Raw genomic sequence first — 142,989 nt, forward strand, 5'->3', positions numbered from 1 at the left:
AGGGCCCCCAAGCACAGCAGGGCGAAGACCTGGGAACCGCCCCACATGCCAGCCCGGGAAAACAGAAGAACCCAATGAAGGAAACCAGCCGCACAGGTACAGGAGCCTAGGTCCGAAGCAGGGGGCGTTCTCCATAAATTAAAAAGGAAAAACAGCGCGAACATGCCCCCTCCTCCTCACTGGCCTCCCCCACCCCCTACCCCAGGAGCAAATTCCTTGCTTTTGTTTTCTGAAGTCTGGGAGAAAAATCTGAACTTGGAACCAGCCCTTGCCCCCCAAAGTCAGAGACTCCAAGGCCACACACGGGTGGGTACTTGGCGTTTCCAGGCCCTCCCCGGGACGCCTGGCTTCTGAGATGGATGCTGTGGCCGTTTGTTCTCCATCGGGGTCTCTCATGGTAGGCGAGGGGCCTGGACTGTCCGGTCCTGCTATAAGTATTCCAGCTCCAGGGCGTGCCGCAGCGCTTCCAGGTCAGCGTGGCAGGATATCCGCCAGAAGGGCATGTTGTGCTGGAAGGAGACACCACCGCTGGTTATGGCTCTCCCAGTCCTGCCCCTCCCAGATCTGGCCACATCACTGCTCCTGATGGCCAGCTTGTGCATGGCCAGCTGGTCGCCCTGCACTGCCTCGGGAGTGCTGCTGGATGGGCTCCATAGGCAGGAAGCAGCCACCTGACCTGGGACCACCCAGCCTCGAGCTGGCAACTGTAGTCGCCTTTACTCTTTGTCCAAGGCCTGGTGCTGGTACTTGGTATAGCACAAGGCAAGGTAAGACTCTCCCAGTCCTGGGCCCCTCCAGAAGGGCTCAGTCAGGGCCCTGTAGCCTCCTCTGAGGGTGCTGCTCTCTTACGACAGTCAGGTGGCTTGGCTGGAAACCATCTCCCACACGGCCAACGTGGAAGGTGTATGGGACACAGCACTCTCGCCCACAGGCTCTCTCCAGATGCCTGCCACTGTTGGGCTGGACCAGGCAACTCCCCCTCGGTCTCCCAAGTGCATGGCAGGGACCCTGCATGGAGTTCCTGACTCCTGGTTTTGACCCTGCAGCTGTGTGGGTCCTGTGGGGGAGTGTTAGGGGGATAGGAGTTCTCACTCAAATAAGAGAGGATATTCGTAATTGAGAAAAGGGATCAAGAGCAGTGTGGGGGGCGGGGTGGCGCTAGCCTCCGTGACAGAGATGCTTGCTGCTCCCCGCGCCCCACAGGTGCCAGAGCGCCATGGGCTGATGCTGTGGCTCCTGCTGGCCCCCGGGCAGGGGCCGCTTGGGGAGAGAGCCAGGAAGTGGAATAGCAACCTCTCCATGTAACTGCTTTTCAAATAGGTACATAGATCTGACAGCTGGAGCCTGAGGCTGGACATTGCCACAGCCGTCCTGGACCAGTTTAGGTGCGCATCAGGAGAGAGGAAGACATGCCAGCTGCTGGGTGACATCTCCCACAGCGCTGTGCACAGCTCCCCATGAAATGCCTCCCAGCACCTGCTTCTCTGCAGGTGGAGGTAAAGGGCCTGGGGGCTTTGGCAGACTGTATCTCTCCTACGTGAACAGTAAAGTGTTTGCTTCTTTACGCAGCCTTCTCCCCAGCTCTGGGCAGTGCCCACAGGCTGCAGGGAGTGTCTCTCTCAGGGGCCTCCAGGCCCACCTGGTGCTGGGGTGCGGCAAAAGGCCCAGCTGACCCCCTCCTCGGCCTGGCCCTGGAGGAAAGTGACCCCAGAGCACCTGCCCGGGTGGGGGTTGGAGAGTCCGCTTTTAGCACCCAGGGGACAGGCCCTCTCCTGGGTTCCGGCCTGGTTTGGTACGTCTTTGTTGCCAGGCAGTGAAGGGGAAAGCAGGCCCCCAGATTAAGCTCTGGGACACAGGCTTCCCGGCGGAGGCCGGAGGAGGGGGTGGCAGGCTCTTTGGAGGGGGCAGGGTTGAGGGGATCTGGCAGCTGTTTCTTCTCCAGGAACAGAGCTGTACCCCCAGAGCCCTCTGGCCTCTCCCCACAGGCCTGAGACCACAAGCATGGGATTTTCGTTTTCATTAGCTTAATACTGTTCTTATGGCCTGGGAAGGGTTCCTGGAACATGCAATCAGCAGGGACGACATAAAACACATATGTGTGCCCGTGGCCCCGCCCCTCACCCTGACTAGAGGTCTTGGGGCTCCTGGTAGGGTCTCAAGAAATGGTCCAGGGCTACCAGGGGCTGAAGCCCCCAAAGCACGCAGGGGATTTGCAGGAGGAAATTAATCGGGATGCGTCTGTGATTTGCAAAGGGGCCTGGACAGGCTGCAGAGCACCCTGGAGGCAGACGGCCAAGCCAGCTGCTGGGAGGTGGGGGCCACGGGCAGGGATCGGGCTTGGGTCCTCTGGGCTGGGGTGGGGGGGTGGCAGAGAGTGGGAAGGAGAAAAACGGAGACAGGAGAGCAGACGAGACCACAGATGTAAAGATAGAGGCAGGAAGAGAGGATACAGGAAGAGGAGAGAAGACAAGGAGATGGAGAGAGATGGACAGAGGAGACAGGGAGAGACAGAGGACAGAGCCTGACAGGGCAGGTGAGTGAGACAGAGCAAGGAGAGAGAGATGAGCCAGAGGGTGGAGAGGGGAATGAGAGGACAGCAGAGAGCAAGTGAGCCGAAGAGGAGAGAGGGACGGAATCGGCAAGAGGGAGAGAGACACAGGAGAGAGCTGAGAGGCACAGAGAGGCCGAGCACGTGAGAGACCAAGACAGAGGACGACGGCGGAGAAAGGGCGTCAGACTGACAAGATGGCAAGTGAACAAGAGAGATGGGGTGGGGGGGGGAGAGACAGCGAGGGGGGACAGAGAGGCACCTTTTTGGCTCCTTGCTCCTCCTCCACGCCGTCTCCGATGACAATGTAGACTGCTTTTCTCCCAAACCTTTGCATGATTCTCTCGAAGCAGCTCTCCTTCCCTGTACAGGGAGGGCGGGGGTGGAGGGACGGAAGCAGAGAAGGCCTGAGCTTGCTGGGGCCCTGGCCACATGCAGCTGCCCTCCCAGGGGCCAGCCCCGAGTCCTTGCTCCCCCATCATCACCTATGGGAGAGAGAGAGGCTGGGTGGGGTGGCCGAGCTGGGTCTTGTGGCTAGGGCGCCTGTGCGCAGTGACGCCAGGCATAGGCGTGGCATCTGGACTCCTCTTACCATCCCTGAATGGCAAAAACTACCTACAACAACACATTCTAATTAAGCCAACAAAGGCACCAGGTAGGAGGAAGCCCAGGAGAAAATGAATAAACACACGGGGCCTTGTGGAGCATTCCCTAACTGCTGCCCCAATCTATCTCGTTTAAATGCACTTTGTCTTTTATGAAAGATTTATTCAAAAGACTAAGAGCTAGATCTTCCATCCCCTACTGCGTTCCCCACGAGACTGCAACAAGCAGGGCCAAGCTGGTCTAAAGCCAGCAGCAGGAGCGCCATCTGGGTCTCATGCACTAAGGGCCACCCTCTGCTGCTTTCCCAGGCCATTACCATGGACCTGGATGGGAAGTGCAGTGAAGGCTGGTCCAGTGTCGTGGGACCTAGCACCCATGTGGGAAACCCAGGAGACAGACCAGCCCAGCTCCATTGCAGCTATCTGGCAAGTGAACCAGTGAATGGAAGATCTCTGCTCTCTACATCTGCCTTTCAAATAATTTTAAAAGTCCAATGCTTCGGGCCCGGCGCGGTGGCGCAAGTGGTTAAAGGTCCTCGCCTTGCACGCCCGGGATCCCATATGGGCGCCGGTTCTAATCCCGGCAGCCCCGCTTCCCTTCCAGCTCCCTGCCTGTGGCCTGGGAAAGCAGTCAAGGACGACCCAAAGCTTTGGGACCCTGCACCCGCGTGGGAGACCCGGAAGAGGCTCCTGGCTTCGGATCGGCATAGTATCGGCCCGTTGCGCTCACTTGGGGAGTGAATCATCGGATGGAAGATCTTCCTCTCTGTCTCTCCTCTCTGTACATCCGCCTTTCCAATAACAAAATAATAAAAATAAATCTTTAAAAAAAAAAAAAAAAAGTCCAATGCTTCTCGCCAAAGCCAACCAAGACCTCTCACATTAGAAAGCTGTCTTGGGAAAGTGGGCACAGGAGTTAGGATGTGCTTGGGCCACCCAGGACACCCCGTCACAGGGCGGCGGTTTGAGACCTGGTTCCTCTCCCCATCCTGGTATCACCGCTAGTGTGTGTCCTGGGAGGGAGCAGGTGATGGCTCGAGCACATGGCTCCCTGCCACCCATGCGGGAGGCCCAGAAGGAGTGCCTAGCTCCTGGCGTTCACTTGCCACAGCCAGGCTGTTGTGGGTATCTGGGGGGATGAACGTATAGGAACTCTCTTTTTCAAATAAAGAAAATTTGAAAAGAAGGCATCAGATTTAAGCAATGCTGTTCACTTTGAGTTCTTTTCTGTTCCCTGGTGAAAGAGGCCAGGAGAACTGCTTTGGGCTCTGAGGGACACTGGTAGACAGTTCTGGAAACTTCCCTGGTGCCATCTTCCCAGGACAGATTGGTCATCTCCCTCTCGTGTCCCCAGAGGGACAGCCTCCCCCTACCTGTCTTGGTTGCACTGTAGATGTTCTCGATGGGAAAGACAGAACCCAGTCCGTACAGCAGGACTTTGGCCAGCGCAGGGATGAGCTGAGTGGTGGTGACCAGCACGTTGACGCAGTTGGGCCTGAGGACGAAGGAGGCAGTGGTCAGAACCCAGGCTCCTGCATGAGCCTAAGGTCTGGGGGCTCTGCGGATTCATGCTCCCAAGAGGGAGGGCCCGAGGAGTCTGCACTTGTGTTTCTCATCGGGCCTTGGAGCTGCCTGACATTGAAAGGTGACACAGGTATAACACCCCCCTGGTCCACAAAGGCAGTGTCTACAGCAAGGGCCACACGCTCTAACAGGTGCAGCAGCCTCCAGAGGATGAGTGATGCGGGGCTAGGGCAGCAGGGACAGGTGGGGACTGGGGTCCGTTGATGAGCACATGGTAACGCTGATTTTTTTTTTTGGAAGAACTCTGAAGACTGCTGCGCCCTGGGAAGTGCGTCTGGGTGTCTGCCAGCCCCGGAGCCACATCAGGTGTCTGGGGAAGCGATGTCACCCACCGGGACTGGATGAGGGTTAGCGCCTCGAGGGAGTGTGTCAGCCAGAGGTCCGTGAGAGCCTCCAGCTCCGCTCGCAGCCGCAGCCACGTCTCTCTCTTGGGAGCGCCGATCAAACCTGCCAGTGAAGGAAACAAAGTCATCTCCGTGAGCTCTGGGGGCGGGCACGTGGCCTGGGCTGAGGCTGCTGCCTCGGATGGCTGTCTGTCTGACACAACATGTGTCCGTGCCAAGTCCAGGCTCCAGCTTCCTGTAATACAGACCCTGGCAGGTGGCTGTGACGGCTCAAGTGATGGGGTCTGCCACCCATGTGGAGACCTGGACTGAAGCCCTGGCTCAGCCTGGCTCAGCCCTGCCTGTTGCAGACACCTGAGAGATCTGTCTGAGCTTTTCAAATAAATTATAAAAATATATATAATAAAAAAAAATCAGGTGCTGACTGCAGGTGGCATAACAAGGGGAGGTCCTCAAACACCTGTTGGGGCGGGCAGCCTCGCCCTCTCCACACACACTGCAAACTACTGACCTGGACACAGTGGGTTGGGGGCAGGGCTGGCCGTTGGCCCTGGCCCTGGCTGGCTGCTTGTTGAGTGGGGTGCACAAATGCTCCCTGGGACTGAAGCTGTGGATTCGACACTAGAACTCCCCAGGGAGCCTGGGGGCCCAGTGCCCAGGGTGCAGCCAGATGGGGACAGTCAGGAATGGAGATCGCCCTAGGAGCCACAGTGAGGACGAGGGATGCCCAGTGCTGTCTCCACCTGCAGGGTGCCTGGGCATCAGGCCCCCCCCCGGGGGGGGCGGGGACCCAGGTCCCCAGACTGCAACATGTGGTCCTGCCACTGGCCAGCTAGGAGGTGGGGCCTGGGCATCTGCATTTCTCACAAGTCCTCTGCACTAGGTTGCTGTTGCTGGCCTGAGCGACACACGTGGAGGGCCCCTGGTGATGCCAGCTCTCCACCCTGCAACGCCTACCTCTGCCATCTGGGGGGTAGTGAGACGTGGCCTCTGTTCTACACCCCTGCCCCTCAAGGTGAGGGTGGCAGAGTTTGGGGGCCTGTTCCGCAGGGGCCATGGGGCTCACAGGGTGTGGGCTGCTGTTCACGGCACCGTCAGGTCAGCGACCTGCATGCAGCCGCTGCGACATCAGGGGCAGTGGTGTCCACCCTCTGCACGCAGGGTGGCCCGGCGGCCACTCACCGCCCACGTTGTTCTTGTAGGTGTTGTACATTTCCTTTACCCGCCGGTAGCGGAAGGCCAGCTTCCTCATCCAGTCCACGCCGCCATGCACGCCCGAGCCTAGACACAGGTTGGCTCCTGGAGCTGAGCTGTGGAAGCCGTCGGTGGAGAAATTGTAGGTGCTGGGGAGAGGCCGGGAGGGGAGGGCAGCATTAATGTGGGACAGTGGGGTCTCCCAACACGAACTATGGTAGGGCCTTGGGGGCACAGGAGACCCTCAGTGAGCACTGGGGGTTGACCACGTGGCCCCTGGGAGAAGCAACGCGGCCATTATTAGCTCTTTAAAGAAGAGTGGAATCTTCTATTCTTGCCTAGCTCCATTTGTGTCTCTTCAAATCATAGCTGGCTTCAAACATAGAGAATAGAATTAAAAGAAATGTTTAGAGGCTGTTATGGTGGCATGGTAAGCTAAGCCTCCACCTATGCCTCCGGCATCCTCTGTGGGCACCTGTTTCTGTCCCAGCTGCTCCATTTCCCATCTAGCTTCCTGCTTATGGCCTGAGAAAGCAACAGAGGATGGCTCAAGTCCTTGGGCCCCTGTATCCACGTGGGAGACCTGGAAGCAGCTCCTGGTTTCAGATCGGCTCCGCTCAACTCCAGCCATTGTGGCTATTTTGGGCATGAACCAGCAGATGAAAGACCTCTGTCACTCTTGTTTCTATGTACTTTGCCTTTCAAATAATAATAAAAAAATATATTTTTTAAAAGCTTATTTTGGTGCATTTTTACAAATCTGGGGCTGGCATTGTGCTGTGGGTTTAGCTGTTGCCTATGACGTTGGCCCCCTACGTGAACATTGGTTCGCATTCTGGATGCTGCACTTCTGATCCGGTTTCCTGCTAGCAGCCGATGATGGCCCAAGTGTTTGGACCCCTGCACCCACAGGGGAGACCCGGACGGAGTTCCAGGCTCCCAGCTTTGGTCTGGCCCAGCCCTGGCTGTTGCAACCATTTGGGGAGTAAATGAGTAAATACAAAATCTCTTGCTGTGTCTCTGTAGCTTTGCTTTTCAAATAAACAAAGCAATCTTAAAAACTTGGAAACCCATGCATAATTTCTTTTCATAAGTGTATTTTTAATGAGCTTTCTGAAGAGCCTTTGCATGCACAGCACTTTTGCTTCCCATTTTCTGTGAGCTGCTGGAAGTGCCCTGGTGGCCTCTCTGATTGCCTTCAGGGGACTGTCACTGCCCCTGCCCCTGCGTGCAATGGCTGGCGACCGGAAGCCTCCCTCCCCTCTCTCTCTTTCTGAAAGTGACCCTTCAGGCAGGACTCCGGGCTGAGCACTTTGCCAGCACTTCCATGACCTGCTGAGACGGGAGCTGTGACTTCCTCCCCACCACAGCCACACCTGCACCTGCCCCATGAGCTTCTTGCTGTCCAGGCCAGAAGGCCTCATCTTGCTACCCCAATCCATCATTCTTAGTTTTAAGAAATGCTTTTACTTTGATTTCTTAGAAGGGCAGAGAAAGATCTTTCATTCATTGGTTCACTCCCTAAGTGATCAACGACCATCAGCACTGGGTTAAGCCAAAGCCAGGAGCTCCATTTGTCTCCCATGTGGGTGGCAGGTGCCCAAGCCCTTGAGTCATGTACCTGCCAGGATGCAACAACAGGATGCGGGACCAGGAGCAGAGCTGCTGGGACTAGGATCAATGCTCTGACCTGGGATATGTCTGAATTTTTACATTGTGCACACATTCCTTTGTAAGCAGAGAGAGACAGACAGACAGACAGAGGGGTTGTAGATGGGTTACAGGGCACGGGCAGAGTTGTGAGGTTCAAGTACAGAGGCATATCTGGTCCTGAGAGCCAGCCCTCCCAACCCCACTTGTAGGTAAAAGATGAGCTTGATCTGGCACCAAGTAAGAGCCACTTTTGACTCCCCCAAGTCCCACCTTAAATCTTGGCCATTGTCGTCTGAGGAGACATCATCCACGTGGATCTGGTCACAGTCCTAGGGAGAGTGCGGGGTTGGGGTGGAGGAGGGTGTTAGTCGGATGGGACCTTTGATAGCTGGCTTTGTAAGCTGAGGGCTGTGAACGCCGGGCTGTGAAACAGCAGCTGCATCCTCATCTGAATGTCCGCATTGGGAGGGCAAGTTCAGACTCTATCCCCTCCTCTCCCTTCTAAGGAGGGGCCATACAACCCAGCATGCCCATGGAGACAGCTTTGTAGGGTGTAGGCCCAGCCATTCCCCCCAGCGGAGACCCCCTTCCTCTGCAGATGTTGCCAACTGCGCCAAGCCTGTACACCTACACCAAAGCCTCCTTCGAACACCTGGCATAGTCCAAGAGGAACCACAAAGAAACAGCAGTCCTGGCTGTGCAGCCATACAAGCCATGGGAGCAGAGCAGCATCTGCAGACCTGGGGTAGCCCCAGATGGGACTGGAAAGCGGACCCACAGACGGGGGAGTGACATATGAAGGGGATTGGTTACTGTCAAAGTTACATTGGGGACCAGGCCCAGAGGGGAACCCTTGCTTCTTCTGAGGGTGGCTAAAACAACTGGAGCCCTCACCACTGCCTCCTGGGCCCTGTGTTGGCAGGGTGCTAGGGTCAGGAGCTGGAGCTGGGAATCAAACTCGGGGCCTCTGAGGAGGGAGGTAAGTAACTGCTGGCTCCTGGAAACCGTTGGACATAGTGGCCGTACGGAAACCTAGGGTACTTTCCCACCTCCTGCCATCTCTCTCCCTTGGCCTTCGGATTCTCAGCTGCTCTGGGACTTCTCACACCCTGTGGCAGCATGGGGCCCATATTCTCACACCCAGACAGTGCTCGGCTGTGAGCATGGCTGTGGCCTCTGCTCTCGGGCTGCTGGCTTGGCTACTCCTGACTCTGGTACGTTCACGCTGTGGAGCTCTGACCCAGAAGCATCTTCCCTACAGGAAGGAGGCCAGGAGAGCAAGCCAGGTATTAACGGCACCATTTCACACACACCCTTAGCGGGAGAGCTAAGCCGGCAGCGGATCTCCACCCTCAGGCGTTGCTCAGTCCACACCTGGAAAACTAAGGCCTTCCCCTGCCTCGACAGGCTCCCCTGCCCAGGCCGCCCCCCGGGGGGACTCAGGCTCAGGCCCCATAAGCAGGGTTCCCTCGGCTTTCCTTGATGTCAGGGGGAAGGTATTCGGGAGGTTCTGCTTTTCTCATCTAAGAGGGGGCTTGCTGGGGGCGCTAAAGTGTGACAACAGTAGCGATCACATTTCCAACTTCATAAAGGACCGTGACTCCCAGCTAGACGCTACCTCATGCTCCACCAGCTGACCTGGATCGAGTTACCCCCAGAGCTGGCAAGGAGGGGAGCTGGACAATCAGGACAATGCAGAGGACCCCAGCCTGATGTGGCTTTCGGGGAGGACAGTCCTCTGCCTGCTCTGAGAGACCCCACTAGGGATGCCTCAGGGGTGACCATCCTGCGGTGTGTGTGTATGAGGGGTGGGAGGTTTGAGCAGGACCAGCTGTACAGAGCGAAGGGTCCTGGACCGTGACACAAGCAGGGCAGGGCAGGGCGAGGCTGAGCACTGACTTAAGAAACACCTGCAAAGGGGAGGCACATCGACCTGGTAAGCATTCCCTCGAAGGTCAGTGTGGATGGGTTGCACCTCCCCGCCCAGCAGCTCAGGGGTGGGATCACACATCCACCAATCAGAGGTGTCATAGCAGGTCTCATTACAGAAGTCCAGTGAATGGGAGCCATCGCTGGGGATCCTCCCCTGGAACAGGCAGCTGGGGAAGGAAGTGCTGACCACTGGTCCCTTTGTCATCACCATTCCTTGTGGGTTTTTTCTTTTTTTGTGCACTTCCTGGCTGCTTCCTGTCCCCAGCAACATGCTCCTTGGGATTATCCTGTGGATTTGCTGCCCCAGACCCAGAAGCAGCCATCTCTCCCTGGAGCTCCCTGAATTCCCGTCATTGGAGAATGGTGTAAGGCTCCACTACGTGGATACTGGTTGTGCCCAGTGCTGTAGGGGTGCCACCTCCTCTGCATCCTCTTGGGAGACACAGCGATGTTTCAAATTCTGAAACATGACCAATGTACCTGTCCACAGCTGGGTTACCAGGCAAACAGCAGGTGCTCAAAAAATGGTGCCGATGGCCATTTAGACCCCTCTCCCCTGCTCTGTGGGGCGGAACCCAAAGCTCAGACAGGATCTACAGGGAGCTCCAGTGCAGTCTCGGGGCATCTGCTGACCTTGGGGGAGTAGCTCCCTTCATTAGATTTAGCTCCTGGGGTATAAATCATGTTTAGCTATGGGGTCAGCAGCCAGACAAGCAGCCATAGCCTGCCCAGATCTCAGCAACCTCCGAGCCCCCACGAGGTCCTAAGGAATGACCTTAAGGAAAGCCCTGGCTGCGTCCTAAAATTCCTCCCCATACCAGGATGGCTGCCACCAGACTATCACTTGTCACCATCTCAGGAATGATTGTTGACTATATGGCCCTGCTCCCCCAAGGCTACCTTCCATGCAGCTTTGGCAGGCAGCCTGGCCTGGAATTGAGCCTCTGGGTCATTCCTACCAGCTATGTTGCCCTGGGAAGATCACTGTCCTGTGGCCTCAGTTAGTTCATCTGTAAAATGAGATCAAATCACCCAGGCCCCTGAGAGAATGCCCACGTGCAGTCGGGGTGAGGCCAGAGCTCCATGTATGCTGGCTGCCGGGCAGCAGGACACAGCTGTGCCTCTCAGGTTACCCACCTCCACAGGGGGATGTCTGCCCTCTGAGGCTGCCACGAGGGTTCCTGGCTCAGCCCGGGCTGCTGTGGCCACTCACCGGGGAGTGAACTAGCAGGTGGAAGACCCCTCTTCATCAATCTGCTTTTTAAATCAATCAATCAACCAATCGCCAAAAAGTATGGACAGCAAAGGCACCTTCGTTGGGGGCAGGAAGATGCTGGTGGAGGTTGCCACCCAGGCTCCCTCCCTCGGGGGTGATTTAGGGATGGCCCGCCTGTCACCGCCTTTGTGGACCTGGCCACATCTCTGTGCTGCCTGCGTTGCTAAGGGAGTTTTGTAGAACCAGGGACCAGGGAAGTCATGGCGAATGCTGATACTGAAACAGTTTGCCCGAGTACCACATGAACCCATTGCTTGGCCCCAAAGGCACGTGATGGATGTGGTGGGGTGGGGGCTCACTGCTCATACATCTCCCTTCACTGTTACAGCTGGGAAAGATGAAGCTTTCTTTCCACCCATTCAGCAGATGAGCAAATCGAGGCACAAAGAGAAGGCGTGACCTGTCTAGACGCCTGCACAGGAGATGGCTGAGCCAGGATCAAAGGTGGGACTGTACTCCATGGAGCTGAGTAGCAAAGTCTCCAGTGGACCCTGGGACATACAGCCTGGGAAATTCTGAGAAACAGCCCAACTCAGCCCTGCCCAGGCCTCCAGACTCCCTGGGAGGGGGCGGAGGCAGACACCTGCCACTAGCACCTTTGCCCTTGCCTGCCCCGTGGGCTGTTCTCCCCCAGGCAGCCAGGGGGCGCCCCTGGACTGTGAGTTAAGCTATGCGGCTCCGATCCTCCAGCGGCTTCGGGTTGTCCTCAGCTGGGACCCAGACTCTGTGATCGCAGTAGGGGCCCACCGAGAACGCTCACTGTTGTCCCTCCTGCTCCCTGACCTCCTCCTGGTGCTTGGAGCCTGCCAACCTTAGGCATACCCCAGGGCCTTTACACTGCTACCCCCCACCTACCCACACAACCCCAGCCTCCCCTGCTTGACTCTGCTCAAGGGTCAGTTGTTAAGCAAACTGAAGTGACAGCCCATGGAACAGGCCCCCTGCTGGCCCCTCTGGTTCTCTCTCTTTCTCTCTCTCTCTCTCTGTCTGTCTCTCTGCAGAGCACTTTATGGGATGTCTTACTACGAACCAAGCATCTAGGGTTGGCCTCCCTGGCTGGAAGAGCCATGCTGGGTTTGATTTACTGATGCATCCTCAGCAGCTCTGGAAAACGGCATATTCTCTGCCTGAGCCCCTGGGCGTGGGTGTGGACCCTTCATTTGTGGATGGCACAGCTCCCGCTCTGAGAAGACCCGGCCCCAACCTGACTGTCTGACCCTGATGGTAGGTGCAGGGGCCAGCCCTCGGGCACATACAAACTGGTTTCCCCAAGTAGCACCAGCTGGGACTGAAGCCCATGCCTACAAGGTGCGACTCTGAGGCTGGCACAGAGCAGAAGTGGGTACGGGACCCTGAAGCACTTGGCTGGACCCTGCACAGCGCCTGGCTCTCAGCTGCAGGAGCAGCCAACATCCATGTGGAGTTAGAGTGTGGCTGGGATTCTGACGACCTACCGACTTGGGCTCCTCCAGGGTCCTGAGCCATTTCTGCCCCACGCGCTGCAGACCCACGCCGTGGGCCCTGACCCCTCTCCCTCCCATCCAGGGCGTCATCCTCACCCTTATTCCTTCCACAGTATTTTTATCTCTCTGCTTTTGCTCTTTAAATAGCTCTACTTGGAATACACTTTCCATCACAAATCCTTCCCAAATCTTCCCAACACATGTCCAGGATCAACAACTGAATTCCGTTTCCTTCCAGGGTTGCTCTGTGCCCGTCTCCCAGAGCGCCCTTGCCTCTTGTTTGGGAGCAGGCACTTTATGGAAGCCTATTCCCTCGGCTTCTGAACCCTGCTCCTTAAGGATGGAAATCGTTTCGAAAGCTTCCATCCTAGCTGGCTCCTGATTGCTCTAGACCAGAAGCACCTGCACTCAACATATTAAGTAGCAAGTTTCAGGAGGAGGCAAGGGCAGCTTTGTTGGATTAGTACCATTGCCAGTGCACGTCACGGCATGGGGTGGATACAAAAGCCTGACCAGCCTTTTGCTCAAAGACTAGAAGTAGGTGGCTAAACCCAGCACACAGTGAAGCCGGCGAACCTCCAGGTCATTGAAGAACAGGTGCGTGTCTGCCAGGTTGAAGATCATCTCCTCCATCATCAGGCCGATGCGCACGGATGCTGTGGTGTCCTGCGAGACACAAGGGAGGGTCACTCACATGCGGGGCCTTGCAAGCTCAGCCTCCCCCTGCCCCACATGCCCAGCTCTTACAGGGCCCCATGCGGGCCCCGGGCACCAGGAAGCTGATGGCGCTGCACATGATGCCAGCTGTGCGTGCAGCCACAGCCAAGAAACCCCAGGTGAAAAGGATGCAAGGGGGCCCCCAAGAGCCTGTGAATTCTGTTTTTCACAGGTTTGGGGGGGACATAGCTGGGCCAAGGTAGGAGAGTCTGGAAGTACCCTAGAGGAGCATGTCCACCCAGGAGTCAGGTACCACAAAGCGCCTCCCAAGGCTGGGCCACTTTATCCAAGGAGCCCACGCTTTTTCAGGATGGCAGAGAGGAAGAAACAGAGAAGGAAAAACCACGCTGGGTGTGTGTGTGTGGGGGGTTAGTCTCAGGACTGACAGAAACGCACCTGGAAGGAGCCCTGTTTCTGGGGTGATGTTACTTGTTCAAGGGCCCATTGTTTACAAGTGGCAGAGCTGGGATTCAAACCTGGAATCGTCTGATGCAAAAATCCGAAATTCCAACCATGGGATTATGTCTTTGAGGGAACTGATGACATAAAGCCCTTTGTTAAGTAAGGAACAGAAGCTTAAGGCAGAGGACTATGTGACTGTCCTGTAGTGAAAATTGCTGATATCCACATTTCATGGACCGGGCAATTGGTTTAATTGGACAGCACTCCTCAGGTCAGGAGCATGGACAAGCAGGTGCCAGCTGGGTCCAGCCTGTTCTCTCTGTCTCAGACAGCCTTGCCCTTCCAGTGACCACTGGGTTTCCCAGGGATGTGGAGTGGCCCCAGCTTCCCTCTTACTGCCCTGTGCACCTGTGCCTTCCCAAACTAACATGACAGCCACTCCCCCGCCCCACTGTCCCCTAGGGGACCCAGACACCTGGGCCAAGACTGGAGTCAGCTCATCTGAGCCTCTCTCTGCTCCCAGCCAGCCTTTCTGCCCATGCATCTGCTGTGTGTGTCTGTGCATGCTCTCACTTTGCTGGGATCTCTTTAAAGCGCACGAGGGCCATTTCCCCAAGGAAATGCAACAAGCAGAGCTGTCTGCTTGGGAACTCGAGGTTCCCCTCAAGTCTTGATTTCAGTCACTCTTGCTTAGTGGGGAGCTGTTAGTTTTCTAAATGTATTTATGAAAAATTTCCATTCATGCATTCATTGAATCACCCTTCCCCGACCCAAAGATTTGGCCCAGTTTTCTGAGGGCACAGGGGAGCAGGTGTACATTGCTTTTGGTTGGTTATCAATCGCCTACATGATGCTGTGTTTAAATAATCTAAACACCAGAGTATTCCTGGCAATTCTGTCCTGTCCTTGCCAGGGGCTAACAGCAGCTGGACGCTGACAGCATCATCACTACAGGCATGACAGTCAAGCATTGCCCCAAGGTGAGGACCACTCCTCTCAACGATGGTAGCTCACAGAAAACCTTGGTCTCTGAATTTGGTGTTACAGAGCGGACAGCCTTATTAATGAAATGAACTTGCCAGCTAAGTCATGAAAGAAGCAGAAAAACCAAGACACGTTCTGCACAGCTGGGGCAGGGGGGTGGAGGGAGAGGTGCCACGTACTGTGCCTGGGGGAGTGCAGCGTGGCTCACAAGGTGGGAGCCCCACAGGGACGTGAAAGGGTACAGGTGCTCTCCCCTGGCAGTGCCCACTTCCTTGTCAGGCTGATGTGGGCACCTCCAGTACCCACTTCCCAGAAGTGGCATCCTGGATAGATTCTCAGCTGCAGCAGCAGCAGCAGCAGCAGCAGAGGCTGGTGCAGTCTGACCACACCCAGCACTTGACCTTGGCTGCTCCCATCTCCCAAGTGCCCAGAGGGGAAGGTCAGACGGCTGGGCGACCAACTGACAGGCTTTGAGTTTGCTGCTCTCAACACCAGTCTGCCCTGGAGCCAGCCTTGTGTCTTGGCGGGGTAGGGTGGGGGTTGGGGAACGACCCTGCCTGGGCTTGTCTCCACCTCAACAGGCTCCCAGGTAAGGTAGCCGCCTGCCTCAGCCTGGCCCCACCGACGTGGTGTGACAGGAGGAAGCAAGTTAGAGACCTTTTAAAGAATAAAAAATTCACAAACACACAAAGCAAATCAAAGGCATTACACCAAATCACCACTGGCTAGCTGTTTACAAGCTGATCAGAATAATTACTCTGCCACAGGGAAGAAAAGTATTAATTAAAGCTATTCATGATGGTGGCTTCCCTGTTCTGTGGGGTTTATCTCCTGGAAGTGTCAGCCAGAGGTTAGGGATGGATTAACACACAATGGAGGGCTTTGCCAGTTAAAGCGCCTCTTGTGGTTTAGCTTTTAATAATAAAGTTGTCATTGAAAGAAAGAATTTAATGGTTTTAATTGGGTTTAATTGCTTGGAAACTCCTGGAAAACAGATCAGCTTGTTTAAAAAATTTTTTTTTCCATTTTTTACAGGAAGACAAGAAAATGATGGTTGTAAAGGAAAAAAAAAAAAAAACAGGTTGATTCACGTGTTTAAACAGTGAAGCTGTTATAAAAAAAAAAATGCCATTTTGGTTGCTTTGGCAGTTTCACAGGAGAAACACAGAAAATAGAAAAGATCCTCTTAGCTCAGCAAATGGGCCTGTTTGTACCCACATGAAGTGAACCAAAAGGCTATAGGATCAATTCGCCATTGCTGAATCACAGCAGCCACGCTGATGACAAATGATAAAGTCGTGGTCAAATTTCGGACAACAAAGATGTCCAGGCCAGCTCTCTCCGGGGCTTTTATGCAAAGACTCAGCCTCTTATGATGATGATGATTTTTAAAAACCCTTTGGAGAATGCTCTTTCAGCTGGAGATGCCTAGCAGCTCTTAAAGCATTTTACTAGGACATCAATCAAAGGCCAGAAAACGATGAAGGAGCTGCACGGGAGTGGAATGGAGGTCAACAACTATGGGGGGGCTCCTGGGGAAGTTGAACACCCAGAGAAGGAGATCGCCCTGAGTCGCTCCCCAGGACTGAGGGGCATTCCGTGACTTGCGAGACCACCATGTGTTGGTGGGAGTTCTTGCCGAGGGCTTGGGGCAGGGTTTGACTTGGTAGGTGCATGCCCTCGTGAGCTCCTGGGAGCTGTGGCCACACTGCAGCCGGCCCTCCCTGCTCAGCACCTCGGACACAAGCAGCACCGTGAGTGAGTCTCCATTACATCCGTTCCACGGGCTCTGGGGCAGGTTCAGCTCCACGCTCCGGAGGTTGCTAACCCACTCCGTCTGGTCCGTGACCTGAGAGAGCATTATCCACAATGATTATCATCACTATTTTGTCCACGCTGAGGTGGAAACTGAGGCACGATGACCCAACTGAGGTCTCAGGACTGGGGGGTGGCTGCTGGCTTTGGACATGAGCAGTCTGGTTCTAGACCAGAGGTGGGTGAACATTTTTTATAAAAAACTAGAGAGAGCTCTAGGGTCTCCAGGGCCGCCACTCAAGTCTGCGTCAACAGTGAAATCTGCCACAGACAATATGGAAATGAATGGGTGTGGTCATGGACAATAAAGCTTTATTTAAAATATAAACAGGTGGACAACCAGATTTGGCCCATGGATGGATGTACTTCCCCGCTCCAGACCACCATGCTCCCTGCTGCCTCCTTGTCCTTTGTCACATGGTACTTCTGTTTGAATAGAGAAGGAGGAGAACCCTGATAACTAAGGCACACTTCACTTTAGACAGTGACACCTGCTCAGAAGAAACGACACGTGATGCTGCATAGCAGGCACTGGGTGTGTCTGGGCACAGGTTTTAGGTTGGTGGCAGAAAGCCTCTCAGGGGAGCTGGCATCTGAGGACACTGGGTGAGTTCAAGAGGGGAGCAGGAAGGGCTGGCGTTTAGCTGAGTGGGCAAGATGCCCACATACTGCCTTGGAGCGCCCAGGGTCCGATCCCTGGCTCCGGCTCTGGTCCTGATGTGGGATTCCCACTAATGCAGGCCGTCCTGCAAGGTCGGAGACAGGGACTGACAGAGAAGCCCTAGACTGCTGATGACTGCTCCGGTGGGTGAGAGCTCTACTGTCTATTGTGCAAATAAATTAAAAACTAAAACAAACAAACAAACAAACAAAAAAATTCACAAGAGAGGGAGGGAGGGGCTGGCAGGAGAACCAGACAATACAGGGGGAACCACTGGGGTCCCCAGGCCCTGCTGGCTTCCCTGCCCACAACATTTCCAGAAGAATCTGCAATGACTGTCTGCAGCCTCTTTCGGAAAGCATGACAGGCACCACGATCAGACACAAGACGCTGCAGAACAAAGCCCCAAACCCGAGAAGCAACAACAAAACCCATCATTGCCGTCTGAATGAGGCCCCATTGAAGCTGTGCACCTGAGCTTGCCTGCTCCGCTGTTACCAAGGCCCCTGAATTGGCATTCTTATAGCGCATGGATGGGAAGGTGGCCTGCTGACGGTTGGGTGCAGCCTATTTTCCCATCAAAGTCACCCGGGACACAATGGCACCAACTCCTTCCTGCCATTCAGCGGTGACACCTCACCCCCCAGAGGCTCACGGGAACCCTATGGTTGGGTCCTCAGTAGCCGGAAGTGCAGGTGTGGGGGACAAGCGAGACAGCACCTCGACCTGCTGGTTAAGAGAAAAGGGAAACCGCCCCCTCCCCTTTAAGCCCCTGGGAGCCCGAGCCACATTCACGTCCCAGGACTGTCAGCGGCAAGCCCTGTGTTTAGAGACAAAAGAGCTCACACAGCAATTTGCTGTGGTTTGCCAAAGGTGATGAGATTCTGCCCCCCACGCCCCTTCAGATGCGCTCTAGTGTGAAAGTTGGGGCAACAAAGGGCGGGGGCAGAAAGATGAGTTGGCGCACAGGTGAGGGGAGGGTGGGGGAAGTGGCTGGCAGCTGTTAGACCTGTGGGGGGAGAACGGGGCACACCCAGAGGTCCCCAGTGTTTGCTGACTGTGGCTGGAGTTGAGGAGGTCTCTGTGGAAATGGTCTTAGAGCAGCCCACAGCACAGGGTTGCAACAGCAAACATCCCGTATCATCTTCAAAGTCCATTTTACATTGCGGATGATCCCCGAGCACTCTAACCCATGGGCATGGCGGAAGCAAGTGGTTTGGAAGCTGCCAGGCTTGTGGGGAGGACACCTTTGTAAGGGGTTGGGTGGGCACTGGAGCCCAGCCCCCACCCAATACCCCATGCACAGTGCTATCCATCTGCTTGCCACCTTCCCAAGCTTTCCCACAACCTCCCTGCCACCCTCCCCGCCTGCCCAAACACCCAAATGACAACTGCAGGCACTGGCTTTGGCCTGCCCTCCCTCTAGAAGGAAGTAGACCCAAGAAATTACTGTTCTTTCCCTCCCCCCACCCCTAGTCCTGCAAGGAAAATAATCAAAGACTGGGAGGGCCCCCAGCAGCCAGCATGTCTTCATTAGCCTCAGGACAAAACACCTTTGACTTAGCTGAAAAGAGGTGTGTGTTGGGGGGGGGGGCCAAGCACAGACTTCAATACCAAGTTTAACCCCCCCAGTGGGGGGGGCAATCTCAACTTCCTCAGAAAATCCCTTCCAAATTGCCTTCATCTTGACTTAATCCACATCTACCGAGCGAAGCAGGCAGTATTTATTTTGAGAATTGATTTTATAGACTTCCAAGGACTCTGTTTTGCTTGGGCAGAACCCTCTCCCCATTCCAGACCCGGCTGCTGCTGCCGCCCCGCCAGCCGTCAGGGCCACGGCCAGGACTTGAAACGGCCTAGGTGCTGGCCTCACGTGACCACGACAATGTAAATAAACACAGCTGAGCCCGGGAGAAACTGGACGGTTTTCTCATTAAAGAAATAAAATAAACAGATGTCCTTAAGCACTTTGGCTTGTGTTTGTCCAAGGACGGAAGGCTCTGCATGTCAGACCGGCAGGAGCAAACGAAGCTACCCCTGAAGGGAACTGGGCTGGGGGTCGGGGTTGCAGAGAGAAACGCAAAGTGCGTGTTCTGTCCTCGCATCAACTAACGGTCCCTCTAGGGACGGCACTCCTGAACTGAACCTTAGCCACTTCTGCAAATAGTTCCTAACTGCTTGCTCATAAAACTTTTTTTCTTCTTCTTTCCAATTTCTTCTCAGTTTGTAAAGGAGGCATGGGCAGAGCGGGCTGCGCCAGGCCGCCAGGGTCTGATTGAATCCGGATGGTATCGCGCTGGGTATCGGATTCTGGAATCTGAGCCGCAGTCACGGACAGGGCTGGGAAGGGGGAGCTGTGACTGCACGGGGTGGGGGTAGGCAGCACAGGAGCTCCAGGGAGAGAGCCAAGATGAGGCCCAGCTCCCCTCATCCACGTAGCCTCCCTTGGACACACACAGGCTGGCGGCTGGCAGCGCTCACGACAAAGCCAGTCAGGTACATGCTGGGCTGACATCTCGCTGGCAGAGGTGTGAGGTGCATGGGGTGACAACCTGTCTGAATTCAGTGAGTGCATTCTCACAGCTCCCATGGGCCAGGCAGTGGGGTCAGAGTGACAGCAGGGTCATGGCGCCGCAGGGCTTCTGCCCCAGGAGAACCAGAACCACTCGTAGGAAGTACGAACGCTGACACACCTTCATGACCTTGTTTGGGTCTTCCCACTAACCCACCCTGAGCCTAGGGGTCAAGGGCCCACCCTAGACCTGGGAGGGAATCCCAGGAAACATCGATGAGACCATGGGGGAGTGATGGGAAGGGAAGGAAGGATGAGTGCCAATGAGCTGGTCACTGCTGGGGCCACCGGACAGCTGGCAGAACACGCACACAGTGTCACGGGCACCTGCCAAGGGACACCACCTACAGGAATGAGCAGGGCTGTGATGGAATGAGTGGTGCAGTGGCAGTGTCTGCCACATGCAAAACTAAATCCTAGCCATTTAGTAATGATGACAATATTCTAGAATCAGCCACGCTGAGAGACCAGTAATAACAACTGTGCAACTGTGAGCTCCACAGGGCCATGAACCATCAACCATGGGACAACTCTACGAATGTGATCCCAGAGGAGTGGCACAGGCTAGACCAAGAGAGAGTGGGGTGGCCAAGACAGGGTGGGGTGGGTGCTGCAGGCAGAGGGACCGAATATGCCACAGAGACGTGGGTTAGATTTCTCCCCTGTTACAAATTCCTTATTTTGCTGACTCCCAGCTAGGTACCAGGCACTGTTCAAGGCCCTGGCGCTCCAGCTGCGGATCAGACCACCGTGCTGTTTGCCAGGGCTGGACCGAACCACAGAGGCTGAGGCAGAAGCAAAACGGAGCCCCTGTGCACACGTGGCAGAAGACTTATGCATTTTGAAGCAGTTAGAGAAAGGTAATGCAAGATCTACAGCAAAAAGCACAATTATATTCAAAGCCCCTGCTTAACCAGACTCTGTCAAAGCTTGTAAACCTGCCCCCGCAGAGAGGTGATGGTAGTTCCGCTCTCACGGAGGATCTGTGCTCAACCATGTAGGCCGGGATGAAACACATTACAACAGCTTATCTCCAAATGTTGCTCATATTACCAGTTTGGGGAGCATTTAGATTTTTAAGTGCTGCCCTAGTAGATGACTCAGGCTCGAAATAGCCTCATCCGGTCCTGGTGTTCACACTCACTGGATTTACATTCCTATGTGTCTGTGGGTGGGTGAGGGGATGGCACTAACAAACACCATGCCAGCTGGGGCTGGCTTGTCGATGCGTGAATGTTCAGGCAGATTCTCACATCAAGAGACAAGCCATGTAAAGATGTGGGAGGTGAGCTTTCCTGAGATCAAGTGCAAAGGCCAAAGGTGGAACCATGAACATACAACCAGGGCCATGCCAGGTACCAAGGGCAAGACGGTCTGGGACAGCAAAGCTGGGACTCTCACTCTCCAGTTGCCAAGCTTAGTACCGAGGGGCTGTGGTGTTGGGCTGACGTAAGACAGATGGATTGATGGGATAGAATTGACAGTCCAGAAATAACCACCCCAAATTGCAATTAGTTGACTTTTGACAGGGTACTGAGATAATTTTCTGGGGAAATTTTATTGTCTATTGGAAAGTCAGATTTAAAGTGAGAAGCAGAAACAGTGAGAAAGATCTACTGTCTGTAGGTTCATTCTCTAAGGGGCTGCAATGGCTGGTATTGAGCTGATCCAAAGCCAGGAGCCAGGAGCTTTTTCCAGATCTCCCACATGGTGCAGTATCCCAAGGCCTTGGGCTTTCCTTGACTCTTTCCCAGGCCACAAGCAGGGAGCTGGATAGGAAGTGGAGCACCCGGGACACGAACCAGCACACATACGGGATCCCAGTACAGGCAAGGTGAGGATTTCAGCCACTAGGTTACCACACCAGGCTCCTCTGAGGAAATTAAAATCTCTTCAATGAAGGGGACTGGGACAACTGAGAGATCCACGCTCAGAGGTTGGATCCCCTGTCTCATACCCTACACACAAGGCACCCTAAATGCACCACAGATCTCCATGTAAGAGCTAAAGTGACGAAAGTCCTAGAAGAGTTTAGGAACAAATCTTTATAAACTGAGTTAGGCAATGGTTTCTCAGATGTGACACAAAAGGCACAAATGAAGAGAGAAAATATTGTTCAACAAGTCTTGCTCAAAATCAAGAACTTGGTGAGAAGACAGCCCACAGAGTGGGAGAAGATATTAGCAAATCCCAGGTTCAGCATGACGGCTCAGTGGCTAATCCTTGCCTTATAGCTGTGCCAGGATCCCACATGGGCGCATGGCAGGGGGTGGACAGCCACCCCTCTCCCATTCAGTCTGGTTGGGATGGATATGACTGCTCCTCTACTTCCTGCATGCTAGATGGAGGCCAATCCAGCCCTGGCCACTCAGAGTACAGAGGCTGCTGTCCACGTTTGGGTGTGTGACTCCATTTAGGAAAATGAGATTCAAGTCCGAGAGCTGTGCTGAAACTTGGGAAGAAGGATCCTCTATATAGTGGGGGTGCTGAAAGGAGTAAGCTGGCTGAGAGATGCGGAATGATGTGAGAACATTGCCTCAGCTTCTGGATCCAGCCTCGCCTGAAATCCAAGTACCTCTTGGTTGTTCAATGATTGTGATCCAACAGATCCCCTTCACAACATTTCTATTTTTAACATTGTCTTTTTTTTTTTTTTGAAAGGTAGAGACAAAGATCTCCCATCTCTTAGTTTACTCCCCAAGTGCCTAAAATAGTTGGGACTGGGATAAGATGAAGCCAGGAGTTCAGAACCCCATGTGGGTTTCCCTTATGGGTGGAAGGGGCCCAAGTACTCGGGCCATCCCCTGTTGCCTCCTAGGATTCGCAGTATCAGGAAGCCAGACTTGGAAGTGCAGCCAGGATTCAAACCAGGCACTCTGACATGGAATGCTGGCATCTCAACTGGCCCCATCACTGCTGGGACAAGCATCCACCCCAACTGTTTCTGAGCATCCTTGATGCCAGCTGTTAACAATCAGCTTGACACAGCTGCACGTGCTGAAGGGGAGAGGAAGCTGCAAGCCACAAGAGGCTACACCCTGCGATCTGTCATGACGACCCCAACTGCATAGCTTTCCTGGTGTCGGTTACTCCATCTGTAAATACGGTACACACTCTTGCTCCTCCAAACCCTCTCCATGTTGCTGATTCACTCGTTCCAAGCCAGAGCCCAGACCTCTCTGTAGAACTTCAGACTCAAGAATTCAGCCGTTCCCTAGGGCCTTGCAAGTAGAGTAAATCTGCTATTTTTACCCCACCACTTTTCTGTCTCATTGACCTTCCTTTCATTGTATGGTCTCTTAGGCTAAAACGGCCAACTGTCAACAGACTCTCTAGATCTTAACTGGGCACATGACTACCCTAAAGACAGGTACAATTTGACTCCTTTGCAGCTTGATGCAGTCACATGACCAAGTTCCAGCCAATGGGATGTGACTGCAAGTGAGACATGCCGCTTTTGGAATTGGCTCTTTGCACAGAGACCCCTGTATTTGGGCTAATGGGTATACAGAGTGGTGGAAGGCTGGAGAACATGCGGCCTTTAAGAGGGCATCGGCTATTCCACTCCCACTGGCTGCTGCCCCCGGCCACACAGGCTGCCAGAGTTTTAAAATTTTTCAAGAAGAGTTGGAAACCTGGATGGCTTTTGGTCTATGTCCTCTCCTGATTTTTAAATGCTGGCGACAACTTCACATTTTTCCCTAACACCCCAGAGGCCAAACAAAAATATCGGCAGGCTGAATCTGGCCGGTGGCCACCTGTTAGGAATTTCTGTTTTGATATTATTTCTCCCTTCCTTCCTTCACTTGACAAATATTTGCTCGGGCTTGCTAAGGGGGAGGTGCTGCTTTGTGGATTAAGCAGCAGACGCACCAGGAAAGAGTTCCCGTTCCTGTGCGGCTTCCCCGGCCTGACTGCTCTCACCTGTTTCTTCAAGGAGTATTTATTGGGCAATCCTGTCCATGCTTGACCAAGGAGAGTGTCGCCTTCAGGGAGACAAATGGCCAAAGAATAACCGTGATACAGAAAAAAAGCTACAGTTACAGGTGGTGGAGGGGAGCGATGATCCGAGCTCTCTTGAAGACTACATCAGAGCCAGAACAGGCACCTGACGCCGTGGTTGACACATCCTTTGCGATCCCTGCATCTCATTCCAGGGTGCTGGGGTTTCATCCCAGCTTGGCCTCTGATCCCAGCTTCCTGATAGCGTGCATGCTGGGACCATGGGTCAAGGAAACGGATTCCCTGTCACCTGCATGGAAGATGCAGGGTTAGAGTTGCTGGATCCTTGGTCTGACCGGGCCAGCTCAGATGCTCTGTGCACTCGGGGCATGAACCAGCGCATGGAAGCTCTGTCTGCCTCTCTGTCTTTGAAATGACTAACTATTAATGAAAACCTGAATGATAAGTAGGATTGAATCCAGTAAAATGACATTCTAGAATATTCTAGATGTTAGGAAGTGCTTCTGAGTGTGCACTTTCCCAGATAACTTAGCTGTTGCCGCTCCTGGTCATGCAGAGGCCCTCAATGGTGCACACCCACGGTTCCCTAACCTGAGGCTTTCTTGGGGCCTGAGGTCTAGGGGGTCACAGCCCTGGAGAAGCACTCTTCCCACGGTGCAAGGGAATTCAAGGGTAAATTCCTGCTCCCTCCCACGGGCTCCCTACCGGCTGAAAGGTCCCTCTGAGCTTGTGCCCCAGCAGTAACGGTCCCTGCAGCCCACCTGGCTTCCTTCAGTCCTTGTCTCACCTTCACCCTCGGCACCGATGTGCCCCAGGATCGCCTTCCCAGTGAATTCTCATTCCTAGCACATGTCCCTGGTCCTGCTTCAGGGATAACCCAGCAGAATCAGAGAGAACACAGCGGATGCATGTGAGGTCAGAGAACCACGCGGGGAGGGGAGTCCGAGGGGATAGGAGGGCAGTGGTGGGACCCACCCAGGAAGGGCCTCGGAGGAGGAACAGGAGCTCCCCTGGCGACTTGCTGACTTCCCCGCATGGGGGTACAGGCTCGCCTATACATCAGGGCATTCCTGCTGTTTGGGGACCCTGAAAGGAGAACTGAATGGGATCATCAGACAGGGGCCCAGGCCAGATGCGCAGGTGGAAGAAGCAGCAGGCTGGCTAGATGCGGCTGCAACGCAGGATGACACGGGCCAGGGCATATGGGACAAGGGGTCATGGGGCCTGGCAAGCAGCTCTGAGCCTTGTCCGTTTCTCATTTGTTTTCAGGAGTGTTGGTGAGACACCGATGCAAATACCATGTCCCCAAGTCCCCAGACCCCACACAACTTTACAAGGGGCCATCCCTGGCGTCTCCAGGGATAGGTAGGTGGGGTGACTTGGTGGGGAACACACTCTGTGATCCCTCTGAGATTTCCCAGCTTCTCCAAGTGGCAGCTGAATGCACCCCCATGTTCCCAGCAGCTCCCGACTCCACCACCCTTTTACCTAAACCAGCAGCCCCAAACCCCACATGGGCAACTCTCCTCCTGGCGCCCCCCACCCCACCGGGTACTGCTGGACGTGCTGACACATTCCAATGCCACAAGACGCTTCTGCACCCCCGACACCATTTTCATAATCTTTACAGCAGAGCGGCAGCCGATAAATCCATCTTGTTAATTACACACCCAGCTTGTTATAACCCCTTGAAAAAACCGCGCGCAGCTGGGAAAGCCATGAGGTGACGTCAAGCCATATTCCAGGTCTCTAAACAGAAATACTTTCCAGGCGCTGATGAGTCTCAAGGTTCCTGCCCATGTGTGGAAGCAGCTGCCCCACAGGTCAGGCATCTTCCAGGAGAGGACAAGTGGCAGTCCTCCTAAGTGCTGCCCACCTGTGCCCACGCGTCCTTGAGAGCTATCGGGGGGCACCTGCTGCGGTCTGCAGAGAAGCCTGCGCGAATCATGCAAAGAACCGGCCAAGACTGGGTTTTGCCAGTTGTTTTGCCACTGCAGGAGTGAGTCAGTGGGTTTCAACGTTCTCTTCCGTTTGCTGATCCGCTGAAAGCATTGGCACAGAATTCTAACTGGATGTTTCCCTGATATAATTTGTCCAGGGTACATTTACAAGCTATTGCTAAAGGGACATGCTGGAGTGGACAATACTGCCACCTTGTCTCAAAAAAAAAAAAAAAAAGGAACATTGAGTTTATCTGTCAGAGGTGCTAATACAACCGAGAGGAAGCAAAGTGCTTTTCCCAGGTATCTCGCCGCGATTGCTGATGCTGGCTACTGGCTTTCCCAGCTAGAGCTTCAGGCTGAAGTCTGTGCACAAGGAATGCTGAGCACTTCAAGTGTAGGAATAAAAGGCGTGGGAGATGAACGGAGGGAAAGCTAATTAAATTTTCACATGTCAAAGCATTCCTGAGTTTTTCAAATCCCAGGCTGACCCAAAGGGGCAGCTTTTGTCAAAGAAGCTGCCTCGCAAAGCAGCCCCCACAATTCCCAGGATTAACCAGCTGGTCAGCTAGATTTGAAAAAAAAAAAAAAAAGACATGACGAAGTGGATTCTTACCTTCCCGTATCTGGACGCAAAAGTCCCAGTGAGTAGGGAATGAAAAATAATTATCGTCTCATCCAAGTCCCACACGAACACACGCTGTGAGGGAAGAGAGGGAAAGAACAGAAACAAATGGGCTTGTGCACTTCTGGCTTCGTGTCTGCAGAGGTTAACACCCCAGGAGTAAGAGGAGTCTCCAGGACCACGCGATGCAGTGATGTGCTGTGACCCGCCCCCTCGGCCGCAACGGTGCAAAGCGCGTTCTGCCCAAGAGGTTCTGGGCTCCCATCAACCCCGCCGATGCCAGCACCAAGAAGCCCGTTCTTGCCTTTCACATAAAAGCTCAAAAAATGAAGCTCCATCCAAAAACAACAATAAAAAATCAAATAACTCCTCCGACATGAAACGCCACCATCTTAATTCGCCAGTTGCTCTTAACCAGGCCTGCTTTAACAAGTCTGGGATGGTCTGCTTAACTCTGAATAACGGACAGTCCTTTTATGGTTCGATACTGTCTCTTTAGCTGAGCCGTCTACAGACGGGGATCTGACCCATGGTAATCGCTTCCACCCAGAACCAAGAGAGAAGAACTCCATTGGGATTTGCCGTATGGCACGGCAGCCCACGCTTTCCCAGGTGTCTTAGCAGGAGCTGGATTACAAATGTAGCAGCTGGGACTCGAACTGGTGCCCACATGGGATGCTGGCTACACAGGTGGCAACTTAAGCCACTATACCACAACACTGGCCCCTATCCTTCCATTTAATAAGGCCATAGGGAGGTGTAGCCTTCTTTTTTCAATTCATACTGTTTAGCATTTGAAGATATTTTTTAATCCACTGACTTGCATCTTTTTATAGCTTTGGAAATTTTAATTTTCTTATATTTTCCACAGATTCCTCCCATATTTTCTACGGTTCTCTTTCCAAAGTTCCCAATGAAACCTTCTGGATTGCTGCTGAGTCTTTTGCACAGCATTTCCTGTGAGTCTGATGATCTATGCCCTAGAAAACACCTTACTCTTTCTCGCCCATTCCTTCATGTGAACTTGATTCTTGTGGTCATTTAAACATTTCCAACAATTCCATGTTTTCCCTCTTTCTTCCCCCATAACTCCCACCTCCTACTATAAGGATACAAAAATGTTTGATATTTCTGAAAAAAACAAACAAAACAAAAAAGCAAAGCAAAACCTGAATTTCTCTAAGTTCTTTCTCAAATCCTATTGCCTCTCATTTATTTATTTGGCTTGACCTTTAATTTTCACACTCCTGGTGACTGTTCTTTCAAAGAACAGAAGATCTGATTATTCCCGTAACTGGTGTTAAGGAAGGGAGTGGCTACTACTCCACTCACCCGGGCCTCATGGAAGGGCCACCTTCCAATGCTCTCTGGACACAGAACTCCTCCTGACACAGGGCAACCACCTCTACAGAGAGTGAGAAGGGAAGGCCCCAGCCAGCCAGCACAGTAGTACTTCGGGGGGAGGAGCTTCTGAAGCAATCAGCAAGGCTGAGTACTGACCGTCTTGACTCCTGGGCCCGGCTATATTTTTGCATATTGGTGCTCTAGATATACAAAGGGACTTCAAGGAGTCTGTGGAAAATGAATTAAAAGATAGGCTTATTTGGGTGTGAAAATAGGTGTGTTTCTTTGTCTTATTACAGGTGTTGACAACAATGTCTAGAAAGCAGCACTGGAAGAGGCCTTCTGAAGTCCAAACATCCCGAGTCCTAACTTACTGGGACCAAGTCTGAGCTAATTGGATTGGATCAACACATGTTTGAGTAATAGAATTAAAAATTCATCAACAAACTTTTTCCAAACTTGGCACAGGCTTCATGAAAGCATCCATTCCATGCCCTCGGAGGAAGAGGACTGCTCCTCTCCCTGTTTCTCATAGCCCTGCCCCAGCCCCAGGTTCCTAGCTAGCATTTCCTGGGCTACCACGGTTTGGGCCAGAATGGCCTCTGAACCACAGGTGGGGTCAGGGATCTTTCCATGAGCTAAAATTCAGGGCCAACAAAGACAGTCATTGTCTTGAGGTTTGTTGGCGGCCCATTGGTCACGAGATCTGGAGGCAAGAGCCAGGCCTTGGGTGCAGGTGGAAGCAAAGAGGCTGGGGTAGTGGGGGAGATGCAGAGGAGAGCTGTATCCACTCGCCAGTGCACGGGGACCTGGCAGGGGCACTGCTGCTTTAGGGGGCTCCAGCACCCTCACTGTTGTGACTCCCTTGCTGATCCCAGGGTCCTGAGATGCACCAATGTGCCCCTGCTCTTACAGCAAATTCTGCTTTTCCACTTAAGCTAGCTCATGTTGGTTTCTGGCACCTGCGGCTGCAGGATTTCAACTAAAATGTACACAGAGTTCCCTGCTACCCCACTTCTATGTAACTCCTCCCTCTTGGGATTCTGTCATCAGCAAGATGGCTGGAGAGTGAAGAGGTGGGACCCAGGCAGGGCCTGCATGCTGACATTACGCACGGGAGTGAAACACGACTCGCACCTTTCCGACTGTTCTTGCCCAGTGGTCCTTACTCTGCCATGGAGCAGATGTTTCCAGAACAGTCTCACCTAGAAGCCCTTACTTCCATGCCACAACTCTCCATCTCCTCAGCTGAATGGGAAAATGTCTCTTTATGTTCACCGTTCCCTACCAAAAGCAGAAGTCACACTGGGTGGCTGAATAGCATCCCGGCGAGTGGGAATATATATATTTTTAATTACCTATTTATTTGAATGAGTTATAGAGAGTGGGGGAGGAGGGAGACACAGAAATAGATATTCCTTCTGCTGGTTTACCACCTAGATGGACGCAATGGCCAGTGCTGAGCACCATCTGGGTCTCCCATGTGGGTGGCAGGGTCCCCAATGGTTGAGCCATCTTCTGTGGTGTTTCCCAGGCTGTAAGCAGGGAGATGGATAGGAAGTGGAGCAACCAGGACACTAACTGGCACCCATATGGGATGCCTGCCTTGCAGCTGGCCACTTTATCCACTGAACCACAACACCAGCTCCGAATGGGGGATAGTAACATCCCTAAACACGAATGAAATATTACTACTACTTTCTGTGTTTTCCATAGTTTTGCAACTCTAGGCTGGTAAGAAATCTATAGGAATTTGGGAGGACAGTCAGCAAGCACAACCCGAAGCCAGTTAGTTCTCTCCTAGCCTTCCAAGCCACAGCCTGAATCCACTGAAGGGACTGTATAGCACCTGCTCCATGAGGGAAGTAAGTGGCTTTAAGAGTGAGGGGTGATGCAAGAGCAGACTCTCAAAAAGAGAGAACAGTCCCGGGGCAGTGGGAACACCTGCTCTGCAGCAGGTGCCTGGGGTAAGGAACAGTCCCGGGGCAGTGGGAACACCTGCTCTGCAGCAGGTGCCTGGGGTAAGGAACGGTCCCGGGGCAGTGGGAACACCTGCTCTGCAGCAGGTGCCTGGGGTAAGGAACGGTCCCGGGGCAGTGGGAACACCTGCTCTGCAGCAGGTACCTGCAGGTGCCTGGGGTAAGGAGCGGCTGTTGATGTCCCTCGGGAGAATGAGCAAATGTAGAGGACAGAGTGACGCTCATCCTGACTGAGACTCTGGCCAAAAGCAGCTGCTGCAGCCGCACTGCCGGATCCAGGCTAGACAGCAGGTGCCTGGACATTCATCGTCTGGGCATCCTGGCATCCGTCCTCAGGTCTCTTGATAAGAGCATCCTGACTTGCCTTCCTCTCTGTGTGCAGTCTTAGTGGAAATGTCCAGCAAGAGGTAAGCAGGATACTCAAGCCACGCCCATGGGATGCCATCTCCCTAGAGTCTGACAGTGAGTGAGGCAGTTCTGGAATCACATATGATTCTTTCTGTGGCCAGGGCTGGCACTTGAAGGTCAAGTCACTTGAAGGTCACTGTCCCATCTCCCAGTCCTGTCTTTTTGTCTCTCTAAACTGGGTTTTATCATGTCTGGTCCATGCTCTTCTCTCCCAGTAGGTTCCTTTTTGCTTAAGTAACTAGTGCTGAATTCTGTTGTTTTCAACAAAGGATTGTAGCTAAGCCTCGAAGGTTCTTAGGCTCAGCAAGGATCCCTATGCCCAGCGTTTGCCAAGGAAACTCCCAAGAGTGGCTAGACTTTGATGAGCCATTGAAGGAACAGCAGCCAAGCCTCACCAGACACGACAGCTCTTTTTTCTGAGACCACTTGAATCCCTGGATTCTCACACAACTCCAGAAGAGCCCCAACGATGAGACAGAGGCTGCAGAGATAAAATCCCATTGGTTTTTAAGGGAATGACGAGGGTGATATTTCTTAGTGTATCTGGGTTTGTGGCCGTGCTTTTGGTTACTATGTGGGACACAACATTGCATGGGACTGTCGGTTTCTGCCCCCCGGCAGGTCACTTCCAGCTATTCATTGTTCTGGCATCCATGCTGCCCAGGGTACCGTTATACCCTCCCCCACAATGCTGTTTTGTTTTGCAGAGAGGAGGATGAATTACAATCCTGACCAATCATCCTATACTTGCTTTAGTTATAATAAAGATGGGCGCATCCCCCAAAGCGGGGGTTCTTAGCCTGGGCTGCGGATTTGGAATGGTCTGGGGACTTTTACAAATGCTCATGCTGGAGCCCTGCACATGGGGAATCTGATGGAATCAGCCTAGGGTGTGGTTTGAGAACATCATCATCGCCAGGCTCTGCATGTGGCTACCATGCGCAGCCCAGGCTGGCAAGCACCACCCGAGTCATCTGGAATCACAGCACACACACCTGAGCCAGCTGACAGATGGGTCACCTGTCACACGACAGTGACCTGGGGAACCTAGCAAATTATCCCCATCCCACAGAACCCCAAATACATCAAATGAGGGGCCAGCGCTGTGGCACAGTAGGTTACGTTGCTGTTTGATGCTAGCATCCCATATCCGAGTGCGGGGTTGAGTCCTGGCTGCAGATCAGCTTCCTGTTAATGCATAGCAGGGGTCCCTGCCACCCAGAGGGGAGACCTGGATGATGGAGTTCCTGGCTGCTAGCTGGAGCTTGGTTCAGATCGTGGCATTGCAGCCATTCGGGTAGCGTGCCACTGGGTGGAAGATTGATCTCTGTTTCTTCCTCTCGAGTAATTGATTAATCTTAACAAAATCCAAAACGATCCCTACCTCTCCCCAGAGTTTCTCCGGGTGGTCTGGCTGGGACCTGCATGTCACAAAACCACCTCACTCTGATGCTGCCAGTAGGAATGCCCAGGCCCTGCTGAAGCCACTGCCCTCCCATGTGCTCATTACCAGGGTTCTCAGAGTGTGCTCCTCCGCCCGGAGCCTCTGCAGCACACGGAAAATTTAGAAACGCACATGCCCTGCCCTGTCTACTTCACGGGGAGTGCTGGGGGCAGCAGTCCATGTGGGCACCTGCTCTCCACCCAAGTGCCTCCAACTCCACCCCAGACCTCTGCTCGGTACAGCTCCGGGGGCTTCCTCCCCCACCTGCTCAGGTAGCAGTGCCTCTCCCCACTCCCTCCCTTTATTGGTCACTGTGACCGGGCAGCCCAAAGGTCCACTTCCCCGCATGCCTGGAGGGAGCTCTGTACCCTACCAGGCATGACACTGGCTGACGTACCTCGATCTCACTGTCCCCTGTTGGGGAGGGGTCACTGCCCCTCTTAGACCGGCCCCGGAGCTTCCCGTCGGAGGCCCGGTTCGGCTTGTCTGTGTCTCCATCTTTGGCTGCTGGGGAAGGTCCGTTGTGTGTGTTGTATTCACCTGGGGGTAGGAGAAGCAAGGAGGGGACAGATGAGCAGCTTTGCTGGGCGTCTCCCCCTGGGTGGCATCATCACGCCAGTGTGTCACTTGGAAGTAGCACCCAAGGTGATTCGTCACACAGAATAACCACTCCCCACTCCCAAAAGTCGCTTAACAGGCCCACTCATGTTAGCCAGTGTCTTTCATCTACCAAACAAGTATTTGCTAAGCAGGTGCTGCTCCAGGCACGGGGAGGTGCGTTCTCATTCTCCCAGAGTTTAAATTCTGGTGAGGGGAGAGACATCAGATAAGCGAACAAGCAGACACGTGGGGTATCTGGCAGGGAGCCGTTACCCACAATTGATAAGTTGGGGTGAGGAGCTGGGAACGTGCTGTTTTATGTGGCACTGACCAGGGACAGCTTTAACGGGAGGGGACACGGAGCAGGCAGCCTTGACATGAGGGGCAACAGGGATAGCAAGTGTGGCTTTGCATTTACAACTCCCTATACCCACAGGTCCGAGGACCTCTGGACTAACCAAAGGAAGACAATATTGACCAGGGGCCTCCAAAGAGTTCATGGAAAACACACATTAGGAAAAACTATGCACAGGTTTCCAACTTTTTTTTTGCACTAAAATAAACTCATCTTTCATTTCATTTTTGCCTAGTATTCTTTCATTCACTGATTTATTTATTTCAAAATGTTTTACAGAAACAGAAAGTGAACGTACGGACAGATCTCCCACCCACCCACTGGTCCATTCCTCAAACGGCTACAATGGCTGGAGCTGGGCTGGCCTAAAGCCAGGAACTTCTTCTGGGTTTCCCGCATGAATAGGGGCCCAAGGATTTGAGCCACTCTTTGCTGCTTTCCTAGGCACATTAGCAGGAAGCTGGATTGGAAGTAGAGCAGCTAGGACTTGAACCGGCTCTCATACAGGACATTAGCGCCTCACATGGCGGGTTGATCCACAGCATCAGCCCTGCTATTGGGATTTATGTGCAACTGGGCATTAATTCTTGGACCTTGAAGAGACTCCCTGATCTCCAGAAGTAAATGAGGTGTGTGTGGTGGGTGTGTGTGGTGGAAGGCTCCTCAGGTTCTCGTCCCTGTATGGCTTGTACCACTATCTATGAGAAAAGAGTTCTAGAAGCTTCACCAGTTGGATGGTTTGCCAATTTGAGAATTAAGTGAGATTGTCTGACAGGAACCAAACAGCAGGGGCCTCGGCAGTGAGTCGCGTCCTGGCTTGACTGGACCCGCAGTCCTGTGTGGCTGAGTGGGAGGGGAAAGTGCAGGAGGGGACACATTTGCTGTTCCGCAGGTAGGGTTCCTGGGTGTGGCCCCACCAAGAGCTGCCAAGCTCACACCCTTGGCAATCGTGCAACAGCCACAACCCAGCAGAGTAGCCGCCCCCGGACTCGGACCACAAGCAGCGCTAAAGCCAGGCTATGATGGAGGCCAGAAGTTTATCCACACGGCTTCTGCTTCTTGGTCTTCATCACTGCTGGGCTTCTGGGGGACTCAGCAAGCCGACGGAGTCAGGCTTAGCAAGTTGACTTCATTTGCTCACGTGCCTGTAGGTACGGCACACAATCTGCGCCTGTACATCAGTGTGGAACCTTGGCGGATGCTCACCGCACTTCCCTACCTCTCAGCTGCTTGCTTCCGCTCCACATGCATCCCACAGACTGTGCACAAATCGCCAGCTCTTGGATCATCCAGGGGAAATGGCCTTGGGTAAAAATACTTGGCAATGGTTTCAGTTTTGTCTGTTCTGGAAGGGCCATTTCCCGCCAAATCTCAGGAGACCCCAATCTTGTTTAATATTTCTAAAACTCCTTAGCAGACTGAAGATGGAAACAGAAGAGACAGGACCCGGAGTTGCCAGGCTGGCGGGGTGCTTCCCAGCCCCCCAGCATTTGCAGAAGGTGCACTGAGGTTTTTCCAGACACTGGGCCAGCGAAGACCGTCTTGTGGAGGAAGAACTTCTCCATCCTCTGGTGTGGACGGGTAATGCCAAGATGGCTTCTCTTGATTCGCTTGCTGACTCCAGGCAACTGAGGCTTAGCTTGTTGTGATGGCAAACACGATCCGAAACTCAGCCAAATGGCAGCTACCTAACAGAGGGCCTAAAATAAGGCCGAGAGGAGCTGACAAAGCAGGGATGCCAAAACAGCATCACAAACGCAAAAAGACAGCCCCTTATCCAACTTGATATTTCAACAATGGACAGCTGGAGTCCAAGGTCGCACATGGAGGGGCAGAGGATAGAGCGATTTCTGAAAACCTTTCTTGGGGTTACATGGCTCTTTTTCTTCCTCCCTTTAATTTTTAAAAACATTTTATTTTGTTTTTATTGCAAAGCCAGATATACAGAGAGGAGGAGAGGCATAGAGAAAGATTTTCCATCTAATGATTCATTTCCCAAGTGACTTCAACCGCCGGTGCTGCGCCGGTCAGAAGCTAGAATCCAGGAATCTCTTCCAGGTCTCCCACACAGGTGCAAGGTCCCAGTGGTTTGGACCGTCTTTTCCTGCTTTACTAGGTCACAAGCAGAGAGTTGGATGGGAAGTGGAGCAGCCAGGATTAGAACCAACACCCATAAGGGATCCCAGTGTGAAAGGACTTTAACCACTACGCTATCGCACCAGGCCCTATTTTGGGTTTCATTTGCCGCCTTTTTTTCTAGTTTGTTAAGGTGGAAGGTCTTTGGTTTGCAACCTTTTTTCTTTCCTCATATAGGCATTTAGTGCCATAAATTTCCCCATAAGTACTGTTTAATGACATTCCATAAATTTTGATATGTTGTGTTTTACTTTCACTCAGTTCAAAGTACTTTTTAAATTTTCCTTTGATTGTGTCTTTGACCCATGGGTTATTTAGAAGTCTGCTTTTTAGTTCCCTAATAGTTGAGAAATTTCCAGAAGTCTTCCTTTTATACTAAACTAGTTCTACTGTTGTCAGAGAGCATACGCTGTATGCCTTGGCTCCCTTCAAATGTATGAAGCCCATTTTACGGCCCTGAACTTGAGTGTCTCCTGGCGAATGTTCTGTCTGCACTTGGAAAGCAAGCGCATTTGCTGCCGCTGGAGGAGTCTGCTGTGGACTGGTAGTCTTTCCCTTCGGAACCCCAGTTTTCCTTAGAGAACAGGACTAGAGAGTAACAGTTTCTGCATCCTTCCAGAAAACTCCAGCGCAAGGTTAGGTATTATCCATACTTAAGACTTTGAAGAACTCCAGCTCACTTCGTGTGCATGGCTTTATGTCATGCTCCTTACTCGCCTACTGCAACAGCACAGAGATCCATGTTAGATCAGATATATCAATCTTTTTCTTTTTTTTTTTAAGTTAGTTTCTTAAGAGAGAGAAAAAGAGCAAGAGCACTCCCCCATCCACTGGTTCACCCCCCACATGTCCTGAGCGGCCAGTAGAGACAGGACTTAACCTAGGCCTCCCACGTGCCTGGCAGAAACACATCTACTTGACTAATCAGCATTGCCTCCCAGGGGCCGCATTAGCAGGAAGCTGGAGACAGGAGCCAGAGCCGGAAGCCCAATGCAGAGACTCTGTCCTGGGATGTGACCCACACTTGCAACACCTGTTTCCCATCTTTCTCTCTAACAGCTGTATGGTATGTGCCAGGGGTGGGTGAATCATCAATTATTTAACCCTGTTGATATTAACATTTTTCCATGTTACTTCCAGTCTTCTGCTCTGTGGATACCACACTATCTTTCTTTTTTAAAGTTTTTATTTATTTATTTATTTATAATTGGAAAGTCAGATTTACAGAGAGAAGGAGACAGGCTGGTTTGCTACTCAAGTGGCTGTAATGGCTCGAGTTGAGCAGACCTGAAGCCAGGAACCAGGAGCTTCTGCTGGCTCTTTCAAATGGATACAGGGTCCCAAGGGTTTGGGCCATCCTCTACTGCTTTCCCAGGCCACAAGCAGGGAGCTGGGAGGGAAGTGGAGCAGCCGGGATACGAACTGGAGCTCATATGTGATTCTGGCACATGCATGGCAAGGACTCTAACCATTAGGCTATCATACTGGGCCCACCACAATATTCTTTTAACTATTCTTTTAAGTCCTTATACTTGTTTTTAGAGGTAGGAGATTTGGATTAAAGGGTACACATACTTTCAACTGTGCTAGACTTTGCTACATCACATGGGAGAGAGAAGTCTTTTCTTGAAAGAGATTAAAAAATTCTCCTGTATTCCCTGGCTTTTCATTACTTTGTAGCATCCTTAAACACTTAAAGAGAAAACATCCTTCAGGATCACTGCGATGCGCTTTTCCTCTTGAGTCAAGTCAAATGTCCACATTTTGCCCCGGACATCAAGGAACTATCCTGTTGTCCTGTGTGACTATTGGCATACCCTGACGTCCAGGGAGCACGTCCTCGGGGGAGGGCAGTTTGGGGGTGGTGGTGAGGGAGGAGGAACATCAAGGTGCTGCCTCGGGCGGAGCAGATGAGCAGCGCTGGGCGAGGAGCACATGAACCATGAGCCTCTAACTTTAGAACAGCCACTCAAGGACAGCCCAGGGAATTCCTGACGTGGAGGGAGCTTTTACAGGAAACGTCACAAGAGCGTGTGTGTGTGTGTGTGTGTGTGTGTGTGTGTGTGTGTACATGCACACATATACACGTGTGTGCACACACACACACACTCATGTGCCTTTTATCACGGACACCAGGCGGAAGAGTCCTTGGCCATAGCTGACAATTCTTTATGTCATTAGTTTTTATGTGAGCTTGTTAGACACACAGTAAAAACCATCTCAGTCACTTACTGCTGAACCTGAGAGGCAGGGATGAATGAAGGACAGCGGGAAACAATAAAGCAAAATTCCAGAGAGACTCGGGAGTTCTTCCGGCTTGCTCCCGACGGGCAGTGAGGGTGACCTTCCCGCATGCCCCAAATTCCTGAGAAGTTCACCTGGAGCTCCAGTGACATGGAGCCACCTGCTTGTCTGAATTTCCCATCAGTTTTCGTTTTACTCTTTTGCTGGAGCTAGTTGGGGGAGGCCACATTCTGAATAGCAAGATAGGTCAAGACAAGTTTGTTCAACTCCTTTTGCTTTCAAAGGGAGCCATTTGGAAGTCGTTAAATAGGCACTGCACATTCACTTCACGGTCTGTGGAAGATCACATGACCCAACTCAAGGCTTAATCCTCCACTTCTTTAACAGTTAACTTCACTCGTCCTCAGACCAAGAGTCATCAACTCAGCTCTACTGATGGGAGTGCATAAGAGCTCAAATCAAGAGCTACACCAAGGGCCTGGCATGGTGGCCCAGTGGCTGAATCTTGGCCTTGCGATTGCCAGGATCCCATATGAGTGCTGGTTTATGTGCCAGCTGCTCCTCTTCCCATCCAGCTCCTTGCTTGTGGCCTGGGAAGGCAATGCATGATGGCCCAAAGCCTTGGGACCCTGCATCCACATGGCAGGCTTAGAGGAGGTTCCCGGCTTTAGATCTGCTTGGCTCTGGCCATTACAGCCAGTTGGGGAGTGAATCAGCAGATGGAAGACCTTCCTTTCTGTCTCTCCTTCTCTCTGTAAATTTGACTTTCCAACGAAAAATAAATAAAGTATTTTTTTAAGCACTACACTGAGAACCAAAGGGGCTCTCTTCCCCATTGGTCCTGTTCTAACCATCAGCCAGCTAATATTTATTACCAAATGTCCACATACTATCATGCCAGCTTAGCTTCCACAGTTCAGCAGGTGTCAGGAACGAAGACAAATGAGGACATTTTGTTGCTGTGTTACTCAATGGAGTAAGTCCGCACTGCTGCCTCTGAGGCAGGCTGTGTGCGTGGCAGACTTGGGGATGAACATGTGCACCTGTAGGTTGCTGAGTGGGATGAACAGGGAGGTAGTAATTGATTCCTGTGATCGCAAAGGGTCTAGAACATGCAGTCTGTCACTGGCTGCCCATGACTTCGGTGGGATTCACACTGGATTGTGCATGTCGGTTGTTCTTGCTCATCCAGCGTTTCTTGTATCTCCTGGTCATAGCACTGTGGGTTTCACTGTGGAATCACTTCTCCCTCACTGTTGGGTCATGTGGTTTGGGTGAGGTTGACTCCAATTGCAGCTCTAGCCATGGGCATGAGCCCCAGCTCGACTGGCCCATCTGGACACAGAGATTGGTTCAGGGATTAAACGTGTGATCCAAGCCAGCTCAATGGGAGTTTGGACTGGGGCTTTTGCAGAAATTGACAGAAAACAGAACTCTATCTACTGCAGGGTTAAATTCTGGGCAGCTGGTAAACCCAGGAAGAAGCAGAGCCAGAGAGAAGGGAGACAGAGTCCAAACATCACCATCCCAGCCCCTTGGAACACCTGTTACCCCAGCCTGGAACCCCTGTACATCTTGGGTACACGTGTCTAAAATCTCCTGTCCTCCATCCTGTTTTTGCTTAGTTTGTATACATTTCTTAGCAGTTGAAGCAGAAGCCAGAATTTCAACTAGTATAAGGGTTTTCTAAAAGTGCTAAGGATTCTAGACCCCTGAGTCACTCTACCTAAATCCCCTCTTAGAGAGACTCAACTTGGACAGCCTCTGCCCTGCTGTATTCTAGTGGGCTTCAGATAGCATATTCTCAGCTGTGTAAGGTCAGGCAGGAGAAGGCCCCTGTTGATGGATTTCAGCTCTACCAGTCATTAGCAACTTACTTACTCTGGCTGTCCATGACAGTCGGTTGTTGTAAGAATTATAGTTCTCCTTATTACAGTTAGCAAATACGCATTTATGTGATGATGATTCTCTGCAAAGATCAAGTTTATGCTGCATTTCAATTTTCCAAACTAAGGAGACTCTGAGAAGCAGCAGGTGCCTGATAGTCACTGGTTGCTTAAGGACACAGATAAGCAGCTAGTGAAGACCCTGTGTACATGCTTGGTGTATCACGGATGGGTAGCAAACACCAGTTTCCTTTTTTTGGCGTGGGGGGCAAGGTTCCTAAATCCAAGGTCATGGCAGGGCAGCTAATGAACTGGGGCTGGCTGGCTGTGGAATCAAGAGTGTCCTTTCTATGTGGGTCAGACACACTTGGCTTCCACCAAGTGTTGTCCATTGGGAATACGGCTATAGAGGCCAAATCTTTCAGGAGAAGAGAGAAATAAGAACTTTTAGGTAAAATTGCTCATACTTATCTTAGCCAAAAGGCTGAGAAGTGACAGGTAAAGCTGTCTGACTTTCAAACACATACGCAATCACACTTACACACACACACACCAAAACATGTCTGAGGGATGCGTTCAGCCCATGGGTAGCCAGTTAATTACAATGGCATCCCACATTCCAGCCCAACCTTCCCATCCAAGTTGTGCCCGTGGCTGTGAACAACCACATGACAGTGACTGTACTTACCCGCGAGTGACTCAGAGCTCTGGCTGGGGACACTGTGCGATGCCTCCTGGAGGACGTAGGTGGACGTGGAGAGGGGCGAAGGACAGATGCCACTGGCTGGGACATAGGGAGGGTTGTAGGACGAGCTATAATACTGGGAGTACTGGCTCTGAGGGAAGCCGGGGTAGGCAGGGTAGTCCTGGGAAGGGAGAACACATCCAGGTGGTGAGCAGGGGTGGGGACGTCTGGCCGGGCTGTACCCCAGCATGCCCCTTCACTCTCTCCCCTCCACTAGAACGCATCCCCTACTCCCAGGGCCGGCACTGTCTCCACTGCAGCTTTCCAGAAGCAGATTCTGAGATAAGGATTCAAGGGTAGGTACCAGGTGTGGGTCAGGAGGGGAGTGGGAAGAGTGAAGGGATGAAGAGAAGAGACAACCCAGGGACTTCCGTACATCAAGGTGGGAGACTGGGCCTGAATGACTGCAGGGAACAGCCAGGATGGTGGAAAACCACATCTCAGGGCTACCACCCTCAAGGCACAAGGGAGCTCGGGCATCTACAACCTCACTGCAGGCTTTGAGAACTGCTCCCAGTGGATTGTGATTCCTTGGTACTGTCTGTTTTCGGTTCCAAGGAAAACCCAGGCCCAGGCATGTAGATCCTGGCAGATGAGTGCCAGCAGATAACCCCGAGGGACATGGATGTGACAGCATTTGTCCTGGTTACTGTCATAGTCCTAGCCCTAGAACAATGTCTGGCATACACAGTAACTCCACAAGTATTGGACGAGTGAATGAACCAAGGAATGAATAAAGACCACACCCACAAAATCCCATGAGATGACATGATAGTCTATGTTTATGGCACAGGTTGGTGCAAAGACAGCCCCACTGGCACTGCATTAGAGGTCTAGAATGTTCTATGAAGGAGTCATGGGGATCAAATCAATAGATGCCAACTGCCTTTGATCAAGCTAGCTCCCACAGGGGATACTGATTCACACACCCCAGTGCTTCTCATCCCCCAGAGAGCTCAGGGGAAGTGTAGCTTCCAAAGCCCAACCTCAATCACTGAATCCATTTCTAGGGAGTCTGTGTTTTTAATATGTTCTAAGGGTGAAACAGGGGCAGAGTCTCAGAGTTAAGTACTGGACATTACAAAGTACTATTGGATTTACAAATAGTATGTGTACATAGTACACTGGAAGTGAACAGGTAAAAATACTTTCTGTATTTTCCAAGTTTAAATTATATTTATATTCTTGGGTGCATTGAAGAAAAAATTATATGCTCCTAATATTTAAATATGATAAACATCCCTAAAGCCCACCTGGCTAGTTTTTTTTTGAAAAAAAAAAAAAACAGGGCCCGGCGTGGTGGTGCAAGTGGTTAAGGTCCTCGCCTTGCACGCCTGGGATCCCATATGGGCGCCGGTTCTATCCCAGCAGCCCCGCTTCCCTTCCAGCTCCCCGCCTGTGGCCTGGGAAAGCAGTCGAGGATGGCCCAAAGCTTTGGGACCCTGCATCCGCGTGGGAGACCAGGAAGAGGCTCCTGGCTTCGGATCGGCATAGCATCGGTTGTTGAGCTCATTTGGGGAGTGAATCATCGGACGGAAGATCTTCCTCTCTGTCTCTCCTCTCTGTATATCCGCCTTTCCAATAAACAAAATAATAAAAAATAAATCTTTTAAAAAAAAACAATTTATCATTTGAGAGGCAGAGTTAACACAGGAGAGGAAGAGACAGATCTTTCATCCAGTAATTCATTCCCCAAATGGTCACAATGATTAGAGCTGGACCAGGTCAAGGTCAACGTCAAGGAGCCAGGAACTCCGTCGGGGTCTCCCATGTGGGTGACAAGAAGCCAAGCAGCCATCTTTCACTGCTTTCCCAGATGCTTCAGCAGGAATCTGGGTGGGAAGTGGAGGAGCCAGGACTTGAACTGGTGCCCATATGAAATGCCAACACTGCAGGAGGCAACCTAATGTGTTACACCACAATGCTGATCCTGGGTCATCACTAGCTTGAAAGCATGTTCCCTTTTTGTTTCAGAAAAGCAGCTTAGGTTTGCAGCAAAGATATGGAGTTCCCACACAGCTGGAGGAGGTTGATTCTGAATTCAATCTCCAGGCGAAGCCAAGAGAACCCAAACCATCACCAGCACTCATCTTTACAGCATCTAATGAGCACTTATACTGTGTATCAGGCAGTAGAGATGAGCAAGCTGTCCTCCTTGGCCCTCCTTGGCCCTCGATTTGGTAAAGGAATGCATTTATTGGCCTTTCTATGGTGCAGATTCAACAGTCAATGGGTTGGGACCGGCACCATGGTATAAGTGGGCGTGGCCTTCACCTGTAGCGCTGGCATCCCATATGGATGGTAGTTCAAGAGCCGGCTGCTCCATTTCCAACCCAGTTCCCTGCTAATGTGCTTGGGAAATCAGCAGACAAGCCTGTGTCCTTGGGCCTCCTGCGCCCAGAGATGGGAGACTACAGGGAGGCTCCAGGCTGCTGATTGGCTTAACTCCAGCCCTGCAGCAGTTTGGGGAGTGAACCAGTGCATGCCAGACTGCACTCTTTGTACACTGGGTCTTTCAAAAACAAAAAAAAGCCAATGGCTGTCTGGATGTTATGGGCTCCGGTCAGGGTCCAACACTGATTCCCTGACATCTTGGACACTGCATCATGCCAGTGTCTTTGCCTGCAGGCTCCCACCTCCAGGCATCAAAGGGCTGAGCTTCTGGGTGAAGGTGGGGGATCATGCATGCCTGGGTGCTCTTGGGGTGCTCTTCTCCAGGGGAACCTCTAAGGACAGAGGTGAGAAAGCGACAGCAGGGACTCCGTCTACCTGGTGCACGCTCCCGAATCCGGCCGCATTGGTCAGTCCATTGGCTCCCTGGTAGATGCCTGCTGTGCCTGTGGAAAGGGAACAGGGTGCAGGTGAGGTTATGACTAGAGTGCGTCCTGGCAGACAAGGATGCGGTGACAAGGTGGGGGCTCTTGGAGGTCTAACAGGCTTCGACTGAACCTGCGCCTGAATCATTCTCATCTCGATTTCCTCTGTAAAGGAGGCAAATGAACAACATCTTTTTGGAAGGAGTGACATCAAATAACCTAGAGAGGGCACACAGTACAGAGTCTGGTCCCTGATGACCAGGTTGTAAAAAAACACTTTTTGAAAAAATGTTGGTAAAATACACTTGATATTTACCATCTTTACTATCTAAAGTGTGTAGTTCTGAGGCATCAAGCAGATTCACACTGAGGTACAACCACTGCCACCATCTGTCTCCAGAGCGATCTTCACCTCCCCAAACCCAAACTCTGCATCCACTAAACATCCACAGCTCCTCCCTGTGTCCCGTCCCAGACTCTGCACATCTGACTTCTCTGGTCACCTCATGGAGTGACACACACTAGGTCCTCCACGGCCAATTGTCTCCCCAAGTGTTTTCCATTTCCAATTTCTACAAGCATAGGTTAAGAGGCCCAGGGTGCCCAGCACTTGGCACCTTGAACTTTCTGGAAGGCAGCTGTCCTTATTGCTATCAGAGGAACCTCACTGTGGTTGTAAGTAGAATTTCTCTCATGACTAAGGATGCTGGGTATTTTTCATGGGTGCTTTTTTTTTTTTTTAAAGATGTATTCATTTTTATTGGAAAGGCAGATTTATAAAGAGAAGGAGAGACAGGAAGATCTTCTATCTGCTGCTTCACTGCTCAAATGGCCTCAATGGCTGTGGTGCAGCTGACCCGAAGCCAGGAGCCAGGAGTTTCTTCTGGGTCTCCCATGCAGGTGCAGGGTCCTAAAGCTTTGGGCTGTCTTTGAGTGCTTTTCCAGGGAGCTGGATGGGAAATGGAGCATTGAGGATGCGAACCAGTGCCCATATGGGATGCTGGCACTTGCAAGATGAGGATTTAGCTACTGAGCTAGAGTGCTACAAGGCCCTTTTATAGGCCTTTTACATTGGCTATTCATGCATCTTGTTTGATTCAAATCTTGTATCAATTTAAATCTTTTATCTTCTTTAAAAGTTACATTTTTTCTTATTCTTGAATCACAAGTATCATTTTTATATTCTCAGTAAACATTCTTTATATATAATTTGTGAAGACTCCCTCTCCCCCCAGCTCGTCCTTGCATTTACTTAATGGTGCCTTTGGAAAGAGGCACCGATTCTTCCTTTTATGTACCCTGTTGCTGTCCAACCTAAATATTCTTTCCCATATTTTCATCTGGAAAATTTACAGTATCAGTGCTGCTATTCAGTCCTCTGGTCCAATGTCAGTTCATCTTTGCGTACAGTGAAGATAAGGGGTTAACTAAATATTCGGCATATACAGTCGTTTCAGCTTCCCTATAAAACCTTGACTTTCTCCTGCTGAATCGCCTGTCATCCCTGCCAAAAACCTATTTGCCGTAATGTGGGGGCTCGTTTCTGGGCTCTCTCTCCTTCACTCATCTGCTCCATACAATGCTACCCTGCCTTAATGAGTGAAGTTTGCAAATCAGGTAATGTCCGCGCTCCAACTTTTGAGTTACTCTTGGCTTCCAGTCGCTTTGCATTTCCATACCAATTGTAGCACCGGCTTGCCAATTTCTGTGAAAAGCCAGCCGGGATTCTGATGGAGATTTGACTAAATCAATAGAGCTCTTCTTTCCTAAAATGAGAGCAGATAGGAAACTTGGGGCTCCAGTCTGCAAGACCAGGGACCTGGAAAGGCCTCTGTATTCGAGGCAGGGGTGTGGACAGCTGCCAGGCTTCTGGAGCAGGCTCTGATGTAACTAGATACCGCTGGGCAGAAAGGAGCTGCAGGCTCAACTGAACTGACATGACAAGCAATATGCCTCCAGAAACCCCAGGGGTCTCAAGCACTGAGGACACCCTAGGGACTCGCCTCCTGGGGCTGGGGCGGGAGGAGGTCAGAGAGCACAGAGTCCTTCAGGAACAGCCAAGGTCATGTGGGTGTTGCTGCAGCACAGGAGCTCCTATCCCAAGGAACTGCCAAGTCAGAGGGTGGCGACACCGCCATCTGGAGTGGGGCCCAGGAGTCAGCATCAACACACAACACAACACACACGACACAACCCTGGGAGTAGCCAGTGCACCGAGAAGTGAGAACACGCACCTGGGGAGACCCGGGCCCAAAGGGGAAGAGCTACGAGACTCGGCAGCAAACAGGCACCTCCCGCTACCTGCTTCGTTCCCCTCCTACAGGACGTGGCACTTGTACCCCAAAGCACGGGGTCATCCATCAGTTCAGCTGACTGAGGTGACACTGCATCAGGCAATCCTTCCTCGCACCAGGCTCGAAAGGAAGGTATAGTCACCCTTCCCACTTCCTCCATAGAGAACCCGGGACTCAGAAGGAAATGGGGCCATGGGTAAGGAGTTGGCGGGTTGGGTAATGATCTAAAAAAGAATCTTCAAGCATCAAGAAGAAAGAAAGAAAAATATGGGTAAAGCCATTTGAGATAGTGCCTCTCTGGGCGTGACACTGGCAACTCAATACATAGTTAGATTCCAATTGGTTCTGCTTGCTATCAAGTTTGGGCAGTTACTTTTTCAATTACATAAAATATTTGCATGGTTTCAAAGTCAGGTCTATCTGATAAACTATACCTATATCCAGGATGGGAACTAGGGGGCACGTGGCTTCAGAAGCCTCAGGCCCCAGTTGGAATTGTTTTGCAAACAGATCCAAGTTGGTGCTGCCAAGTTGAACACTGCCCTCTTGCATCCCTTGTTAGTGGGGTGGTTGGAGAGAGTCAAAAGTTGATGAGGAAAGTATCCGCTAAGCTGGGCACTCAGTTCGCAAGGATAAACACCACTGTCCCCAGCCCGCCCTGGGATTGGCAGGGACTGGAGTCTTGTAAATGGATGGGTGCTGTGCCCAGAGGCTTGGGGGAGGGCTCCCTCTTTCCCCAGGATCAGGGCCATCTTGGATCAGTACGGCTCATCAAGAGATACCAGGAGCCAGGACTTCAGTCTCGTTGGCAGACTCAGTCACAGTGGTTTGCAATTTTAGGTGAGAAAGAAAGCTGCTTCTTTCCTGCTGAGGAGGACATTGCATTTTGAGTCTCTGGGGAGACTCAAGAGAACTGCAGTCTTTTCTGGGTCAGCTGGTTTTCTTGGGTTTTAAGCAAAAGTAGACGCAGCATGCCTAATGTACCATCCATCATCTACCATTTATCCATCCAACATACACCCATCTGCTATCCACCCATCCACCACCTATCCCTCCATCCCTCCTATCCTCCATCCATCCATTCATCTGACAATTCACTCCCTAATGATACAGCAAGTATTATCACGTGACAGAAATTGTTCCAGACATAGGAAAGCAAGGGCTTGAGGCTGGCATTCAGGGAGGAGGGACCACAATCAAGTGAACAGCTACATAAGTAATAAGGGTGGCTGTAGACCGCCTAACAGACAGCCATGGCTGGCACAGTGCTGCTGAAGTGTGGACTGCAGATGGTCCTGCCACACTCTGTCTCTTGCCAGCCTGTGATGAGACAAACACAGAAACAAGAACCAGTGTGTGGCGAAGGGCCTTCGCTGCAGTGAACATGGGAAGTCCTGGTGACAAAGGCTTAGAGATGGCCTTGATGCCGAGGGAGGAAGAGTGTCCCCTTGCACCAGACTCCAAGCTTAGGTGTCGTGGATAGCAGTGAGCTGGCTGTGGCTATACTTCTAATATACAGTTGGTTTGCAGGAACCTGGAGCAGTTCTGAGGCCTGCTACACCTTTACACCCACCAGGTTGGCCATAAAAAAAAAAAAAGAAAAGGAAACCAAGAAGTGTTGGTGTGTGGTGAGGACGTGGAAGAACCGAAACTCCCACCCAATGATGTGGAAGGCAGCATGTTGGTTCCTCCCACTAACCCCAAGAATAACCATAAGAATAACCTGGCAGCTGTATTTCTGTGTGTGTCCCCAGCACTGACAGCTGGCCTTCAGCCAGGACTTGAATGCAGATGTTCACGGCAGTACAAATCCCAACAGCCAAAAAGTGGGCTTGGCCTGAGCGGCCAGCAAAGGATGAATGGATGACTAGAACGGGCTCTGTGCATGCAGGGCAACACCACTGAGCTGCAGAAAGGAAAAAACAGTGCCATCTGCCACAGCGTGGACCAGTATTGGGAGCACTGAGCTACACAAAATACAGCAGACATATTTCTAGAAAAGTCCCAGAACAGGCAGATCCACAGTGACAAAGCAGACTGGGGGTAGAGAGCGGAGGATGGGGGAGTAGGTGGAAGATTTCCTGCAGGAGGTGACAACATCTCTTAGAACTGTAAGTGCTGGCCTGGCGTGGTAGCCTAGTGGCTAAAGTCCTTGCCTTGCACGTGCTGGGATCGCATATGAGTGCCAGTTCTAATCCTGGCAGCCCTAATTCCCATCTGGCTCCTTGCTGTGGCCTGGGAAAGCTGTCAAGGACAGCCCAAAGCCTCGGGACCCTGCACCTGTGTGGGAGACCTGGAAGAAACTCCTCGCTTCAGTTTAGTTCAGCTCCAGCCGTTGCAGCCACTTGGGGAGTGAATCAGCAAAGGGAAGATCTTCCCCTCTGTATATCTGACTTTCCAATAAAAATAAATAAATCTTAAAAAAATGTTTTAGAAAAAGAACCGTCAGTAGTGATGGCATATCGTGGTGACTGTCCCAAGCTGTATCCTCTGACAGCTCTGGCCCACATGGGAGTATCCCCTCCATTACAGAGGCTTCTCCTGAGAATCCGAGGGTCCCCGCAGTCCCAGTCTGAGCCTGGAGGGTCGGTGTGGCCTCCACTTCCTTGGCACTGCATTGTATCTTCCCTTCCCTCTTTGTTGGAAATCTCTCTGCATTTCGGTACTTTCTCCATTTTTCTGTTGAGGAAGGCTCCCTTGGTGGCCTAATGGGACCAGTTTTCTGTCACCCAGCTCCAGCAGCTTTTCCCACATGTGACAGGTGGTTAGGACTGGGGACTTCTCAGGCAGGTGTCTCAGGCAGGCAGCATTCCAAACCTCACGGGCCCGGCAGACAGTGTGACTGAGCAAATAGCTGATGCAGGCACGGTGACAAATGACTAGTGTTGGGGACACTGTGAGGAATGGCCATGGCAAGGTGGAAGGTGGAATCCACAGGCTCTGTCTAGCGAGGTGGCAGCTTGAGGCAGACACCACGTGTCTTCCCCACAGGCATCCCCAAGACTCCCTCGCTAGTCTCCACGCACACTGGCAAAGACAGCATCCCACCTTCCTAATACAAACTCATACACACTCCCTCACACCTTCAGGAAGGCCAGACTTCCTTACTTCAGGCCGAAGGACATTAGATCAAGTATCCTGAGACTTGAGTCCAGAACATCAAAGCCAAATTCTTCCTGCTGAGCCTGAAGTGCAGAATCTTATCTTTGAAGCCCAAATTGAGCCACCAGACCAATCTTGGGGTCATGACTTTTGTTGAGGCCACAATCGGTGTGATGACGATTGAAGATCAGGCTTGCTGAGCTTTTTATAATCTGCTGCCCAGGGCAATCCTGACTGACACAACGCTACACGGCTACAGCCAACTCAGCCATGTACGAACATGAGCCCAATGGAGTCAGAACATCTGCTTTTGCAAGAGAAGCCAGAGCCCTGGATTTGTACATGAAAACTCTTCGCTTTTGAATGTGGGCAACAAAACACAAACATGTATGCAGGGCGGGTGTGTGGGGTCTCTGGCTTGTGACTCCCTTGTAGGGAGACAGATGGTGAGAGCAGCTGGTGCCTCCATCACCCCCACCAACACGGTAAAGACACGGTGGCAAGGAGCCCAAAGGGGCCCAATGGAACAGATGTTGGATGTCCCAGTTACAGCCCAGGACCCAGTGACAGAAGGCAGAAGGACTCCCAACATCACCAACACCAGTATGGGAGGAAGATTCCAGAACCATGGCCAACATGCTGGAGGGTTTGGGGACAGCACCCTAGCCCAGGGGATGCTGGCATGCACGAGAGATTACAGGAAACAAAAGGAATAAAGCCTGTTGCATTCTTTAACCCCTCGAGCTCCCAGGCTGCAAGGTGTATAACTCCATACGAGGGACAGAGGTGTTCCTTGTGTTCCTGGGCCTGTGCCTCTGCCAGGATCAGGGCACCTGCATGTGAGGCTGGCAAAGCCAGCCCAGGCCCTGTCCCCACCCCCCCTGTGCTCTGGACGCCACCCTGGAGGTCACAGAGGTCATGACATGGTTCCTTTACTGTGCCTTCATTCCAACACTTCCTCTCATTGTAGCCCTTGCAACGGTTCTGGGGTGTCAGGTGTATGCATTCTTCCTCTTCTGTTTTTAGAAAAGTTTGGTGTGAAAGGCAGAGTGTCAGAGACATGGAGAATCTTTCATTCTCAAGTTCGCTCACCAAATGGTTGCGAAGGGCAGGGCTGGGAGCCAGGAACTCCATCTGTGGGTGCAGGGGCCCAGGCACTTGGGCCATCTTTTGCTGCTTTCTCAGGCATGTTAGCAGGCAGCTGGAGTGGAGCAGAGGAGCCTGGACTTGAACTTGGGCTCTGATATGGGACACAGCTGGCACCGCAAGCTGTGACTTCACTAGCTGCACTACAACGCTGGGCCCTGTCCGCTGCGTTCTTGTAGAAATCGAGTGCTCGTGTTTTGGGGGCAGCAGTCAGTTTCTGTCATTCTCTGGGTCACGCATCCTAGGGCTTCTCATCTTCCACCCACCATGGAGTCCTTAGGCTCCCTCCATGTGGCTGTGGGGACATCTACTCTGCTGCCCCAGCAGGTGCCTGTTCTACCACTGTGGCCATTCTTCCCAGGAGGGTGGCAGAGAGGTCACCACCTCTGCCCAACACGAGGCTGCCGTGAGCACCTTGGTGCCTGGTCCAGATCAGTACTCATCCCCTTGGACCTGAGATCATCCAGACCTGATGTCCTTGAGACCTGGGCCACGGACGGGGTCCTTGTCCCCCAATCCTGCCCCTCCCAGCATGCGAAACAACCCCACCTGTCAATTCCCCCGGCTATATGGGACTAACATGACATCCCATGATCGTGGTGATGCTGAACATCCCGTCTTGGCCCTGCTGGCCTGCGTGTGCTCTCTTTATAAGGTGTCCATCAGTTCCCACAAGGTCCCCTCCTCCCTGTTTTAACTCAAATACATGCGAGCGTTCTGTTCTCTTTCCTGCCTTTGCAGTTGGACACACAATAGTGACCATTCAATAACAGCCCCCAGGCACTGAGTACTCGACATCTTCCCTGGAGTTAACCACGCTCCGCTCTCCTAGGAAGAGGGGCCCTACTGCAAAGTGCAGAACTGGGATCAAGGCCAGCCTGGCTTGGGTCTGAGGCTCTGAGTGCTCAGCCAACATGGGACAGCTGCCTTTCAAGCACCTGTGGGACACAGCAGGGCTGCTGCCCGCGTGGCCTTGGAGCTGACCCGGGGACCTCATTGTCACCCTTAGCCTCCAGTGCCGTCCCTGGCACCTTAGGGGTGACCTCAGTGATCCCGTGCACAGGACTTTCCCTGGACCCCATCTCACTGTGGCTTTCCCCGCAGCAGAGGGCCTGGCTGCACCGACCTATGGTGACCTCCCAAGCACGTGTCCACTACCCTGGTCAATCTCCCCGAGGTTAATTCTACAGATGGACCGGGATTGTGAGGGACAAAGGTTTTGGGGGTGCGGGAGGCCGCAGCATGAAATGGGCTGATCTGGCAGTCAGACAGCAGATCATGTCTGCATGGGGCAGGTGGGAACAGGTGAGCCTTCCACAAAGCCACTCACTCATTGCGAGCTCCAGCAGAGGACTCCGCTTCTCTCTCTCACTAGAACACAAAGAGCTGGCTGCTCCTGGCAAGCCTGGGCCGCCCCTGCCTGGCTCTGCATGCCACCCGTTCACTCCATCACCCACTCAGCGCCCCTTGAATGAGAGGCCTCTCAGTGCCTGGGAGGGGATGCAAGACAAAGGGAAACCCAACCTTCCTGATGACTGGGAAGAGGCGAATATTTGTTCATTCAATTTGAGAGCGATAAGACAGAGAAAAGGAGGATGAGCAAGAGGAGGAAGGAGGATGAAGAGGAGACAGAGGAAAAACAGCTGAATATGGAGTTGGGTGGGGAGGAAATAGAGAGCAAAACAGCCACTCCCTCCATCCCCCGGCCCTTTATTGGTCACTTCAAATGCCTGCGGTGGATGTGGGAGCTGGGCTAGACACCTATCCTTGGCTGAGCTTCCTGAACCTCAGTCTATGTATCTGTAAAATGGAGCCAAGCACAGCTTCTCCACTTGGTTTCTGAGGAGGCATCCGTGGAGCTGGGAGCACCCGAAAGACAGGCTCCAGCCTGTTGCAGGTGCTCTGGGCCTCAGGATTGCTCCTCCTCCTCCTGTGTGCATTGTCACCATCACAGGTGGTACAAAGGCCAAGGACAGCATTGCATTCATTGCACTGTTTAAACCAAGGTTCTGGGATTTTAAGTCTAATCCGGTGAGGATTAAAAACAACAACAACAACAAAAACACCTCAACAGTGAAAATTGGATGAAAACCAAGGCATATGGGGCAGCCAGCTGGAGCTGCCAGCCCTGAGACTGGGAGGCACACACTGTCCCGGGGAGGAAAGGGAGAACCCATGCATGCCCAGCTGCTGCTGAGACGTGGGGGCTGTTCTGAGGTCTTCAGGCAACCTCACGCGTGGCCCAGCCCACACCTGCATCTCATCAGACCTGTCACTGACTGTCACTGTTGCTGACTGCTAACATAGTCACATACAGGGAGCCTAAGAACATGCTGGGCCGGTCATAAAATGGTCGCATTCCTGAAAAAGCCATTTCACATCGGCTTGCTGCTCTGTTGCTGGGTCCCAGCTGCATGAGTCAGCTCGGTGCCAGGGCAGGAGGGGAGGAGGGCCCAGAGAGGGGGCACCGCTGCCAAGCAGAAAGCAAGATGCTATACTGTGGGCTGGCAGGCTCCGCTGGGCCCACGCTAGCCTGGATACTGGCATCTTGCTGACCTCGCTGACCTACGTTTGGGCAAGAGCTAAGATGATGGGAAGGAGCTAGCGGCAAGAAGGTGGCAGGTAGCAGGCAGGAACCTGATCCCAAGACCAAATGGTCTGTTTCTCCTCTGGAGGGATTCCCATGAGCAGCAGAGGCTCTGGGAGACATTGCGATATGGGAGGGGAGGTGTACTCCATGCAGTGCCTCGCGCACACAGCCACGGACAGCCACGAGGCACGCAACGGGTTCAGAGGAGGAAAGGACTTCCAGATGGGTCACCAGGCTTCACGTGTCAGCACTCACAGGAGGAGAGATAATGAAAGCAGTTTGTAACTCACACACAGGTTCCAAGAGGCAGAGCTGGGATTTGAACCTGGGACGGTCTGCCTCTTCGCTCTCTCTCACTTTGTATCTGCAGCCTGCTACTGCTGCCCTGCCCCTAGAAGCTCACTTAATGCCCAGTGGGCATTTGACTTAACCCACCAGGAAGCCCTGTCCTCCTGCTGTGCCCGGTGTACCCTGGGTGCTGGACACACTGCCCACCTGTTCTGATCCCTCCACAACATGTGGTGGCCTGCCTCGTGATGTCAGCCACGTGTGCCTCGGCCACAGAATGAAAGAGAAGTGTGGCCACGGCTGGGACCTGCTCTGGAACGTGCAAAGGCCAACGGCAGCCACAGGGTGTTTGGCCCAAAACCAATCAACCAGCCAGCCAGCCAACCCCGTGATGGTCTGTTCGCCAGCTTTCAGGCAGTAGGTGCCCCTCTCCTAATGGACACTTTTTCAAACAGAGCAATCAGGGGCTCACCACAATGGCCTCCCCTGGCATTCCCCAGACAGTCCAGGATCTGTCCCCTACCCAAGAGGGTAGGGAGCCTTGGCACGTGTGTGTGGATGTGACATAGCCCCAGGAGCACCACACAGGCTTCCAGGGAGCCTGACTGCCACGCAAGGGGTTGTTCTGAATGCCAACCCTTTGCTCTCTCAGCTCCCTACCTGCTGCTCACTTCCTGTTAGGAGTGAGGTACCTTCTGCAGATCTGTGAATTGCAGTGAGCTCAGCTAATGCTAGACAGGAACCTCCCTTACAGCGGCTCCCCTTGGAGATCAAAGACTTGTCCTTGGACCTGACGGCCATAATTCACTCCTTGCTTCGAAGTCTCACACTGCTTTTGCTTTTGCAGGCCTGATGGTCTGAGCAGCTGCCAGCAAGGCTTTCATCTCAGCGGGATCCATTTCCCCTTCTCTGGTCATTTCTGCCTTTATCCATAGCTGACGTGATTTCCCAAGTTCCAGAATCTGGGTGGCATCTTTCCCACCCTCCCATCTTCTTAAAATCCTGAGGTTACATTCACATTTCATACACACTGGGTCAGCCTGAGAGAGTGAGGTGGTTGGTGATGTGGCAGGCTGAATATTTTGTGCTTGTTTTAAATTACGAGGTTCGGCCCTGCACTGCTGGCCAGGGGTGGCCTCAGCCAGAATAGGATGCTACCACACCGCATGGCCCTGTGCACATCTTGCGTTCCTGGGGAGACACGTGACCCACCAAGCTGATGGACAGTCACCCAAACGTCTGCTCAGTGTTCACTAAAAGTGCAGTGTTCACGTCGGCAGCACATATGCTAAACCCGGAACAAGAGTGTCACAGTGCAGAGAGAGGCACGGGCCATCCTTGATCAGCTCCTGGGACAGAGGACACCTGTGGGAGAACCATCGAGACCCGCACTGAGCCTGTCCTTCAAAGCCCTGTGCTGGCCACATCTAACTGACCACTGCCCTATGGCTAGGAGACAGGGTCACAGCAGGGGGAGGGTGTAAGGAGACTTGCTTTTGTCTGCCGCTTTTCTGTAAGTCTAAACTCATTTTAGAATACAAAGTTTGAACCTGCTACTGGCTGGCACATGACCCTGGGCCAGTTCCTTAGCTCCCTCTGTGCCCTAATTGTTCTAGCTGCAAAATGGGGATCTAGGAGGGCACTTCGTTCCAGGCAAGAGGCCCAGAGGAGTGAGGCAGCAGCTGTGTGGGGGGCTTGGAAACACGGGAAGAGATGTGCACCCCACCTCTTCTGGGGAGGCCCCCACCAGACACCATTAGTGGAGCCTTGATCAAGGACATGAGCCCCTCTTTCCTGTTCAAGTTGCCTACTCCAATGCTGTCACATCCAGGCCTGGAGTGACAGGGGTCGCTGCCAGAGCAGTGCTGCCCAGCCTTTTGAAGCTGGCAAAATCTAATCATTTCACAAGGCATGCCAGCATTGGGGCTTCTCGTGGGACACCAAGTGGGAGGAGGCCTGGCCCTCCACGTGCATGTGCCAGCAGCAGCCACTTCCTGGTGAGGTGCATGCCCACTATGTGATCACACTCCCTGCCAGGATCACCCCAAAGCTCTCCTCTAGCAAGTGCTTATCGATGGCGACAGGATTGGCCCGGAGCTGGCCCGGGGCAGGGCTGCCGGGGGCTGCAGGCACCTGACGACAGGTTTAGAGCTGGACAGAAGAGTGCCCAGCCGGGCCCAGCACCAGGCTGCTCTTCAAGCTCACAGCCTAGGCACCCTACTTGGATGGGGTTTGGCTTCAGCTGGGCTCAGCTGTGGGTTTTGCAGGAATTGGGTGGCAGCAGGCAGTGGAAAAAGTTTCTATCTTGCTGCCTTTTGAGTAGATGGAACTAACCAGTTTTAAAGCTTTGGGAGAGGAAGGGAAGGTGTTCTTTGGGCAACTGTAGTCCTGGGAAGGGATGAGCCAGCAGGATGCAGCGAGTACTGCATGAGGAGTGAGAGGGCCCTGAGTTCCTTAGGCCTCCTTGGTGCCCTGGCTCAAGCTGCTCCAGGTGCTAAGTTCACGGAGTTGTTGAGCACATGGTGCTCCTGGGGCTGTCACATCCACACAGGGTCCCAGCAAATGGGACCTCCACCTGGCTCTGTACCAGCCAGCGCCTTGGGCCCCTTCCCTGGGCCCACCCCGTCTGTGGGTCAAGGTGGTCTTTTGCCACTGGCCAACTTCATGAGGATCCCAAACCTTGCCTCACTGAATTAGACCTGCTGGTTGCTGCAGCAGCAACAGGTAATTGTTCATAAACTGCCTGGGGTTGCTTGGGAAGGAGAGTTCACGCATGTGATTCGCCATGCTGGGCAGCAGTGATGCCCACAGTCACAATGGCAAGGTTCACCCCAAATACCACCGCACATCAGGCGGTCGTATGCAGTGAACCCACTGAGTTCTTGAAACAATTCCAGGCAGCGGGTCTCACCTGCCACCCATTTTACAGACAAGAATATCAAGGAACAGAGAGGTGAGGAAATCTGTCCAAGGCTGCCCAGCTAGAAAGTTGCAGGGGGAAAATGCTGAGTCAGGCCAGGTCTGGAAGGAAGGGAGACTGACTAGGCTCTGAGTTCCCAGAGTTGTTGATCACAGGGACAGGTGGGCCCTGTGCCTGCTTGGAGACACCTGCTGCCCAGCTGTAGCTGGAAGGTATCTGAGCCCATCCTCAGAGGGCTCCTGGCCCTCCCGCCCGGACTGCCCAATTCTCTCCTTCGGTGGTCCCTGACTAGGAGCCCCGTGCCTGGCCCCATTCTCCCATGAGCACGGAGACGTACGTCTGCCTTGTCTCCGTGCTTGTAAGGAGAATCTACTCAGAGTGACAAGGCACCCAAGTGAAAACAACCACTCTATTCTCCCTTGAGGCCGTATGATGCCAATCCAGCCACCTTTCCTCGTTATGGTGCCCTTTTTTTGTCTGTCTGGAATATGGCAGTGAAGGCTGGGGGCAAAGCAGCTGTCTTGCAATTCCAAAGTGACAAGAACCCTAGGCTGAAAGCAGGGGCCATGGGGCTCTAGGACAGGAGGGACACAGGGTTTCCTGTGACTCATGCCTGAATCCTGATCCTGTGGACGGCCCCCGCCCTTTGTGAGCCCAACACCCGCACTTTGTGGATGGGGAAATTGAGCACACAGCCTGTGGAGTCACCCGGGGATTGGTACCAGAGATAGCATCAGAACCCAGATCCAAGTCCTATGGCGGGTTTTGTGAATTGTACTGCTCCAGAGATGCCGAAGTGCTGCAGAACCTTTGGGGTGACACACACACACACACACACACCCCTTTCAACAACGTCCTTTTTTGTTTTCTGTCTTTCTCCTGGGTGGCCCGGCTCTGAGGGGGCCACCCTGAACTGTGGAATCGCACTGTGTGGGTCCAGGACCTGGCTTTTCCAGGCAGTAGCTCTGTAGTGTTGCAGGTGTTACGGCCTCGCCCTGTGCCTCAGTGTCTCTTTGCTAAATAGAAATAAGAATCATTTCTGCCTATTCAGCAGTTGTGGGCGTTTCTCCAGGAAGTCTGGAGAACACGGTGAGTGTATGGGTATTCAACTCGTGCCAGGGTAAGGAGGCTGCCTTCAGCACTCACTCACTCATTCTGCATCGAAGATGGAGCCGGCTTCAAGTCTGGAGCCTTGGCTGCAGTTTAATAACATGCATTTTATTTTTAGTGCCTTTAAAAATACCTGATTTTCCATTTAAGGTAGTGCTACAAACCTTCCTTTTTAAAATGAACTTACTTTCAAGTCTGTATGTTTTTTTAAAAAGCCAAGAAATAGTACAATTGCGCTAAGATCTGACAACATCGTGAAAACATAACTCCATCTGCAATTCCCCTCTCTAGGTGAGGGCAGACATCACTAATGGATCCCCGCATGCTTCCTCATCGAGTCCAACAACGTCCCCTGCTGTTCACCGAATGAAATTCACCAGCGGCTTCCAGGATTGGCCAGGTTCCTCCCAGTACAATCTAGACCCTGATGCTATAACTTGCTGATGGGAAGCACGGTTCATCTCACACGTGTCGGAAGTACACACGTGTTTAGCTGTGCCTGGAAGGACTTCAGGACAACACCCAGGACACTGGTGATGGGTGGCTTGTGTGGGAGGCTCCAGGAACAAGAGCAAGACTGCACAGGTGTCACACGGGGATAGGTGAGGCAGAGCTGCCCTAGTTTGTTGGATCACAGGGTCCTCGGAACATGGCAGAGACCACCTCGAGCAGGTGGCTAGTGCCCCAGCTCCCAGGCTGGGGTTGGGGCTGGGCTGAGCCAGCTGCGCTGTCCTCTGACCTCCCTGTGGTACCCACGAGTAGATACTTGGGGGTCTCACATAGCGGGGGCACACAGGGCTGACCAAGCATCTGAGCCACCAGCCCACGTGCCTAACCTTTGCCCTGGTCCTCCTCCTCATCATGCTGCCTCTCAGCTTTACGTCTCAGTATTCCCATCTATCAAATGGCAACAAACGCAGGTCCCCCACTCAGTCAGATCCCAGCATCCGGAAGCTCCTGGTCAGCGTCCGCCATTGTTACGATCACCCTGCACCTGTTACTGAGTTGGCCATCAGCTCACGGCAGCTACCGATCAGGCTGTGGGTCACTAAGCACTGGCGAGACAACTGCTCAGCAGCCTCAGGGTTTCGAGCTGTCATCAGAAGACAGAGGTCACCACTGCCAGGATGTCTACCACCTACCCCCCCAGCCCTCAATGCCGGGGGGAGGGGCAGCAGGCAAAAGGGGCTGGCTTTGCAACAATAAAGCCAATTTGGTACGGTCAGCTGCGACCGGCGTTCAGAGATATTTGAAAGGGACATTGTGTGTTTGTGGGAGGGTGGCCGGGAAGGGGCTCCATTTACCCTGCGGAGCGGGAGCCTGACCTCTGCCGCCTGCAGTCCCTGCCTGCCCAACTTGCTGGGGTTTGGCCCTGCTGGCGCCACCGGCGTCTTAGACTGAGACTAATGCGAGCCAGCTGGATGGCAGGGGCCTTGACCCAGCTCTTTCACGTGGGTGGTTTCAATTTTGGCTCAGATCAGCCTCTTAGGGGCAGGACACAGCTCTTGGCTCCAGCCTTGCACTGTCTGGCCAAGGACCCCGGAGGGGTGCTGGTGTGACTGGAAGTGTGTTCTCTCAGAAGACCTGCTCAACTTCTGACCCCTCAGGACCTGAGATGTGGCCTTTCCTTGGCATCTGGGTCTCTGAGGCCATAGACCAGGTGGCCCGTGCAACAAGAGCCAAGCATGGACGCAGTCACCCAGGGCCAAGGCTGAGGGATGACAGAGCCAGAGTTGGGAGAGAGGCTTTGACAGGCAAGGAGTGCCCAGTACAGCTAGCCACTGCTGGAAGCTAGGAGAATACTTGGAAGACATTCTTCCCCAGAGATTCCAGAAGGTTCCAGCCTGGCTGATACTGGGATTTCAGATTCCGAGCCTCAAGCTCCATGAGATAGAAACTCATTTTCTTCTAGGAAATGAATATGGGTGATGCTTCCGTGTTCCTGTTGGCTCTCATTGATTTTCTTCCATTTTGGGTGGGGACGGGATGATGGGGAGGAACCAGGGCAGCTTTGCCACCAGGGACACCAGGGCCCCTGCAGCTGGGTGTGACTCCTGAACCTTCCCTTCCAGGTCCACAGAAGGAAGTCACTAAACTTCAGTGACTCGTCTTCCTGCTCTGTCACACTGTGCACCTCCCCTCCTCCCAGCTGCAGACCACTTTGGCTTTCGTGAACATTTCCCTAAAATCTACTTCAAATGGACTCAGAGTTCCATAAGGCTACTCTTTGTCCTAAAGCCATAAAAATTGCAAAATCTCTCATGGTTTTTACCTGAATATCTTGGAAAAGAATGCTCCATATTGGTGTTGTGAATAGAAAATCAGTCCCACTTGCCATTGATCAGAAAAATCAGTTGCATAAAAATCAGCTGCGAACGAGAGTTTTTAGTTACTTGACTAGGTATTGCCTTCCGAGACCCTAAACTTGGGGCTTGTTCTCATTTTGTTAAAAACGCATGTGCGTGGGGATGAGGGAGGCATTGAAGACACACCAGTGTGGGACCTGCTTCTTCCCACACTCAGACTGACAGGGAACAGGGAGGGGCGTGGCGTCCTCTGGGCTCGGCCAATGAGTCTCGGTGTCATTTTCGCTCATCTCTTGCCACCAAGTCACACAGGCAGGTCATAGTGTGCTGTGGTGGCAAACTATTTCAGTAACTTAGTGGCTTAATACCAAAGCAGGCTGTTGCCTCCTGGTGATGCCCTTTGGGGGAGGGGCACCCCCCGTGTGAACATGACCGGGAGAAAGGCAAGCTCTGTTGGCTCTTGGGGTGTTCCGACTTGAAGCAGTATGGACATCGCCACTCTGAACTCCAGCCATTGCTGACTGTGTGCCCATGAGAAGGGGCAGAATTCCAAGCTGGGCACTAGGGCATCTGCACGGCTCAGTGCTGGCAGCAGTACCAATGGCAGCTACGATCCATTCACCTGACCCGGGTGTGGGATTAGCTAGATCCACCAGGAGCAGGAGCTGCCAAGTGTGGCTGGGGGGTTGGCCATTTGTTCTGTGAATGAAGCTTTACTGGAACATAGCCACTGCACTTGTTTTTGTGTGTACCATCCACGATCCACAGCAATGCTCATGGCACACTGGCAGAGACTGGATGTTCTGAAAAGCCTAAACCAGTTCATGTTTGCATCTTTACAGAAAATAATGCCTGGTCTAGATGACCCTTTCTAGAACAGTCTTGGGAGTCCAGGTTACCTTGGGGAGGTGGTAGTACCTGCTGCTTCAAGGTCACCTACTTTTGGCCTCCAGCAACCAAAAATACATTGAGCCCTCAGCTATCCTCACAGCTAACTCTTCCCCGAAACAGTCACAGAATTTCTCAAAGCCAAGAACTTGCAGTCAGTATAGACGTGCCCAGCAGTGTCCTAGGTGATTCACAAACCCTCATTCTCTTGCAAACAATCGCGGGAGGTTCCATCGTCCTAGCTGAAGAAGCAGAGCTGCCAAAGGTGGAGTAACTTGGATAAAGTCCCAGAGGTTTCCAAGAGTTCATGGAAAACGAGATTAGAATACATACTTATATATACACACATAGAGAAGAGGCAGAAATGCATGTCCTAAGTTTCATCTAGCTCCCCCACAGCTCCTGCTGTGATCTCCATTTCTCAGAGGAGGCAATCAGCCCCCCAGGTGTGCTATCTGCCAGTGAACGGCAGGGATGGGGATCAAAGGCAGGGTCTAGGATGCCCTGTGCAGTAAGTACCAGGCAGCCAGGTAACAGACAAAGCTGAGTGTTTTACCCTGACTTTGAAAGAATGCCAAGATGTGTTAGTGAAAAACACTAAAGGCAACTTAGGATGCCTAGCAAGAGCTTGTTTATAAGAACCCAGAAATTTCCTTAGGTGAGAGGAAACACACACACACACACACCACGTACATGCATAGAGGAAGCGCTAGGAAAACATGGTTGCAACTAGGGCAGGCATTTGGCACAGCATTAAGATGCCGCTGGGTGCCCCATGTCAAGCCATTTGGCTCTGTTTCTGATCTTAGCTTCCTGCTGATGAAGATCCTGGAAGCAGCGGCGAGGGTTCCAGCACGTCCCTGCCACCCATGGGGGAGACCTGGTTAGAGTGCCTGGCTCCTGACTTCACCCCCCCATCTTGATGCTGTTGGGGGAGGCTGGGGTAATCCAGCCAATGGGAGCACTCTGCCTCTCTCAACACATACACGTACACATCAACACATACAACAGCACTTGAGAAACAGAATGTACATACCAACAGGCAGGTGCTAGGTGTGGAGGACAAGGCTGTCCTGCACAGGCAGAATCTTGGGAGCATGCTCCAACACTGGGGACAGGAGTTCTCTGCAGGTCCCCACGGTGTGGGCCTAAAAGGCAGACAGGCTGGCATACCCCCGGACCACCTGATCTTTGAAGTTCCGATCTGCTGATCGCCTCTGGGTGGATATGTGGAGGCAGTAATCAGGGCTGGAGAAGATCATCCCTTGCTTTTGCACGCGCATGCACACACACACACACACACACACAGAACAGAGAACAGCCCTAGAAGCACACAGTGAGGAGATGGCCAGCTGTAAGCCAGCGAGACGATACAGGACATTCCACCACCAGCAGTACCAGCTCCAGGAACTGCCAGGAGCTAAACTCTCTCCTGTCCCCAACTGTCCTCTGGGCTCTCGGCTCTCATCACCTCCCTCCTCCAGATGCTTCTGGAGGTGAGTGGCAGCACAGCTGATGTGCCATGGATGCGGCTGCTGCACCTCTGTCAGCCTTGGGTTTCCGAGACTGCAGCTCTGGGACAGCATGGTCAGCCCACCACCCCACCTGGACAAGGTGATGGTGCAAGCTGACGCCCGCGTGCACCAGGGAAGCTTGCCCATGTTCCTGTGGGCAGAGCATTTGCTGACTCACACCAGACCCCAATCAGGGCGGGCACCACCCAGCTCCTGCCTTGACCGACATGGTGAAACTAGGCAGAGGCAGCTAGCTCAGAACTGGCTATGCTGTGACAGCCTGCAAGGACAAACAGGGACATGACCTCCCCAGGAGGCGGCCACCAAACTGCATCTGGGCAGAAACCTCAGGCCGCCACTCAGATCCCTGTTACACAGCTCCCTGGCAAAACAGTCACCACTGGCCTGGAACTTGTTCCCTTAGTCGCCCATAAATATCTGATCTCCTTTCCAATAAAAATAAATAGATCTTTTTTTAAAGGATGCCTTTTTTAAAAAAGGTTTATTCATTTTTACTGGAAAGTCAGATTTACAGAGAGAAAGAGAGAGAGAAAGACCTGCCATTTGCTGATTCACTGCCAAGTGGCTTCAATGGCTCGAGTTGAGCCAATCTGAAGCCAGGAGCTAGAAGGTTCTCCCGGATCTCACACAGGTGCAAGGTCCCAAGGCTTTGGGCCATCTTCTACTGCTTTCCCAGGTCACAAGCAGGGAGCTGGAAGGGAAATGGAACAGCTGGAATATGAATAGGTGCCCACATGGGATGCTGGCACATGCAAGGTGAGGACTTTAGCCATTAGGCTACCACACCATGCCCAAAAATAAATCTTAAAAAGAGACATAAAATACATCCCAGGACAAGACTAAAGCATGTTTGCAGGAATATGCAATAGGCAGTACTTAACAAGGTGCCATCCGTGACTGGCATCCAATCACCAGCTACCAGTCATGCAGAAAAGCTGGTCAACAGTGTCCAGACACGAGGAAGGGACTTTAAGGGTAGGTCACACAGAGATGACCAACAGCGCCTGCGACAAGGCTGTTACCGCAGGTGCATCCTGGCTGTTCCAGAATCCAGAGAAAGCACTGGACGTGTTGGGTAAAAACACAGAAAATACTAAAACACAACCCAGACCAGCCTTCTGGAAATGAACACCATGGAGAAGACAGAAATTCCCTGGGTGTAATGAACAGATTAACTCAGCTATTGGTCAAGTAAGATCCCTGCTGATGACAGGGTTGGGGTGAGGCAGGCCAAAAGTACGCGAAGAAATATTCACCGAGAAGTTTGTAAATGTGGTGAAAACAACCCAGCCAGAGATCTAAGAACCCAGAGCTGTGCTGTCGTGGAGAGCCTGAACAGGGAGTCACATCACCAAAGTGGAAATCAGCGACAAAGGAGCAGCTTGGGAGCGGACCAGCCATCACTGAGGGTGGGAGGCAGGCTTCGAAGGATGTCTGGACCAGATTCACCTGCTCGACACTGCCAAAGAGGAGTCCCTTTAAACGCTATCTTCTCATTGCAAAAGCCACGTATTGGACGGAGTGGGGGAAGGCGGTGAGGCACTGATAATTGGCACAAGGTTTTCTTTGGGGGTGATGGAAACTTGAGACAAGACAGGGGTGAGATTACACAACTGTGTGACAATAATGAGAACCACTGAATCAGACCTTGGATATGGGTAAAGTTTTCGGCACTACAGTAAAGAATGCATTAACGAACATGTTCAGAGTAAAAACAGGGAGAAATTGAAAGAATTTTAACGCAGGAAGGGACCATCACATCACTGTATCTGGAAGCCCCAGGAAGCTAGGGCATGGGGCGAGGGCTCCTGAGCAAAGCCACCTGGCAAAGCACTCTACCACTATTCACTCTGGGGAGCCACAATCATGGTTAGCTACCATGTTATCGGCAGAATAATAAAAAAGGAATTCCAGCCCCCCTGGGCCTTGTGATGTGACCCCATAACCCTATCACTTAGGCCCTGGGAACCACAGTGGGGCGTCCCTCTTCCTGGGATGCGAATGTGACAGGCGAGACAACCAAGGCACAGGGACATCCTAGCACTTCCCCTGGTGGTGCGGCAGGGAGGGACTGCGAGCCTGCCCCAGAGCCGGGAACCCCTCCACGGCACTAGCAGATTCTTACAATGCATCCCCAAGACGATTTTGTCTTCTCTTCCATCTTTGGGGTTATTCCTCATGAATAGAAGTGTTCTGGGAGAGCCCAAGGAGAAATAAAGCAGAGTACAAGATATTTGTATATATTCCAGCTATTAAAATCCTGGAATGAGGGCCTGGCGCGATAGCCCAGTGGATAAAGTCCTCGCCTGGCATGTGCCAGGATCCCATATGGGCGCCGGTTCTAGTCCTGGTGTCTCTGCTTCCCATCCAACTTCCTGCTTGAGGCCTGGGAAAGCAGTCAAGGACAGCCCAAAGCCTTGAGACCCTGTACCCACATGGGAGACCTGGGGGAAGCTCCAGGCTCCTGATCAGCTAAGCTCCACCTGTTGGGACTGCTTGGGGAGTGAGTCAACAGATGGAAGATCTTCCTCTCTGTCTCTCCTCCTATCTGTATATCTGACTTTACAATAAAGATAAATAAATCTGTTTTACAAACCCTGGAATGAACTTAAACAACTATACCAAGGATGAATGAGTGTTACAAACTTGTCTCTTTTATGTTTATTGTACATTCTGAGGAAGGGCTCTGTTATCCAAACACCAGACTCCCCAGCCGGGGGGCGTTGAGTGGTTTGCAAGCAATTGCAAATGTGCAGAAGTTTCTGGAATTAGCTAGGTCACACCAGCTGCTCTGTGGCTGTGCCTCAGTTTATCCATCTGTAAAATGATAATGTCTGCCCTACGTAAGTCCCTTTTTTAAAAAAAATATTTATTCATTTCCACTGGAAAGTCAGACACAAAGAGAGAAGAGACAGAGAAGATCCTCTATCTGCTGATTCACTCCCCAAGTAGTCACAATGGCTGGAGCTGAGCTGATCTGAAGCCAGGTGCTTCTTCCAGGTCTCCCACATGGGGGAAGGGTTCCAAGGTTCCAATTGAGCGGTCCTCAACTGCTTTTCCAGGCCACAGGCAGGGAGCTGCAGGGACACCAACCAGGATCCCAGCACATGCAAGGCAAGGATTTTAGCCACTAGGCTACCAGGCCAGGCCCATATAGGTCCTTTTGGTGTCTACAGAATCCTGTCCTAAGAGAGGAAAAGAACTTAGGTTCTGACCACAATGTTCTGTGTTTGTGCTTGAGAAAAAAAGTTGAGGCGTGCAGGATGCCTGGGCTGTCTCAAGAGCAGCTCACGGGCATCGGCATCAGTACAGGCCATTCCCCAGGACGCAGGCCGGCTGCTGCCACTGGCGTCTGGACCATGAGGATGCTAACGAAAGGACCTGGTCGAGTGTGAGCAGAACAAGAGATGTGTGGTAGTAATGGTGCGGTGGGTGTGGGCCAGGCCAAGGCTCACCCCGGAGAAACCCCTCCTGCTAGGGGGAGTTCTGATGATCTGTAAAACAGGGCAGACAGTGTCTGCCTCAAGTAGCTTGGAAAAAATAAAATCACTCTTTGCTCAGGGGTGTAGGGAGGGCCCAGACTCCCCTCCAGCTGCTCCTTCTGCCTGAGTGGCTGGGCATCTGCTAGCCCTGGGGCTCTCCTGCCTGAGGCCCTCTGGTCCCGGGGGTCCCTGCTGCTGGTGGTCTGTCTCCAGCTCAGCAGGTGGCTGCATCCGTTTTCTCACTCAGGTCTGTAACCCATGGGGTTAATGATCTCCACTCTTCCCTGCTCACAGTCCTGCTTGCTTGCCTTCAGCCTTATTAAAACACATCAGCATCTCTTTCTTAATTGATTACTAAGAACTTATTATCTTAATTGATTATCTTTTTTCACTGGTAGTGGGTTGAAAAGTGCCAGGTGAGGGCCAGTTCTGTGGCTAAACAGGCTAATCCTCCACTTTCAAGTGTGGCATCCCACACGGGCACTGGTTCATATCATGGCAACTTCATTTCCCATCTAGCTCCATGTTTGTGGCTTGGAAAAGCAGTGGAGGATGGTTCACGTCCTTGTGAACCTGCACCCACATGGAAGATCCAGCAGAAGCTCCTGGCTCCTGGTTTCAGATTAGCTCAACTCTGGCTGCTGTGGCCATTGGGGGAGTGATCCAGTGGATGGAAGATCTCTTTCTCTCTTCCTCTCCTTCTCTCTGTAAGTCTGCCTTTCCAATAAAAATAAATAAATCTGAAAAAACTAAGTGTCACGTGTTGGGGCCGGCACTATGGCACAGTGAGTTAAACTGCTGCTTGTTCAATAGTATCCTATACAGGTGCCAGTGAGAGTCCTGGCTGCTCCACTTCTGATCCCGCTTCCTGCTGATGGAGCACTTGGAACCCAGCACCATGTGGGAGATGAGGAAGCGCCTGGTTTTGGCCTGGTCCAGCCCTGACCTCTGCAGTCACTTGGGGAAACAACCAGTGGACAATCTCCCTGTCTCTCCTTCTAACTTTGCCTTCCAAAACCAAAAGGTGTCAGGTGTAAAACTCATGCCTAATCATATGGAATGAAGCAATGAAGGGGAGCCACTGCTCCTGAAGTCACTTTTTATGCGACTGGGGCATGGGTGGGTCTGCTGCTTGACCCCTCTGGCCTTAGAAACCCAGAAGCAGCTTGTCCAGGTTCTTTGAAAATCCAGAAAGAAACTGACTTGCAAGGAATCCAAATGCAAATTCAAGTTCATTGTCCTCACCAGTCTTTATTGTTGGGACTGGTACCAGTGGGAACCTGTATACTCAGAGAGGTGCTGTCAGGGAGATGGAGGCAATGGTAGGAGCAGAGGCGGTGGGAGACGGCGCGTCCTAGGGCATTGACTGTGGGGAGCTGGAAGGTTCGGTTCCCCTAGGCCTTCCTGAAACAGCACAGCCCATGTGCAAGTGTACCCATGGTACCATCCGAACTCCTTATCTTGACCCTGGGCGCCCATCCATCCTTGCTTCCACACCTGTGTTTTCCTCTCTTTAATAGGGGAATCCGGCCAGTAATGGTACTTCATCACAGGGATGGTATGAGACGGTCCGTGTGACATCACCTGGCCCCCATGCTTGGTCATGATTAGCTGGTTGCTCCCCAACCAGCTCTGACCTCTGAAGGCACTCTCAGGCCGGACATGATTGCCCATCACTCTTTCCCCTACATAAACTCCGGAGATTCTCTGCTGTCCTTAAGTAAGAAGATAAAATAAAAATGCTCCCAAGTAGTTGCTTTTACAAGGAAACGTGCGATCACTCCTCAGCCCACTCCTTGTCAACATCTTTCCACCTTTGCATTTGACTTTGCAAGACTCTCGGTGACCTTCTGATGTCAGATGGCATACCTAACATGGGGACGGGGCTCGCCACAGGTTCCCCAGCAGCCCTCTGCATCCCGCACCCCCATCAACATGCCATGTAGGGGGCACCAGAATGCAGCAAAAGGGTGGAGGCAGACTTAGAGGAACCCAGCAAGCCAGCTCCTTGTCGTAAGGGACTTAGGGAGGCACTGAAGTCTGTCCTTCCCCTGCCAAGCTCTGTGCGAGGCCTGGGACAATAAGCAGCAACTCCCCCTACCTGTGCACCATCCCTTCCATGCTGCCTTCCTCCAGTTCTTTTCACTGGACTTGCCATGCCTTCGCATGTGAGCACCAGTCACCTTCTCGTGTCCCTCAGGACCCTGTGCAGCTCAGCTCTGCCCTCTCCAACAGTCCTCCTGCCACAAGCACTTTCTGCTCCAGACTCCCTGGCCACCACTCTGTGCCTCACACGCATCCAGACGCTTCCCTCCATCTGGCTTTTGCACTGGCTGTTTCTGTGCTCTCCTTTGGGGGTAGAGGGCACATGGCTGGCACCACCTCACCCATAGGCCTGTACCAGGTCTTTTGGTACAACCCTCCCTGGTGACTTAAAGTTACACACTTGGGCCTGGCATGGTAGCCTAGCAGCTAAAGTCCTCATATTGCCAGGATCCCATGTGGGCACTGGTTCGTGTCCTGGCAGCCCCACTTCCCATTCAGCTCCCTGCTTGTGGCCCAGGAAAGTAGTCGAGGACGGCCCAAAGCCTTGGGGCTCTGCTTCCAAATGGGAGATTGGATAAAGCTCTTACATCTGTTTTCTCCACCACCACCACTTCATTACTTGAGATGAACCCTGGCACACAGTCGGAGCTCAGTCAATCTGCTAAACAGACCAGGGGATGGAGGGACACCTGACTCAGACCTTGGGCGCAGAGAGGGGCTGCCACACCACTGACCGTGCATCTGGTAGGTGTACGGGCTCTGTCCAGTGGGCGCGGTGCTGAAGCTGGAGCCATAGCTGAGAAATCCACTCTGGCTGGGGGAATGGTTCAGACTGTCTTCTGTCTTGATGCCTTGGATGGAGAAGAAAGCACCAAGGATGCATGATTAGGAGGCTGGCTTGTCACTTACAGAAGAGTTACTGAATCAAAGACAGGTCACACTTTCCTCAGCTTCCAAATTAGGAATTGTCCACAACCTGAAGTTAACCTATGGACATATTCTGCTTGGTTTGCATATTTTTAAAGAAATGGAAATTTGGGGCCCAGCATGATGGTGTAGTGGCTAAATCCTTGCCTTGCAAGTGCCAGAATCCTATACGGGCACTGCTTCGTGTCCTGGCAGCCCCACCTCCCATCTAGCTCCCTGCTTGTGGCCTAGGAAAGCAGAGAGGACAGCCCAAAGCCTTGGGACCCTGCACCCACGTGGGAGGATCCAGAAGAAACTCCTGGCTTCAGATTAGTTCAGATCTGGCTCCATTCACCCTTCTGAGTGAATGGGAGCCCTTCCTCTGCTCAAGCTGTGTACTCAGCCACTCACATCTAATTCAGTGGCTGACAGAAATCCAAAATCTGGAATATTCAGTTGGTACCCTGATGATGGATGGAGGTTGATTGCTTTTCAGTATCGTAACCCAAGAGGGAATGTCCCCTCTTCTCCCCAGCACTGTCCCAGTTGGACAGAGAAACAGAATGGCTGCATCAAAGGTATCTGTATTGTTTGCCTTAAAATAGACACAATCTATAAGTACATTGGCCCCAGGCCCTTTGCACATGCTACTCTCTGCCTGGAGCATACCCTCTCCCTTCCTTACTAGACTGAGGTCTTCAATTTCTCAGCATAAATCCTCTTCCCAAGATCTTACCCTTCCTTGTGTTATTCACAGCTTACTTGCTGCTTTAGTTTTAAAATTTTTTATTTTTGATGATGTTTACAGAGTTGAAAAGGATGTATGCCCATGAGTCCCACTGATGAGGGTGGGGAGGGTCGAGGCATGGGGGAAAGTGGGTGAAACAAATGCTTCCAATTTCTTCCAGCTAATACATTACAGGGAGGCTTGTTACACAGTCACAGATGGCAGAAACGTTAGCCATTGCTCCAGGAAGGACACATTTGCTCTGCCACCAAGAAATCCTACTCTGGGGCTTCTGTCCCTGAGAAATGCACCAAGATGTGGATGGCAGCATCCTGTGTAACTGGAAATCATCAAAAACTTCAGATCTAAACTGACCGTCCGAAGGACAATGGATCGGTGAGTCGTGGTACAAATAACGGAATGCTACACAGTAGTGGCAATGAATGAGTCTGAGCTATGTGCACAGGTAGGGACGAATGCTAATGGCCTAATGTCGAGAAGGGTGCAAAAACAGGCTGCCAAAGAATGCACAGTGTATGTGCCTCCTGCTGTAAAACTGGTGCTGCGGCAGGTGGGCTGAACTGCCACTCGCATCACCCACGTCCTATATGGGTACAGATTTGAATCCTGGCTGCTCCACTTCTGATCCAATGCCTTGCTCATGAGTCTGGGAGAACAGCTATAGGTGGTTTCAAGTGCGGAGCCAATGGATGGAAGACCTCTGTCTCCTCTCTATAATTTTACCATTCATATAAATGCCAGTGTGAGGGAGCTGAAGACAAATTCCAACCTCCTGGGTTCTTTCTCAGGGTTGAGGGGACAGGTATGACAGGGGCTGTATGGCCTGCTGAGACAACAGTGCTTGCTGTCTGGCTCTGCTGGCTCAGTTAAAAAAAAAAAACCACCTGGGCTTGGTGTGATGGCTCAGCACTAAATCCGAGCCTTGCACGCTCCGAGAGCCCACATGGGTGCTGGTTTGTGTCCTGGCTGCTCTACTTCTCTTCCAGCTCCCTGCTTGTGACCGGGGAAAGCAATAGAGTATGGCTCAAAGCCTTGGGACCCTGCACTCATGTGGGAGACCTAGAGAATGCTCCCGGCTCCTGGATTCTGTTCGGCTCAGCTCCAGCCATTGTGGCCACTTGAGGAGTGGATCAATGGAAGGAAGATCTTTCTGTAGATTTGCATTTTTAATAAAAATAAATAAATCTTAAAAAACATCCTGCCGACCTTGTCTCTCACCTGCTGACCCCTACGGAAAGAAGGGCAGGGCTGTAACAAACATGGAGTTGGGAAGAAAGGCAAGCTGCCTCGCGCAAGGTTGGAGCGCAGCTGCTGTAGCGCTCCTCCTGAACCAGAGCAGATACAAGAAGTATATGGTGCTCTGGACGCCCTTGTCCCAGGCTTGCTCCTTGTGGTATTTCTGCCCCCTACATCAAACAGCAATGATAGAAGAGTCCCGACAAGACTCGGCAAGATTTGGCCAGACGATGAGCAAACACTGCTTGTTTGGGCACAGCCTAGCGTGCCAGGAGATGGCTTTTCATCTCCCTGTCGTTACCTGGTGACACAGGCAGGGTGACACAGCGCCACTCCTTGGGCATGTCTCGGGGCTAAGAACCCCGTGAGCTGGGCCCTGCACGGTGTCTGGTCCACTGCCTGCATGTACAGATTAAGCTTTCCTGGAATACAGACACACCTGTCTGTGGACTTACTGTTTTCACACTTCAGCGGTAAAACTGGGTCCCTGTGCCAGGGACTGGATGGCCCAGCAAGTAGAAAACATCAACCTTTGCAGGAAAGTGAATCAGTTCTTGGCACCGATGATGCTGTCCAGTCTTCCCATGAACCCCCTGGGAGGGTTGGGTCTTACTATCCGCCCCACTGTGTCCTTGGGAGCTGAGGCTCAGAAAGGGGCGGGCATTGTCTTTAGTGTTTGGAATCACACATGGGCTTGCCAACATTTGTCTATTTCTTTCTCCTCGGAGGCCAGGGTTTGCAGGGAGTGAAACAGGGAGATAATTCAGGGTGGTGATTCAGGTGGGGCGGGTGGTATCCGCTGGCTCCTGGTAGTCCTCAGCGCTCAGCAGGAGGGCCCACAGTCAAGGCTGGGAGGTCTGTTGTGGTCTCCCCAGCAGCCATTCTTCTACCACCACTCTGTCCCTTTTTGGGGAATGCCCTCCCCACAGGTATAATCTGGGCACATCAGCCACCTATCTGCCATGCTCTAATTCATGGGCAGATGTGCAGGTTCTGTTGGACGGACTGGGGAGGAAGGGTTCACACATTCAAGGTGCCAAGCTGCCAGGTGCAAATGCAGAGCTGGTGAGCACTGTCCTTGTCGCCTACAGAAGCAGTGCCAGCTAAGCAGAAAGCTCTCGAGGAGGGAATGAACCAGATCCCTTCCCATGTCATTTGATCCCCTCGATTTAGCCGCACCTCATGTCCCAGCTTTCCATTTTACCTCAGCCAGTGTGGGCTACATTTCTCATTCTGACAACCATCACAGACCTTGATGCCACCTGTAGAGTAGAAGCCGCATCGAAAGTGCACTAATTCAGTGACTGTGTCTGTCGCTCTGCGGTCTTGGGGCACTAGGGCAGGAGAAGGAGCAGGGCAGATGGTACTCACTGTAAGGGGGGATCCCGTAGGCTTGTGTGGGAGGCGGGTAAGCTGCATAGGGGGCAGCCTGCTGGATGCCCGCACTGTACTGCGTCTGGCCGTAGGCTGCCATGGCTGAGGATGCTGGGCTGGACAGGACACGTGGGCCAGGCCTGTGTGGAAGGAGAGAGGATTTAAGTTTCTGAGCTTAGCCCAGCATCTCCTCCCCCTTACAGTGCCATCAGCACTGCCGTCTTTCTTTGCACAGTTACTCTCCCAGGACACAGACTGACTACCCTTGGGGTCCTCGAATCCTGTGTCATTTTCCTCTGCTTGGTTATGTGGTTCTGTTTCCTGTGCAACTTGACCACATGCCTGAGTGCCGACCAACAGCCTGTGGGCAGTTGGGCCTTATGCCACACCCAGGCTGAGCTGATGCAAACATCTGGCCTCCTGCCTTTCCTTTGGGCAGCAAGTGCGGGAAGCAGGGACTGAGGCAGCAGTCAAGCGGGAGCACCCTGGACCGGAGTCGGCTCACGGAGCAGGGCTGTCCGAGGGGTCTGCCCACCCACGTGAACTTTATGCAAATAAGGAACCAAGTCTGTGGTCTGTTGATTACCACTGCCTAGCCTAGCTCACCCTGGATGTCTGTCCTAACTTAGACACTGCCTTTATTATTAGACCCCCAGCTTTGTAATTTTTAAAATATTTTATTTATCTGAAAGAGTTACAGATAAAGAGAGATTGATTCTGTCCACTGGTTTACTCCCTAAATGACCACAACACCCAGGGCTGGGTCAAGCTGAAGCCAGCAGTTCCATGAAGCACTTGGGCCATCCTCCACTGTTCTCCCAGACACAATCAGCAAAGGGCTGCATTGCAAGTTGGAGCATCCGGGACTCAAAGTGGTGCCCATGTGGGGTTGCATGTAAAGCAGTGGCACCAGGCCCTCTATTTCAGCTTTCAGAGGACTGTTCAGGATACCTTGGTCCCATGAAGGGGTGGGCACAGGATGCTGTTATTTTAGTTCTTTGAACAGTGGGGTGGGGGGAGAAAGGGAGGGCTCATTCCTAACACTGGTTTTGCCTCTTCAGAGCAGCCCCCCTGACGCGCCTGTGAGCCCTGCCTGCAGCTCAGCTCCATGGTCCCAGTTGTGCTGTGGTCACGGCAGGGACAGAAAATGAGAGGCCCTGGAGGTAGAGTCCTGGGCTCCCTGTGGTGCCAGGGGTGAAATGTGTGAATTGCAGAGTGGAGAAGAAAGGTGAGAGGAGGAACAGAATGAGGGGAGGCGGGGCAGGGAGGAAGGGAAGGAGGAACTGAGGTGTAGAAACCAGATCAGCAAGGATGAAGAAGGGCACTGGAAACAGCACCCACAAGCTGTCGTCTGTGACGCTGTCATCTGTGACGCGGGCATCCCACAGGTGCCAGCTCCTGTCCTGGCTGTTCTGCTTCTGGTCCAGCTCTATTAGTGGCCTGGGAAGCAGCGGAGGTTGGCCCACGTGCATGGGCCCCTGCACCCATATGGGCGACTCGGATGAAGTTCAAGGCTTCTTGCTGCAGCCTGGCCCAGCCCTGGCTATTATGGGCATTTGGGGGAAACTGGCAAACGGAAGATCTGTCTCTCTCCTTTTCTGTCTCTCTGCCTCTTGAGCCCATAAAATAAATCTCAATAAAGAGCAGGCTCAAAAGGAGATGGAAGCCAACCACAGCAAGCATGCTCAGAACATGGCTCCAGGCCGAGTCCCAAGGTGTTTTGCCCTGGGTTGTTGCTCCGTTCATGAGCTGGGCAGCAACACACCACCCTCTTCTTCACTTGGGGAAACTGAGTCCCAGGGAGGCAGAGTCACTTGCTCAAGGCTGCTCCCCCAGTAAGTGCATGCACCTGTGAGCCCTTGTTCCACCCTCCCCGGAGTGCAGCAAGGGAGCGTGCTGTAGACCCACCTTGCCAAGAACTGGGACACGCTGGGAGGAGTCAATCTGGGGAGGCCTGGTGGGAGAGAAAAATGTGCGGTTTGTAGCTGTCAGGGTGCCCTGCACACGCTGGAATGTTCTTTGCCACAGCTTACCCAAGGAGCAACATTTTAGCCCTCTCCTCCCAGAGGGGGCCAGAGCCCTGCCTGGGCGAACTGTTTTCAGATACTCTGTGCCAGACAACACACACAGCATCTCGATACATCAGCATGGCACCCATTCCTGCACTGTACAGATTGGGAAACTGGGGCCAAACAAAGAATGTGCATGAGCTGGGCCACATGACCAAGAAGCAACACCATGGGGGTCCGAGCCAGGCTGTGCCACCTCCACTCCTGGAAGGGGAACCCTGGCATTCCCTGGCTGCCAAGCTTCTATCGGCTTTGACAGTTCAAAATCTATGTCGTTTCTTCCCATGAGGTCATCTGACATCCAGTGCAGGAGGTTTGGGTGGGGCTGGCCCCAGGACTTCAAGGGAGAATGCTCTTGGTCTGAGCTTCTGAGGCAGGTGCCTCTCGTGGGACACATGGTATCCAGCCAGTGGCAGGAGACAAGTGACAGGAGAGCCAGGAGAGGCGCGGAGAGGCGCTGGCCAGGACAGAGCTTCACAAGCAGGCTGTCTCGGGGGTAGGGGCACTGGTGGGGTGTCATCCTTCAGAATGTGGCTTCCCTGCAGGATCCCAGACAGATGCTGGAAGATGCATTTATGGATGAATATGCTGTGATGCACCTGCCAGTCCCTTCTCCCCTCTCCCCTAATGTAGGGAACCTGTCAGCCCAATTTGCATTTCAGCTAGTTCCTCCCCTGCCTGGCTCAGAGACCAGCAGGCTACCCAGACTTTGGGTCTCAGTCTCCTTGCCCCAGCCACCTGGGCAACAGGCATAAAACATCACCACACAGCTCCACTTCACAAGTTGCTCAAATGCAGAGTGAGTACCCATTCTCGGAAATGCCTGTCACTAGAGGTGTTGCTGGTTTTTCAATAGTTTCAGATTTGGAGTACTTAGCTATGTGTGATGAGACAGCTCGGGGATAGTTCTAAGTCTGAACACCAGATTAATCTATGCTGACGACTTTTTTTAAAAAAAAGACTTATTTATATATTTAAAGGCAGAATGAGAGAGCGAGCGAGAGAGAGAGAGAGAGAAACACACCTGTTTCACCCCCCAAAATGGTTCAGCAGCTAAAGCTGGGCCAAAGCCAGGAACTTGAACTCTATCGAGGTCTCCCATGTGGGTGGAAGGTGTCCACACACTTGGGCCATCCTCTTGCTCTCCCAGGCACGTTAGTAGGAAGCTGAATCAGAAGCAGAAAAGCTAAACTTGAACTTGTTCTGATACAGGGTGTCATTAGGCAAGGGGAAGTGTAATGTGCTCACTGCAACATCAGTCCCATTTATGTTTCTTACACACATAGTCTGCAGGTAATCTTACACAGTATTTTTAAACAATTGTGCACACAAAGCAAAAGTCTCCCCTGTGTGGAATGTTCCACTTGCGGCATCGCATTAACACTCAAGCATTCAGGTTCTGCAGCATTTCAGACTCGGAGAGTAGGATGGTCAACTGTGCCAACGGGCACAGCCGAGACCCAGGTTAGCAAAGCTGGAAGGAGTGTGTGCACACACCTCTGAGTGAGAGGGTGCTGTGAAGGCCTTCACACAGCGACACACATACGGCTGGTTCCCTCATACCTGCACGCCAACACGGGTCTGCCACGCACCTCCTGGGGGGTCACATCCACACCCAAGTCTTATCACTTGTTAACCTGAACGTTCTCTCCAAAGCAAGCAGGTAGGCTGCAGGGGTCACAGCCAACTTCTAATCCCAGCTGGAATGCCATACAGCCAGGTGGCCTGTGCCTGTCTCCTCGGTGAACCTCAGCGTCCCTCATCTGAGAGAGTGGGGCAGTTGCCACCTGCAGATGAGGCAGGCACAGCCAAGCAGGAACCTCTCCCCCAACAGGAGCCAGCAAACTTCCCTTTTCCTGGGAGCCTAGGCTTAAGCTACTTAACGCCATGAGCCCCGTCTGAACTTTCATCCTCTTTTCCCCTTCTGCCCAGGAGGATTAAGAAGCTAATGAGTCTGGCAGCAGCTTCTGCTATGTGGCCTAATTGGACCCTAGGGGCGGCTTCTAACTGATCCCTGGTGAAATGACGCGATTTCTAGAGCCAGCAAGAGGGCGCATGCAGTCTTTGCTGGGAAAGGTGTGTGTCTACAAGTGGGGTCAGTCCCGTGCCCGCCTGCATGCCTGCAATTTCCACTTCGCCCTAGTAGGAGCCCAGCAGGATGTGCCCCTTTTTTGACCCCCTACTCAGCAGCCATGGTGCTGAGGACAGAAAGGAACAGGAAGGCACATCCAAAGGTGTACCGACCCGACGACCCATAAACTTAGGCTCTTCTGTGGAGATCATCACAATGCAGTAGAACTTGTACTTGATTCATGAGACAACAACTGAAGTCACTTTTCATTTTTGGATGTGGATGTCATTTTAAAATGAATGGGTTCAGGTGTCATGGTGCAGTGGGTTAAGTCACTGCTCAAGATGCCCACACTGCATGTTGGAGTGCTGGATTGAATCCCGGCCTCTCTGCTTCCGATCCAGCTTTCAGCTACTGTGCCTGGGAGGCAGCAGTGATAACCCAAGCACTTGGGTTTGTGCCACCCATGTGGGACACCAGAATGGAGTTCCTGGCTCTTAGATTTGGCCTGTTCTGGTCCTGGCTATTGCAGCCATTTGGGCAGTAAATCAGCATTTGGAAGAGCTCTTTCTGAATGTCTATCACTATGTCTTTCAAATACATAAGCTCTTTTTAAAAAATGAATTTAAGGGGTGGATGTTTGGAACAATAGCTAGGATGCTGTTCGGGACCTCTGCATCCACACCCAAGTACCTGGTTCGAGTCCCAGCTAGTCCAGTTTCTTTAAGGCGTTCCTTGGGAGGCAACAAGTGATGGCCTCCAGTATGTGGGTCCCAGGACACCCACGTGGGAGACCTGGATGGAGCTCTGGGCTCCTGGCTTCCATTTAGCCCAGTCTGGCTGTTGTAGAGAGTTGAGGAATGACACATGCTATTTGTTTCAAGGGAGCTGTGTTATACACCAAGGAGTAAGCAGGTAGTTCAGATATATGAGAATAGGGTTGGAGGTGAGCTTGTGGCTCAAACATACTTAGCTCACAGAGTGTGTGAGCCGAGGAGTAGCAATTTCCTTAACACTGCAGCACTGCACGCAGAGGTGTGCTCCACGGTAGGAGCTGAGCAGGGGGTGGAGCCAGGCTTGGGCAGGGAAGGGGGCACCGAGGCATGGCTCAGAACCAGCTCTGGGCAACTCAACCTGGCCAGGATGAACTGAACCAAAATCCACCAGCTTCCACCTGCAGCTCAGGCCACGTTCAGGGCAGAGGGAGGCGCCGGGATGGGGGCTGCGGGAAGCTGCCAAGCAGCCTGTTCACAGGCCAGATCAAGGTGGTTTCATCTCTCCTGAAAACACTTAACGAGATTTCAGCTTTGCATCTGCAAAGAAAACTCTTCCTCCGTTCAGTGTGTGACCCCTCCTTCCAGAAGGCAGGTCAGAATTCAAATCTGATTTTTCCCTTGAAAGGGAAGGAACCATGGGTGACATTCTCCACCTGGTTTCTCTCAGCCAGGGACTGCACACAATTATCCTGAACAATCACTCTCAAGTCATAATGTATCACTTGTCCTTTACAGATGTAGAAAATGTGGTGGAGGGATGCCTGTGAAACTTCCTCCAGGATTCAGAGCCAAGAAGCCACAGCTACCCGGAATTGCTCAGGATTATGCTCACCTACCCACCCATCAATAATCTCAAATCAGCTGTGACTCAGCCAGTGGGTTGTAGGCTAAACAGGAACAAGGGTTTAAACATCTACATGACGGGGGCTTCAGAAATATTTGCGGGAAGTATAGAATTGAAAGATAATGGCCATTTCCCATGAACTTCCAGGAGCCCCTGTATAAAGCCAGGAATAAACACCCACCTTTGTCCTGGAGGCACTGAGCATCGAGAATGGTGGTTCTGCTCACTGGGTGTATAATGAACTTGGCTGCCTGCCTGGGCTATACCCCAAAATCAACACAAAACCAACTACCACAACACCTTCCAGGTGATTCCAATAGATAGCCAAGGGCTGGAGCCTGGCTTTCACATGTGGTCCCTGGGCCAGACCAGGTAGAAATGTACATTGCCAGGTCCTAGCCCCATAGTAAGGTCCAAGATTGCCTGAGGTGCGGTCAGCAGAGAGGTTGGCTTAATTGCAGCCTGGGCATCAGCTGGGAGCTCGTGAAAAATGCAGGGTCTCAGGCCAGATGAGAAACTGCCCCCTCACAGATACCTGGTGGAGGGCAGGGGAAGATATGGTTGACATCAGTGTCACTCAACGTCTGCCACATTCCTGCTTTGTGTGTTCAGTGGAATCACCTTGCTCTGAGAGTCCTCATTGGACGGCCTCCAGTACCCGCCACCTGCACTAAACAGAAGCTCTGGGAGGAGCCTCGAGGGTTCCCAGCACCTCCACCGGGGCCTGACCTACAGCAGGTGTTTGAGAGCATCATGTCTGCTGCACAGACAAGGCAACAAGCCCAGCCATCACTTCCCAGAAGACAAGGCCAAGGTTCAGAGAGGGCCAGGGTGAGGCAGCAACGGCTACAACATCCACGTGGGCTGTGGGGTGAGAGCTGAGTAGGGAGAAGCACAGGAGGCTCCTGGGAGCAGAGCAAGGCCCTCCCCACCCTGAGTGGGCTTCGCTCTCCACCAGGGCCCCAACAGCCTACAGCAGGCCCAGCCAGCAGCTTGCTGAGCTAAGTGAGGGATGGGGAAGAAGCTACGGGATCATTCTGTGCAGGGGGCTCAGGCAGCCTCACCAGGAGACAGAGGTGAAGCAGAAGGAGTGGAAGAGGAAGGGGACCAAGGACACAGCCTGGTGAGTTCTTGGCACCTGCCCAGGAGACACTGCGCATGTTCAGATGGTAGCATGTCACAGGGTACTCTCACAGCGTTGCCTGTGAGAGCAGAAACAATCCAAGTGACAGAATCACTTACATGCTCACCTGCAGGGGAATGGTTTAATGAAGGAGGAATGGTCAGGCTTAGGGGAAGTGTGCACTTCAAAGGCAAAAGTGGATCCTTTCTGCGTAACGTGACCATACAAAGCAAGGTAGAGAAAATGTAGGATGACAGCTTTTGTGTTTCAAATCGTTTCCCAGCAAGACTGTAATGTACACCTATTTAGTTTGAAAGTCAAAGCTACAGAGTGAGACACACAGAAACACAGATTCCCCATCTGCTGATTTACTTCCCAAATGGCCCATTCGGCCAGGGTTGGGCCAGGCCAAAGCCAGTAGCTCAGAGTCTTCCGCATGGATAGAAGAGGCCCAAGCACTCAGGCCCTAACTCTGCTGCTCTCCCAGGTTCACTAAGAGGGTAGTGGACTGGAAGTGAAGCAGCCAGGACTGGAACAGGTGTTCATATAGGATGCCAGCATCACTGCTTAACCCACTATACCACAACACTGGCCCCAAGTATACTGTAATTTCTATAGTAAATGTACTCACACACACATATACTCATAACATTGCATAGACTATATAAATCTATATGCATACACTGGTAGCTGCATGGAAAAGGGTCTTCAACGGCACACACACAAAACATCCAACAGTTGCTACCTGTAGGTTAGGAAGTGACACGGTCAAGGACACTTGGGTATGTATGCATTACCTCAGGCCTGGACACTGATTTGTCTTAAAAACAGACAGGAGGCAGTCATCCGACCCAGGGGCTAACACGCCATGTGTGATGTGCACAGTCTTCACCAGATGCCCGAGTTCAAGTCCAACAAGCTCCACTTCTGATTCAAGACTCCTGCTAACGCACACCAGGAAAGGTGACAGCTCAACTAGCAGGGTGCATGCCGGCATGGAGTGATCTGGACAGGGCTCCCAGCTCCTAGTCTCAATCCTTATTACGCCCCATTTGACAGATGGCAAAACCGACGCTCATTGCCTAAGCTCGTTTGGCTGGGTACAGAGGGGCTGGGGCTCAGACCTGGATCTCCCACAGACCTTTCCCATCATTCCTGTTTCTGAAATACAGACAGCCTTGAGTCGACTTGGGCTCAACCTCAGACAGAAGATGATGACTTTTCAAACAGGGCACAGGTGGCTGGCACAGGTGCGCCAGCATGCTAAGAGAATAGGGGACATTCTGCACCAAGTGTTGGCATGGGCACCGGGACCTTAAATGGGTTACTCCAGCCTCCTGGCCTGCACGTGGGTGAAAAGTCATTGTGGCGATGCTGAGTGACTCACGGAAAGGTGGCTGTTCCTAAAAGCATTCTGGGATCTCAGTCCCAAAGCTGGCTGAATCAAGGGTTAAAGTTGTTGCTTGGGCATTGCAGCACAGCGCTCCAAACAATAGCTGCAATTGTCCCAGCCAGAACTAGTCAGGCTGCCTCCACCTGCCAGCAACATCTCAAACAACTTTCACTCTCACTTCCTGGATGCTTGCTTCAACCCAGTCAAGTTCCTGCCCTGGCACTGACAGCCTGCCCTGCCCCCACGAGGTGAAGACTACATGACTCTGGCCTATGGTGGGGTTAGCACCCTTTGAACCTGGAGCCTGGGTGGGAGAGCAGAGCCCACCAGCCCCTTGGATGGAGAGAGAGGGGTGGTGCCATGTGCCCACGTCTTGGTCCAGAGGCCACCACGGCCATGGCAAGGAAGCATTCTGGGAAATGCTGTGCACCTGGCCCTCCCGACACCTGCAGCAGTGCAGGGACTGCCCATCCCAATGCCCTCCAGGGCCTACCTTTGTGGTCCCCTGGCGTTTGCCCGGCGGCAGCAGCAGCTCCGTTCCCCGTGGGTTTATCCAGGCAGTGGCTGTTTGCAGCGAGGCTGGGTGAGATCACTAGTTCTAGCATTTCCTTGTACCTGGATGAAAACAAAGGGCAACATAATTTATTCTTTAATTACGCAGGCTTCCTCACAATTCCGAGTTCTTTCCCCCTGAGGGCTAAGTAGTGAAGCTGACCGCTGCAACCCAGCCTTCTTGCATGTTCCGTGGCGGCATGAAAATGTGCTCAACTTCGCATCCCAGGGAAATGAAGAATGGGAATCAAGCCTTCACTCCCCACCTGCTTGGGGTGTTTGCCTCTTGTCCACCCTGTTCTGGACTCTGCGTCATTCTAAAGGTCACTTGAACAAGCTGGAGTGGCTGAGGGAGGAGGGCGATGTCCCAGTGAGGAAGGGACAAACAGATGAAGAGGAAGTGAAGATTCTAAAAGACCAGAGACTGGGAGGGGGCATGGTGGTGGGGAGGAGCAGAGAGAACTTGACATTGGAGAGAGGAAGACACGTGGTATTATCTGTACTGGTGGCTCAAAAGGAACCTGTGATCTGTGATCTTTAACGAGTCCCTGGGGAAGCACAGCCCCTGTGCCCACCCCCGTGGCCCCTGCCAACAAGGACACCACCAGCTCCTGGCTCACTCCCGATTTGTCTAAAAACGCTGCCAACTCCCATACCATGTGTTTCTCTTGCCCGTGGCAGGTGGAAAGTGAGGTTTCCCATCAAGGCACACGATGATGTGGACACCTCCAGAGGGCGACACCACAGCAGCAACGGTTAGCAGGGACCCTCCCCATCCACAGAAGAGCTGCTTCTATTAGGAGCTTCAAGACCACAAGAGGTGGTTGGCTCCGTCAGCTGTTGTTGCACAGATAAAACACGGGCTGCCAACCGGGACTCTGGGTTCAGACCCCGGCTCCAGTTGTCACCTGTTAAGATCTCTAGTTTGATTCTTAATACCATTACCAACCTGCTGCAGGAAAGAGCTTTCTCGCCTGGAAGGTGGGGGGTGTTGAAGTGCCTGCCTGTCAAGGTCATGGTGACAGTGAGGAGACACTGGGAGATGGCAACCTCATCACCTGCTTGCTGCGATAGGAATGACGAACCACAGACCACTCAGTCACACGGTGAGCTACCATACAGCAGTGAAAAAGGCAAAACTGTTCTCCACACAGCCCAGGGCCGCATTCCCGGAGCTGAGCAAAGGGGCAGGAGGGGGCTCACAATGTAATGTTCTTCCTATGAAACCCCAAAGTCCACATATCGCCATCACCAACCCACACCCACAAAACACGCAGCTGAGATGCAGCTTCACGCAGTAAGATATGATGGATGGATGGATGGATGGATGGATACAGGAAAGATAAATATGTTTCAGGAGGATGATTAGCTTGGTGGGAGGAGAGGATGGGATCTGGAGGAAGTGGTACACTGGGGTCTCCTTTGTGCCTACAGTACATTCGTCTGGCCAGGTGCAGCTAGCTGCCTGGTTTGCACGACCCATGAGCCAAGGATGGTTTTGCATGTCTCAGTGGTTAAAGAAAAATCATAAAGAGGGAATGATTTCAAGACATGTGAAAGTGATGGGAAATTCACGTTTCTATCTGGAAGGAAGTTGTATCAGAACACAGCTCTCCTTGCTGTCTGTCCATGGCTACTTTCTTTTCTGTTTTTAAAGATTTGAAAGTGAGAATTATAAGGGGAGAGTGGGAAGGGAGAGCACGAGGGAGAGGAGGGAGGGAGATGTTGGCCTTCCATCCACTGGTTCACTCCCCAGATGGCCACAATGGCCAGTTCAGTGCTGGGCCGAAGGCAGAAGCTTCTTGCAGTTCTCCCACATTGAGGACAGAGACTCTGAATTCCACACAAACTACCTTCTAGAGTTTGTGTCTTCACATGCTGGGTTCAACTATGCCCATGTCCACGGGCCCGTTTTCTTGTTCCCCAAGTGCAGGGAGGCAGGCCCATGTCCTTTTCCTTTAGAGCACCCCGACATGCTGCCTGGGGCGTGGCCAAGAGCAGAAAGCCTGCAACTGCTGTCCAGTGGTGCACAGGATCCCGCCTCGCTCCTGTCCCCCTCGGGAGTGTGCGGGCAATCCAAGACTAAAACAGACAGCGAGGCGCACCACAGCAACGGCCTCCACACCAGCCCAGGCAGCATGTTGTCCGCTCAGCAGCCACACCCATGCACACACACACAAGGAACTGCGTTCTCCCTTCCCTTCAAAACAAGCAGCTCTTGTCAACAATGGAAAACTAGACAATTTCTCACAGAAATGAAGATTTGTCAACTTCTCTGAGAAATGAGAGAACATAGCCATGCGTGTCCACAGTGGCCACTGTGGTGAGAGGGGAATGGAGGAGGGTATGGTGAATAGCAGCTGCTCAAAGCGATCATGTTTGTGGTTCTCTGGTTAGCCACAGTCTCCACCACTCCTGACTGTCTTATATCCCCCCTCGACCTGGACCCATGGCCTTTGTGATTAACCCAAGTGCCTGCTGAGAAGGAGCCAGAGGTGGGACAAGACAGCCTCCACCGGTCACACGCACACTGATTTTATCAAGTGTTGATATCACTGTTAAGAACCCATCCAAACAGCGCATGTTGAATTCACAGGAGAGCAGGATGGCGCTTGTGGGTTTTAACTCCGGGACAGAGGATTGCTGGGAAAGCCTTTGGTGTGTTCTCCTTCAAACCTTGCCAAAGATCCCAAAAGCCAAGCCTGATGACGACCGGTCATTTTCTCCTTTCTGTCACCCAGTGAACGTCTACCGGAAGTGAGAAGAGGAGAGAGGGACGGGAGGGAAGGGTTACGAGCTGGAATGATTTCCTTCCTCCATTGATCTTTTTCCACCTTACCCCAGGCAGCACCTCCAATGTACCAAGGACACAGATCTGTCTCTTGGAAACTGATGCTACGTTGCTTAATACATAGCTCTGATGGACAGGAACAGTGCTGTGTGTAACACCTCCTTCTGGCAGTTTGGCTTTATGTTTTCAGTTGCACTATGATTTCAAAACGCATGCACATGCATATTTCAAGAGGTAGATGGAGTACAGAATTTTATAAAATCCATAGACAGAGGCTGGTATAGTGGTTCAACAGGCTAATCCTCTGCCTGTAGTGCTGGCATCCCATACGGGCACCGGTGCTAGTTCTGGCTGCTCCACCTGTGATCCAGCTGGCTGTGAAAGCAACGGAGCACGGCCCAAATGCTTGGGCCCCTGTACCCATGTGGGATATGCAGACGAAGCTCCTGGCTCCTGGCTTTGGACCAGCTCCAGTCACTGTGGCCATTCAGGGAATGAACTAGTGGATGAAAGACCTCTCTGTCTTGTTTTTCCTGTAACCCTGCCTTTCAAATATAAACAAATAAATCCTTTTAGAAAATCATACATGGTTTTATCATACTATATGTTTTTCATGAACTCTTTGAATGAACAGATTTCAAAAATTTTCAGCACTAAAATCAACTTATCTTTCATCTTTCCATAAACCTCTTGAAGTCGTTTTGTAGGACACTGAGTGGATGTCTAGCTTCTGGAATTGCGTCCTCTGTACCCACTCCATGGCATCTGCTCATTGCTTTAGCAGTGGGTATCTGGGGGTCCTTTACCTCTCAGCTTTGTAAACAAAACTGCACTGAACAGCCTCATGAATCTTCACTTAGATACATGTATGTCTATCTAGCCACATTTATATTTAAGACACGTCATGATTTGAAATCTTTATATAAGAAAGAGGAGTTCTGTGTCGTGACATGTGACCTGAACTTGACCAAGTCCCAGCTGACTGTTCTTCCTAATTCCTGTGCCATTCCAGATCCCGCTCCCTCCCCCGCCCTGACACGCACAGGGCTCCAGTTTCCTAGTTTCCTGGTAACACTTGGCACTGCCTCTCTCTAACGGATGGAAAACAGGAGCCGTAATGTTTGGTTGTGTTTGTTGTGAGTACTAGTATAAGTGAGCACATATTGACATGGGACTTCATGAGTTTTGGGGAACTATCAATATCCTTTGTCCTCATCCGTTTCCCTTCTGTTTTCTCCTGCTCCCTTCTTGGCCCCTCTCCCATCCTGCCGTTTCTTCTTGATTTGTGGAATGCCTTGTAGAGTCTAGACATCTCACCCATTGCTGATTTTGAGATGTCAAAGTTCTTCTCTTAATCCTATATTCTATCATGCTCAAAAACACAAACTAGCAAAATTGCTCTCGATGAATGACTTGTGCATTTGCAAGTCAGAGTAATACAGAGAAAGGAGATGGGTAGAGCTCTCTCTCTGACCTGCTTGTCTACTCCCAAATACCCACCACGGCCAGGGTTGGGCCAAGCTGAAACCAAAAGCCAGGAACCCTATCCTGGTTTCTCACAGGGGCTGCAGACATCCAAGTTCTTGGGTCAAATTCCAGCACTTCCCCAGGGACACTAGCAGGAGGCTGGATTGGAAGCAGAACCACCAGGATTCGACTGTCACTCTGAGATGGGATCCTGGCATCGCCAACAGCAGCCCTACCCACGATGCCACAATCCTGGCATCGCCAACAGCAGTCCTACCCTACAGTGCCACAGTCCCAGATTAAGGCCTCCCAGGAAAGTGGATTAAGTCTGACTCTGCCACTTTTCCCCTCAAGACATTTCCTAATTTATTAAAAAAAAAAAAAAAAAAAAAGGAGAGCAAAGGTGATGGCTTAGTTTTCCAGCCTCTTTGGGTTCTGGAGGTGAGAACTGGAGTCCAGGGCTGCAACAATGGGCGAGAAACATGCTTGTGACAGGAATGCAAGGATGTCACAGCAGGCGCCGACATCTAGGCTGGCAGGGGTGAGAGAGCATGAAGGTTAGGTGAATGCAAGCTGAGAAGGCAAGAACCTAGGAGGGCTTTGGGCAACTCAGGAATCAAAAGCAAAAACTGGAGTTCCTGACCCTCTAAAGTCGGGCCGTGGGAGACACCCCACACTTCTAATAGAGATGCATTTATGTACAGGCAAGACAGAGGCCGTGAGACAGAAAGTTCACATCAGCTGGTTCACTCCCACATGCCTAGACTGGTTGGGGTTGGTCCCAGCCAATGCTGAGAGCCAGAACTTTCACTCAAAAGGGGGAGGTTTAACTACCTGAGCCATCATCTCCCACTTTCCAGGGTGGGCATGGGAGGGCAGCAGGGACTTGAACACAGGTGCTGCGGGTGAAGCACCTGCTGTTCTAACTGCTGGCTACAAGCTTGCCCCTTCCCTAGGCTTTGAATGGAAACTGCCAAAGGGTTACACCATGGGATACAGGGTTACTAAGTAGATCCTGCCTGAAGACATTTTAATCCTGTGTTGACCTAAGTGATTTACCTCAACCATTAGCACTTGTAAGAAAAAGTAACCTTCCTGTCTTTAAGGGAAGGCCTAACCTCTCCACAACTCAAAACTACTGGGTGCACAAGAAGGCAAGACCAAATGATCAAAAACCAATGATAAAACGACAACAAAACTCCAAATAAACCCATAGGAGAATCAAATATGGGAGCAGTCCTACACATACTTTCAAACAACTGCAAGAATATGATCAAGAAAACATACTTAAGACGGAGATTCAGAATCTTGAAACAAAATCTAATGGAACTTACAGAAAACTAAATCAGTGACCTTCAGAACTCAACAGGTTGGGCATGGCAGAAGAAAGGAAGCTGGGGCTGATGCAGTGCTGTAGTAGGTTAAGCCTCCTCATATGGACACCTGTTCGAGTCCCAGCTGCTCTGCTACTGAACTAGTGCCCTGCTAAGGAACCTGGGAAATCAATAGAGGATAGTCCAAGTCCTATGTCTCCACAAGGGAGACATAAAAGAAGCTCCTGGCTCCTGGCTTCAAATCAGTTCAGCTCTGGCCATCCAGGCCATTAGGGGAGTGAACCAAAAGATGGAAGATTCCTTTCTCTCCTTCTCTTTTAGAGAGAGGAAAAAAAAAAAAGGAAATCTGGAGTAAGTCTAAATAAACTGCAAACAGCAGACATTATTAGACAGTGAGAAATTTAGAGGAATACAGAATAACGTTAAAGGAACCAAGCTACCAGGATACATTAATCAAAATTGGCCCTTGCCAATCATAAGGCAGCAAGGTCAAGTTAGCAAGCTATTGTCACGCGGCATGCGGGGCCCTGCCTCAACTGTCCTTTGCACCGTGGGCCAAGGCCACACCTACAGGGGCTGCTGACTTGCAGAAGTGCATGGTGACCCACAGAGCAGCTGGGGCTCCGGAGTTGCCAACACCCTCCCACAGATTCTAGTCATGGCTCTTGTTCCCGAAGCATCTGCCTATCACATGCCAGGTGATAGCCCCGATTCCCAATTCCCTTCTGTGATCTCCTTCAATTCTCTCATGCCCCCTGGGAGATCCCATGATCTGCCCCGCATTTCCTATGAGATGCAGTTCTGGGTACTGAGCAAAGCAAGGACCGCCCTCCCTCCCCCATCCCCAGAATGAGGACCCGTTCTGGGGGTGGGTTGCCGGGGGCGATGCTGAGTTCCAGGTGCGCAGGTGCAGTGAGCGCAGATGCGAAGTTCGTCTCTCTGGAGTGCTGAGGGCTCACTCACACAGGCTGTAGAGAACCAAATGGCTCACACTCACAGAACATCAACTCTGGGACCTAGAACTTTCCACAAGGATTGGCGTATTTCCCCCTAAGAAGCAGGGAGCCATGCAGAGAACAGGGTTTAGAGTGACCTGCTGGGCTGGGACTGTGACACAGCCGGCTCTAGGATCTGTGCTCTTAACCAGGGTCAACAAACAGTGCGCCCGGTCCCATGGAGTTCTAGAAGCCACCAAACCATACACTCATCTGCTCTGAGGCTTCAAATCCCACCGTGGCTGCAGAACCGCGGGGCAAGTCTGTGTAGTTTTCTGCAGACTCAGCCCTGAGGAAAGGGAGGCTGATGGTTACTCTTCCTGCCAGGGTGGCTGGGAAAGGAAGGGAGGAGGCACAAGCCGGTGGCATTCAGCGAGGGGCAGCTCCTGGCACACAGACAGAAGCTGGCGACGCACAGTGAGTTCACGGCGGGGAGACACCGGGGGCTGCCACAGGATCACCTGGAAACCACGGCTCCTCCTATGGTGTGTGGGGTGGAAGCAGTTCCCGCCCCCCAGCTTTGCCCGGGGCAGGAGGGATGACAGGCCTCGCTGAGCGGGTGGGTGGGGGTGGGGGGAGCAGGGGAGGGCTTTACTCACATTCCAGCCTCTTCCCTCCCTTCTTCACAATGACCTGAAATAGGAGCCCAGCTTATTCTCCTGGCAGCTGGGAGGGAAGAGAGAAATCTGGGCCTGGGGGGAGAAGTACAGAGCTTCCACTGCACAGAGGCAGAGCAAGGGAGCAAAGCCACGGCATCAACTTACAAGATAAAGAAATAAACAGATTTCTTGCCCACCTTGTGCTGTCGCGCAACCCCACCACAGCTGCCTTGGCACAGCCCCGGGCAGGGCAGGAAGAAAGAGGTCCTCGCTGGCGAGGGAGGAGGAGTGCCTTCCCCCAGCCCCCACCTCTTTGCCTCCTTCTGGGCCCACTGCTGCTGGCAGTTCACACCATTTGTCACCCTTGTCACCACCCCTGTCCCCAGGGGCCGGGAGCCTTGGGGAAGCCTGAGAGATGACAGCTGGAGGGTGGGGGCAGGGCGACCTCAAAGGCCGGGCAGGATCTACAGCAGATGGAGGGGTTCTAGGCAGCAGCCACTCACCACTTCACACTGCTTGCCACCCTGGTCCAGGCAGCGCCTGCCTGCCAGGTGGGCAAGGACAGACAGCTTCGGCCTCCGGTGGGGACTGTGGACAGCCTTTGAGGGCTCACGTGACATGGACAGCAGCTGTGGCCCGAGCCACTTCAGCCACCCCCAAGTGACTCTGACATGGCCTCAATCTCTCCCAGGTCCGTGGGGGCAGGTGCTTGTACCCAAAGCCTAGGATCAGGCCCAGTCCTCCTCTTCCTTGGCCTCTCATGTCTCATGCATCATCAGATCCCACCAAGTTCACTTCCATGGTAGATGTTTGGGTTGGCCAGCACACTCTTCCCCGGAGGACTCCTCAGCCTGGCATCCACCTCCGTAGCAGCAGCTGACAGCAGGAACTAGAGCCCCCACCACACACACACATGCACACACACACCCCCCCTTGCTTGTGACCTGCACCACTCTGCCTCACCCTTAGGATACAGGGGAGGTTTCGGAACACAGCCTCTGTCCGCCTTCTTTCCTCGGGTCAGCGGTCAGCACTTTGGCTTCCCCTCACTCTGTGCACCTACGAGACACTAGGCCTTTGCATGTTCTTCCCTCAGCCCTCAGAGGTCTGTGCTCTGGCCTGATGGACCCAGCCCCTCTCACAGGCGCCCATGTCCACCTGCCTTCCCCACGGGACCCTGAGCTTCTCAGTGGTGGGAGCTTCATCTGTCTTGTCCGCCATTATTATTGTATTCCCAGACTCTCCTCTGAGGCCCGGCCCTGGGAAGGTGTTTGATAATTCTATGTGGTGTGACACACAAAAGTGGTGGCTGAATGAACACACTCACTCATCTGACATCTGCCTGCTGGCCACAGCCACCACCTGAGACATGGCACCTATTCTTGTAACCTGCCTAGCTTCCCCAGACATCAAGTAAGAGACCCCACGTTTTCCCACTCTCTTTAGCTTTAATACTGCATATAGGACGCACGGACACATTCAAGGTGTGTGGGAGTGGATGTTTCCCAGGCCATCCCTGAGGGAACAGTGGTCTGACCACACAGGTGAGCCCTTATTGATGGTCACTAGGCTGTTAGGTCCAGCCTGTCTGTTCTGCCTGTGCTGGGCCTGCCAGAGCTAAGAAAGCAGGTGTCGAGGGTAGACTTGTCCAGAGAGAAAGTCACAGTGTAAGAAGGCAAGGGATGTGAATAGCAGTTCTGTCCAGGCAGCCCCCTATGGCTCCTGTGGCCCTGGGCAGGGCTGACCCTATTACCAGGCTCCCTCCCTGCCCCTGCAATCAGCATCTCTCATCCCTCTGACTCCAGGGATTGGTTCAGGGGTTAGGATCACCTGAGTCAGCAGGGACCAATGAGATGCCCTCTTTCCCATTGGGCATGTGCATTGAAGTTGTCCACCAGGAGGAGCTGTTGGTGGCCATCTGGTTGCAGGTCTGCAGGTTGCACACTGAAGCCTGGAGCCTGGCACTCCATGTGGGTCTGCCATGCAACTATTGGGGCTTTCATGTGCTGCCTCTCAAGGTGGAAAGGTAAATTGGGGGCCAGTGCTGGGGACGCAAACCCAGCCACTCTGATATGGGATGCAGACCTCAGAAGGGGCATCTTACCACTGCATTAAATGCCCACCCCTGGTTCCCTTGCCCCCGGAAGCCTCCTGAACAAGGGTCTGCTATTTAGACCTTTGCTGCCTGTGGGACTTACTTCCAACTCTCAATTTGGATACAGTTGCACATTCTACAAGCGAGTGCCACAAAACAGCCCAGCGGGGTCCTAAGCACCCTTCACCCTGCACTCCCGGGGGATTACTTCTCGGGTAACCACTGTTGAGCATCAAAACCAGGAAGGTAACCTTGGAGCTGCAGGTGCACAGCTCTGTGTGTCATGGTCCCATGTGTGAATCTGTGCAGCAATGCTGTCATCACAACAGCGAGCGAGTCTCTTACCACAAGGGCGTCCTCATGCAACCCGACCCAGGCACTCTCTCCCCTCCAGCTCTTCCCCCAACCACTGACCTGCTCCCATATCTAAGTTGTCACCGTAAGAATGGAATCTAGATGGAATCGCACAGGATGTGACTTCTGGAGAGTGGGTTTTTAAAATTTTAAACCTAAGAGGCAAGTTCAGATGCCTGCCTTGTGTGCCACGTATTGCAATATCCCCTAGTTTCCCAAGAGACAACCTTCCAAGAAGCACCCAGTGTGTGGTGACATCTGGGACAGGACCACACACGTTCTGCTGGATTTCTGCTCCAGTGCAGCTGGGCCCTGGAGCAAAACACAGAGTTTTATAGAATATTTCTCATGCAGAGCCATTAAAAAAAGAAAAAGAAAAAAGCCAAACCCTAAACCAAATAAGGCACCAAATGAAACACCAACGACGCTTGCTGCAGGAGAAGCCTGCCTTTGCCAGGGGCAGGTGGCGAGTGCCAAAGGTGTGGCAGTGGCTGCTGGGAGGGGGTGGGAGTGGCAGGCAGAGCCGGCTCGAGAATCTGGCTTTGGCATCAGTCCCCACTTGCCAATGTCATTGCCCTTTGCTGCTCTGCTTCCCCTGGTTCGCCATGGCCATAGCCATGACCTAGCCTCCCCCTTGGACTGCGGCTACGCTTGTTCTGCAGTGCAAGAGCCATTGTAACTGGGGGAAAGGGCACAAGTGGGAGACGGTGCAGAAAGGCGAAGAATCAGTGAACATCAGGAGTAAAACACTGGAATAACTGAGTTTTGTCTAAACTTTCATTTGTGCTGCCAGCAGGCATGGACAGCCGCGAGAAGCACAAGAACGAAAGGACTGCGGGCTGCCTCGGAGGCAAGCCCGTGCCGGCCACGCCTCAGCCTTTTCGTCATCCCAGGAGTCTCTTTGACATTCCCCCAGAGAGATTCATGAGGCTGACAATACTTGCACACTTGCTTAGCACTCACTCCCAGCCAGCTTGTGAGATGGGCGGGGCCAGCAGGAACCTGTGGCAACATGGGGGCCAAGTAGGGTCCCAGGCTCCAGCCCTCCGATGCTGACTGCTCGTGGGGCCATGTGTGACGTCTCTGCCTCAGTTTTCTCATCTGTCAAATGGGACTGAAGACAGCGGCCGACTCTTTAGGCTGCTGGGAAGATGAAGTGATTTATTGCTTGGAAAGCACCCGGAGTGGAGCAGGATGCAGAACCAACTCCGTCTTCCACCCCAGAAAGGAAGCGCGTTTTCTGCAGGGAACAACGACAGACAGGGAGCAGGGCACAGCTCCCACTGCTATGAGACACCACATGCTTTGAGCACAACTGACCCAGGCCAGGAAGACTCGTGCAGTCGTAGGCTCTGTGGCAACTGCAAGATCTCCTGTCCCCTCCGATGCCAGCAGCTGCTCTCGTCCCATGTCGCAATGATTAATAACCCTTTGCAGATACAGCCAGATGGCCCCAGGACCAAACTAATCAATGCTGATTGACAGCTGATTGACAGCTCACTGACAGCTGCAGACTCCAGCTCCCTCCGCAGAGGCCGGGAGAGGGAGGAAAACTGGGCATTTCTGAAATAGCAGCTACTGCAGAAAAAAGCCACTTGGTCACGTAGCCACGAGGGACCCTGCGGGGGCTACGCCAAGTACCCAGAGCAGTGACAGGGCTGGAACAGAGGAAGAGAACTCACCAGAAAGGATTTGATATACTTGGCAATGTTGGTCTACCTAATCCTCAAAATAACCCAGGAGGTAAATAACCGGGTTCCCCCATTCTACAGATGAGCAAACTGAGGACCAGAAAGGCTTCACAACCCTAAGGACACACAGCTCCATCACAGGCTGCTGCAGGCCATCATTTAGAGCCTGGGTCCTCAGGAGGAGAGGAGTCTGTCTTCCAGTGACCTCTGCAGTATCTGGAGATGTTTCTGACGGTACCACTGGGGCCATGGCACACGGCGGGCATTCTTTTACCACCCTGGTGGCCAGAAGTGCCACTCAGCTCCCTGTCAGGCATGGCACAGCCCCACAACAAAGGATCATCTGCCCCTTCCCCCCACCCCATCGCTGTCCCACAGTGATGGACTTGGTGCACAGAGCCTATAATACCATGCGTGGACTACTGACTGATGGTCAGTAGCCAAAGTTGATTAACAGCACCAGACTTTTGAAGGAAGGTTGTCAGGTACACATCCAGGGAGGAGAGGCTTAAGCCATTTACATCTCAGCAGCAAGGTAAAGTTCCCCAAAACACAGCTAGTGCCCGGGCACCGTGAGCTGAGACAGGCACCCACCTCACAAGGGACAAAGAAGGGCAAAGGGCTTGGCAGAACTTCTGCATGTGGCAAGTGCTGGGTCTGTGTTCCCTCTTCCTGACCTCATGCCACACAAGATGCGTCACGGCACAAGGCGTAGACACAAACTGTCCCAGCCCACAACACACCTGCTGCTGCTGGTCTAGATGGCTCATCAACGTCATCACCCCAGTCCGCGCTTTGCACCCGTGCACCTGCCACAGCTCCAAGAGACATGACCTAACACAGTCCTGCCCACGCGGGAAGGAAGGAGGTGTCACCTCCATTGGGCAGATCCCACCAGGTGGCACAGGCAGGACCACTCCCTGACCAAGGGGCTTCCTCTATCCCTTTGGGTTCTAGTGGCCCAGAAGGGAGCAAGGGCTGCTGGGCTGTCCCAGAGGCAGCTACCAGATGTGTGTGCAACAGCGGCAGATGGACGGATGCTGTGTGCCAGCTGTCCTTATTCTAGAAGGCCACACTGCAGGAGTACTGCTTCATGGCGCCTGGCTCCTCCTGACCACTCCCCTCCCGAGCCTGCTCTGCCATCCTCCTGCGATGCCCATGTTCTTCCTGGGGTCCCTGGGAACCAGCAAGCTCCTCGCTGCCTTGAGGCCTCGGCACACCAGCTCCCTCTGCTTGGCATGCATTCCTCTCCACCCTCTTAGGCACTTGTATAAACGTACAACATCACTGCCTCCAGGAAGTCCTTCTGGCCATCACACTGGCAGCATCTCCCTCCTCGACCCGACTAGTTCTCACTGCATCCTGACCTTGGCCTTTCTTGCCATTGTGGTTAGCAGCTGTTATTTCTCTGTAAGACATTCATCTCTCCCTTTAGACTCTATTACAGCAACCAGGAGCAAGATGGGGGTCCCAAGTACCTCCTTGCAAACTGACCCATATCCTAACAAACATCAGAGTTTAGGCACTTAGTTAAAAAAAAAAAAAGGTAAAAGAAGGCATTATTAATTTTAAGGGACTGGTGTGGTGGCAGCTCAACAGGCTAATCCTCTACCTGAAGCCGCCAGCATTCCATATGAGCATCGGTTTGTGTCCTGCCTGCCACACTTCCCACCCAACTCCCTGCCTGTGGCCTGGGAAAGTAGTTAAGGATGGCCCAAAGCCTTGGGACCCTGGGCCCATGTGGGAGACCCAGAAGAAGCTCCTGGCTCCTGGCTTCAGATCAGCTCAGCTTTGGCCATTGTGGCCATTTTGGGAATGAAACAGTACGTGGAAGATTTTTCTCTTTCTCCTTCCTTTTCTCTTTTCTCCTTATCTGATTTTCCAGTAAAAAATAATTAAACATTTTTTTAAAAAATAACAATTATATCTTGAGGTAGGAAAAAAACCCCCGATGATTAAATAAAACTTATTTTTCAAGATTTATTAATTTCCACTGGAAAGCCAGACACACATACAGAAGATCTCCTGGTCCACTGACTCACTCCCCAAGTGGCTACAACAGCCAGAGCTGAGCCGATCCAAAGCCAGGAGCCTCTTCTGGGTCTCCCACATGGGTACAGGGTCCCAAGGCTTTGGGCCATCCTTGGCTGCTTTCCCAGGCCACAAGCAGGGAGCTGGATGGGAAGTGGAGCAGCCAGGACATGAACTAGCACTCATATGGGCATGTGAAGCAAGGACTTTAACTGCTAGGCTACCGGGCCCATAAAGCAAATCTGGCTAGTAGAACATTTTAAATCACATATGTCACTAACACTTGTAGTGTGCTAATTTATTATTTTTATTTTATCTGAAAGACAAAGAGCGCTCTCCCATCTGCTGACTCTTCCCCCCACATGCCTGTAACAGCCGGGGCTGGGCCAGGCTGAGGAGCCAAGGAACTCCAGGGGGGCCTCTCCTGTGGGCAGCAGGGACTCAAGTGCTTGAGGCATCATTGGCTGCCTCCCAGGTCCCCGGGAGTTCATGAGCAGGCAGCTGGATCAGAAGCGGAGCTGCAGCTTGACTCTGGCGCTCTGGCATGGGACGTGGGTGTCCCAAGCACTACGCAAACACCCAACCCACCTGCATTTCATTGCCTGAGCCCTCCCTGTGCCCCGTGGCACAGAAAGTGATCCCAGACTGTTCCCGCTCCATCCTTCGTGCTTAGAACAGCGCTTGGCATGAACAGGTGCAGATGGACCGTTGCTGAACAAACATGAACAAATAAAGGAATGAATGAAGTTTGAAAGACTTGAAGATGGGCTAGCCCTGCTCCTGTGCCTATTGTTGGAACAGTTCATTCATTCACTCTTCATTCATTCATTCCAACATGGCATTTTCTGGTGGCCTGGGGTTCATCAGGAGCCACGACCACAGAATGACCACTCTGCCTCTGGCCTTGTCCCAGCCCACACCGGCTGGATCCTGCAGGAGCCGTCTGCTTCTCTGCCCTCTCCGCCAACTCCACTCGGCCAGGGAGAGACCAAGCCCCATGAGAAGCACCCACAGCAGTGCTAGGTGCCAGGACTTCCCGCAAAAGTCAACAGATGGTGGCTGAGGAAGTTTGTCAACCTTGACTGGACAAACATAGCCTGGCAAGGGCTTGTAGGGCCAGGCCTGGTGGGTGGCAGCCAAGGTGGAGCGAGGCTGTGCCAACCTCAGGAGAGTTAAACAAGTCTGGGCCTGAACTGACTGGGTGGGGTCACCTAGCTCCACTGTGTGCCAATACAAACAGCTCTGCCCGAGCAGCAAGGTCCATGAGGTCAGACTCGGGAGCTATGGAGCCCTGGGGCCATGACCTTCCCCCACTCGAGGTTGTGGGTGGCCCTATGTCCTGGAGTGCCAAGCAACACTGATACAGCCCCTCCCTCCCCTGGGCCTCAAAGTCTCAATCAGAACCGGGGTGAAGTGACTAAGGATTTGAGGGGCCACAGAAAAACCCAATTTGAAAGCTCTTCTAAATGGGGCTATCGCTGCACAGGAGCGAGCTGGCCTTGGCCATGAACCTAGTTTGGAGTACGCATTCCTGTCTGACCTTCAACAGTAGTGTCCACGGCCTGCCTGTGGGAAGAGGTGACTTCTGCAGCCAGGTTTGGGTCTGAGCACTTGACCCTGAGCACTCACACGCAGGCACCCCAGGGAGAGTCAAACCCTGAGGTCGTTCACAGGTGTTGACACCCGTGGCGTTCACAGGTTATGTGGTTTTAGATCCAGCTCAGCTGCTGGCCAAGCACGTTGCGGACTGCAGCCACGCACAGGTCTCTGTCCTTTTGCTAAGTCCCCATCCCTCATGGCTCCCAGAGTGTCCTGCACTGAATGCATTACAGCCACTCCCACCAGGATCACCCCTGAGCCTGCACTGGGGCCGCCCAGCTGCCACCCACCCGCTGCAGAGGCTGCAGCTGCATGGCCTGACTCAAGGGCTGGCCATGCAGCTTGAAGATGGCTGTGACCTTGGGCGAGGCAGTTTCCTTCTTATGGTACCAACCAAGGGGACTGGTGCAAAGCCATAGAACCATGACTGTGCCATGGAAAACAGGACAGCCCGGGGTCAGGGCTCCCCAAAGAGGGTGGAAACTGCCTCCTTCAGCCTGGCAGCCGTGCCCTCCAGTGGGGGACTGGGACTCCAACAAATCCTACCCAGCCCTGTGCTATCTGCCTCCCCTCCAGCTGTTCCCTCCCTGCCATCCCTGGAGTGAGCATTTCAGCCATAAGCCTGACCCTGTCATGCCCCCACTAAAACCCCTTTAAAGGCTGCTCGTGCCCTCGGGTGAAATTCCAGCCTTACACCAGGACGGAAAACAGGGTCTTTCTGTCACTCAGAGCCTCCCAGTCAGAAACCCCAATTACAGCATCGTGCAGTGCACACCTCCATAAAACGGCAAGCAGAAGTTGCAGCACATCCTACGGCCCACCTGTTCGATGCACACTGCTGGCTTTTTTCTCCCCAGATTGATTTTGGGGTCCCCTAGTACACTGATATACTAGTACACTAGCACCTATGTCCTGAGTGGTTTGGTTCCCATGGAAGAAAATTCTGCAGTGCCCTCCATGCTGCCCCGGCACTACCCTGCTGAAGCCCCTGCATCCTAGTCCCTCTGGCCACAGGGCCTTGGCATGTGCAGCTCCTTCAATGTACTCCTGCTTTGCCAAAATGAGACTTGATCCACCTGGCTTGGCCTCCCAGGGCCCACTTGCTCACCTGTGCAATCCTCACCATCACCCCTCTGCAGCGAGAGGCACCACGGAGTTTTTGTTTTTGTACTGCTGCTTGGGCCCCACTTCAGGCCACTGAGCCAGATCCTGGCGGGCACAAGGCCTGAGAAGGCAAGTCCCCTGGGGGGACAGGGAACCCTGGGGTCTGGCATGTCATTCTTCACCCTTTGCTTCTAGAGAAGGCCAGTCTCAAGTTAGCTTGTGAAGCTGTTTCTCTGTTGGCGTCTCCTTCTCCCAGCTTGGGAGTTCAGGGACCTGGTGGTTTTTGTCTCATATGACATCTCCAGGCTTGGCACAGTGCAGGCCAATCTATCTACACATCCTTTCCAACAACTGACAATGGGCACACCTGCTACACACCAGCCTATGGTGGGTGATACAGAAAGAGACAGACAGACGTAGCCCTTGTCCTTGGGAAGGATGACAGAAGATGCCAACTTGGAATGGCCTTGGAATGCCAGGGCCAGATGCTGAGACAGGATGTGGGACGAGGAGCTTAACCTGGGAGCTGATCTAGGGAAATGCTGGTAAGAGCCTAGGGACATAAGGAATGGAAGGAAATGAGCAGTGTCAGCAAACAAGTGACCACCATGGGCAACTGGAGCTTGGCCCTGCTGGGCACTCTGGGAGCTGTGGGGGCAACGTCCAGCCATGGGGCACGTCACCTGCGGACACCCATCTACCACGGCAAAAGGGAAATCAGTTGTGACTGTGTTAAGGCCCGCGAGCACGGGCCTTGTTTATTGCAGCAGCTGGTACTGCTGCAGGGACACAGTCTCCCCACTGAATGGAATTCCATGCAGCTGTTGAAAACAAAATCAGAGTTCAACCAATGGTCTTGCAGGAGCTTTTGCAAATTTCAATGAGGGGGAAAGATGCTAAACACATCTTAAAAAAAAAAAAAATAACCAAGGGATCCCTTCTGCCTCCCACCTCTCCTCCAAACACCACTCACCACCTCGAACCCAACCCAAACCAAGGAGCACACCGCAAAACCACCACTTAGACACACATGAGTACAGGACACAGGAGGACAAAAAGGGCAAAGGCTGCCCAGCCATGGCCCCAAGACCGTTTGGCTCACGGCCTGCTCCTGTGAAGAAACATTTTTTTTTAGAACACAGTGCATGACTTTGTGTCTGTATCATCCATGGCTGCTTTCACGCGAGGACAGAGCCTCTCTGCTCTAGTGTGGCCAATACAGGAAAAATAGAAACGACGCAACGCTTGACCCTGCAACATGAACTGCTACCGATAATGGGACCAGTTAGGTCTAGACATACGAAGAGGGAACACCTGGAAGGCAGTGAGATGCAATATATAGTCTGATTCCATTTTGGCAACAAGAAAACTGCGTACACTTGTAGGATGCTTTGTGAATTAAAACACACCCCCAAGCGTAGACACACAGTGTTAACAGTCAGAAGGGGTCTGTTTTTTCATACTTCAAGGTCATCTTCATGTTTTATGATAAGCATTTTAATTACTTGTGTAGTTAATAAAGCAAGCAAAGGGAAAAGTCACAACCACCCCAGATGCAGAAGAGGGCAAAACTCACGCCGAGAGGATCTCACACCTTCTCAGAACCCTCGGCTGCCTGGTACGAGGCCTGGTGGGCACACGGCAGGTGCTTAGCAGGTGAGCGACAAGGGGCAGGCATTTGGTGTGGTGATGAAGGCAGCACTTGGGATTCCTTTGTCCCCTCTCAGAGCCTTGGTGTAGAGCCCACTCCTTTACCTCCCATCGAGTTTCCTGCTAAGGCACACCCTCAGAAGCAGCTGGCAACAGCTCAAAGACTTGAGTTCCACCCATATAGTAAGCTAGGATTGAGTCCCAACCTTCTGGGTTTGACCTGGCCCAGTCCTGGTTATTGGGGGGCATTTGGGGAGCAAATCAGTGGCCAGAGGGTCTCTGTTTCAAATAAAGAATGAAAAAGATTAAAGTCTGCAGGGACAAGCGTTGAAGACAAGGAATGTATAGGCAGAACAAGGAAGAGAAAGGGGACAGCCCACCTCCCTGTGGGAGAGCACCAGCCCCCAGGCCGGGCCTGCAGGATGCAGCAACCTCGACTCTGACCTTCCCAGTGACCAGAGGCAACCAGGGCTAGTGCTGCTGCCCCGCCCTCCAGCCTCCCAAGCCCAGGTGGACCAACAAGAAGCCTCTTGTCAGTCCTCCAGGAGAGCCTGACTCTCCCACTTCAGGGTGGACATGAACTCCAGGGCAAAGCTGAGGAGGCCTTGCCAGGGAGGGGTTCTGGGCGCTTCCTGGTGCTGGAGGAGGAATGGGAGGAATTTCTCTGCCACTCTGCCACGCGGAGGAAGCAGCCCTGTCTGCACATAGTGGGTTTCACATGTGTCAGAAGCAGCCTGATAATCCCCTGGGCGTGCCCCCAGAGGGTGCTGGCTGCGGGTGCCCGCTGGCCACTGAACCTTCTACCTGTCCGAGAGCCACAGGTCCAGAGGAGTCGGGCTTCAGAGCAAGGCTCAGCATGCAGAGTGAAGGCCTGCTATGGACTATGAGCTGCTTTATTTTTCTAGATGGCTTTTCTTTCTCCCTCCCACAAGCACTTACTGAATGTCTACTATGTACGCAAACAGTGTCCTGGGCTTGAGGATGGGGCAGAAAACGGAGTCTTAGCCCCACCCGAGGACATGAACAATGAACAGGAAAGGCAGGCCCTTAAAGTCTGCAATGTTCGCGCTTGCTTCAGCAGCACATATACTTAAAAGACTGGGTAAGCAGGGCAGGCTCCCAGGAGGTGGTGATACTGCAGATGAGCAGAGCACACAGAGCTGGGAGAGTGCGAACAAGCAGCAGGTGCCTGGCCTGGCCTGGCCTGGCCTGGCCGTGAGAACAATGTACTTGAAGAACAGAGGGGGGCACAACGTCCGGGTGAAGGCCAGGGAGCCAGGGGAACACTTCTAGGCAGCAGCCAGAGGCCAACTTGCCCAGACCCGGTAGGCCCCAGGAAGGAATTATCCAGAAGGGAGCAGCACGATCATTTCCCAACAAAGGCTGCTTTGTTCTGCTACCATCCTAGAACCCGTGGCTTCTGAAGGAAATTTGGAAACCACAGCAAAGAACAAGGTGGGTGAGGACACCACCCAGGAGCTCGGCAGCGCAGTGGGGGTCACCCGCCGGGGGCATTCTGTCCTCCAGGGCCCACCTGGGGGTGCCACACCTGGTGTCTAACGGCTGTGCCCAGGGGTGTTATTAAATATCCTGCAGCCCAGCCCCCATATCAGGGAGTCTCCAGGCCCCACCCTCGCCCCTTGGCCCTGCCATAACAAGGCATCAGAGATGGGCATTTTCCGGCTCTTTCTGGAGTCAGAAGAGCATGGGCTGACACCTGGCAAGGGGCCTTCTTCCTGCACGATCCCAAGATGGTAGGAGGGCAGGAGAGGATGCAAGCAAAAGGGGATGGGATACACCACAGCCACAAACCTGTTCTGGTGGTAATGCACTCTTATCACACGGACCTAAGGTGTGCCAAGCTGGCACAGAGTGAAACACAGATTAAAAAAAAAACATTTACAATTTTATTTGAAAGGCAGACATGAGGCTTGCACCTTGGTGTAGCATGCTAATCCTCCATGTGTGGAACTGGCTCCTTAAGCCACAGGTGTTAAGACTCAGAACCTTACAATGCCGGGCTGGGAGAGTCCTCAGAGACTCTCCCGTCTTCGTGAGGGCTGTGCAAGCCGTCTCTCAGAGGGGACTCGCTGCTAGATGATCAGGGGCAGATTACAGTAGATTGGGAGCGGACGGGAAATGAGACGTGAGCCTTCCCGGATTCCGGCAACGTGATTGCTTTTTGGATCATCCAACTGCATTCTCCAGAAGGCCTGGAGAGTTCTGGGGAAATCCTCGGCCACGTCACTACCACTCTGCCACAAGCCTGCACGGCAGCTCTGTCGGTCACCGAATGCTTATCCCCTGCCAGGCCCTTGCACATCACTTTGTCCGCACAGTAGAGGGAAGACCCAGGCTCCAGAACCAGACTGTCTGTGCCTCGTGCCCACCCTGGCTGCCCCACGCACCTCACACGAATCACTCAGCCTCTGGGTCATATTTTTCTCATGCCACGTGTGTCTCAGGACAGTATCCACTCCACAGGGCAGCTGCAGACCCCTGCCCAACGTCGCTAGCAGGGAGGTAGAACAACCTGGGGATGTACCCAAAGCAACCCGCTTCCACTATGTGTGTGGAACGCACAGTGGTCTTAACACAGGGGTCAATTTCACACCTAAGCAAAGCTGTCCGGTGCTTCAGCCCTCATGGGCCGTTCATTTCGTTCAGAAGCATTTTATGGAACACCTGCCGTGTGCCTGAGAGGCTGCAGGGTGGGACCAGCCCCACCCTCTTGCTCCCTGCCCAGACTGAGGATAAAGCCAGACAAAAGAACAGGATTCAGCTGAGTGTGAGAAACCAGCAGAATCCTCAGTGCACCATTCCTGACCTCTGCCCATCCCCTTCCTCTGAGTCCCCTTGGCTTGCCAACCCAGTTTGAATCGGGTTTGCTATTACTTGTAACAAACATCTGGGCTGCTTTAAAAAATGTTGATTCAGCACCAGCCCACGCAAGTCACTGAGGATGGAGCCGAGAACAAGCACTGGGCCCTCACCCCGTGCAGCTGGAGTCACACCGGGGCGGTCACACTCCTGAGTGGGATGATGAAATCGGCTTTAGCAGTTCTGACAAGTATTTTAGCAATGAACTAGAGAAGCAGACATGTGTCTTGCCAGCTAAGACGCTGCTTACACGCCTGTGTCACATAGCAGAGGGCCTGGGTTTGAGTCCTGCTAATGGGTTCTCTGGGAGGCAACAGGTGATAAGCCAACCTGGGAGACCAACCTTGGAGACCCAGGGTAGGTTCTAGTCTCCTAGTTTTGACCCAGCCTACCCCTCGCTGGTTTGGGCATTTGGAGAGCGAGCCAGCAAAAGCAGGATCTATCTATTGTTTTTTTAATAAAATAGGGGGAGAAAGTTTTTTTTTTTTAATATATTGAAAAGGTAAGCTTAGGGCCTGGTGCAATGGCTCAGTGGTTAAGTCCTCATCTTGCATGCACCAGGATCCCATATGGGTGCTGGTTCATGTCCCAGGTGCTCTACTTCCCATCCAGCTCCCTGCTTGTGGCCTGGGAAAGCAGTCAAGGATGGCCCAGAGCCTTGGGACCCTGCACCCAGCTTCCGGATCGGCGCAGCTCCGGCCATTGCGACCACTTGGGGAGTGAACCAGCAGACAGAAGATCTTTTTCTCTGTCTCTCCTCTATAAATTTACCTTTCCAATAAAAATAAAGTAAATCTTTTTAAGATAAGCTTAAAAAATGAACTAGGTGAGGGTTGGCAATTCACAGCCCAGGGAGTAAACCTGGTCTGCTCTCCATCTTATAAGTGAAGTTTTGTTGGAATGCAGAAACGTCCACGTGTTTACATGCTGTCCATGTCTATTTTTGTGCTGCAGCAGCAGAGTGGAGTAAGCCTCAGAGCCCGTGTGGCCGGCAAAACCAAAGCTATGAGCCATTCAGCCCTCCACAGAAAGTCTGCCAACTCCTGCAGTAGACAAACACAGTCATTCCTGACACGGTCCCTTGAATATTTGAGATTCACTTTTGGGGTCTACAGTAGGACTGTCCTTCACTCTGCTTAAAGTCATGGTCACGGGTATGTTGTGTTGCCCAAAGAGACCAAAGAAAGGAAGCTGGGACTTGGTCCCACAAGGATGGCAGGGGTCTAACTATACGGGCCCTTAGCTGGGTCAGAAGTAGAACAGCTAGGACTCGAAATGCCACCACTTCCATACAGAGCATGGGCGCCCCATGGGGTGGCTTAACATGCAACACCATACCATGCCTCCTTGCTGTTCTGATACACAAAGCTTCAGTCACTTCCATATCAGTCACTTCCATATCATTCGTGGCTGTTCTTGCCCAGCGACAGCACAGTTGGCCAGCCTGGCCCACAACGCCCCAAACTGTCATTCTCTGGCCCTTCATACAAGATGCCGACCTCTGCCTGGCTTGGCGTGACTCACGTCCAGGCCCACGCTCGAGTCTTGACGTTCAGGGTTGGACCAGTGCTGTGTCCCGAAGTATCCTGGAAACAAAGGGAGCTCCCCAAGGGATGATACTTGCAATAAAGTCAGCAGGGCCGAAGCCAAAGAAAGAATCAGGGTAACTGCCTTCACCCCCCCACCCGTTACCCTGGGCAGACTTTGACCACAGTGCCACTCAGAAGATGAATTCCCAGCTAAGACGTGCTCTGTGAATGTTAACCAGAGTGATAGTCACCCCAGCACCACAGGCCAGACCGCCCAGGGTTCGGGGCTTATAAGCAGCCCCTCTTCTGCGGCCAGCCTTGGCAGCTGCTACAAGGCTCCCGCGGGGACTGAATGGACAATGCTCAATGGAGAAAGCAGCCCGAGAAGGCCCTGGAGGACAGCCTTGACCACCGAGAGTGAACCCCTCCAGGAAAGGAGACCAGATCCTGAGACCCCTGAGGATGCCCCTGACCCAGGAGCCTGGGATCTCCAATGCCAAACCGCAGGCAGGCGGTGCCCGGTTGAACATCTTCAGTACCAGGACATACCTTGTCAGGCCCACTATGAACAGCTGATGCTGGGGTCGCCTGTCTCTAAACCACTCTGCCCCATGTGGAGTCCTGCGGGGGGCCAACCCAAGCACAGGGCCGTTCTGGCCAGGGTTTGCGGGAACGATGACATATCCCCTTCCTGCAGCACGCCCAGAGGGGCCCAGCAGGCCGCACACGTAAAGCCAGAGTCTGTTCAAAATCATCAGCTGCCTTGAAGGAGGCCCGGAGTCCAGTCGTGAGAAGGACACACACACTGGGGCTGGGAGCTTTGGGACTGCAGTGGGACTCTGTGTTAGCAAGCACTGTGCAGCACAGCCGTGGGAACCTGGTGAGACACAGGCCAGGGAATTCCCTTTCCTGGGGGCAGACACTGCAGGGTGGAGGGGAGGGGAGGGGAGGCTGCCCAGCCACCCCCTTCCTCTGAGATGTCCTGGAGTTGCTGAAAAGCAACCAAGCCTGAACTTCCTAAAAACCCAAGATGCTGCACAAGTGCCCAGGTGCCAGGATGAAAGGTCTTGTGACATTCACAGCATGCCAGGCACTGCTCATTCAATCCACAATACTCAGGGGCTGCAGCAGCTGTAAGGGCCCCTGCTTTATAGACGGGGATTCTGAGCCCTGTAGGAGCTGAAGGGGTGGTGACCGAGATGCCAGGAGCCGGTAAGCACAGTATCTATACCTTCTCTGTGTTTCTTCTCCATCCAGAACCTCTACCCAGCATGCAGGTGGCGTGGGGAACAGGAGGGGGTTGAGATACAAACATCACAAACTCTCCAACACTACCCAAGGGCCAGTGCGGACACACCGGGCACTGAGCTGAGAGCTTGCTGGGGCTAGGGTGCATGGCTGGTCTCCCCATGAGGCTCACAACACGCCCAGAAGCTAGTGCACCTGGACAAATCAGCCCCGGAGTCAGGAATGCACACACCTATAAGGAACTTTCGGATACCTTGTCCCCAACCTTTGTCCTCAAGCTCAGGGTACAGATGCATAGGAAGGCACCCTCCTTGCCTGGCCCAGGACACCCTTTTCCCCATCCCAGAACGGACCAGACACACACTTGCTGCCCCTGTCTCGGCCTGGGGCTCTCCAGCATCTGAACCGAGATCCTACTCCAGAGTCAGCCCCAGGAGCTTTCCCCACCCACCTTCTTCTTCTTGACCCAAGGCCACTTCCTACACTTGAGGGAAGAGCCATGTTCCTGATGAGAAAGAAAGAGGGGTGTCAGGGAGGAAGGGAGAAAAAAGGTAGCATCGGAAAGGACAAGTGCCCAGAGGCTTCCAGCCACGGGGAGGTGCCACACGAAAATGTCACTAGATGCCAAGAGCCCCCGTTCAACCTCAGGGAGAGAATGCTTGCCAGTGAGAAGCTGCCCTGCTATTGGCAATCCTGTCTGAGATGTTAAGAACCAAAGGCCCTGACAATGCCACATTGCACCCCTAGGACAGGACTTGGGCTGCATCTCCATGATACCAAAGAGAGAACTGGGGTACAGGGGTGAGGCGCGGTGCCCAGGTTATGCAGCTGAGCCACAAGACTTAATACACACTTCTCCTAATGGGGTCCCCCCAGATCTGCGGATAGACATGGGTATCTTTCTTCACTTAGAAATGGAGCCCCCCAAAATTAAGGATACCACCCAGGCCTTAGTGCAAGGATGAGCAGAGCCAGGGCCTGACACACACACATGGCTGCCCCCCGAGTGGACTGTACTCATTGTAAGACCTTGTGAATAACTGAAGTCACCACGTTAGCTCCTGCTGGCTACTCCTGCTACATGTATAGAAGCAGCACACAACAGCCAGGGAGGGAGTTGACTTGAACATTGAACTTGGGTCTGTGGGATCCCAAGGAACAGCTCACCCTACCTCACGACCCAGCCTGAGGTCTCCAGGGTGGGGCCCCAAGCAGCCTTCCCGATATACCAGGAAGCTCCGGAAGATGTCACCCTCCTTGTGGCTCACTGCTGAGCTCATGGTTGTTTCCCCGTTGACACCAGCAGGGAGACTTGGACCTAGCCAGACAGATGGCGAGGCAGGAGGCCAAGGGGCCGCAGGCAAACTTCTCACCCCAGGGTCACTGGTTGCACTCTGCAGGTCGCCCGCAGCCAGCAGGCACCCTTTCTCTACAACAGCTGTTGGAGTCCTGCCTGTAAGAGGCCAGTGGGAGCTCACACGTGGTCACTGGGACACAGCTGGCCATGGTCCCTAGGGTACCAGCTGCCTGGCACATTCCCCAGTCCCCCCACCCCCAGTGGACTTGGCTGGTCCTGGCCACCCTCATAAAGCCAGGCATTTACCTGCTCTGTGCTCTGCCCTGGCCAGATGCATGATCTTTTGGTTCACATCCTCATCACCCTTCTGGATGCGTGTTTGTGCCCACACTATGGGGTCCCCATGACTGCTCTTAACTGCTGTTATTACTTGTTTCTTAAGAGCAGCAGAGGTCTTAGCAGTGTGGCTAAGAAGGTGGGCTGTGGACCCAGACATCTGAGACCCAGACATCCTGGCTCCCTGCTGGGGCACAAAATGCTTCCGGGAAAATGACTGAATCTCTCTGGACCTTGGTTTCTTTATCTGTAAAATGGTTCATGGTGGGGAGCACAGCGCTGTAGTACAGCATCTTAAGCCGTCACTTGCAACTCCAACATCCCTGTCTCAAAGTGCTTGTTCAAGTTCCTGATGCTTCCAATGCTTATGGGAAAGCAGTGCATGATAGCCCAAGTGTTCAGGCCCTTGTACCCATGTGGGAGACCAGGATGGAGTTCCAGGCAACTGACCTTGACCTGGCTCAACCCTGGCTGTTGTAGGAATTTGAGGAATGAACCAGCAGGTGGAAAAATCTCATTCCCTCTGTATCTTCCTCTTAGGATCACACCAGGCACACAATGAGAGCTCAGGAAATGCTGCTAGTACTGGGGACCGGTGTTCCTGCATACTCCATGGAAGAAGTTCTCCTCCAGATATTTACTTAGGATTTCCAATTTGTGCAGCTTCTTGAAAGACCAAGTCAAGCCTTTCCATGTCCGTGCAGGTCTTTGAGCTATCCAGGCGGCGTATCACCCCTCTGCATCACATGGCCCACGGCTGGCCCTTCCTCTAACAATAATTATAAATGGCTAAATTTTCATGAGTATCCAGACTGCTCCCCTCAACTTTCTGCTTTAATAATGCACCACTTTACATACATGGAGACTGGGGCTGAGGAAGATGAAGTCAATGCCCCAAATCACAGCAGTAATAGGAACAACAGGAAGTGATGTGCCAGGGGGTGGGCGGGCCCATGACAGAAGGAAGAGGGCTACAGCCCAGGCTGCATGGGGTCTCAAATGGAGGCAAGAAAACCAAGAACTCCAATTTCCAAGAACCACCATCGTGCCTGATCCTAGCAAGCTCATGCCACACACAAGTTCATCTCTGGGGGAAGGGTTTGCCATAAATCGTTCCCTTGCCCTGAAAGATGTGTGTGTCAGGACCTTCTCCGGTATAGCAGGAAATGTAGTTGAAGTTGGTTGAAACACAAAGCGAAACTCACTGACTTACAGGACTAGAAACCTCTGGAGTTAGCCACACAGAGCTTCACTAACAGATGGAGAACCCTTCTGGCCCTTCCTCCCTCTGTCTCTGCTTCCTCCTAGGTGGACTTCATCCTGTAGCAGCTCCCCTAAGAGAACTCCATGAGGACCAGGCATGGTTCTGATTGGCCCAGCTTAGACCACCTGCTCATCCCCAAGCCAATCACCATCAGCAGGGATTGCTGTTCAGTCCTCATTGGCCGGGTCCAAGCCACAGGCTCTGGCATGGCTGAGAGGAAGGTCAGTCCCTCCTGAGCAGGCAGACTGGGAGTGGGGCAGGGAGGTGTCCTAGAGGACAGTCCAAGGGTTTCTTTGGCCAGTTGGTGGGGTGACTCCAAACTGGGAGCACACAGTGAGACTTGGAGGGACGACACTGAATAACTGGGCCAACGACAAAGCCAGTAGCCTGCAGGTGGCCAGCGGCCGGTCAATGGCCCCGCACCCAGAGCTCTGTCTGGGCCTGAGGAGTGCCTGAGACAAATTCCAAGATGCGCTGCCTTCTTTCTCTTCAGATGGGCAAGGGCCACCTGAACAATTTGCCTAGGCTTCTGACCCCAGAATCATATATGGGCACTGGTTCCTGTCCCAGTTGCTCCACTTCTACTCAAGCTCCCTACCAACAACCTGGGAAAGGCAGTGAGAGATGGCCCAACTGCCTGGGCCCCTGCCACCCATGTGGGAGACCTGGAAGAACCTCCTGGCTTTGCCCATCAGAGGAGTGAACCAACAGATGGAAGATCTCTCTCTCTCTTCTTACTCTTTCAAATAAATAAACCAATCTTGTTTAGAAAGATGTTTGTAGCTGAGTTTTATTTGTCAGCTGTGTGCCCTTGGAGTTTACTGTATCTGAGTTTACCCATCTATAGCATGCCATCCATGTCACAGGACTGGGCTTACGAAGAAATAGGTTGACACAGCACAGCTCACAATGTGGGCCAGCTCCCAGCACTATGTCATGCTCACTGCATGCCCCCCTGAGCCAGGCCCAGGGGACCCAGCCAACACGAAGCCCAGGAGGCATATTTGTAGAATGAATCAATGAATGAGTTGACTTTCTAGCCAGGGGCTTGCTGACTTCTCTTGATTTTGAAGAATTCCTCTGCTAGCTAAAGCAGCCAGAAGAACTCTCTCTGGGATTCAAGCATTCCAAATTGCATTGTTGGAACCACATCCCGAAAGGAAAAGAACGGAGGCATGATGAAATGAGTGCACGGGGCTCCCAAGCCAGGATGCTGAGGCCAAACAGACAGCGACAGGTTTGGTTTGCAAACAACAAGGCCAACTCAGACAAAACGTGTTACCTGTCTCCAAATGAGCATCTGTGAAGGGGGTGACACCCGAGCCTCCCCAGGCACCATACTACCTTCATTACAGCCAGTAATTCATACACGCCTTGCAACAACCCCAGAAACCAGCACCACTTTGCTGCCCACTGCACAGATCAGGCATTGAGAAGTGAAGCGACTGGCTCGTGGCCACACAGTTCAGGGGGATCTCCAGTGGGTGATGGTGTCCAAAGCCCAGAGGGTTCCTCCCCCCCTCCCAGGCACCTCGAGTTACTGCAGACTCTGCCCTGGGCTGACCTTTCTCAGCACCGGTGCCTCCAGGACTGAGCTGGGCTGATCACGGCAGCTCTGCTCTGGGAAGTGGAGCCACAGATTATCCCAGGCATGGAATTTGGGGAGAGAGTTCACAAAAACTCAAAGTCTGCTGGAGCTGCGTCCTGGGAGAGGGATGGGGCACTCTTGGAAGGGGCTGGGGACAGGCGCTCACCTCCTGCTCCGGCCTTGCTCAGCAAGGGGTCTGGGCAGCTTCCCCTGGTTCATGGGTTATTTCACTCCACCGAAGGTTTAAAAGCCTTGTGTTCTGGGAGAAAAGCACCTGCCTCCACAGCAGGATAACGTGGTCCCCAAGCCAAATGCCAGCATTTTCCTTTAAAGTATCTGATGGGATAATGGCGACATTGTTGATAGTAACCAACATATAATAAGCCCTTTGTTATATTATAATCTCAGGGATGGATAACTATCACCTCTTCTTGTGAATAGGTTATAAATACTGATATAACCCATAGCATATTAATATAAATTATTACAATACAGCACAGTGGTATTAGAGACATTGAACATTTACTGAGAACTTGCTACGTGCCATGAATTCTAAGTATCTGATGGGATATCCTTACTTCACATAACTGCCTTGCAAGTAGGTGCTACTATGAGACAGACCCATTTTATAGATGAGAAATACAGAGCACAGTGTCATTTACCCAAGATCACATGCCATAAGGGGTCTGCCAGTCCAATAATGTTAGGCCCTGGCAGGGTCCCCATCTCCTGAGAGAGAAAGAGAGAAAGAGAGGTGTTGGGAGGTGGCATCCTTGGAGCTTTGACAGTGATTAGTGACAGTGCCATCTACCTCGTGTCTCTGGGATGCCAGGTGCAGGGCCAAGCGTTTCGTAAGCACAGTCCCATTTAACCTCCATGACAGCCCCAGGAGGCCACAACTGTCACAAAGCCAGGAGAGGAGAGGCTGGCCTCATAGCCGGCACGTGGGGTGGCAAGGATTGCAATCTAGTAATGGGGGTGGCAGCAGGTGCACCAGCTCTGTCCCTGATGGGGCATCAAACAGGAGCCCAGGAAAGGGAATGGACACAGATGGGAAATGGGCTCTGCACCTCAGTGGTCTGCTCCTCTGAGGCCAGGCCCCCGCCTCCTGTGTGGCAGCCCTCCTCCAGGCTCCCATCTCTAGTCTGGCCTTGTCACTGCTATAGGGTACTATCCGACCATAACCTGGGACCTCTTCATTCACAGGGTGGGTGCTCAGTGAATATAAACAATTCAATGAAAAAAAAAAACAGGAAAAAAGATACATTTATTCTGGTGCAAAGAGACATTGCAATTCAGTTTTTTTTCCATCCTACATATTTCTGTGCATTTTTCCTGACCCTTCATACGTGTGGATTTCAACAATGTTCTGTGCCAAAATAAATGTGTTTCCCAAGAACTTTTCTCATCCCCCTTGCACGTGCTTCTCTCTCGGTCAAGCGTGTTGGCTGGCCTCTGCTCCCTTCTGCCCACCCAAGCCTGCTTTCTGCTCATGTGAGCTCCTTTGCGCTTGCTTTGTCATCTTATGCCTCGGGGCCCTCGTCCACACCATCCCTCCTCCGATAACCCTTTTTTTCCCCTTCAACAGCCCCTTGTCCACCTACAGACTCTCACACAGCTGTGCAAGCAGGCTCCAACAAGACCACTTCCTTGGGACTCCAGTGAACACCTGCTGTCTGCTTCTCCCCAGCACCCATCTCCTCTCCTCTGAGAGGGTGTCCTGATAGTCCCTTGGAGAAACACCCCTGCTGCATACCCCACTCCCACCCTTTGAGTAGAAGAGTGCTATTTCTGAAGGAATGGGTGCATGTCCACAGCCTGGCCTATCATAGCCAAGATGGGCACGGATCCCCAGGCCCTGGCCCATCAGAGCCCTGCGCCATCCTGAGCTAACATGACTGGCTTAGGGATGGGTACAAGACCCAACTGGATCAACCAGAATCAATCGACGACTTTGGGGTAGCTACTGAGAAAGAGGAAGTCTCTGGTTGTTGCCATACTTAGGGATGAAGGGTGGCTGGGGAAGTTGGGATCATCCTGCAGAGAAAACCTGCCCAAGAGAGAAGCAACGTAGGGGAAAACACAGACAAGAGACAAGGTGGGATGGAGGACAAGGTGACAGAGACAGAACTGCTGATGCTGAATACAACCATGCCCGAGGTGGCCTTTTCAAGTGTCACTGCCAATACTCTAGGCCTTTCTCTGGTTTGCTCTGTTTTGGTGAGAGATGTCGGTCAGGTGCACGGAAAAGCTCTCAGGAACAGATGCTGCTGACGCCCTTGCCACCTCCCCTGGGCTTGCTTCGCTTTGCTGATTTACCAACAGCCTTGGCTAACACCCCTCTGCATGCCACAGGAGGCTTTCAAGAGCTTACCTCCACCTTCCCAGGAACTGGCACCTGCCCCAAGACCGTGGCTCACTGCTTATGGTCGGGGGTAAATCCTATCAACCAGTCAACACATCAAGTGGCCACTCTGAGCTAGCGCTGGTCCATGTCTTCTTGCCTCCCCATCCAATGCCTGTGCCCTGGAGACCTCACTGGCCTCCACAAGGGTCACTAGGGGACCAGATCAATCACAGGCCAACCCATCTCCACAGCATAGCTGGGGTCCTCCAGGGACACGTGAGGTGGCAGTCCCATGTGCACCTCCAATGGGGCTGGGACGTTCCATCTGGTGCTGCAGCCCCCAGGTAGTCCCTCAATAACAAGATGACTTCACCCACACGACTACTCACTCACCTGACCCCTCCAGCCTGTTATTCCATAGGAAGCTGATCTTACCTCTGTTGCTGTAAAACAGCACACTGGCTCCTTCCAGACCACCCCTGTGAGAAGGTGACCAGCTGACCCAGCAGCTAGCTAAAGGTCCATTGTCTGTCCCACCTGCCCTGATTGAACACTGATCAAGGCCTTCCAACATGGCTGCCCTAGCCAGAGTGTCAAAGATTTCCAGGAACGAAGTGCAGAAGAAGGGGGCAGGTGGAGAGGAGCCCAGGGGTGGGGAACCAGTGGACCAAGCACTCATTCTGTTTGGCTGATGTGTGGGAGGCCGTGGAGAAGGTGTTAAAGTGGTGAGAGAATGAAGAGAGAGGCAAGCAGACACTTTGCAACCCCACATCCCAAGGCTTCTGAGGGGTCCCCTGGACGAGGTGCGCGAGGCAGCTCAGCTCAGCCCTGTGGCTTTCTAGCTGCCGAGCTGGCAATAGGAGGGAGTTGCAGGGGAGAGCAGATCACAGCGCCGAGGACACAGTGTTCGAGCTATTTGTGGCCATGTGAATTAATCTCTTCCATGTGCACAGGCATTTCCAGGATTCTCCCGAGATGCCTGTTGGTGGGGAGGCAAATGCCTGATCGGCTTGCATGGTTTCGCCGCGGGACGCCCAAGCCAAAGCTGGCTACTCCCGAGGCCCAGAGGCGATCGCTCAGCGGTCAGCAAAAAAATCGGCCCAAATTGTAGCCGTAGCTGAGCCAGACGCCCAGAGCCAGTGCCCTGACGCACGTCCCTGAGGTCCATGTGCCAGGCCCGAGCCTGTGGGATGGATTTTAAAACTGGCAAGGACGAAAAAGAGCTTGTGTTTGTAGATGCTACAGATCTGGCCTCCCATCACAACAGTGCTAGGAGGAGATACCATCAACAACTTCATTGCCCAGAGAAGACATCGGGGCACCCCTGTGGAGCTCCAGAGATGGGGTGCATGGGAGAAAGGCATCTGGCTCAGTGGGCCTGCTCTTAAATGCTACGCCACCAGCTGGTGATTACAATCTTTAGGAAATGCTAGTCTCTCCTTGAAGAGGCCCACTGTGCTTAGGAGAGAAAAGATGCACATGGGGTTTGTGTGGCTGTGTGAAGTTAAAACCACAAGTCTGGCTTCCTTAGCTGATCTCCAAGTTCTGAGTTGAAAAGTTGGAGTTTGGTGCTCACAACCACAAGACCCCATCTCTCAGCCTCAGTTTCTTCATCTATAAATTGGGCATCACAGCAGCTAGTCAGTAGGATGATTCAAGGTAATATGGGGTGAGTGCTTGGTGCAGCAGCTAGAAACTGCATCCCACTCAAAGTGCCTGAGTGTGAGTCCCGCCTACACCTGCTAACGGGTACCCTGGGAGGGAGCACGGACGACCCGAGACCTTGGGTCACTGCCATTCTACTCAGATGGAGCTCTGGACTCTGGCTTCAGCCTGGTCCTGTCCTGGCTACCGCAGTCATTTGGGGAGTGAACCAGTGGGTGGAAACCCTCTGCCTCTCTGCCTCTCTCTCTTTGCCTATCAAATAAGTAATGTAAAATAATAATGCAGAGACCATGCCTCCTCACATAGGGGCAGTGGTTCTCAGCTAAGCGGCCATGCCCTCTGGACACGTGCAGCAATGTTGGACACCGGTGGGGTGGGACATGCCACGGGCATCTGATGGGGAGAGGTCAGTGTGCACTGCCCAGGATCACCCGCCCCCACTGTCAGCAGTGCTGATCTGGGGGTCCGGAGCGACCAAGTGGTTTCATCTTCCCAGAAGGCTCTAGCCTGCTGCTGCCTTCCCTCCGCCAAGCTCAAAACGAGGCGAGAGAGAACAGAGCGTTCTGTGCAAAGAGGGCTTTGCCTCCCTTCGAACGTGTGGCACCATCTTCACTTGTGCTAAGCTGCACAATTCCTCAAAATGTACAGCCCAGAGATAAGACCACTCCTCTTTGGTCACTGTCTCTGTTATCTTCTGGGTCTTTCTCGGCACCACTGCCCTCCCATCCCGGCTTCTCCTCAGTCCTCACAGAGGTCTCATCTTGTCCAGCGGATGGCCCAGACTGACTCAGACACTGATCTGAAGGACTCTGGCTCTCCCCAGAGCCCAGCAAGTGGCTTCCCCCATCTCTAAGACGGGATTCACAAAACCATACTCCAAGCTCCACGCACGGAACCCACAGAAGGGAAGTCCTTATTATCTGCCTTCTTCCTATTTAAAATATCTTTTTTCAATTTTATTTGAAAGGGAGAGGGAGAGCATCCATCTGTCAGTGCACTCCCCAAATGTCTACAACAGCCAAGGCTGGGTCAGGTTGAAGCCAGGAGCCTGGAACTCCATCTGGGTCTCTCATTGGGTGACAGGGAACAAAGTATTTAGGTCATCACTTGCTGCCTCTAAGGGTACTCATTAGCAGGAAGGAATAGGCCTGGCAGTGGCATCACTTCCACTGTTTGTTCTCACGTCCCCATGCCAGGGTGTGAGAGCAGGCCCATCATGTAGGTTAGCTTCTGCCAACCATCTGCTCAAGGCCTGGGCACCGCTCACAGCGGGGACCCCTGATGAACACCCATGCACTGCTCAAATGCCACTGAGCCAAACATTTCTTTTTCTGCTAGGTCCCCCCATGGTGGTCTGTGCCATTTTCCTAACTTGGGGAAAGGTTTTCTGTGGACTCCAGCCCAACTACATGAGGTCTGTTCTGTTCCTAAACTTTTTAAAACAAATATACCTAAAGAGGAAGTCTATAAAAAAAAATCACAAACAGAAAGTACCGTTGCCAAACTAGAAAGCCACTAAAATAATAAATATGATGTGGGGGCCATCACAATGGGTCAGCTGGCTAGTCTCCCCCCTTTAAGTGCCGAGATCCTGTATGCTCCACTTCCCATCCAGCTCCCTGCTAGGACAGCCCAAAGCCTTGGGACCCTGCACCCACGTGGAGCACCTGGAGGAGGCTCCTGACTCCTGGCTTCAGACTGGCTCAGCTCCAGCCGTTGCAGCCATCTGGAGAGTGAAGCAGTGGATGGGAGATCTTTCTCTGCCTTTGCTTTTCTCTGTAAATTTGTCTTTCCAATCAAAATAAATGAATCTTTAACATAAGGAAATAATATGACGACCTATAGGCTAGTTCATCCCTCCAGGGGTGAGATGGGTGGCTTCATTATACGGAGAGAATTCATGAGTGTCTGGGGTTAAAAACTACCTGGCAACAGTTGCTCCAGAGTACTGGCCCCCCAAGCTCAAGATATGATGTCATGTTCTCCACCGCTCTGCTTGCATCCCACCTGAAGTCCCACACTTTGGGAAGCACTCTGTAGCTAAGACTGTCACCACGAATCCCTCATCAACAGCATAGTCAGTGCCGTGCAGAGAGGAGACCTGTCCCTGGGACACACTTACAAGATGGTTCATAAACAAAAAGGAGTTTTACTGTGATCAGAGCAAGCAGGCAGCTCCTGCCACGGACAAGCAAGGGCTCCACTCTGGGCCAAATGGAAGGCGATTCCATTCACACTTGTTGAAGGAGATACAAAATAACGTATCACCTAATCCAGCTTAGTAACCTGTGGAGGCTGGCTTCAAGACTGGCTGGATCCAGGTGTCCAAGCAAGGTCATCAGGAATGCTCACCCTCCACAGCCTGTGTCTGGCTCCCTCCCAGTCACCTCTGTTTCCAGGTTGGCCTGGCCTCAGGCAGGTGACAGCATTTTGCAGGTGCAGCAAGCCAGGGAACCTTTCCCCAACAACTCGAGGCTCGCTAACAAGGACAGATCCAGTTCCTCCTGAGACCCTGCACCTGAGCCCCTCCCGAGGGCAGGGAAAGGAATCATGGAGAAGATCCACAAAAGCAGGGCTGGCATTTGACTTATTGAGTAAAAGATGTGAAGATGAGACACAAGAAATGTCACTGGAACAAGCACACACTCACTGGAAACACACCCAGAAGGTCATTCTTTTAGCAGAGCCACCGTGGCCTGGTGCAGTTCTGTGGCTGCTCGACATCCTCCCTGTCCAATGGGCTGGCTCGATGGCCAGCCCCTAAGCCCCATTCAGCCACATCTGGCAAACAGCTAGCTGGAAAGCCCTGAGTTCAAGTCTCGGCTCTGTCACATCCTAGTGGCCCAGCCTCAGGAGGATCCCTTTGTTCCCCAAGCCTCACCGGTGTCCTCATCTACAGAAGCGGAAGCAGCCCCTGCCTCCGATGGGTCAATGCCTGCACCTGCTGCTGCTGCGCGTCAAGCTCCTACTGCATGCTTGGCATCCGGCCAGATGCTGGGAAGACAACTGTGGAATGACAGGTAAGCCCTGGCTGAAGAGAGACAGGACTTTGCACAAGATTACACAGCTTAGTAGTGAGTGACAAGTTTAAGTGTTTTGCACAAGTTCAAGGTGTTACAAACCTAAGGGCAGACCCAATGCCTGCCCATCCTGATGACTAAATCAAACGACTGCCACAACTTGATCACACCAGTCACCCGTACTATGCACATGCTTTCCTCAAAGTGGATCCTTAGTCTTAAATAAGTTGAACCTCTTTGAAGAAATATTACTTAGGCCCAGCACAATGGCTCAATGGCTAAATCCTCACTTTGTAAGCACTGGGATCCCCTGTGGGTATTGGTTCATGTCCTGGCTGCTCCACTTCCCATCCAGCTCCCTGCTTATGGCCGGTGAAAGCAGGAGAGGACGGCCCAAAGCCTTGGGACCCTACACCCACCTGGGAGACCCGGAAAAACTCCTAACTCCTGGCTTCAGATCAGATCAACTCAGTTCTAGCTGTTGCAGCCATTTGGGCAGATGGAAGATCTTTTTCTCTGCCTCTCCTCCTCTGCATAAATCTAATCTGCTTTTCCAATGAAAATAAATCTCCCCCCAAAAAATATTCCTCATTCACGTATTCATGAGGCTGTCTGTCCATCCATGGTCCTAGCACATAATCATAATTAATACATCGGTTTTTTAAAAAGCCCCTGAGCTGTGAGCTCTGGCATCCAGAAGGGGTCAGCTCTCGTCCTCTGGCTAGTGTCCTGGAAACAAGGTCAGCCCCATTTCTGAAACCTGCTGTCCCCCAACTCCTGCTCTCCATAAGCCCACAGGGCCATCCCAGAAGAAGTGAAACTCAACTTGAACCCAGCTGGGCTTTGCCTGCCAGCTCCAGCCGAAGGGGAGACACAGGATGCTTGTCCAAGAGACAGGAAATACACTGTCGAGTTCTATTTGGGAGGCAAACCCATTCAGCAAGAGCCCATCACCTCTACACACACATCACGCTTACTCACACGCATGCACGCACAGTATACCCACACATTCACACATACTGTTTCTAGAGCAGGTAGCGATTATCTCAGTGTTTTAAACACTTCTTAACTTGGTTTTAATAGCATTTTGGGTTCCAGAGAAATGGGGCAGATTTAGGTCAAATCGGTTTAATTCCACCTTAAAAAAGCAAGTGTGAACACCAGCGCTGGCACAGGGCTGGCACAAGGGTCGGAGAGGGCTGGTGGGGAAGTGAGGGGAGCATGAGAGAGAACACATACATGAGCGAGCCAGCCTGCCAGCGGTTTCCAACACACACATCTCCTATCTCACAGAGACATCACTCCGAAGCCTTCACTTTGACCCACGTGGTCATTTCATGGGGCCTTTGGCTTCTCCATGTAGGATGAACCCAAGCTTCAGGAGCACTTGACCTTACTGCCCCTGGCACGCTAAGAGAAGCGGGCACAAACTTTGCTGATGGCCTTGACGCTGAGGCCCAGCATCCGGGGAGGCTTGCAGGCCTAGAGCACACCCTGGCTAGAAGAAGTGTCCGCGACCAGGACCCTGGACTGTCATCCTCTCCTCCCCGCAGGAATGCAGCCCTGCCTTGGCAGACAGCCCACCGGTCCAGGAGAAGCCAGAACTCTGGGTTTTTATATGGAATCTCCTGATTTTTAAACGCTGGCAACTCACCGAAACCCAAACAATCTTAGGCCAAAGCAAACACATCTGTGGGGGCAGAGATGGCCGCAAGCTGCCCGTGCGATTTGGTGACGCAAGAACAGGAAAGCAAGCCTGGGCGCAAGGGCTGCTCTCCCAGCAGCTCCCCTCCTGGGCCTCTCCCAGCCTCAGTTTCCCCACTGGTACCACGACAGGTCTGGCCTCCACCCCATGCATGCTCTCTGCCCTCCTGGCACTGAGTGGAAAGAATGACGCCTGGGAGCCACAAGAGCTGTGCCTAACTTGACACCGTTTCAAAACCGGCAATCCACCCAGTAGAATCTCTCTTCCCCGGCTGAGGTTTGGGGAGGTGATGGGTGTGTTTTTAAAAAACACACGACACACCAAGTCAGGAATTTCTTCAGGAAAAATGTGGCAACCCCACATGGCTTGCAGCTGGGGCTGTGCTTGTGGGAGCACGCAGTGTTCCTCCTCGGACCACTCAATGACTAGAGATGTGCTGGGGCTAGTGTCAGCTCCGCCAGGAGCCCAGAGCACGGTTTCTGGCCAAGACAGGTCAGGGGTCTCTGGGACAGGAGAAAGGGGACAAAAATGCCAACCGTGAGGCTCTCAAGCCCCACAGGGAAGCCATCCTAGATCCACAGTTCAAGCTGAATTTCTAGTCTCCTTTCATGACAGTCTAAACCCATGGCACATGGACTACAAGGTCCACGTGCCTCTCTGTGTGATCTCATTGGATCCAAGAGGCACTCTTGGAATGCCCACTCCATGGATGGGAAAATTGAGGCTTGGTGATGAATCTAAGGTGTTCCCACCTGCCATCTCACCTACTCCTCCAGCAAATCCTGCCACAGCCATCTTCAAAGTCTGCCTGCAACCCTCAGTCGTTCACCACCTGCTCAGGTTAGTTCTACCTCCTTGCCTCCACCTGGGCTTAATGGTCCTCCACCCTTCGCCCACTGCAGCCATGGGCGCTCTGCGATACTTGAGTCAGGCCCCGCACCTCCTCCACTCAGAGCCCTAACTCACAGTGGCTCCCACTTAACTCACAGAAGACACCAACAATCCAGTTACGGCTGCAAGACTTTGTCACCTACTCCTGGCCATCTCCCCTGCTGTCCCCTCCCTCAGCTCTAGCTACAGCGAACTCTGCACATCCCACACACAACCCACTGCTCACAGCCTCCACTGGAGAGGCCCTCCCCGTGCCTGCCAGCGATGTGCTAGGGCCAGCCTGGCACAGCCTGCAAGGGACAGTTGGCACATGAATTTCGTGAGAAGGTTGTTAAACCGCCAGGAGCTGGCCATCAGCCATGATGGGAGTACCGACTCCAGGGTGAATGACAAAGGCTGTTAGTGGGGCCCCTTTGTCCTCAGGGAGCCAGGTTAGCAGCATTCAGCTGCAGGGATATTCATTAAGGATGTAGATAAGGACCCTTCCAGCTGGATTCCAGCATTGCCCGTCCCTCCCACCCCACCCACCTCTAACTGCTATTACTGGCTCACATTCCTGTGTACCTTCTATCTTCCTCTCCTCATCCTGCTCCACGAGGGCAGGGCTCCCAGCCACTTGCTTGGCACCAGGGACAGCAGGTGCCTCAGAAGAAGTGTCCACCTAAGCAGGTGCTAGATGAACAAATGACAGTCAAGACAATTACACGGGAAACCCAAGTGGGCTGCATTTTAGACCCTTAACAGGATGGGAAATGTGGACAAGAGCAGCAGAAAGCCAAGGTCCTCGCCATGCACATTACCAGCTCAGGCAGGAAGCAGGATTCTCATCTTGGACAAGCACCTGCTGGGGTTTACGTAATACACCCAGGTCACAAGCTGGGGAGCTGAAGGAAGCAACACCTGGATCCAGGCCACGCGGGGCCACTCGCTCCATGAGCCTGCAGCTGTCAGATCCAAGGACAGCCAGGTGTCACGGGGTCGCTCTGGCCACGCCCCCCTGCTCAGGCTTCAGCCCACCCTCTCCATCTGCATCACTGTGCAAGGTACATCCACCACGGCCTCTCTCAGCTGAAAGATTACAATCTTTTTTTTTTCCTAAGATGTATTTCTTTTATTTTTATTGGAAAGTCAGATATACAGAGAGGAGGAGAGAGAGAGGAAGATATCCTGTCTGATGGTTCACTCCCCAAGGGACTGCAACAGCCAGAACTGAGCTGATCAGAAGCCTGGAGCCTGGAGCCTCTTCTGGGTCTCCCACACAGGTACAGGAACCCAAGGCTTTAGGTCATCCTCGACTGCTTCCCCAGGTCACAAGTAGGGAGCTGGATGGGAGGCGGATTTCTGGAATTAGAACACCCCACCTGTATGGGATCCCGGCATGTGCAAGGTAAGGACTTGGGTTGCTGGGCTGCTGCACTGGATCCAAGATTACAGTCTTGAAAACGGCTGCACTTCTTATCCATTGTAGGAGTTCTTTCTGACATCTTAGTTCCAAACACCCTCTTGGCTGGCAAGTGCCCTGTCTTTAATCCAACACACTTGACTGGTCAGTTACCCCCACTGCTAGGGCAGCGACTGCTGGGGCACCGTGCGGGAGAAGAGCTTCCCTCAGTGACAGCATCTGCTTCTGCCCAAGAGGCGGCGGGCACTGCAGACACCAGAGCAGCGTGTAGCCCTGTGTGGATGTGTCAACTACCAGGCCATGGCGCACAGGACAGGCCTCTGCAGTGTCAAAGCCTCTCTAAACAGTGTTGAGGCTGAGGTGATTCAGGTCACCTGAAACACACACTTACAACCAACATGGCTTATGACTCATTTGCATAGTTGTGATATAGGCAGGAAAAACTTCCTCGCCCTCTCCAGCATCCTACAGGAGAGCCAACCGCACCCTCCCAACAGGAAATGGTAGCCCACAGACTCGAGGTCAGCAGGACAATAGGGGTGGGCGGGGACTGCGGTGCACTACCCTCAGCACAGGAAAGGGACGGCTACATCAGGAATGAAGTCATGTGGAGACGGGGCAGAGATGACAGACCTCAGGGCTTTCTAGATGGAAACCAGAAACATGTGCGAGATGCCCCACCTTCAAGTGCTGGCTTCACCCTTCCTTGATACATGGCCTGCAGACCAAATCAGATGTTCCTGGGCGGCCAGTGTGCCCCCTCTGTGTCACATCAGGTGTGACTGCAGTGTCCATGGTGAGGACAAAAGTCCAGGGAGGCAGAGATCCAGGAACACCAGCACAGTCAGGGTCACCCTCCTTCTCCCTTGGGGAGGTGGAGTTATTCCTCACTTCTCCATGCTGGGCTGGAATACCCAGCTCATTCTGCATGGAACACCAGAGAGAGAGAGAAAGACAATCCACTCAGCAACACCCTTGGTTGAAACCAAAGGAAACTCGCAGGCCTGGAATACAGGGCTTGCAGGAGTTACAGCAACAGCATAACATCCCGTACCACCCTAATGGCACTGCTGGCAGAGTCCTGTTAGCACGCAGAGAGGCAGAGAGCATACGAGTCACCACACAAACCAGCAGCACCCAGACACACCAACGGCCAAACCCAGGCCTGAGACCAAAGTCTAAACTTGGACCCCGCGTGATAGCTAAGTGACTAAATCCTCACCTTGCAAGCACCAGGATCCCACATGAGTGTCAGTTCATGTCCCAGCTGCTGCACTTTCCATCTAACTCCCTGCTTGTGGCCTGGGAAAGCAGAACTGGCTCCTGGCTTCCGATTGGATCAGCTCAGCTCTGGCTGTTGCAGCCATTTGGCGGAGTGAACCAGCAGATGGAAGATCTTTCTTTCTTTCTCTCTGTAAATCTGATCTGCCTTTCCAATCAAAATAACACATTTTTTAAAAACAAAGTCCAAACTCCATTAATATCCTGGCAGTCCAGGAGGCGCATTGTGGGCCAGGCCTGACAACAGGTGCATGGCGATGCAGCTGGGTGAGCGGGTACCCAGGGCCATCCCACCTCCCGTTTCCGCCAGGGAATGGCGCCAGGCTGACTTGCGCTTGGGAATCTAGCTTTCACCCCTTCCACACCCAGCACCAAAAAGGCAGCACAGTGCAGAACCCGCCTGCCCGGGGCTAAGCACTGGGCCCCTGACCTGCAGGTGAGCTCTTGAATCAGCCACACCTGCAACTGGAACTCTCCAAAACTTTCCATCTCCTGAGTCAGGCCTGCCCCTTGTTTCTAAAGGAGCTTAGAAGTCAGTATCCTGCAGCTGACACTGGGAAAACCTGACAACTTCAGGCCCTTGGGCAGAGGTTTTGCTTAATCCCAGCTCTTGGGGTCAAGAAAACAAGTGACAAGCGCAGTGGGGTCAGGCTGAGTGAGCACCCACGGTTCTCATCAGCTCCCAGAGTTTTCCCCGCTGATCCTAAGCCTAACGCCCACCTTTCCTGCCTCCTTTGTGTGGGACCCCCTCACCACTGCTCCCCACACGTCTGTAGCCATGGGGAACCATCACCACAAGCTCTTTGCCATTCTAAACAGTGGCTGACAACCAGTTAGGAAACCTGCAAACATTTCACCACTCTGGAATCAACCCCAGATGACATAATGAGCCTCATCGCGAAGCTAACGAGAACGCGGAGGAGGGCGGGCTTGGACGCTGCGCCCGTGATGAGCGCCGCAGGAAGACAGGCCTGAGAAAGACATAAAAATGAAGCAGGCTGATTGCTCCTTGGAAGAAGGCTCAGCCCCATCCCCACGAGACTCAAGTCCTACTTTTTCCTGGAAACAATTTTTAGCATCTCTTGGCATCCGTCACAGTCAGGAATGGGCGGAGAGTAGGGGGCGGGCGACACAGAGAGAGAGAGAGAGAGAGAGAGAGAGAGAGATGGAGAGGGAGAGAGTGAGCTAGCGACAGAGGGAGACAGAGAGGAGACAGAAAGCAAGTAAGCCGGAGAGAGAGGAGAGAAAGCAGAGTGTGAGGGAGGGAGAGATAAAAAAGAGGGAGGGAAAGAAAAAAAAAAGAAAGCCAGCCACGGGGAGACGAGAGAGAGGAGAGAGCCAGAGTGAGAGATGAAAGAGCAGAAACAGAGTGACACGGAAAAACAGAAAGGAGAGACCGATTCAGAGGAAAGAGATCGACGAAGCCTTGAGTGCAGATGGGATCCCCAGGGTCTGTGCATTACGCGGGACAAGGACATACACTGTGAACCCACAGGTGCATCTAGACGCGTCTCATAAAACCCCAGACTTTGTTTTACACCCAAAGCCGGCAATGCCTACCGCTCTCGTGAAAGGTGCCACGCCCTCACACTAACCATCACCTGCCCACCCGCACGGTCCTGAATATCTGACTTTGCCATTGCTGGTTTTAGATTCAGGCTCTTGGCCTTGGACATGGCTGACTTGCACAGCGTGGGGGCTGGATTCCAAGCAAGATCCTAGCAGATGTGGCCCCTCCACTGTGACCTCTCCCCACCCATCACAGCCCTGCAGGCTTCTCCTCCCTCAGGGCTGCTGTACTTGCTGCCTCTCTCTAGAACCTTCTCACTCCCTTACTCAGCACTGTGCTGCATGAAGCCAGACCCTCCACCCGTCTCCCCTCGACACTGTGCCCCCTTCTCCTGATTGCTTCTCATACCCATCAGAGGTGCTAGGCACTTCCTATTGCGGCTCCAGGAGGGTGAGGCTTTGGTCTAGTTTTTGTTCTTAGTTGTATTCACCCTGTCCAGAACAGGGCCTGGTACACGGCTGGTGCTCTGTATATCTCTAAATAATTGATTTATTTGAAAGGCAGAGTGACAAAGAGATCTTTCATTCCCTGATTTACTCCTGAAATGCCTGCCATCTGGGAACTCAATCTGGCTTCCCCTGTGGCTACGGGCGATGTGGGGGCTGGAACACAAATACCGGAGCCATCACTTCCTGGCCTCCCCACCCCAAGCTGTGCAGTAGCAGGAAGCTGGGTCCAAAGCAGAGCTGGGACTGGAACCCAAGCTGCCCCAAGCCTTCACCACTGTACAAACGTGCACTTCCAATACCTATTTCAGAAGGAATGCATGGACGCGTGCGGTTTCTGTACTCAAGAGACATTCTACTCACCTTGTGGCTGCAGACCAGGGGAAATGTTCCTGGAGAAAGGCCATTTCCACAGCAACAGAACATGAACAGGAACCAAAACCAACTTCGAACTTGGGGGCGCAGCCACTAACTATTGCTGTGCTGGCTTTTCTAAGCACTCCTCTCTGACCCACACCGAGACCAGCTGGAGGCTTGTCTGCAGTCTGGCCAGACACTGCAGTCCCCTCCGGGGGCACCTGCCTCCTTGCTGTGGCTGTGGACTCAGCTTGCCAAGGCCTCCTGTGGAAAGATGGCTGCTCTCCGTGGCCCAACCTCTCTCAGCACGAGCCTCCGATCCCCGTGGCTTCTGCTCTTCTTTACTCCCACCTGCACCTGCCTGCACTTGGGAAGAAGCGATTCCCTTCTCCATGTGTCACATCAGCTCTCAGCAACCAAGGATGAGGGTCAGGTGTGCTCAAGGCACTACACCTGTGGGCCGCTGTGATGAAGCTTCTACTATCCTTTCTCCAGAAAAGAGGAAGCTGAGGCTGAGGTCAACTCAAGGCCACGGGGCTAAACCTGGGCAGACCGGCTGTACCTGAAGCTAACACAACACCCAGACACCTCCTGGGAAGGCACTGGCGAACCCTCCGATGACAACTTGCCTTCTCTGGGTTCCTTCTCATGCCTGTCCTTAATTGATCCAATGTGAGGTTACATGTGGGTGAAACAGGCTGACCTGCGTTCTTTCCAAGGTGGTAAAAGAAACAGGGCAGTGCAATGCTCTTGCCCACAAGGGCTATCCCTAGTACTCAGCTTGTTGTGTGACCTCGGACAAACTACTAAACCTCTCTGGGCCCGACTGGCTCATTCCCCACCTCCAAACTGGGGGGAACAGGGACTGACCACTGGTCTGCCAAGGAGATGCTGGGAGGGGTTGGGGTTGAAGGTGTTGACACCCACCACCGTGGAGAGCCACTCCTGGAGCAGAGGGTGGGCTCAGAGTGGCCAGAGCAGCGTCATTTTTGGTCCAAGCTCAGCTGTCCCTGCTTGACATATCTGAAACAGACAACACGTGACCAGACTGCTCTTAAGAGAGGAACAGATGCTTCTAGAAGGGCTGAAATCCGTAGCCTGAAGCTACCTGGAGAAGGGCAAGGGATCTCCCAGGTGCAAGTCACTTTCACTTTCCTCCCCATAACCCAGCCGCAGGTGCAGGAAGTGCTCCAGCGCCCGCTGCTGCGGGCCACGGTCAGCGTGCTTTGGGTCACAGAGACCTGGGATGGAGTGGCTGGGAGCTGCCCAAGGCTCACCTTCCCCCTTGATGACTGGACACACCCCTCTCCGAGGGGCTTTCTTTTCCTCGAGAAGCTTAAAGAGGCCTCCTTGAAGTGTCAGGCCCACGGTGCTAACTCCTGTGAGAGAATTTTAAAATCCACTTCTTCCTTCTTCCAATCTCTGCAAACACTTTGAGCATCTGCACTGCAGGCTCCCGCTGTCACCCTCCCAGGTTCCAGATGCCACACTCCGCGACTAGCAGCTAGCGGACACAGACGCAGTGCTGCTCACGTGTCTTCCCACTGTGAGCCTGGGTGGGAGGCTTAGGACGGCTCCCGTGGGAGCTGGGAAACTGAGGCAGGGCTGGGACCGCCCTCCACCGTCCGCAGGATCCACTGGAGAATTCCAACTGGATCAGCTCGGGGAGCACAGCGGGTCTGGATCAATCACCAGCAGGTCCGGTTCAGAGCGGGGTTAGACAGGGGCCTCGTGTCTTTGGCAGCTTGAGGCAGCGGGGAGAAAAATGAGGAACCCTTTGTTTTCTTTCTCCATTCATTAAGTCTTGTCGAGGGGAGCAAGGACCTCATTTTTTTTTTCTTCCCCGACTTCCCTTTCATTTGGACGGGGGAATGTGCATTTCAAAGAGTGCTCCATCACCCTGCTAAAGTCTCAACTTCAATCACAAAGTCCTCATTGTGGCTGGGGAACTCCCTGGCCTTTCAGCTTGGGTTATAAAAATTTGGTCTGAGCCCAAAGTCTGGCTTTAATAGAATATTTTAATTTTCTTTAATGAATATTATTCTAAATCTGTTTGGCAGTTTTAAAAATGTGTTCTTTTATTTTCTAATGTTTAGTGCTTTCCCAGGGGAGGGGGTGCAGCAAGGAATGGGGGTGACAATAAGACAAGCTACCATTGACTGCACGCTGACCACATGCCAAACACACCACTGAGTTTGGCTCTGTGGGGGCCACCTTGGTGCACTGTCACTGATGGTGGGCGGCCAGCCACGAGCGCACTCGGCAAGGGCACAGTGTAGTCAGGCCCAGCCTAGCAGGCTATGACCCTGCCCATGGCCCTGAATTCACTCTGCTTGTACAAAGGCCTCCACTGACTTAAGAGACCCTCACAGCCCTGAACGAGGGTCCCCAGCATCTCGGGAGCTGCTGCCTCAAGGGTAAAGCCAAGTACAACCCAGGGTTCCATGAAGCAGGGGTCATGCTATTGTTCTCATCATCCCTACTTTCTGGCAGGGAAAATGGGGACCCCTACAGCCCACATGATGTGTCTGGGGGACAGTGTCAGAGGACACTGCCCTATTCTCCAAAGGGTACACTGAGGTTCAGGAGAGCTGGGTGGTAATCAACTAGCGTGAATGATGAAAGAAAATTCTAACCCACGTGGCTTGGCTCCTGTTTTTTATCTACCTATCTATCTATCTATGAATATGATTTATTAATTTTTATTGGAAAGGTAGATTTACAGAGAGGAGAGAAGAAAGATTCCATCTGCTGGTTCATTCCTCAACGGCTGGAACTGAGCCGATCTGAAGCCAAGAGCTTCTTCCAGGTCTCCCACATAGGTGCGGGGCCCCAGGGCTTTGGACCGTCTTCTGTGGCTTTCCCAGGCCACAAGCAGGGAGCTGGGTGGGAAGTGGAGCAGCCAGGGTGTGTGCTGCTCTTAACCTGTGGGCTGAAAACCAAAGCCAGTTGGATCCTGCTTTCCCACGCATTCTACACTCCTTCTTCCTTACTTTTCTACTTTTACACTCTTCAGTAATTTGGCACATTATTATGTATATGCATTGGGACACAATGTGATGTTATGTAAGGATCCAACTGCTGTTGTTAGCATATCTGTCACCTCAATCATTCATCACTGTGATGAGAACATTAAAAATCCTCTCCTGGGCCTGGCATAGTAGCCTAGTGGCTAAAGTCCTCACCTTGCACACACTGGGATCCCATACGGGCACTGGTTTTAATCCCAGCAGACCCGCTTCCCATCCAGCTCCCTGCTTGTGGCCTGTGAAAGCATCAAGAATGGCCCAAAGCTTTGGGACCCTGCACCTGCGTGGGAGAATTGGAAGAGGCTCCTGGCTCCTGGCTTCGGTTCGGCACAGCCCCGGCCAATGTGGCCGCCTGGGGAGTGAATCATCGCACTGAAGATTTTCCTCTCAGTCTCTCCTCTCTGTATATCTGACTTTCCAATAAAAAATTTTTAAAAAGATTGGGTAACTTTAACTATTTCAAATTTAAAAAAAAATCCTCTCCTAGGGACAGGTACTTGGGACAGTGGCTAAGACACATCAGGGTGGTCGATTTGAGTCTCGGCTCGAACTTCTGATAGCAGCTTCCTGCTCATGTGCACCCCAGGAGGCAACAGTGATGACTCAAGAACTTGGGTCCCTGCCAACTGTGCAGGAAATACAAGTGAGTTCCTGGTTCCTGGCTCTGGCCTGGCCCAGGCCCAGCTACAGCCAGCATTTGGGGACTGACAGAAGAGACTTGTCTCTCTGCCTTTCAAATCAATAAAAAAAATTAATAAACATTTTTAAAAAATCTTCTCCTTGCCGTTTTGCAATATACAGAGGATTTTTGTTAATGAGAAGGCCAGAACTTTGGCTCCTATCTCAACTGTGGCATTGTGCCCCTTGGCTGACCTCTCTCCCTGGGCCGTCTTCGCCACCCCCCCACCAAGGAGATGGCATGCCACTAGCCCTGGCACACCCCAGGGTGCCCCACAGGCTTTAAAGCCAGTGGACTGCCTTTGTTGAATTAGGCTTGGTTTCCTTGGGTGAGGGTCTACAGAGCAGACTCTCCTTTCCCCACCCACTCCCTGCTACTTGACAGTGGAAAGCTCTAGACGTCATAGCAACACCCTCTGGATCCACTGTGATCATTGAGAAAGAAGTGGCAAAGGACTCTGGTGCCCATCAGGGGTACCACATGCCGGGGTCCTTCTAGCCTCTGCCTCCCACCTCATCAGCTCAGAACATGGGTGGATAAGAAGTCTTCAGTCTATGAATGAAAGCGTGTGTTACTTGCGACCCCATTCCGTTCCTGCACCACCTGGGGCACCCAGCAGGCACCTGGTCAGCTCGAAATCACTGACACGGCACACAGGGCATCCCAGCACACGTTGTCACTTTGCAGTGGTGTAGACCCAGCCACCTGGCTCTTTAAAGGACCAGAGAGATTCTCTAGGACTCTGTAGGTCCCAAGTCTCCGTGGCAACACTCGGCCCAGCTGGGACAGCAGCGAAGTGGCCACAGCAGCAGCTGAGTCGGCCAAGCGCAGGGATGAGGTCACCATTTCAGCAGCGTCCAGCTCTGAACCTCCATCAATTTCTGCAGGGGCAGGTTCAAGATCAGCTGACGCCTCTTATTTCCTGACCCTCACTTTTGGCTATAACCATCGACTAGTGTCTGGAAGGCAATGCGAGCAGGGAATGACTTTAAAACCTGATGCTTCCGAAAGATATGCGGAGGAAGGAGCGCTCTCAGTGGGCTGGTCATCCTAAGAGGTTAGGAACCAAGCCAGGTTCAAGGGCAGCAATGAAGGACACCAGCACCCCACACTGGAGTGCCTGGAGTCAAGTCCAGGCTCCGCTTCTTGCTCACACACACCCTGAGGGGGCAGCAGGCGACAGCTCCAGGGCTTGGGTTCCGGTCACCCAGGTCAGACCCCAAGCCTGAACTCTGGGTTCCTGGCTTTGGTTGGGCTCCCACGCTGCTCTGGGCACTTAGGGTATGAAACAGCAAATGGAACATCTCCATGTCTCTGGCTTTCAAACAGGATGAAACGAAAATCTTAAACAATTTCAAACCACTCAGAGCAAACCAAGTGACCCTTGGTTTGCAGGTGCTTGCTGCACCTGCCGGAGGGATGCAGCAGGTGTGGGAGGCAGCAGGTCAAGTTGGAGCTTCGGACATCCCAAACCCCATCAGTGCACCTGAGACTGAATTCCTTCTTCGCTTCCGGTCCAGCTTCCTGCTAACACTCGCCGTGGAGGCAGCAGGTGATGGGTTCAAGTGCTCACTTCTCTACTACTCAGATGGAAGACCTGGACAGAGTGTCCGGCTCCAGGCTTAAGGCCTCACCCAGCATCTGGGGAGTATACCAGCAGATGAAACACATCCCTCTGCCCTGACTTTGTGGCTCTGCCTTTGAAATAAAATAAATAAATAAATAAAATAAACTTTAAAATTAGCAAAACATGGGTAATAGGAATAATGCATTCCAAGGGCCGATCTAGCAGGTTAACTAGCCACCACATGGGTGCTGGTTCGAATCCTAGTTGCTCCATTTCGATCCAGCTCCTTGCTAATGTGCCTTGGAAAGCAGCAGTAGGTGACCTAAGTGCTTGGGTCCCGGCACCCATGTGGGAGAGCTGGGTTGAGTTCCAGGCCCTGCCTTTGGCCTGGCAGCGTTCCTCCACCCCAAACATCACCCCAATCCTCATGGCCATGCGGGAGTAAACCAGCAAGTGGAAGACCTCTCTTTCTGTTTCTTCCTACAACTGTATCTTTTTCTAAAAAAAAAAAAAAAAATCAAACCAAGCACATTTTATTGACCACGATTTGGATACAAGGCCTATGCAGTGTTTCCTTAGCTCAGTGCCTGGCTCCCAGTCCGTGTTCAGTCAACCCGGGCAGGCAGCACAATATTCCCAGACAAGTCTTACAACTCATATTTTCTAAGAAGCCAAAGGCAAAAAAAAAAAAAAAAACCCAAAAAAACTTTAATTCACTATAACTAAGCACCAAAAAATGATAGCAAGTCTGTCGGAAAAGATAAAATTTCCCCCTTGGGGCTCCTCCAGGCACTCTGGAGCGGGTGGAGGGCCCGAGGCATCGAGGGGTCCTCTCTTCCTGAGCAAAGTGCTTGCCTTGTTGCGGTCCCTCTGTGCTCTCTGCCGAGCTGCCTGCCCTTGGTCCCTGGGCACCCCGTCCTCCGCTGGCTGGCTGGTCTCCCCACTTTTATCGCCCGGTCTTTCTTGTGGGCGCCTGAGCAATGCTGAGACATTCCGTGCGTTTCAGACATTCGCTGAGTTGAAGAGATTCTTTCTCCCCTCCTACCCCCCTCCTCTCCTCCACACCCTAACCATTAACTCCTCTGGGGAGCACGGGCCCATGGCAGACCGGAGGTGAATAATCTTTTGGGCTCCGTTCTTCTTCACGGCTGGATGGGGCCAGAACTGTTGACAACACGGCAGCAAGTCACAACTTGTTAAGCCACAGAACACCGTCCCCTCGGAGTCTAGCTTTCCTCTCCTGTGCCAGTCACACAAAAGGCCACGGGTGTTCCCACCTCCCCTGGGGCTCCTGCCTCTCCGCCCCCTTCGCAGTCAGGGAGACGGACACTCAGACCTTGGCTGGGGAGACCAGTGTTTCTAGAACACCCTGAGACAAAGGGCTCGGGCTGTACAAACACCGCACACCCACAAAGACAACACGGTTCCTGTTTCTCCAAAGGGGAGCGTCACCCTCAGCTCCTGGGTTGGCTCCAAACTCAGGGACACGCTCTCTCTTGTTGCCCCTTCTTCCAGGAAGCCATAGGTCAACCAGAACCACTGGGCTGGGGCCTGTGCTTTGTACCCCAAGTTCTAGAAAACACAGTAGGAGCAAAACCTTGGTTTCGGAGTCATGGATTTGTTCACCACACAGCAGCCACAGAGGAGATGGGACACAAAGAAACGGACTGGGAAGAACACGACAGCTTTTCAACCTCTGACTTCCACACACCCCACACCACGCGAGGGAACACCGGCTCTGGCCAAGCCCCGGTCCTGGAACCTGCTTTCTCTCCAGACACGTGAAATGGAAAGGGGGACTTTAGCCCCCGACCGCTCTAGCACAAGGCGTCCTGACAAATCTTCAAAACCCCCACCCGCCCCAGCCCCAGGATCTTCCCACCCACCGCGGCCTCCAAAAGCCCCTTTCTATGTGCACTTGAGCCAAGAACGCCTTGCAGGCAGAGGCGCGGGCTCAGCCGCGGTGCCAGCACGAGCGGTTTCTCCCGTTTGGGTGACCTTCAGGGGGTTTATCTGTGCACTGCAAGCTCATGACCTAATGCATATTGGTTTGGCTTCTCTTCTCTTAACAGCGGCCTGTGAAAAGATTTTGAGAGTTCCCCCCACGTTTTCTCATTTTTGGGTCAAGAAAATACAGTCGATATCTAAGGAAGCTTAAAAAGAAAAACGCCTTGCACAGTCTGAAATGTGAATGCCGCCACCAGAGTTGGGGCCCTCTCACTCTCTCTCATGCACACAAGCTCATCCGAGTGAGCACCAATGCCGGCCACCTCTAAGTTGACTTATTTGCTATTGGCGTGTGTGAGAATCAGGCAGGGAAGTCACACAACACTTCAAGCTCACGTTAAAACAATCACCCTGTGGAATTTCCCCCTTTCTTAAGCAGAAGTGTGTATGTTTTCAGCATAGTTTCTTTCGCTGTAATTTTCTTTCTTGGCAACCCCGCGTCTCACCATGAAACCCCAAGTATGCACACGGCAGAACAATGACGTGACGGTGGCAGCAGACTTTGGCTGGCCCTGGCACAGTGCTGCCGTGTGAAATTCAAATGTCTTCTGGCTAAGACAGGGGACGTGTCCTGCCGTTAGGGAGTGACACAGAGAAAGCAAAGGGAACCGCAGCCGCAGCCGACGGGAGCCACAAGAAAGTGGCTCTGTGCACTCGGCCGTCGCCCCTCATGGCACGGGGGTAGGCTGAAGCCACAGTTGCAGCCTTTTCCCTTTGGTGGCTTTCAGAGAACAGAAATCTGTGTTCTATACAAGGGGATCCGCTCGAAGCTGCAGCCAGGAACGCACAGACTTCCAAAAGCCTAAAACTTTACCTGAAACCCAGAAGGGGAACAGAGACGGGGAGGCCATGGCCACGGAAACTGCCCACATTGTCACGTTCTGAGCCAGTGCTGGGGGCTAGCGGAGGACAAAACTCTCCCTAACCTCCGTGCAACACAGCACCACTCCCTGGGTTTGAAAGCTGTTTGCATTCTCAGACATCTGCATTCCTCCACGCGGTCAAACCCCCTTTCGCTGGGCTCTCGGGACTCTGGGCCGAGCCCCTCTCCTCCTGCCTGCCAGGGTCTGTCCCCTCTGGCCCAGGCCTCCTCTCAGGGCTGCCCCGTGGACACACAAGCCTGCCTGCCCCAGATCCAGGAGGGCAGTGGCCAAGTTCAAAGTGGCCAAGATGCATCGCCCAGTTACCTGACCCCTGGAGACCACCTGCTCCATTCTCCCAGGGTTGACAATCCAATGCTAAACAGTGACCCAGCAGAGCAACACAGCACCTTCCCGTAAGCCTGACCTGGTCTGTGTCTACCGTAATATTTCAGGGCCCGTCCACTGCCGGTAAATTTATTGACTCATTTTAGGAACTGAAAAGCGTGGCATTAGGTATCGAAGAAACAAATTAAATTAGCCCTGGAAAATAAACAGCCATTTCCCCCACCCAACCTGCTGAATGTCACGACTCCCAACAGCTTGGACTTGCAGTTTCTAAATACTTAAGTTTTTTGCTTTTTTTTTTTTTAATTGCCAGGGCAGCTTCAGGAAACAGCTATGCACTGTGAATTTAAAATCATCCAAGTGCAGGGCCTTCCTCTCACGGAAACGACAACCGAGCTGCAGGCTCCACTGTACGTGGCTGGGCTGTGCGCCGCCGCGAACGCAGCGCCCGGGTTCTGTCACGCCGAGGCTTTGCACGAGTCGTCTGACCCATGACTCAGTTTCCTCACTTATACTATTGGCAGGATCAACAGAACTCTCAAAACACTGTGGGAAATAGTCACCCTTTAAAATGCACAAGAAGAGCTGGCTTGTAGCCTGGGATAACAAGGACCCCTCAAACGGCAGGAATTGTCATCATCGTCATGAATGCAAAGATAATACTGTGCAAGAGAGAGAAACAGCCGGGGAATCCAGCTCGATGCAAGTAGGGGAATTCAGTGTTTAAAAACAACAACAAGCAAACTAAAAACAAAGACAAACTTTTAAAACTTCCAACTGGCAGATACCTTCCTACCTGGAAGCTGACTTGAAATCACCTGCGATAAAGAACAAGCCATGGCCCCCTCTAATTCATCCACAGACACAGGTCCACAGTTCCTGTTACTGAGGGCTTGCCATCTGACGCGGGAGGTGCAGCCCTCTCAGATTAAAAGGGGGTGTTAGGCAAACACCATTAGGCCGGGGCAGAACTCCACACAATGAAAATGAAGCATTGTCCCCTGCAAATTCTCTAAGTGTTTCCCTACAGGGCCTCCTGCCTGTGGGTTTAGGGCTGTTTGAACTGCCACAAAGGAGAAAGGGGAAAACTGATAGGGGTGGACCAGGGACCAGGCTCACAGCAGATGGGTGGATGGGAGGTGGGAGCTGGGCACGGGCGTGTGTGTGTGTGTGCGTGTGTGTGTGTGTGTGTGTGTTCTGTCAACAGGCAGTGTTTTCTCAGCACTGGGCTAATTGTAAGGGGATTCCTTCTAAGCAGGGACCACCAGCTGCATTCCCGGAGCTTCTGGCTCCACCACCACAATCCCGAGCTGGAACAGGCAGAGGGTTCTGCCTCCAGAATGCTCCCCTACCCAGCCCCTGATCCTTCCACAACCCTACACTTGAGGCCAGAACCCCCTTTCCCTTGAAGCTGTTAGTTCGCAGGCATCGGCCTGGGGCCGCACTTGCTTGATGCCAAGTGCCCAGGTGAGGAGAGGGGAAGGGCTGACCCTTCTCTCCTCCTGCTCACTTGGAGAATACCTGATGGGGACTGAGTTCACCTTCCCTTTGGGGTACCCTGGGTGTAGAAAGGGAGCAGAGAGAAGCCCCCAGCTCGGCTGCCACTTCCACCCGGAACATGTAGGGCTACAAGCAATAGGCACACGTCTCCACCAGCCTCCTCCGTTCCCTCTGTTCTCTCCTGCCAGCCACCGCCTCACTCTTTTCCTCCTGCCCAGAAAGGCGTGTGCCTGAGTACGGGTCACCCTGCTCCTTCCCTGTAATGGCCTGTGATGTTATTCTACAAGGAGTTTATGGCAGGCCTAATGAGTTTCAAACTGGGCACACCAGCTGAGGACAGCTAAAAAACATCTAGCAGTAATGCTGGGCTTTCTGTATAACTCAGGTCTCTTGTGCCTGACACAAGCTATCTTTGGAAAAGCAACTGAAAAACTACCGAGACAGTTTCTTCTTTGTGGGCAAGGAGTCCTCTTGTCATGGAGCAACCAATATGCGTCTTAAAGTGGACGTGCAGGGACCGCACGTATTATTATCATTTTTCAACAGACCACCGGGATCTCAGCAACGGGCTCAACCCAATCCAAAACGCCCTCCTCTGCTCGGCCACGGAGCCTCGGCCACGGAGCCTCGGGCCGCAGGCTGCTCAGTTCTCCCTGCAGCAGCTAGCATTTTATCAATTTATCCGTCTGGAAGGCTGCTTGCCATCGCTTATGTGCAATTCAAAGCAGAAGTTGGACCGCATATTTCAAACAGCGTGTCTTGGGTGTTTTTGCCAAGTGGTAATTCTATAGCAAGTCAACAAATCATCTCTCTTTACGATGTGTTTAATGCAACACAAAAGGCATGAGAAGAAGATTTTTAAACTGATGTGATTAAAGGCACGCAGGTTTTCCTTTTCCTTTTGTTTTTCTTTTCTTTTTTTTTTATTTTTTGCAAATCCCAAAGTACTGGGGTAAGATGTCTCCTTCTTCCTTTTCCTTCCTTTAGTTATTTGATATTGAGAAAATGATTTACGTGTTTGTGCGCACACAGCCGCTTCGCCGGGCGAGCTCTTTCCAGCTGCAGGAAAAGTGGCCCTAGCTTTAAGATCACACAGTCAGTGCTAACGCACCAAGCTCAAGGGAAGGAAAGGGGACCAGCAATGTGAGAAACTGCTGGAAAAAAAAAATGCAGGTCCATTCAGATCTGACCCCATCGGTCTTTTCATAATTTAGTCTCCGCCAAAGAAAAGGAGATTTTGAATCTAAATCTGGCTTTAGGCTTCGTCAGAAGCAAGATTCAAGCCACCACCATTTGTTAGAAAAATTACCCGTTAACTTGGCCCAGTCTGGGGCAGGGCAAAGGCAAGGAAATTAAAATTGGAGGGATGAACGTGATGGGATAGGGCGGGGGATTTCTTGGATGGAATTGTTTCACAAAGCTTATTTTGAAAAGGAGGCCTCTCTCTTTTTCTTTCCTTCTTCCTTACTGGGCACCGTGGACAGCCACTCCTGTTCGGTGGTCATCAACGGGCGGCTGCGGCGGCGGCTACGGGCCCGGAGGCAAACTCCAGCGTCCAGAACTTCAGCAAGGAAAGGCCCCTGGATGGGAACAGATGGGGTGTGTGGGGCAGCGTTGCCCGCTGGACCTCGTTCCTTCCGGGAGCCGGCGACAATCTCACACAGGAAAGTCGGTGCTCAGACTGGCTCACCAAGTTACCAAGTTGCTGAACCCCGTGCTCCGCTCCGCTCTGCTTCATGCGCCCAAAGAAATTCAAGACCACTTACAAAATTCCCGGGCCCAGGGGAAGAGACATGGTTTACCAAGGCGCAGCTTGGCGCAGACTTTGAGAAAGAGCTCAGAACGCTGTGGCGGAGCCTGGAGCGCACCCCAGACGTGGTGATGCTGGTACCAGACCTCGCCTTCCCCGAGCTTGCAAACGACCTGATTCGCAAGGGGCAGAAGGCACCTTTCAGGACCCGGGCCGGATCCCTCGGCTGCGGGACTCCAAGATGATTCCATCCCCCACTTTGTCCAGTTACAACAAAACCTTCTCCTCCCGGGACAGCCTGTGGACGCCAAGTTCTGCAAGTTTGAGCGCCAGCGCGGCAGACTCCAGGGCTGCCCGCTTGGGTCCCACGCGCCGACAGCTGGACCCGCAAACCCAGAGGGGTCCCTGGGAAGGGAAGGCTGGGCCGCCGCGGCGGCCCCATCCCGGGCTCCGGGTGGCTTGCCCCGGGCCAACCCCGGTTCCTCACTAACGTTACCAAGCGCTGGCACCTGGAGCTTCTTAAGTCTGCTGCAGGAGTGCCCCTCTACCCCAAGTTTGTTTTTGTTTTTCCAAACCTCAGAGTCCATAAATGTAACCAAACGCGAAGACCCAACCGCGTCTACACCGCCTGCGCGCCGTGCACTTGTCCCGCGCGGCAGTGTGAACTTCAGGCTCGTTGTCCCCTCGCCCCCTCACCAAAGCACGTGCGGAAAAGGAGGCTCCGAGCCTGAAAGGCCCCTTCCCGAGAGGGGTTCTGCCCGATTCCCCCTCCTTCCCTAGCACCGAGTGGTCCTGGGAGCCCCAGACGCCCACCCAAGCGCTCCGACAGCTGGGAGGCCCCGCTCGCTCAGCGGCGGGCTCCAGGCGCCAAGCGAGAGGATTCCCCAGTCACTCCCTGCCCAGCGAATCCCAGTGGCCGACCTGAGGTGGGCACCGCGGGCTGTACTCACCGCGCGCAGTGGAGAGGACGCCCCGGCGCGGCGCGGGTCCGACTGCCGCCCGCCGGCACGCTGCTGCTTCTGTTGCCTCCGCCTCCTGAGCTGCGGCGGCCGCTGCCTGCGCGGGGAGGACCGGCCCCTTCCCCTCCCTCGGCCGGGCCCTCCCTCTGCCCCCGCCCGGGTTCCCGCGCCGCCGCGTGGGCGCGTGGGGGCGCCGAGCCGCGGCGCTGGGCTCCACGGACGTACGCGGCCGGCGGCGACACGCGGGGAAAGGCGCTCGGGCCCTGGAGCTGCAGCCTGGAACTGCTCCGGGCGCCGGCAGGCAAGGCGTGCGCGCTCGGCCTTGCGGGTCCTGCAGGAGGCCGAGCGCCAGCCTCCTCCCCACCCACCGCCTCCCCTGCTATGCCACCTCCTTCCTGGGGGCAGTAAGAGCCCCCTCCACCACCACCACCACCCTGCAGCCCAGGTAGGGCCTCTGGGGAAGAAAACACGCTGGAGTGGGGGCTTGTTAAGGACGCTTTTATTCATTCATCCATCCACCCATTCATTCGTTCAACGTGGACGTAGCATCACACTCCAGTTAGATCTCCTGGCAGATTTTGCTAGAATCAGATCCATTCTCTGCTCTTCTGCGGAAAGCCAGCTGGCAAAGACAGAAGCAAAGCCACACTAGGAAGCACCCTTATTGTGGTAAGGTCTGTGATTTTCCCTATAGAGCAGTCAGGGAGGGCCTCTAGGCGGGAGTGACATCCACCCTGGGAGAAAACACCTTTGGAGGTGCTATCCAGGGGGAGAAGGGCTTTACCCACTTCACAGATGGGAAAACCGAGTTCTTGAAAGTTGATGGTGTAAATTCCGCACACACGCCCAAATCTAGCCCCCCCCCCCCGCCTGCTATTTAATTCCCCTTCCCATGTCAGGCACCCCCACCTTCAACTGCCTTCCATGGTACCCAGGCACTTTCCCTCCTGCTCTGTCCACGGAGGGAGCTGGCGGCCTGCGGGCTCAGTCACTGTGGGGTGGTGGTGCACCCAGCACCCCGGGGCGGGGCAACAAGGAGTGAGGGCGGGCTAAACTTGTCCTGTGTGAGAGAGGCCGTTCACGCCAGGCGCTCTGAAATTCTAGTGAAACTAAGCCTCCCAAACCATTATTTGCTTACCGTGGCAGCCCCTGGGCCCGTCCAAGGTGAACCAGCTTATTCTTATTTCGCCTGATTCCTTCTCGCAGATTCACAGGCACATGTGGTGGATACGCCTTTGACAAGGAAATCCCAGCAGAGGGAGAGCAGCTGAGCTGGCATGGAAACCAAGGTGTGTGGGCTCCTATGCCCTGGCTTTCACTCTTAGGCCTGGGGACTCAGGTGCTGAAGTCCCGGCCTCTGCGCTTGCTGGGGCCTCTTCCCCAGCCCTGTCAGGACCTAGTGACACATCCACGTGGTCACTTGTTCAGGAAAAATGTGTCTGAGACATCGGCCTTGGGCTGGCAGTCGCTCTCCATCTGCCCCGATTCCCACATGTTGCTGAATAGAAAGGTCTGGAAGAAACTGGTGGTGATCTTGGGATCCAGCAGAGGGAAAGGTGGGCTGGGAATTTTGTGATGTTAGACTATTTTTAAATTGTATTCATTTTTTAAAAAAGATTTATTTTTTTTAAAGATTTATTTTTATTATTTTTTCATTGGAAAGGCGGATATACAGAGAGGAGAGACAGAGAGGAAGATCTTCCGTCCGATGATTCACTCCCCAAGTGAGCGCAACGGGTCGATACTATGCCGATCCAAAGCCAGGAGCCTCTTCCGGGTCTCCCACGCGGGTGCAGGGTCCCAAAGCTTTGGGCCATCCTCGACTGCTTTCCCAGGCCACAGGCAGGGAGCTGGAAGGGAAGCGGGGCTGCCGGGATTAGAACCGGCGCCCATATGGGATCCCGGGCATGCAAGGCGAGGACCTTTAACCACTTGCGCCACCGCACCGGGCCCGATTTATTTATTTTTATTGGAAAGGCAGATTCATAGAGAGAGAGAGACAGAGAGAAAACTCTTCCATCCACTGATTCACTCCCCAAGTGGCTGCAATAGCTGGAGCTGAGCCGATCTGAAGCCAGGAGCCTTTTCCAGATCTCCTATGCAGGGTCCCAAGGTTTTGGGCCATCCTCGACTGCTTTCCCAGGCCACAAGCAGGGAGCTGGATGGGAAGTGGAGCTGCCGGGACATGAACTGGTGCTCATGTGGGATGCTGGCGTTTGCACATTTTCCTGGGGAGTGGGCATGTAGCTAGTGGTTGAGATGCCAGCTAGGATGCCCACATTCCACATTAGAGTTCCTGGGGGTAGATTCCCAGCTCAAGCCCCCGACTCCAACTTCCTGTTAATGTGGACACTGGGAGATATCAGCAAGTAGTTCAGGTAATCGAATCTCTGCCATGCATGTGGAGAAACCTCGATGAGCTCCCAGCGTCAGCTCTGGCCGTTGTGGAAACTAAAAGTTAATCGTGGATGGAAGCTAATGCATTCTCTCTCCTCTCCCTCAAATAAACCAAAATCTGAATTGATGACCTGTTAACGAAATGCACACTATTGCGCTAAGCTCTGGGGCGATCATTTTGCATTTCTTTTTGGAGCCCCAAAAATTATATGTGCAGAGGTCATGGAAAAGTCTGTGGAAATGCAGATTGTTTGCAGTAAGAGAAACTGACCTTTTTGCTCCCCAGGAGTTTTTTGGAGTGTGTCAGACACCATCCCTCCCACACCTGCCTGGGGTGATGGCTCACTCCATCCCCTTCAGCCTCCCCCAGGAGAAGCAGGTGTACTGGCCGACACCACCCCTCTCCATCTCGTGCCGAGTGAAGCTTCCTGCAGCCACAGCTGGGCAGAGGGTTGTCACTGCGGAAGCCAAGCTGCTCTAGAGCTGGCCATGTGTTTATCTTCTCTGAAGCAGGTTGCCAGTTTGCTTGTCGCATTGTTATCGGGAAGATTCACAGAGGTCATGCGTGGTGAACATTTGCTGTGACTGCAGCTGGCATTCCTATTGCTGCCCACCCAGCCCTGCTTCCCACAGCACCTCTGCAGAGAGCATCTTAATGCCCTCCAGAACGGTTTCATTTCTCTTGGCCCATGAACCTTAGTGATATTTATTTCCCTAAGGGAATCAGCAGGAATAGGAAATATCAAATGAATTGCATGCAACTGGAATGTACACGGTGTCCCTCAGGATCTACTGGAAGTTCATTCCAGGCCCCTGTCCCGCCCCGTTCCTCCCAAACCCACAGGCACTTGAGTCCCCTCTGTAGAATGGCCTGGTGTTTGACCTGAGCCTGCATAGCTTCCTGTAAAACTCCAGACCTGCCATATCTGATACCATGAGAATCACTGTGATGTGATGTTGTTAACTGACAAGAAAAAAAAATGATAGATGTGATTTTCCTTTTGAGAGATTTCTGATCCAAGGTTGGTTGAATGTATCAGTCCTGAACCTACACGCGTGGATGGCTGGTTTTACATCTGTGCCCCTGCCTATGAAGGCACTGGCCCAACATATGACCCGTGCTTCCTCCCGTGGATCACAGGAACAAATGTTAAACACTCAGGAATGAGGAGTTCCTCCCCCCAAAATCCCAGGGGTTAATCTAGTTCCTTCAAACCCTTTTCACTTCACCAGAATCAAACCCATCATTTCACAATGTGGGGCCCTACCCCAGAGGGAGGGAGGGAGAGTGGAGGTAGGTGCTTGTTAATTGCATGGGTCCTTGTCCCAGACAGTGGCTCTCACCGCAGCTGCACACTGGAAATCTCCAGGGGGGCTTTCACACTCCAATTTAAGGCCCTAGCCCAGGACGGTGAGGTCAGGCTCTGCAGGTGGGACTGTGACATCCGCACAGGGGGCAGCACTTCCAGGGAAGAGGAACAAGCTGTCTGCAAGGTGACAACAAAGGAGCAGGAGCTGAAAGGGAACTCAGTCAAGGTCATGGGCAATGTGGCCAGTCCTCTGTAGAAGTGCCCTGGTTGGTCTCTTTTGGGAAGCATTTGTCCCAATGATCAGCCAGATGATTCTAAACAAAATCGCCACATGCGAAGCCACCAGGCAGACGCGTTAGGGTGTAGACCGCAGGCACGCCTACTCATTGTCATCCAAGAAAATGCCCTGTGAACCCAGAAAGGCTTGTTAACTTCACACACTGCAATCTTCGCAATGTACCCAGCATGTACATACACATCCTACAAACACGCATGTGTGCTTTCCAGGCCGATTCATGCCTTCTCTCTACCCACATTCCTTTCCCATCTACAAAGCTCTCTACAGATACAAAAATGTACTATTGTTTTGATGCATTCATTTAAACTTTGGCTCTCTCCAAAAGCGTCTGAGGCTGAATACAAATATATAACATGGCAACAGAATAAAAGAAAAGCAGGTGATGTTACAGAGAAAAGAAAATCAAGGGTGGGCCATTGCACCCGCCACAGGCACGTGAGCTTCTGGGGGCCTGTGGGTGTGGGCCTGCAGTGGACCTGGGGGATAGTGCCTGTGGGGGTGTGCGGGGACCTGGGGGTTCATGCCAAGGCAGCCGGAGAGATCCTGGGGATTTCTCCATGTGCTTGTTCCCAAGAGAGGTGAGGGGAGGAGAAGGGTGAGCCCTTGGTTAACATGCTGGTGTGGTGTGCTGATGGACCTGGCATGGGGGACTTTGAATGGGCTAGGAACTTGAGTGGGAAGAGGGGTAAGGTCCCAAGCCAGCACACCACCATACTGGAAGACTGGGATTGGGAAGGTTGGTCTGGAAAACTCATGTGCTCCCGGGCACAGGAACTATGCACTGCCCAGGGAAGGGGGTAAGAGGATGTGTGGGAGGAAGGACCACCGAGGGAGTGTGTTGCAAGTGAGGAATGACTTCTGAGGGACTTCCATTGACAAGACCACTGTACTTGCAGGTAGGCAAGGAAGCTGAGGCTGAGTGTTTTGGAGGGGAAACTGGAAGATCTTAAAGGGTTAGACCAATGCACCAGCCCATGTGGGAGACCTGAGCTGGGTTAGTTAGCAGGGACCACCACTAATCACCAATTGCTGAAGCACACTCAAGCTAGGGCTGGGAGCCTAGCTATGACACACTAACCAGCACGTCAGAGATTCAGGTCTGGGGGCAGATTCTGTAGGGGACATGTGGACCCACCCCTGTGGAACTGCAATTTCTACTGGCTTGTTTAAGAGCCAGGATAGTGTCAGGCTGGGCTAGGCATGCCCATGGAACAATACTGACACTCACAGGTACTAAGGCTGGGAATAGGCTGGGCTGGTCCAGGCTGCAGTACCTGCAGGCACATCCAAGAATAGGGTTTGTGTTTGTGCTGGGCTGCAACATCCACCAGCTCATAGAAAGGCTGGGACAGTGGAGGGGGCATGGCGGGAAGATACTGTGCTGTATAAGGGCCTAGTATCCACTGTCATACATGAGATCTAGGTCCGGGGGTGAGCCTGGCTGGGGAACTTGGGAAACTTCCCTGGTGGGCCGTAGCTCCTGCTGCTGATCACGTGATTCAGGCCTGGGTGTTGATGAGGCTGGGCAAGGTAGCCCCACCCACTGGCAAGTGTGTGGACTGGTTCTGAAGAGGGTGACCCAGGTAGGCCGAGTCAAACCTTAGCACATTGGCATGTGCTGGAGCCAGGCTCGAGTGTGGGTCATGCTGCGCTAGGTTTGCATGAGCAAGGGATGTAAGCAGACTGGGCAGGGTTAGGCTGCATTACCTACCAGTGAGAACTGGGACTGGGGGCGTGTCAGGCCAGGCCAGCCTGCAGCATCTGATGGCAAAGGCTGAGACAGGGGATGGGCTATGCTGAGCTGGGTCAGAGCAATCACTGGCATGCATAAGATCTGTGGGGAACGAACGGGATGCCCCAGCTGGGTGGTGAGCACAAGAACCAGAATGGGTGTGCAGTCTGGGCTGGACATGGCTGTGGTGTCCCTCTACATGAGTGTGGGGTGCACCAGACTGGGCTAGACTCCAACACTCACTGGTACTCTTCAGAGCTAGGATGCTCCCTCATTCTACAGGTTCCTGAGTGAAGGCCCTGGGCACACAAAGGAGAATCAAGAGTAAATTAGGGGCAGGTGGGAGTTGTGGCACAGCATGCTAAGCTGCAGCTTGGATGCTTGTCTCCTGCGGAGTGTCCAGGATCGAGTCTCACCTCAGCTTCCCACGCAGCTTCCTGCGAATGTGCGCCCTGAGAGGTGGCAGGTGATGGCTCGAGTACCCGAAATCCTGTCACTCGTGTGGCAGATCCAGATGGAGTTCCTGGCTCCTAAGGTTAGCCTCCCATTCTAGAAGAGCATGTGGCTGAAGAGACAGGGAGACCCTCACTCAGGGTCAGAGACAAAAGGACCTTTGAAAAGTGCTGCAGAGAATGGCGCAGAAACTGCGCCTGTCCTCTGGAAACTAGGACAGCTGGCCTCGGGCTGCGCAGGCTACTCAGGCTAGTTGCCGAGGTTTAACCAGCCGTCCAAAGGAGCAGCTGCGAGCTTCCACGGGTGGACCGGGGCTGGGAGCCTGCCTGGAGTTATGAAATCGCTGACTTCATGGTTCCAGGAGGGTCCGGGTCATTCTCCCTCCACCCCCAGCATGGCCCTGGGCTGTGCTCTGGCCCCGTCTCTGCTGTTACGCAACCCCCACGGTGCTGAGTGAGGACTCCCCACTCTGGGCAGGAGAATGTGCTGGACACCCAGGGGGAGATTCAGAAAGCTTTCCTCGCATGAAGGCGGCAGCACGCCTCCGCTGCTGGGATCCCTCCACCGGCTCGCTCCGTGGGCCTCCGTGGCAGTCCCAGCAAGTCCAAGGCCCTCCTCCCAAAACACGCTTGAGCACACAAAAATCCAGATGCTGAAAAAAAAAATACTGCTAGGAAAGAAAATTAACACACACACACACACACACATGCACACATACACCCCTACTTTCTGTCATACACAGAAGTTAATTCAGAATGGGATGAAGACTTCAACATCAACCCTAAAACCGTGCAACATGCAGAAGAAAGCAGAGAAATAAAGTCATGGCAAGCTTGGAGCAGGCAAAGTTTTCTTAGGACACAAAAACCCAGAAACCACGAATGAAAACATTGATGATTTGGACTTTGTCAAAATTTAAAACGTCTGTTCTTCAAAAGATAGCATCGAGAAAATATAAGCCAAGTTCTGGGTGGTAGAAATACAAAAAGTACAAGTTTATCAGATAGGTATAAAAAACACACAGTTTATTACAAATATATGATGAACTTTTAAAAACTTTTAGTAAAAAAGATTTTCTTTAAGGCAACATTTTTCTTAACCATCACAAAAAAAGAAAAATGAATCCGAGCGACCAAAGGCACAAAAAGAATGCTTGACATCCTGAGCCACTGGAGGAATGAAAATTAAACTTCCGAATTGATTTGATTTGTCAATTAGAATTTTAATATAGAGTGGAATTGTTGTCTGAATGTGCAATTTAAAAATAGAAGTCTTACTAAGTTGCCATGTCATGCTGGAACATGTGAGAGACTTCACAATTTGTCATGAAGTGTGATTTATTAGATTTATAAAAGCACTTACTGGAGTATGTGGAAATGTCAGAGAGCTGAAGCACTTGGAAAGAAAATCCAGAATATCGAATTTAGCAATACAGCCTGCAATGTTTGAAAGCCTCGCAACAGTGAATGTTGGAAGGCTAACTTCATTTCTCAATGGGACCCAACACTCACCAATGAGTTCCTTTAAAACAATGACCGTCTTTATCATGCTAGACCCATAAATAGAACAACTGATGTGAAAGGAAACTTCAGAACTCCAGGGGAAAATGAGACCTGGTGCGTTGCAGCATTAGAAACTCAAAATTACTTCCTAGAATTTGCGTATAGTTCGTTCTGTGCACAAAACCACCCAAGCTCACGGAACACAGCACAGATGATCGAATCTGAAACAAGCCACGGGGAGCACAGGGTCCCCTCTCCTCCCGAGCAACACAAGTGTCCCCCCGGTCCTCCTTCCTGGCCCCTTGCCACGGTGGAATTAGCCACAAACACACACACACACAAAATTCTTTTCAGTGACCTAAGGCAAAGAAAGGGAATTCATTATTCCGGGCTTCGGAACAAATTTGAAATACTCAACCACTTAATTCTTCAAAACCAAAGAATCTAAACAAACACTTGACTGCTGAACAAATGGATCCTTCTTGCCAAGAGCCCTGTTGCTTGGGAGAACTTTCTCCCAGCTTCCCACAGCGGAGTTAAGTCCTGTGGCCTGCCCTCTTCGCTAGTGGAGAAAACACGAGGTGGGGAAGAGCTGTGAGCATCTGACCAGGACTCCCAGCCAGGCCGCGGGGAGGCTCCAACGCAGCCACCTGTTGGTGAGCATCGCCTGGGTGGGACTGCCTCCTCGACCCATCACTGTCATTCCCTCCAGAAGTTGGGGATGTAGGATTGAGGGTATGGGCTTTGGCTACCCCTGGCAGAAAAGCATTTCTCCAAAGAGATTTTTTGAGGATGCTCTAAGTTTGGAGGGGCACCTGTGTGGTCATCTGGATCATGGTCCACAAGGAGCTTCCATTATGTAGCCCAAGATGGCTGCATTAACGCCAGTCATTGCAATCTATTCCAGCCCTAAGTAGATGAGGGGGGAGGTGTGGGGGGAAGAGCTACAGGACATGTCCTTTCCTTCGAGGTCATTGCTCAGAAGTTGAACTAGTCACACTATCCACTTCTGGATGTGGCCATGGCCA

The 142,989-nt window shown here is 52.7% G+C and overlaps 1 protein-coding gene across 1 annotated transcript; it reads right to left on the reverse strand.

Annotated features, from left to right (window-relative positions):
• Positions 1-428: 428 nt before the first annotated feature.
• EYA2 (EYA transcriptional coactivator and phosphatase 2) lies at positions 429-79,091 on the reverse strand. The gene is made up of 15 exons (XM_040981229.1): positions 78,976-79,091; positions 72,115-72,160; positions 70,204-70,346; positions 66,677-66,793; positions 42,189-42,256; positions 39,363-39,540; positions 31,851-31,993; positions 26,270-26,353; positions 13,176-13,265; positions 8,199-8,257; positions 6,264-6,424; positions 5,070-5,184; positions 4,527-4,648; positions 2,811-2,911; positions 429-509 (listed from the first exon to the last, which is right to left on the reverse strand). Exons 1-15 carry the CDS (start codon positions 79,085-79,087, stop codon positions 429-431), a joined length of 1,620 nt encoding a protein of 539 aa, XP_040837163.1. The 5' UTR covers positions 79,088-79,091.
• Between the last annotated feature and the right edge of the window lie 63,898 nt (positions 79,092-142,989).

This window comes from Ochotona curzoniae, unplaced genomic scaffold, assembly GCF_017591425.1.
Source record: "Ochotona curzoniae isolate NIBS_2020 unplaced genomic scaffold, NIBS_Ocur_1.0 contig_3520, whole genome shotgun sequence".
NCBI lineage: Eukaryota > Metazoa > Chordata > Mammalia > Lagomorpha > Ochotonidae > Ochotona > Ochotona curzoniae.

What these genes read in the sequence shown, in the direction of transcription:
- EYA2 (XM_040981229.1), bottom strand. Translation starts at nt 79,087, where the DNA reads ATGCTAGAACTAGTGATCTCACCCAGCCTCGCTGCAAACAGCCACTGC. An exon ending in GTACACCTACCAGATGCACG is followed by an intron (nt 42,257 to 66,676) that starts GTCAGTGGTGTG and finishes CCCTTTCCACAG; the next exon opens with GCACAGCAGGCATCTACCAG. An exon ending in GACAATGGCCAAGATTTAAG is followed by an intron (nt 6,425 to 8,198) that starts GTGGGACTTGGG and finishes GCCTCTCCCCAG; the next exon opens with CACCTACAATTTCTCCACCG.